Source organism: Castor canadensis, chromosome 11 (genome assembly GCF_047511655.1).
Source record: "Castor canadensis chromosome 11, mCasCan1.hap1v2, whole genome shotgun sequence".
In the NCBI taxonomy this organism is placed as follows: Eukaryota; Metazoa; Chordata; class Mammalia; order Rodentia; family Castoridae; genus Castor; species Castor canadensis.
This window is the reverse complement of record NC_133396.1, coordinates 109,527,031-109,665,528: the sequence shown is the minus strand read 5'-3', so window position 1 is coordinate 109,665,528 and position 138,498 is coordinate 109,527,031. Positions and strand designations below refer to the sequence as shown.

The window sequence follows — 138,498 nt, the reverse complement described above, 5'->3', positions numbered from 1 at the left end:
AAAGGGACCGCAGTCGAAAGTCCGTGCGCTCGGCTCCCTTTGGAGCTTTCTCGTCTTTTGGTCTGTCTCTTGTGTTTCAATTTTGCCTTCAGTCATGAGAGCTGCTGGAAGAAAAGAATCAGCAGATAACAAAATAACTAGAAAATTATGGGTAGTAGTGATGGAAGTTCACTATAAATTCATATAAATAACTCCCTTTTGATGTAAAACAATTTGAACCATTCCGCCCTCCCCCACACTCTTCCCTAGCCACAAGCAGACAATCTGCAAATACATTCAACTCCCAAGGAGCCAGCAAACAGCAGGCTGTCCTTCTCTGAGATGGAGGCCTAAAAACCTCAGCAGCTGTACCACATTACGCTAAATGCTTTTTCTTTCTTAGTGATCCTTCCAAGGAGTTGCTAATGCATTTGCACCCTCCGAGTTCTGCACTGTGGACACTGGAATTTTGACTGACTCCCACAGGGGGTGCTGGATGCGTACATGAACTTTTTACCCTTACAGAACATTGTCATGGGTTCTTAGCCGTCTTCGTTAAGACTTTTTAGATAAAAAATTAGATGAAAACAATGATTCCTCTGCCAATGAAAAAATTCCTTTGCAATGAGAAAATGAATGTATATGTTCAGGTAACAGCCATGATGGCTGAGGCAGGATAGATGAGACTGGGAGATTATATTATTTTAACAAATATTTAAAGGGCCAGAACCAGCAGTCATTGGAAAGAGAAAGTAAAAACTTAAAAAGCCAGAGCGAGCCCCCTCCCACCTCCTTGTAGATGTTAAATTACAAGATTAGGGAGATATTCTTTGAGATGTTAACAAGCTGCTGCAAGGTTCCTTGGATGGTTGGAGAGGCAAAAAGAATGAAAGACATGTCTACCAAAGGGAAGTCTGAAAGCACACCTAATTGTCCCTGCATTTTGGGTAGGCCTGGATGACTTCCTGTTTTAGCACCCATTCTAACCACAGAGATTCATTATCTTAATGATTACTGGTTGCTAGACATGACTACTGTAACCACTAGTTGTATAAGACTAGAGATAAGAACCACTTTTTTATGTGTGTTTGTGTGTGTGTGTGGTACTGGGATTTGAACTCAGGGCCTATATCTTGAGCCACTCGACCAGCCCTTTTTTGTAATGAGTTTTTCAAGATAGGTTCTTTCGAACTATTTGTCCATGTTGCAGGAATCTCAAGCAGAGATACAGGGGGACACTGAGGCACTTTAGAAGGAAGCAACACTTTATTGTGTCGGCACAGACCCAGGCTGAGCCGGGAGAACAAAGGGGTCTCACCTTATATACCCTTGCAAGCAGGTTACAGAAGCAAAAAGGAAGGTCTAATCCATATATGGTTATATACAGTTCTATAGGCTGCTTTACCCCAGTGCTACGTGACGTTCCCCCTCCCCAACGTTCAGATTCCTGGGGTTTTATCTCTCTACTATGCCATTCCTACCTCCCTGCTACTTTATCAGAACTCAGGCCTAGTCTGTTTTCTTCTGATCCTCCTCCCTGCTACATTATTCCCCCCTTTGATGCTCGGACCTGCCTAAGGTGAAAGAGCATCATCTTAATCTAGGGGTTTGTATTTTCATAGCATCATTACATGTGAGGCCGTTTGTTTGTTTGTTTGTTTTCTATAATGGTCTCCATAATAGTCCTGATAGACTGCAAAGCCAGGGGAACCAGGCAGGGCAGAATTAAGCATGTTCCTAGGACTAGGCCCATTGTCCCTGTCAGGGTTTTGAATCGCCTAAAGCAGAGAACCATCCTCCAAACAGGTCATTGGGATCCCATCCTCTCCAAGTCTGGACGGGGACATGTACGAGCTTCCTCATTTTGTGTGTCATTTTTTTTTTATAACTTTTTTTTTATCATCAACCTGTAAGCAACAGTTGCTTAGTTAAATTTTCCACAAACTCCTCCCTCAGAAGCCAGCAAATAGTCTAAAGCCAAGTGGTTCTGATGGATGGCATGTGCATCTTAGTGCTTTGTTTTGCCAGCAAATTGAGAGCTCTTGCAGTTTCATTAGTTATAATTTCAACAACAGCCTGCAGACTGATGATGCAGTTGAGCATATATATAGGGGTGCGATAGCCCCAGGACCTATCTTCTGCCCAGGTGGCAGGATCACAGTACTGGATGATTCGCTCAGGAGGCCATTCGTTATCTTTTTTAATTGCCAATTTGTGAGGCATCCCATTTTTATCTCCTTAACCTTTTTTTAATATATGGGGACTCCCAGTTTTTCACCTTGTCTGAGGGGAAGCAATAAGAAGGATGGTCTGATTGAGCCTAGCACACAAGAACCAGACCAGCTACTAGGTAGCACTGTATAAGCTTGCTTCCCACACATCCAATATGCCCACCAATCTATGTTTGCAGTAAGATTGTTCCAAGATTTCCAGAGATTAGAAGAGTTGGCCAGTGGGTGGGGCTGGGGTTCTGTGTGGTTTGGAGCTCCCCACCACTGGGTTTCTTGAGCAGTGTCATTGTAAAATTTCTGTCCTAAACAAGTTAAATCCCCCACCAAGTTGGAGAATTGGCCTTCTAGGCAGGAGATACAATAATTTCTGATGATGGAAGTTTTTAGGAGCTAGACACCTTCCCTGGGTTTTGGGGAGGCAGTCTCATTAAAAGGCTCCTGTGGGTCCAGCTCCCTTGCTTCCCAAGGCCAATGGTCTCCCATGTTGGTCCCCACACAAACATAGCACAAAGTGACATTCGGTGTCTGAGCTATAGATTCAGCCAGTGAGTGGAACAAGTTTTTGGCCTTGGTAGAGACAGAAAATTCACTCCTTATCTCATTATAAAAAGAGTGAAAAACGTGGTATGAGGAACTCTCATGGGCATCAGTTACTAATTTGAGGTGCATCGGGGTCCCAGGGTCAAGGCCCTTTCCATATCCTTATACTAATTACATGCCCCCGTGTCCAATCAGATGGCTTAAGTATAGTGAAATTTACAGGGTTACAGATGCCAGGGGAGTAGTCGGGGCAGCTGTCCCCTTGTGAAGGAGGGCTGTGTGTTTTGCCCTTTGCCATGTGGCATGAAACACAACCCCAATAAGGACAATATTAAGAACCCACATCATCACATGGCCAAGAGTTGTCTCCCCAGCACATATACGTATCATTTGCTGTATAGGCTCTTTCCCAAGTTAGGCCCCCAGAGCCATGGCCTATAGCTCCACATCCACCTTGGTTATGGCCGCACATGCATCAAAGAACATTGACACTGGTTTATCAGTGCTAAACACCTGGGTGCAGCTGATGAGGTTCCCAGGGTGGCAGACGCTCCTGATCCCTGACAATTGCTCCCAAGGGTGGTAAGTGGGGTTGAAGCAGATATGTTGATTACCATGGGAGCCAAGGTATGGTTGTGAGAGCATGACCCGATGACAGAGCCTGCACAGGAATAGTAAGTATGGAAAAGCAAAGTCTTAGTGACAGCACTTCCTGTCTGAGTAGTACGGATACATAGGTCACAGGAGGAGGGCTTTGGGACTGTGAAGGGAAAGCAGGTCAGTAACAATAAACAGTAATTATGCATCCTGCCCAAAAAAGGTAGAAAAGAGCTAATAAAAACCTTTTGCCATAAGTCCAGTTGGCAGGGGTGGTTTCTGCCAAACCTATGGCAAAGATTAGGGTGAAAACTGCAGCAACAGATACAGACAAGGGGTGACAATGCATCACAGTGAGATAACTGGTAGGGAAAACAATCTGTTTGTCCCATTGGAGAGTTGACTCCTCAAGCAAGCTTCTGCCCTGTGTAGACTAGTCAGCTTCTGGAGGTGATTAGAGCAGTGCTGTTGTCCTGTCATATGTGATCCCCTGTTGTCCCCTGGGGAGTGGAGTCCTGCTGAGGAGGGGTGCTGACACTTTCTGAAGGGTGATCTTACATGGCACATGGGGAAGCCGGGTCAGGGATATATTCCGATTCAAGAGAAGCTGGCTTGACTGGACTGTGGTGGATCCAAGGAGCTATCTCTGCTACTTTAACTGTGATGGGAGTAGATAAAATAACAACAAAAGGGCCCCTCCAATGTTTGGGTTTTTTTAAAATAAATTTATTTATTTATTTTATTGGTGGTACTGGGGTTTGAACTCAGGGTCTCATGCTTGCTAGGCAGACACTCTACCACTTGAGCCACTCCACCAGCCTCCAATGGGGTTTTAATGGTTGGACATTTTATTCTTTTGCCCAGACAATGTCTTTTGGGTTTTTTTTTTTACTGAGTAGAATTACCATGGCAACAATATATTATCAGTATATATGTCCAAGAAAATGCATTGTTTAAAAAAGTTAAAAACACCATCTTTAAGTATCAAAGGACATGTTTAGAACCAATAAAAATAATCAGAAGACCCTGTCTAAAAAATATGAGTTTGTGTCTGGCTTTAATGCCAGATAGGTACACATGTATAAGAACAACTTCCTTAATCCTCTTGGCCTTGGTTATTTTTGAGAGGTCTGGCATGAGTGACTCCATTTAAACTTTGATGGCATTCCCCCCCTTGTCTCCAAACTGCTTGTCTCTGAACAGTATCCTCTGAAGATCTGTCTCCCATCCAAGTACTAACCAGGCCAGACCCTGCTTAGCTTCTGAGACCGGACAAGATTGGGCACATTCAGAGTGGTATAGCCACAACTGAAGATCTTTCTTGATTGGTCATTGCAAGTTACAGAAGCAAAAAGCAAGGTCTAATCCATATATGGTTATATACAATTCTACAGGCTACTTTACCCTAGTGCTACGTGACGTTCCCCCTCCCCAGTGCTACGTGACCCTCTCCACATTCAGATTCCTTGGGTTTTATCTTTCTGATATGCCATCCCTACCTCTCTGCTACTTTATCAGAACTCAGGCCTAATCTGTTTTCTTCTGATCCTCCTCCCTGCTACACCCAGGCTGGCTTTGAACCATGATGCTCCTGATCACTGCTTCCTGAGTAGCTAAAATTACAGCTGTGAACAGGCACCCAAAGAGGAAAGGTTTCTCCCTTTTTTTCCCAACCTTTGTCCTGTTATACTAAATTCCTTTCCTAATAAACTTTACTATCATTTTAACTATATTTACATGTCTTGCCTGAAATCTCTCTCTAGACTCAAAAACACCAGCGCTAAACTTTCCAGGAACAATACTGACCATTTAATTTCTGAGAGGTCATGGACTCCAGATTGACAACCTCCAAAATGGTTGTATTTTTGAGATGTTATACCTCAGCCATATTTGCAGACCTGATCTCTCCAGGCTCATCATCAATGTGCTTTGGTGAAGAAGGCAGCAGTGCCAGGCTCTGTGGCTCACACTGTAAGGGAGGCTTAAACTGCTCTTGCTGAAAAGCATTGACTCCTTACTTGGCCATGACTTAGCTGAAAACAGGAGAAAACCCTGGTATCTCCGCCTTCATTCTGAACCTGTTGTCCTTTGCTCTGAGCCATTTTCTCTTGTGGCCACCTTGGAATCAAGGAAAGGCAGGAATGACAGATAACGTATTTATGACAAGTGACTGAAACTACCCCCTAAGGAATAGCAGAGCCTTGCAAGACAGACCACCCCTTCAAATGAGGACATTACCTATAATGATGAGGCTGCACTCTGGAGCAGGAGCAGTCATGTCTTGGGAACCAGATCCATCTTCTCGGGTGATGACACCAATAGCAACTTCTCTGGAACCTTTGAAAAATAAGGACTGGGATAATGGTAAACCAGGCCCCACTGGACCAATCCGACCACTGGAACACACTTGTGACCATATCTTTTGTCCCCTGCCCTAATTATTTGTCTATTTAAAGCTAAAGCCCATGTCTGTACCCCAAAGATGGCCAAAGATGGGCTTCTTCCCATGGCATGTCCTAAGCTGCTAAATAAATCTCCTTTCTCTGCCCTTTTACCATGTCTCTTTATTTTGCATATAGAAAGGAGTGGTCAAACCTGACAAATGGAAGCTCAGGAGTTTGGTCCTGGAATCCGAAACTCTGGTGTCAACATTTATAATCCCAGCTACTTGGGAAGCAGAGATAAAAGGATCCTGGTTAGAGGCCAGCCCCAGCAAAAAGTTAACAAGACCCTATTTGAAAGAATAAGACCACTGTGGTGGTACATCCCTATAATGGCAGCTATGTGTAAAGCAGAGGTAGGTTGGGTCACAGTCTGAGGCCTACAACACAGTAGAAGTGTGAGAACCCTATCCAAAAAATTAACTGAACAGAAGGGCCAGGATGTCACTCAAGGGGTAGAGCCTTGCCTTAGCAAGTCATGAGTTCAAAAGAAGAAAATGTAGCTGTGCTGCTGATCTTATCACCACTGCCCTTTACAGCTCCTGGGTCCAGCTTCCAAGGGGTCCTGGGGCAACCCTGGGCATTTGGGGAAACAAGGAAATACTGAGGCCAGGCACCAGTGGTTCACTTCTATAATCCTAGCTACTTGGGAGGTTGAGCTTGGTAGAATCAAGGTTCCAGGCTCTCCCAGGAAAATGGTTGGCGAGACCCCATTTCCAAAATAACCAGGGCAGGACTGGAGGTGTGGCTCAAGCGGTAGAGAGCCTGCTTTGCAATCATGAAGTCCTGAGTTCAAACCCCAGTTCCACCAAAAAAAAACCCAAAATAACCAGGGCAAAATGGGTGGGAGGGGTGGCTCAAGTGGTAGAGGGCCTATTTTGTAAGAACAAAGAGTTCAAATCTCAGTGTCACTAAAAAAAAAAAAAAAAAAGGCAGCTGGTGTAAATGTTGAACCTCTTTGGCCTGGCCTGATTGTAGAGGCCCTGGCCAAGGACAGCACTGGGAGCCTAGCCTCATCTGTAATGTGGGGACTGGGGGATCTGCTCTAGCAGCTGGTGCTACACCAGTGGGAGGTCCCACTCTCTCTGCCCTTGCTGCATAGCTGAGGAGAAGAAAGTGGAAACAGAAAGGGACGAGTTGGAGGAGTTTGATGATGACAAGGCTTTGGTCTTTTTGGCTAAACCTCTTTGCAACATGTTTAATAGGAAGCTGGACTCTGAACCAAAAAAAGATTTTCAAGGAACAGAGAATGATGTGAAGTTTTAGTAAGAGGAAAGAAAGTATAGCATCTATGTAAGAAAGTTAATTTTGACAGCACTGTAGAAGGTGAGGTTGAGGGAGGGAAAAGGCTAGAGTTGGGAAAAACACAGAACTATCCATTCATACCAGGTATTGCCAAGAACAATACAAAGGTGGAGAAGACACAATGCTTGTCCTGTGAAGTAAAAGAAAATTTGTCTGAAAGCATCATCATAATAACAAATATTTATGTAGAGCTTAATACGTCCTGAAGAAGGTTCTAAGGGCCTCACATATGTTTCCTATTTAGCTCATAGAAACTCTGTCAGATAGGTGCTATGGTTGCCCCCATTTTACAGATGAAGTGACTGAGGCATTGAGAGGTTAATAATTTCCCCTAGGTTACACAATTAGTAGATGATGGAGCCAGAATCTGAATCTAGGCTGTCTGGATTCAAAATTTGCTCCTAGGCACTAATTATACAACATCCACTAATATTGGAAATGAATTTATCAAACACAAAAGTGCACACCATAAATGAAATATTGATAAATTTAGAGACATTATGTTCAAGTCATACCCCCAACCCAGAGACATTGATGTTAAAACTTAAATTTAAGGACTAGGGTTGTAGCTCAGAGGTACAGCACTTACCTAGCATTGCCTAGTATGCCTGAAGTCCAGAGTTTTGAGTCCCCCATTTTTTTTTTTTTTTTTTTGCAATACTGGGGCTTGAACTCAGGACCTTTATCTTGAGCCACTCCACCAGCTCTATTTTTGTGAAGCATTTTTTGAGATAAGGGCTCGTGGAAATATTTGCCCAAATTGGCTTCAAACTGCAATCCTCCTGATCTCTGTCTCCTGAGTATCTAGGATTACAGGCATGAGCCACCTGTGCCTGTCTCCCCCAAATTTTTTAATCCTTTTTTTCTTTTGCAGTACTGAGGATAGAACTCAGGGCCTCATGCTTACAAGACAGGCACTCTATCATTGGAGCCACTCCACAAAGCCCTTTTTGTGCTGGTTATTTTTGAAGTAGGGCCTCACTTTATGCTTGGGCTGGTCTGGACTGCAATCCTCCTATTTACGCTTACCACATAGCTGGGATGACAAGCATGTGCCAGCATATCCAGCCAGTGGTTAAGATGGGTCTCAGACGTTTGGCCCTGGCCAGGCTTGAACCATGAATTTCCCAATCTCTGCCTCCAGAGTAGCTAGGATTATAGGCTTCAGCATCTGTGCATGGCTAAGATTTACTTTTAAAAACCACTGTAAGAGTAAAAAGACAAGCTACAAATTGTTGTTATTGTTTTTCTGACAAGGTCTCACCAATGTAGCCCAAGCTGGCCTCCCAAGTTCTGGGATTATAGATGTATGCCTCCATGTCCAGCCAGGAAAAGATAATTTTAAGGCATATAACTGACAAGGGATTGTTAGCTGGAATTATAAAGACCTCCAACAAATAAAAATAATTAAATAAATAACCAAATAGCCAGGCACCAGTGGCTCACATCTGTAACTATGACTACTTGGGAAACTGAGATTGGGAGGATCATGGTTTGAGGCCAGACCCGGGGAAATGGTTCTAGAGACCCCATCTCCCAAACAACCAAAGTAAAATGGACAAGAGGTGTAGAGTGCCTGCTTTGCAAGTGTGAAGCCCTGAGTTCAAACCCGGTCTCATCAAAAAATATATAATGAATGAATGAATGAATAAACAAATAAACAAATAAAATTTCCAGAACTTCCCATAAAGCAAAACCAGCTGGGAGCCAAAAAAGCACAAAAGCTTATGGGAGGTACTTCGTATTCAAACCATAACGCAGCGCTCGCCACCATGAATGCAATGTGTGGGAATGATGCTTCATGAATTCAAGGTCTAGGTTAGAATGTCACACAGCTTCCTCTTTGCTCTCCAGTCAGTATACTCACCTTGGGAACCCAGCCAATGGGGGTGAAGGAGCCAAGCAGCTACAGGGAAAGGCCATGAGTAAGTGTTCTGATGACAGTTCCAGCTGAAGTTCCAAGTACAGCTAGTAAGGTGTGGGCAGATATGTGAGTGAGCGAGTGAGTGAGTGAGCGAGTGAGTGAGCGAGTGAGTGAGCGAACCATCAGATGATTCTCCCTTCAACCTTTAAACTATGCCCTGCAAGAGTGAGTAGAATAAAGGCAAGTTGGTCCCACTGAGCCCTGTCCAACCTGCAGATTTGTGAGCAAAGGTAATGTCATTGCTTTAAACTGCTGAATTTCTGAGGTATTTTGTTACACAGCACTAGATAACTGTAACACTATGCATTTGCATTTCCAGATTACTTTTAGAAATAGTTTGTCAAATTTCATTAAAAAATCCTCACTCCAAAGTATCCTCCCACACTCATTCCCATGTTCTTACAAACACATGTCTACCTACGCAAACGTTTTTGTTACAATTATGATTGAATGTATTCTTGTTGTTGTTGTTGCCCAAGCTGATCTCAAACCTCAGTCCTCCTGATATCTGCCTCCCGAGTAGCTAGGATTACAGGCATGAGCCACCTGTACTTAGCTTAAATTTATTCTTTAAATTGTGAATTAGGGGCTGGGAATGTAGCTCAGTGGTAGAACACTTCCCTAGCATGTGGCCCTGGCTTTGATCCCCTGTTCTATAAGAGAGGGGTGGGGGAAAGCCAGACAGTATTGGTTGGCACCTGTAATCCTGGATGATAGTCAGTCTGGGGAAATAGTTCTTCAGACCCTATCTCCAAAATACCCAACACACACGCACACGCGCACACAAACAAAAACACAAACAAGAACTTGAGGAATGGCTCAAGTGATAGTGTGCCTGCCTAGCAATTGTGAGGCCCTGAGTTCAAACCCCAGTACCACCAAAAAAGAAAAAAAAAGGGTTCGAGGAGAGTTATACACATAACTCTCACAATTATACACATAACTCTGCACATTATTTTTTCCCTTAACACATACATTGATCAGTATGCATTCCTGTAGGCCAGGTAGTATGGAGAGCAGAGCCTGTTGGGCATCAAAATCAGACTGGTCTGGAAGGGGACCCTAACTGCATGCCAGAGATGACCAGAAACAGATATTTAGGGCATGGTGACAGTGAACCAAATACTTGATGTGGGTAGGGAGGTTAGGATGCTCAGAGTAAGGAGGAGGATCTTACCAATCCCTGGGACTGAAGCTGCTGTATCTTTCTTTTCTTTTTTGCACGATCAGGGTTTTGCCTTCATTTCTTTTTCTTTTTCTTTTGGCAGCACTGGAATTAGAACTCAGGGCCTCATGCTTGCTAGGCAGGTGCTCTTACCACTTGAGCCACTCTACCAGTCCACCATCAGGGTTTTGAATTCAGGGACTTGGACTTGTCCAGTGCTCTTCCACTTGATCCATGGCCTCCTGCTCTTTTGCTTCAGTTATTTTTCAGGTAGGGTCTCAAGCTTTTTGCCCAGGGCCAGCTTCTGATGGTGATCCTCCTACCTATGCCTCCTGGGTAGCTGGGATTACAGGTGTGAGCTAGAGGCAATGGCCTCTAGCCTGAAGCTGACTTTAACTCTAACTACAAGGCAGTGTGTGAGAGGGCTAATCATGCTCAAAGAACCACTGATAGGCTGAAGATCCCAGTACTCTCTTATGTCCTTTGTTCCTGAGGCTACAGCTTTTCTTAGTGTGCTCTTGAGCTCAGCAAACTCTGTAGAGCCTTCCACAGGCCAACCTGTGGAGCTGGCCATGGTGCTAGCAGGAGACTAGATGACTGCTGGACCTTTCTGCTCCTCTTTTTCTTCTGGCCTGTGCTGGTGTGTGTAGGGGGTGGGGCAGGGGAGTAATCTCTGAGAATGAGTGCAGCAGAGAGAGGTGTGTGGTGGGTACAGTAGAGATTGCACAGGCTGCTGGTGCCTGGCTTGTGGGTAATGGGCGGCTCTTGCTAGTTTTGGGAATGTCTGTTTCAGTGATGGAGGGTCAGACAGAGATGAGTCAGGATTAGAATGAAAGTGAACAGGGTTTTGGTTCAAAGCTTTTATTATGGAAAAATTTTTTTTCAAACGTAAGTTTTATTCCATATGTTTAAGATATACATGATATGAGATAGGTAGATAGATAGATAGATAGTAAAAAGGTTTTTAAACTAGGCATGGTGGTACATACCTGTGATCCTAGTTATGCTGGAGGTGGAGGTAGGAGGATTGAAGTGTGAGACTGAAAAAATAAAGTTAAAAGGGCTGGGTGTGTGGCTCAAGTACAAAACCCCAGTACCACAAAAACAAAAACCTCTCTTTTAATATAACCTACCATTATCACCCCTAAAAATTAATTTTTTTCTTGTGAGACTGGGGTTTGAACTCAGGACTTCACTCTTGCAAAGCAGGTAATCTACTGCTTGAGCCATACCTACAGTACAAAAATAATTTCTTAATATTTTCAAACATCCAGTATTCAAATTTTTCCACTTTTTTAAAGAACCACAGCCAATTTTATTCATTTTTTCCAAAAATTATACCAAGTATGTTAATTACTTCTAAAATATATGTCAACATTGTATAACAGTTTGATTATTTTGTCTTTCTTTTCTTTACAATTTTTCAGTACAAAACAGAATCTTGGGTTGCCCAGTTTGGAGCTTCTGACCTACTATTCTGATTAAGTTTCTTTTCAATATTCATGGCCAACATCTGGTTCTAAACCAAAGAGTTTTTGTCTTTCTAATCACTTGCTGATAGGGTGAGGCTGCATTGTTACCCATAATCACATGACCTAATTTGGAATCAGTCTTGGCATTTAGTCTTGCATTTCTAATCAAATTCACAATCCACCTTTCAGCTTCTTCTGGAGTCATGTTCAGTTTATCTGCCAACATAGTAATGCTGATACACTGGTGGGTACGACAAAATGTCTTAAATATGAAGAGTCGGGCATTTTCAATGAAATCCCCAAGACAAGCCACCAAGAAGTGATTCCCAAGCACTGATTCACATTGGCTCAGCTTTTTCTGAGCCCCATCAAAGTCAAAGTTAACATATAAGCATTCGACAAATTCTGTAATTGGGTCTTCATATGTGTGAAACTCCTGTTGAATAACTTTAACTAGATCTTTTAGCTCCTGCCGGCGTTTTTGGATGCGTTTGTTTGTTATGACTGCAGTGATCAACATTGGAGAATATGTGGACATGTTGTCTGAATTGCATTAAAGTACAGTGGCTGGTAAAGGAAGAAATCAATAATATCATCACGCCCTTTGAGGTGGTTGAAGAAAACAGAGACCAGTGAAGGAGCCATGTTTGCCGCTAAAGAAGCTGGAGTGAAGAACTCATAGAATTATTACCCATAGTATCTTTTAAACGTGTAAGATCTTCCATGACTGCATCCCAATTCTGCATTAAGATTTCAGAGGGTGGGGCACCAGTGGCCCACACCTATAATCCTAGCTACTCAGGAGGCAGGGATCGAGAGGATCATGGTTTGAAGCCAGACTGGGAAATAGTCTGCAAGACCCTATCTCAAAAAAACCCATCACAAAAAGGGTTGGTAGAGTGGCTCAAGGTGTAGGCTCTGAGTTCAAGCCCCAATGCCACACACACACACACACAAAAATTTCAGAGGCCAGTTTTCCCCATAGTGAACTTAAAGCATTTCTGTCTGTTGCTGGAACCAGCACTCTAAAAAAGTAAAGATATTCTGCTGCTCCTGAGTAATTTCCACATTCACATTGGAATTTTGCATACCTGTATAGTGTTATCTAAATATTCCCACCTAAACCCATGTTTGTTTGCCAGGTAGTCAAATAGCATCCAACCATTGTTGGTTGACTGCATTTGCCTTATAGTTTTTGGATCTTTAAACATCTTCACGGTTGGTTCTGTTTCTGAAATACCTTTGAAGCTATTTCAGTTGTGCAACAACTGTGGGGGTTTTTCTATCAAAAGCATGAGGAATATCATCAGAATAAAGGTTTTTGTGTACATCCACAGCAAAGTCTACCATGTTGGTATCACTAAGAAGATCCAATTTCCCTTGTAGTAATTCTGTTTTATTATGTATCTCCTTTACGGGGAGAAATTCAAGGAGAGCAAAGGTCAGATGCTGATCCAAAAGTATGAATCCAGTAGTGAAGTTGTACTCCACCATTTTACCAAGAAAAAACTTCTCCTTTTCATTAAAACTTGTCCACTTTTCTTTCTTTCTTTTTTTTTTTTTTCTGTACTGGGTTTTGAACTCAGGGCCTACACCTTAAGCCACTCCACCAGCCCTTTTTTTGTGAAGAGTTTTTCGAGATAGGGTCTCATGAACTATTTGCCCAGGCTGGCTTCAAACCACGATCCTCCTAATCTCTGCCTCCTGAGTAGCTAGGATTACAGGCGTGAGCCACCAGCGCCCAGCTTGATTCTTTCTGTTTATATTTTTATTTTCAGTGCAATGAGATGGCATGCTAACATCTTCCAGAGATGACCAACAAGGGTATTGTGTGTGTGTGTGTGTTATGAAAAAGTTTTGGATTTTAACTTATTTATGTATTTTAATCCCTCGGTTATTACTGTTTTTTCTTTTTTTTGTGTGGTATTGGGGTTTGAACTCAGGGCTTTGCACTTGCTAGGCAGGACCTCCAGTCCATTTTGCTCAGGTTATTTTGGAGATGGGGGGTCTCCTGAACTATTTGCCTCTAATCTTGATCCTCAGATCTCAGTCTCACAAGTGGCTAGGATTTTGACCAGCACTCTTCCTATTGCTCTTTTTGATGCATTGTTTCATCTTTGGCTAGTGGGTGCCTTTTCAAGTTGTCACCTGTGTTACTTTGTATTTTGAGATAATTGTACATTCATATACGGTTACAAGAACTAATACAGAGAGATTTCCTGTGCCCTTCACCCCATCTCCCCCAGTGGTACATCTTGCGTAATCATAGTACAATATAACAATCAGGAAATTGGCACTGATACACTCCACCAAACTTATTCAGATTTCACCAGGTTTATAAGCACTCGTTTGTGTGTATTTATATTGAGTCCTATTGTAATTTTGTCTCACTGGGGAGTTGTGTAATGGGATCCTACCTTATCTAAACTGTTGAAACTGGATTCTTTTTCTTTTTCTTTTTCAGTATTGAAGTTTGAAATCAGGGCCTCGCACTTGCTAGGCAACACTACCACTTGAGCCACTCCCCTACACTTTTAGGAAGTTACGTTATGTAGAACTATATGCTCCCTTCTTCAGAAGAAGAAGTTTGATTATCGAGGAGGACAGGAAAGAGATCTAGGACTTTTGGGAACACCCAGGAAATCCCAAGACTCCCTGTTCCTTCTTACTCATCTTGAATACTTCCTTTATATTCATTTATTCAATAAAGCATGCTGTGCACTAATATACAAGCTACATGCTGGGAATTTCAATCCAAAGTGACATGTGTTCTTGATAAGATTAAGTCCTGGAAAACATTAAGAAAGGCCACTGACAGGGGGGAGAAATGACCCAAGCCTTGTATGCACATATGAATAATAAAAGAAAAAAAAAAAAAAAAAAAGAAAGGCCACTGAGCTGGGGGTGTGGCTCAAGCAGTATAGTGACAGCTTTGTGAGCAGAGCACCTGCTCTGAGTTCAAACCTCAATCACACACACAAACATACAAAACATATGTGTATATATATATATATATATATATATATATACACACACGTATATGTATACGTATATACGTATACATATTTGTGTGTGTGATCTGAAAGGGTTACTGAAGGAGGCTTTTAGAGGATATGATAAGAAAACCTAGCCCAGGTGGCAGGTAAGGCAGAGGAAGAGAATCAAGACTCTAGCTGAGATGGATGTTTCAGGGAGTATTTTATTTTTGTTTGTTTGTTTTTTTGGTGGTACTAGGGTTTTGAACTCAAAGCCTCGTGCTTGCTAGGCAGGTGCTCTACCATTTGAGCCACATTGCAGCCCTTTTTTCCTTTAGTTATTTTCCGATAGCTATTCTCCTACCTATGCCTTCCTCAAAGCAGTGCATGCCACCACTCCTGGCTTGTTGGTTGAGATGGGGGGGTCTCATGAACTTTTTGCCCCACATGACCTCAAATTACAATCCTCCCAATCTCTTCCTCCTTTGTAGCTGGAATTATAGGCATGCATCATGTCTGATCCTCAAGGAGCATGTTTAAAGATCTCAAAGGGAAAAAAAGTCTTGTATATCTTTGGTGTCCTAGACTGTTCCAATGTTTACAACAAAGATACCTTTGCACGAGATTGAAAAAACAGTAGGTTAGTACCTGAATGTGACTTAATATTGTCTAATTTACCTAATAAAAGGACCCTAAAACTTCCATCAGATACCTTTTATAAAGAGTTAATGACCTGGCCAGGCACAGTGCTGCACACCAGTAATCCCAGCACTCAGGAGGCAGAGGTAGGAGGATCATGAGTTCAAGGCCAGTCTTGGCTACATAGTGAGATCCTGCCTCAGTAACACACACCCCCACACACACACTCTCAAAGAACAAAAGAGAAGCCCGGTACTGGTGGCTCATACCTGTAATCCTAGCTACTCAGGAGGCAGAAATCAGAAGGATCACAGTTCAAAGCCAGCCTGGGAAAATAGTTCATGAGGACCTGTCTCAAAAAAACCCTTCACTACAAAAAGGGCTGCTGGAGTGGCTCAAGGTGTAGATCCTGAGTTCAAACCTCAGTACTGCAAAAAAAAAAAAAAAAAAAGAGCCGGCAGAGAGAAAGTCTTGTCTGATTTGGGCAAGGTTCTAAACCACCATACAAGTGAGGAGGAGATAAAACCACCATGACCCATGACCATCTGTCTTAGGCTGGTTTGCCATGGTGTCCCTGTCTTCCAGGTGGAGGTGGTCACACTTCACCACCTCTCAATAATAGAAAGATCCCCCAGCAGCCTTAAGAGAGGTCCAGGGCATGTGTGTATGTGAGGTCTTAGTGGTGGGGAATGAGGGTTCAGTTCCATTAAGAGAAAGCATGAATTTTTAAAAAGTCTAAAACACTGATTGATGTTCTCTGCCCTCAGGTGTCCTTGTGGCAATCACCTCCCCAAATCTTTAGGCTCTGGATGACCAAAAAAGTGAGATTTAGGCATTACTAGCATACAGATCCTCGGAGTGAACTAGTCACTGTCATACCCCCTCCCCCTCCCAGTTCTCTTCAGGCTTTCTTCACACACAAGAGGAAGGGTCAGCAGAAGAGGAGTCACATGACCCCCCCAAAATAAGGTGGTCTGAGAACGGTTCACCAGTTTATTTCTTGGTGCTTCTGAGAGCTCATGTAAAAACAGCACAGTGGGCAAAAGCAAGAGTGGTGCGAAGGAGATGCTGCCTGATATGTTTGAACAGTTTCTGGCTTTGGTGGGGCACACCGCCTTGGGTCGGGGGCCAAGAGAGCACAGAGTGAAGCCAGGCCCCTGGAAGTGAGGGCTCAGAATGTGGAGGAGGGGCTCCGAGAGGTGGATTTCAGATCCAGATGTCAGAGGTGCAGTCACCCCCTGGGTAGCGGAGCTCATGGGCCAATGCTGGGCCAAGAGGCTCCTTCCCAAAGTCCACCAGGAAGTTGGGGTTCAACTTCAGCCCTCCCTTTACTGTATCTACATCGACTTGCAGCATCACAGAGCCTTCCCTGGGGGGAAGAAGAAGCAGGTAAGGGAGAGGTCAGAGGTGGTCAGGGCCTCCCCCCAAGATTTTGTTGAGTGTGGGGAGTGGGTGGAGGAGGAGGGGACAGGGTCTTCCCTGTATGGTAAGGTACAGGTGGGGTCCCCAAGGAGTCTTCAGAAAGCCATATGACCCCTCTGGGAGAGGACGACTGACTAGGGAGGTGAGCCCAGGTGGTCTGCTTCTCACCTGATGAGATCAGGATAGAACTGCTTGTCCCAGGCACTGTACAGCGAGGTGGTGACATAGAGACGCTTCCCATCTAGGCTAAGTTGGATCATCTGAGGGCCTCCTGCCACACGTTTTCCCTTGGGGAAACCAGGGGTCAGACCCCAAGGTAGCACACAGACTGCAGGACCAACCCCCGAATCCCAAAAGCACGATCATATGCTGCCCCCCTTCCTCCTTGAGTACACCGGCAAGGGGCGGGGAGGGTCCTCACCTTGACCACCAGAGGCTCTGGCTGGCACTTGAGCTCCTGGTCCTCCAGCACTTGCACAGGGCCTCCCTGAACAATACTGCCCCCAAGGAAGATCTGAGCGGCGAGGTGCAGAGGATAAAGGACAACAGTGGTGAGAGATACGAAATAGGGGAAGAGCAGCTTGCCTCTGTTAAGACTCCTCACTCCTTTCAGACCCATGCCTATGCACAGCCCTGGCTCCCACAGTTCTGAGCCTGCCCTTCCCTCAGCCCACATTTTTTGCTTTCCCAATTCCTCCCTTTATCATCCTCCAGCTCCATCCCAGCCTCTACCCCATCCCCAGACTCTCTTCTCTTTCTTTCCTCCCTTTCTCTTCATCTTGCTTAGAGCTCCCACCTGTCCTGTGAGGCAGGGCTTCTGTGGGTTGGAGATGTCATATTGCCGAAGGTCGCCATGCAGCCAGTTGCTGAAGTAGAGGAAGCGGTCATCCAGGGATAGCAGGATGTCAGTGATCAAGCCTGGGGGAGTGGTTTAGAGGCTGGAAGGACTCTTACTCCCCAGGGTGGGAATGAACCTACAGATTTCCACCCCTCCTAGGCACTTACCTGGCATTTCGGGCAGCATCCAGCCCTTCACTTTCTTGGGGGGCACCTGGACCACCTTCTCCACTGACCAAGTACCTCTCTACATCAGGAAATGGAGGGTGAGATTAGGAAGCAGATTGCTGTGCAGATCAGAGTTCAGGGTCGAGAAGGAGACAGCAGATATAGGGCCTTCTTGCCACTAGAGTTTACCATCATGCAAGGGATATTGCTAGTTTACCACTGCACTGCCACACTTCATCAGAAGTGCCTAACACAAAAACTAACTAAATAGGTTTTGAGTGGATCAATCAATATGGCCACTTAGGACTCAAGTGTGCTGTTTTGAATGTGCCCACCAAAACTCATGGTGAAATTTAATCTCCAAGTGAGGGATTAAGAGGTGGGTCCAGGTGGGATCTTTGAGAGGTGATTAGGTCAGATCCCTCATGATTGGGTCAACCCATGAATGGGCTAGTGGGTTATTTCCAAAGTGGGTCTGTTACAAAAGCTAGTTTGTCGTTTGCACGTGTCCCTCTCACCAGGTGGTGCTTTGTGCCACCCAGGACTCTGCAAAGAGTTCCCACCAGCAAGAAAACTCTCTCCTGTTGCCTGTATTGACCTTGGACCTCCCAGTCTGCAGACTCCTGAGCTGAATAAACCTCTTATAAATTACCGTGTCTGGGATGTTTGGTTATAGTAACAGAAACATACTCAGACGAGGTCAACATTAGCCTGGCACTGACAGGAGACAGGCAAGGTAGGTGGCCTTGTTTTTATTCCTGGGAAAGCCTGGGTTGGTAAAACCATGGAACATCAGTGCTGAAGCCTGGGCATGGTGCCCACGAGACTGGTGTTGGGGGTGGTGCATGTTACCTCATTCTTGTAGAAGCGCTGGATGGTGGAGCTGAGGGCACAGCCCACAAAGCCCTGGGCAGCATCTGGGTTGTGGAGGAAGCGGATCTCCAGGGGAATGAGCCCATCCTTCAGAGGCAGCGTCTGGATAATCTCATGGCGCTGCCAGTCCCACACATGTAGGTGGCTCCCATAAAGCCCTGGAGTGGGGATGGGGCCAGAGGCTGGGCTCAGGATTTGTGGGGGAAGGGCATGAGCCCAGGCAGGGCATGGACTAGGGCAGAGGGTTAGAAAATGGGTCCAGAGAACTCTTGGACAAGTCTTATACCATCACCCCAAGAGTTGGAAGGAGGAAAAAGGGCTGCAGGTTTGGAGTGGGGTTTGGGAGTGGGGTTTGGGAATGGGGAACTGAGGATGCAGGTCCGAGGCTCCTGCCTGCCTGTGGGTAATTCTCACCAGCTTCCACATCAGCAGGGTTGAAGCCGTCTATTAAGACATTGGGGGCTGCCCATTCGGTGCTGATCATGACATTGTGTCGAGGCTGGTACCAGAAGTCATAACCCATTGGTGCAGCACCCCCAGGCCGCTCCCATGTCCCCTTCACCTCGAAGGTCTCCCCATCCAGCAGCACAAAACCCCCTGAGTGGGGAAGGAAGGAGGGGGTGAGGTAGAGGCACTGGACTTCCCCACTCACCTCAGACACAGCTAAAGGCTCCCCTGTTTGCCTGCCCTCTACACTATCTCCTTAAATTCAGGTGTCCAAAAGGTTCCTTCCAGAGATGGCCAAGTGGGAGGTGGGGCCTCCTAGTCTGGTGCCTCCACCTCCCATCACTTTTAGCTTTCTCATACACCTCAGGGGAAGTTTTTCTCCCTCTGAGCCAAGAGATCTTCTGGGACTCAGCCTTTGTGCTTTTCCTGCCTGCCCTCCCACAGTCACAATGGGATTCCTCCACTCCGCTCACTGCACGGTTTATATAGAGCAAACTGTATTTGTCATTTAACATGCATGCCCAATGTGTTACACCCTCACTGACTATATTATGATGCCTTGATGTGATATGATATGATATGACACAACCAGATGTCTACTCCTAAGTGCTATTAAGTCTAGGAATGTCACATTCTTCCCATCTCCTGTACAAAGCAGTCAGATGGAATCTAGCTGGATGACCTTAACTGATGCTCCACTTTGGGCCCTTGGATGAGATTTTTGATGAAATTGATAAGACTCTGAGAGAGGCAACAAAGAGTGGTGATTAGGACATAGGTTCTGGAGGTAGAAACCATGTGTGGTGATGCACACCTATAATTCCAGCACTCAGGAGGCTGAGGTAGGAGGATCTTGATTTTGAGGCCAACGTGGGCTATCAAAAATAAATAAAATAAGCCAGATACCAGTGGCTTATGCCAACAATTCTAGCTATTCTTGAGGCAGAGGATAGGATCACGGTTTGAAGCCAGTCCTGGCAAATAGTTCTCAAAATCCTATCTTGAAAAAACCCATCACCAAAAAGGGCTAATGGAGTGGATCAAGGTGTAGGCCCTGAGTTCAAACCCCAGTAACACACACTCACAAAATAAATAAATAAATAAATAAATAAATAAATAAATAAATAAATAAGATTCTGGAGCCAGATTGCTGGATTTGAGTTCCATCAGAATGACCTGGGGTAAGTCACTTGCCCAATCTGTGCCTGTTTTCTCACTTGCAAAACTGGGATTATACAGTTGTGTGTGGCACACAGTAGACATAAGTGTCAGCTCTGATATATCATAAATGAGATGGAAAATGTGAAAATTAAGTCACTCAAGGACTAAGAGGTTTGTGCGTGCATCCACGAAGGCTGATATGAAACGTGTATTATTTTCTGGGGTCATGTCTGCTTTTGCATTTCTCATAGTAGACCCCTTTGACTGTACCTATTAATGAAACTCATCAGTCACGTTTTATCTTTGTAGGAATAATTGAAACAACTGAAGTTACTTGCTAACATTTTAAATACTGGATGGGACCCAGCCCATCTACTCTCCCTAGTTCTCTACTTCTTTGCTCCCCAGGCTTGGAATCTGCTCCCCCACAGATAAGTGCTTCCACCCTTCACAGCTGCAGAAGTTTTCACGACCTGGTGTCTGAGGTACCTTTGCTGTTGCCCTTGGGGTCTCCCAAGGTGCTGATCATCACCTCCCCACTGGCCAGGCAATGGCTGGTGTGAAGGTAGCTCAGATTGCACTTGGCCTGGACCTCCTTGGGCTCAATGACCTGGAAAAGGGTGGGGAATAGAGTCAGAACTTTTCAGGGCCAGAGTTCTTACTCCCTATCCCCACAACTCCCCTACTTTGTCTGCTGACCCCATCCTCCTTTCCTTCAAAACATGGTCACAACTCCCCCTGTGGGAATGTGGCACAGATTCATTCTGGTAACTTCTACAGCAAGGGAAAGTAAGAGAGACTGCTAATAAATCCCTAGGCAGGAAGCACTGACCCCTCCTGATCTTGCCTGAAGACACTCAGCCCTGTGCCATTAAAGCTCTTCTCAGTGGAATGCATGCCAGTGTCATCTTTGTATCACTAGCAGCTAGCACAGTGTGTCTGGCACTAAGATGGCACAGAACAAAGTGTTGAAAGGATGACCTGGAAGCTCCTCAGGGAAGCCCTGAGCTCATAACTGTGTGGGGAAAACTTGTCTCTCCTCTCAGTAAAAGAAGCCTCCTTCCTCCATCTTTTCTGGCACCCTGGCCCACACTGCTGGATGGTGCTAACCCAGCATGCTTAAGTATGTCTTCTGAAATCTGCTCTCCCTCCCTGCTGCTGAACCAGACCTTCTGCAAGCACAGAAGGCAGCTGGGTTGGGGTAACTTCCTGCCCATGGGCTGTGGGGATGGCAGTTGCATTAGGGTGTCCCAGCCACAAGAAGAGAGGACGTGCCTTGTGCAGTTTCGGAGCACGGGGCTCGGAGCCCACGTCCACCACATAGATGCGGGAGGAGATGAGACTTGGCAGCACCAGCTTGTTGCGTGACTTGGTGCTATCCCCAAAGCAGCTGCTGCAGGTGTTCCATCCTGAGTGATGCAGTTCATCCTTCAGGTAGGGCATGGGTAGCCGGTGGATGACCTAGGATGGAGGGGGAGCAGGAGGCTGTATTTGCCCAGGCTATGCCTCTGCACACTATCAGAAAAGGTGCCCCCTGCCCCAGGGACTCATTTTGGCTTGGCATCATAGCACAGGCTGGATTTCAGCACTCTCCTAATCCCACTAGAGGGCTTGTTCCCTTGGGCAGTAAACTACCATACTCAGGGAGGACAAAGGATGGAGTTAGGGAAGAGAAGCACTGGAGGCAGGGCTAGGGGAGGAGACTCAAAGGTACCGGTACCCAAGCCCCACCTTACCTGGCTATACTGGGGGGACTTGGGGTCAACATCCACAGTGGCCAGATAATCTGGGGCCTTAGTGCAGGTGTTTCGGTAAATACAGGGCACATAGATGATCTCCTCTCGGGGTCCTAGAGGGTAGAAAGCAGGCAGTGGGGATGGTGGGATGGGAAAAGATGGTAGAGGCGGCCATGAGTGTGCCAGGGGACTGAGGCTAGGTCTGAGGTCTCCCAACCCTACCAGCCATGGAGTCAGTAGGAGGATACTGGCTCTCAGACACTGGGCAATTACCTTTCATGGCCTCTTGAGGGGTGGGGTAGCCAGGGCCACACTTGGAGCATTTTGTAGCTGTGGAAACAATGGGGCATGATGACTGGAGTCTGCACTGGAGGGTGAAGGTTCATTCTTACTGTCTGTGACACACACCTGACAACTAGGGAAGACTCACTGCTGTCTCCACTCCATCCCTATCACTCTGGCCTACAGCTACCCCCACCACCCAGCCCTAAGGGTGTGACAGAAGAGCTGGAGGGACTGGACCTGAAGGGGAACAGACATTCCAGCAGGGTCCAGGTGAGGTGGGGCAGAGCACGCAAAGCAGAGGCTGTGTGGTGTGATAGTTATGACATTGATTTGAGTCCCAATCTCAGCCTACCGTTGACTAGCCATCAGAACTTGGGCACATTACCTAACCTTGCAGTCTCACTTTGTACTTCATCTGTGAAAAGGGGACAACAAAATTACCACAATGTGCCTATAACCCCAGCACTCTGGAGGCTGAGGCAGGAGGATCACTGAGTTCCATAGTGAGACCCCTCCCACAAACCAAGGGCTGGAGGTATAGCTCAGTGATAGAGAACTTGCCTAGCATGTGTAAAGCCCTAGGTTGATCTCCAGCACAGCAAAACAAACAAAAAACCCACAATGAGCTCTTACATAGGACTGTAAACAGTGGTGGGGGACAACCTGGGAGTGTGGGCGGGAGTATGTGGAGTGGTCTGCTTGGTACTCTCCACCAAAATGCATCCACTACATGGACTGGGACATTTCCTGCATACTGTCCTGGGTCTGGAGCCAGGCTGTCATGCCACATCCTGGGTTACATAATCAATCCCAAAGAGGAGGAGGAGGCTGGAGGTCAAGGCTGACACCAGCTGGATGTCCTTAGGCCACTTTCTACTCCCCCACCCACCACAGCTGTAGGGAGTGACCCCCCTGACCCCGGAGTTTGGCAAGACAGGCCATGCTGACTCCTGGGACCAAAGACAGATTCAGTGAGGGCCAGCTGCCAGGACCCTAGCTTCAGAGTTTGGGGCCTGCTAGGAGGAGGAGTTGAAGAACAACATAGAGCAGCAGGCTGAAGGAAATCCTGGAGTGGAATTTATAGGACTGGGCACTGCCTCCTACCCTGTCCCAGTGCACCAAGTGACAAACCAGGAATAGCTAGAGTAGACTCTGTGTGCCTGGGAGCCTCACTGATAGCAGCCAAGTGACTTAAGAGGAAGGGAGCAACAACAGCATTAAGTCCAGAAACTTGGCTTCATGTTGGCTGAGTGGCTCAAGTGGTAGAGGGCCTGCCTAGCAAGCATGAGGCCCTGAAGTCAAACCCTAGTACCACCAAAAAACCCCCCAAAAAACCCCAAACCAAACAAACATAACCTTGAAGTCCACATTTGACACCCATTCTATTCACTTTCTCTCCTTCATTTGCTAAAAGGAGGTGATAATACCCTACCTGCTTCTCTAGGTAGATTTGAAGGTCAAATAAGACAACATGGTCACAAGTACTTCCAAGTAAAAGAAAATACAAAATACAAAAGAGAAGTGTGTAGAAATATAAGTAAATAAGATAATGTGAAAAAGTCTTTTGTAAGGCTAAGAAAGGGTTGAATAAATATGGGTAGGGCTGTTGGAGGAGGGAAGAGAATGCTGGAGAGAGGGCTGAGTGGGGAGGAGAGATGGAGGAAGGAAGGGAGAGAGAGAGAGAAAGAGCAAGAAAGAGGGCCTGTGCCAGTCCAAAGGAATTAAGGAGGTTTGTTCTGCTGCCCAGCCAAGCTGTGGCAAGACTTGGCACAGGATGCCAGGGGGAGGGGAAAGAAGGTTTTTGGATAGAAAGGGAGGGAGGGAGATTCACAAACTACAAACAGATAGGAAAACTATAAAGCCAGAGAGAGAAAGAAGTAATGGTGCAGTGCAGGTGTGGCTCACTCCACAGCATCTGCCCAGCCCAGCTCTGCCCCTCCCAACCTTTCTAAGGTTCAAACCCTGTAGGCCACTCAGGTTGCAGGGAGCAGGGGGGCTCCTTGTTCTGGGGTTGTACTCCTGTCTCAAGCATTTCAAGCAGGGTCTCTGAGCATCTTGGGTTTAAGATGAACCCAGGGAAAGAAAGCTTAAGTGGATTTTCTTTTTTTTGGCAGTCCTGGGGTTTGAACTCAGGGCCTCACACTTGCTAGGCAGGTGCTCTTACTGCTTGAGCCATTCCACCAGCCCATATTTTGTGTTGGGTATTTTCAAGATAGGGTCCCGGGAACTATTTGCCTGGGTCTGGCTTTGAATCCGTGATCCTCCTGATCTCTGCCTCCTGAGTAGCTAGGATTACAGGCGTGAGCCACTGGTGCCTTGCTTCAAGTGAGTTTTCTATGCCAGGCTGGCCCCTGGACATTCTGCCAGCCCAGGGAAGGGCCGGCTCAACACTCCCACCCAACCCAGACTCGCCCTTAGCCTGACACCCAGGAGCCTGCAGACAGAGGGAGGACTGTGGGGCTGAGGAGGAGCACTGAAACAAGTACTAGCGAACAAATGTGGGGACCTCTCCTTTTCCTCCCAAAGTGGCTAGTGATGTGGAGCAGCTAAAGAGAGACCTGGGCTGTCTGCTGCTGTTCTCTCCTCCTCCTCCCTCCCCAGCAAGAGGCTGGCCCAGTAATGAAAACAGGATTGTCTGTCTCCTACAGTAACAGCTAGGGGCATAGGGGCTCCCTCTAAAAATCTCCCTTCATCTGCTTTTCTCAGCTGCAGGAAGGTACTCCAGCTCCATTCCTGCTGAGCGGAGCTAGGTGAGAGCCCAGGATCACCCTTCTCAGCATTCCCTCTGCCCTCCTTCCTCAGAACTTTGGCTAAGCTGGGAAATGCGAAGTCTGTGCGCATGCGTGCACACGTGCCTGCAGGGTAGGAACAACAGAGAAGGGTCCAGCTTTCTCCCCTAACTCCCCCTCTCCCCCAGTTTTGAGTCAGCTCCTAGAAGCAGGACCCTCCAAAACTAGGGCCAGGTGTGGGGTGGGCAATGCAAAATTGTTGGAAGCTCCCCTTCTTACCCATGCTGCTGGCTGATGCACTTTGGTCCTGACAGGTTTGCCAGGAGTGAGTGGAGGCCAGATGGAATGTTGTCCTGGTGTCAGAGCCGGGCTGTGCGGGGTAAGGGGCGAAGGGAGAGAATTTATGCAACCAGTCGGGGGCGGGGTGAGGGAGGGGCGGGGCCGGCTGCAGCCCAGGGTAAACTGCACTGGGCAGCTGGCCAGGACTCATCCAAGTGGCCAGGCGGTTGGTGTTTGAGTTATCGGGTGTGCGTTTGTGTGTGTGTGTGTGTGTGTGAATCTGGTCATATGCAGATACGTCTGTGCCTTTAGTGGGTGCCTGGTTTTGTGTACACGCAGGCTCCTGTGTACCTGTGTGCTGTCTGTGCATATGAGCATGTTTTTGTTTTGCAGTTCTGGGGGTAGAACTCAGGGCCAGCTATGCACTTGTTAGGCAGGAGCTCTATCGCTTCAGCCACTTAGCCAGTTGACCTGTATGAATACACACCGGGACCTGTGTGTGAATTCGTGCTTGCGAGTTTATGTGTTGTCTGTGTTTGGATTTGTATATACTTACGTGTGTACACCTGTGTGAGTGGGTGCCTGCCAGAGTATTCACGCCTGTGTAGGCATGTGCATATGTATCTGTGTCTGTGGTCATGTTCCACATGTTCCTGTGCTCATCTATGTTTCAGTCCTGTCTCTTGGTATTTTGGGGTAGCCAGGACTGTGGGCCCATTTGTTCCCACTTTCAGACCTTATTCCAGACATTCACACTTCAAAAGGCACAGTCCTACTCACCCAAGGATTTCTCACCCATGTCTTCCTGCCCACCTTCCCCAAATCCCCCCAACAGAGCCAGGATTAAAGGATGGGTCCAGGTTCCATTTTTCCCAGAACCATTTACTGGCCTTTGAAGTAGAAGAAAGTTGGCAGTGCCCATTATTACCTTCGATTGCCCTCATAAACCTAAGGAGGTGAAAGTGGAGTGCCTCCCCCTCATCTCCCAGCCTGGTTCCTCAACAGCCCCCAGGGGAAGAGCCAGCTCCCCCTGTTAGGCTTGCAGGTAGCTCCACAGATGCCACTGTCTCTGACCTGTGACACTTGGAAAACCCTCAGGGTCTCTGTCTATCCTGGAGGGGGCCCTCAAGCTGGGAGAGTCAGTGTCTGCCCAGTTGTGAGCCTGTTGATATAACATCCTAGGCACAGGCACACTACATGCTGAAGAGCTTGAAGCAGGGTTACTCAAAGCAGGACTGAGGCCCGATCCCGTTAACTGCCTCTGGGGCTACCCCCATCCTGGGAAGCCAGTGTTTGAAGTGTTAGACCAGAGATAAAGTAAGGGAACCTTTCCAAATTGGACTCCACCTTAGAGCCAGAGGCCTCCTCTTTCCTCAGAGTTGGCTGCTTGCCCAGGGAAACCCCTGTCCCCACTCTTCAGGGGAACCTGCTGACTCTGTGTCTTCAGAAACCACTTTCATCTCCTTGGATGAAAGCTCTGGGGTGAGGTTTTTATTGGATAGGGAAAAGGGTAAAGTTTGGGCTTGAGATTCTGATTGTTGTAGAAAGAGTTACAGGGACAGTCACAATAAAGGAGAGCCCTTGATGGAACAGTTGGAGCTCATGGGATGCTTTTGCTTTGTGAACCATCTTTTGCTTCTGGCAGAAAAAGTGGGAGTCCTATTGACAAGCCTGAGAGGAATCTCTTTCTACTAAATAGCTGTGTACAGGTATCTAATATAAATTTATTGTCTCTAAAAAGGGAGGTAGGGAGAGAGAGAGAGAGAGAGAGAGAGAGAGAGAGAGAGAGAGAAAGGAAGGAAGGAAGGAAGGAAGGAAGGAAGGAAGGAAGGAAGGAAGGAAGGAAGGAAGGAAGGAAAGCATTTCCAGAGTGGAAAGAATGGGAACAAAACTGGCCCTTGGTGCACTGATTGTCCATCCTCCTGGTTCCCATCAGTGAGGGATCATGTGCCCATCAAGAAAGACTCTCTGTGGTTGCCCAGAGAAGGAGTCTTCCCTTGTCCCCGTTGTCACTCAACCCCTCTTGGATCTGTCCTCTGTTTTTCTCACCATTGCCCCATCGGCCAGCCAGGCATCAGAATCAGTCTGGTGTGTACAGCTGCTCCACAGGGGATGCCCCTGAGACTGCACCCTTGCTTTTACCATGCCCCTGGTGCCCAGAGTACCTCCACTTAACTTCATCCTGACCCTCTGACCCTCCTCCTCCTGAGGGCTCCATCTCCTGCCTCCTCTGAATTCCCCTGCTTTTGGCTTGAGGTAGCCCACCATCCAAGATCTTCAAGAGAAAGGAAGCCCATCCCTGCCCTTTTACCAAAAGTCCTTGAGTCACTAACTCCAAAAAAAGCTGCTGGAGTATTTTGTCTGCCTTGAGTCTATCGTTGCTCTGACCTGGTCTCTGTGGCTTCTCCACAGCACCCCTCACCTCTGCCTCCTGCTTTCTCACCAATCTCAAGCAGGCCGAGAGGGAGGCAGTTCAGGGAGAGGGGGCTGCTGCTAACAGAAATGCCCCAGGGCCTCTTTGCTTCTGGCACAGGCAGAGGTTGTGCATCCAGGAGGGTGGGAGACCTCCCCCCATCACCATCAGCATCTGCTAAGTCCTAATTTTGCTTCTCAGAAGCTGAAGGACTCCCTCCCCCCTTTGATTTGCCTTCTCTAGGTGGAGGAGGCCACATAGACTGACTCAGGACTCACAGCCCAAGCTGATCCTAGGGTGCTACCACAATGCTGGCACCTTCCACCCTAGCAGTGTGTGTGGAAGGCTGGGCTGGAGGGGGCTGGGAAGGGTCCACATTTGTTTCTCTTTCTCCAACCCCAGGAAATCACAGCATGGAGGAGGGAGAGTATCCCACTGACAGCTGATGTGGTTGTGTGACTGCTGCTTGTGAACTTTGACCCTGGCCTCTGTGAACAGAAAGTGGAATCCCTGGGCTGTGGGGGAGCATGTGGGGGTATCATAAGGGACACTCTACAGGAGGTCAGGGTGCTTCCATGCCCCCTTTTCACTCACTCTCACTCAGATTCTTTGGGTGAGATGGAAAAGTGAAGGAGGAAAACAAACTAAATCCAGTGAAGAGAAGGGAGGAAGATGATAAAGTTAGTTTCCAAGAATAATTTAAGGTGAAAAGAAAAAGGAATGTGGTATTTTTTTTGGACATTTTTCAAAAATAGTAAGAATGTGGTATTTTTGTAATTCAAAGCCAAATAAAAGTATTAAAGAGAAAAATATAAAGAGAAAGAAAGAGAGGGGAGAAGATCAAAGGGAATACATGTAAGGGTCACAGTGAAGCCACATTGGAGAGGACCAGTCTGGTCTCTTTTTTGCTGCAACTCTCCTACCCATCTACTGCTCTTCCCTCTAGCAGACACCCATGTTCATTGTCATTCACTCATTCATCATTCTTGCATTCCATAAACCTTCTGGAGCACTGTTTTAGAGCCAGATACTGCAGACAAAGTGTTCAATGAGGCAATGTTGCTGCCATCATAGAGATGACATCTAGGGGAGAAAGTCAATAATCAAGTCAGTGTTTAAATAACATTTCAGATAAATGCTATGAAGGCAGTAGGAGAATGTAACAGTGACTGAGTACAATATTCCATAGGATTGTTAGTATGTACAGGTTAGGATTTGTATGCAAAACAACAACAAAAAACAAGCTAAAACAATAACAAAACCCCCTCAACACCACAAATGTATGCAAAATGCATATAGCATGTACAGGAAGCAGCTTGCAGGGGCCAGTGCAGGACTGGCTGGACAGGTTGAGGTTTGCACAGCTAAGCAGAGTTTCTGAGTTCTGTCTTGCTCATTTCTCCTCATATTAAGAGAGCACGTACACACCCTCAAGGAAGGGAGCAGCATGGACCCAGAACTTGTTACCAGATGTGACTGGTACCAGGCCCAGCCCGGCTCTCCAGCAGTTAGCTTAGGCACAGCCCTTAGCAAACTAGAGTGGCACATGGCTTTTTTCTTCCTTTTACAGTGAAACATCTTATGTTGAAGCAGTTTCCCCAATCTACCCGGTTGCTCACACTAGCCTCATTGTCTCTGAAAAAAAATGAGTGGAAGCCTGCCGCTCACCTTATGATAAGGCTCAAAGAAGAGGAATAAGTAAAAAAGAATGCCCTCTGTCAGGGCTGCCTGACAGCAGGATTGGAGAGACACCTGGACAGCTTCCTCCCAACCTCCAACCACTAGGAAACACACCCCTCCTGGCCTGCAGTTGATACCTAAAACTTCACCATTTCCATCTTATTTCTTTATGTTAGCATGGCCTCTTCTCACTTCTGGGCTGCAGGGTCATTTCTGGGTAACTCTTAAACTCCTAGTTCTGTGGAGTTTTGTCTGGCTTGGTTTTGTCAGAGCCTGCCTCCCAGTGGGCTGCAGCCCAATGATAAAGGAAGGTATTTAAAAAGCAACTGTTGGCTGGGGGTGTAGACCACTTCACGCTTGAGGACCAGACTTCAATTCTTTCAGCACTAAGGGGGAAAAAAACCCCAAAAAACCAAACAAATAAGCAAGCAAACAAAACCCACGCAATTACTTTCTTCTTGACTATTTTACCTCTTTTTTTTTTTTTTTTTTTTGGTATGTGGAAGGGTGGTACTGGGTTTTGAACTCAGGGCCTTATGCTTACTAGGTGGGCACTCTTACCACTTAAGTCAGCCTTATCTTTTCTTTTCTTTCTTTTTTTTTTTTTTTTTTGCAGTACAAGGGTTTGAACTCAGGGCCCTCATCTTGAGCCACTCTGCCAGCCCTATTTTTGTGAAGGATTTTTCAAGATAGGGTCTCACGAACTATTTGCCCCAGCTGGCTTTGAACCTCGATCCTCCTGATCTCTGCCTCCTGAGTAGCCAGGATTACATGTGTGAACCACCAGTGCCCTGCAGCCCTATCTTTTCTTTTGCAGTGCTAGGGATCAAACCCAGGGCCTTGGCCATGTTAAGCACACATGTTACTACTGAGCTACACCCTCAGTCCTACCTTTCTCTTCCTCCTAAACACAGAGATGAAAGCAATAAAGACAAAGAGAGGGAACCCTCTTCTTTGTCTCTGTTTCTCTCTCTCTCTCTGTTAGTGGAAAATTTCAAAATTTACAAAAGAAGAGAGAATGGTATAATGATCCCCAGTTATATCACCCCATGTTCAATGAAAAAACTTATCTCATAATTCATACCTCCTAGCCTTCTTCCACCCTGAATTTTTAAAAACAAACCCTAGACATTATTTCTTGCACTTAGGTTTTAGTATATATCTCTTCAAGATAAGAATTCTTATCTGGGTGCCAGTGTCTCCTGTCTATGATCCAAGCTACTTGGGAAACTGAGATTGGGAAAATCAAGGTTCGAGGCCAGCCGGGGCAAACAGATCAAGAGACACCCATCTCCAAAACTGCCAGAGCAAAATGGATGGGAAATGTAGCTCAAGGGGTAGAGTGTCTGCTTTGTAAGTGCCAAGCCCTGAGTTCAAACTCCAGTCCCACTTAAAAAACAAGCAAATGAAAAAAAAGATAACAATTCTTTTTAAGCCACAATACCATAATCAAAACTAAACTAATCAATTAGTTTTTTACTATTATTGTAATGGGTACCTAAACTGCTTTTGTTGAAAAGCACTGACTCCTTAGTAGGGCCCACAAATTAACTAAAAGCAGGGGAAAAGCTTGGCATCCCTGCCTCCATTTTGTATGTCTTTGCTCCAAGCCATTCATTTTGCAGTCACCTTGGAATCCAAGAAGGACAGGACTGATCACATCTTTATGATGAGGGACTGAAACTACCCACAAGCAACAGTGAGCCTCGAAGACATACTACCTCTGAAACAAGGGCAGTCACATGGAGCTGGGATGATCTCCAGCACCCTGGGGCAGGAGTGATCATCTCATGAGAACCAGATTGCTCCCCTCAAGTGATGACAATTGTACATCCAATGTACAAGTGCAGAAGGTGAAGTAGGTTTGAAAACCAATTCTGTAGTCTATGAGAGGTAACAGCAACATTGGTGACAGTGACATAGGTTTGCCATCAGTAATGCCCTCCCTCCAGCCTTCCTACTGTGCCAAGCCTGGCTCCAGAATAGCTGAGACAGGAGTCATAAAATGGATTTTATACAATAGTCTCCACTTCACAGAGGCCTACTTGGCTGGCACCCTCTCAGTTCAGAGCCTTGGGAAGAAAGAATTACATCAGTGTTGGTTAATGGCCCAAATTAAGCCATCAAACCTCCTAATAAAGTTTCCATTTTGAACATGTTACAAAAAAAAAAAAATCCAAAGGAAATAAAAGCTCTTCTGTTTGGGGCTGGGAAGGACCTTTGGCCCCTGGAGTCATATCCCAAGTCATAGTTTTTCTACTAAAGCCCAGGACAGGCAGAAACAAATCCCCTACTTCTTTGGGGAGCCCAGGGCCACCACTTTCTCACCTCTGCATGTAGATGCTGTCTGTGAAGAAGTTAGCTGCCCTTCTCCTAGTGTCTGAGAGACAGAACTCTAAAGGCTTCAGGGAGGAAGCCTGGTGCAGAGTCTCAGTGCCTGTTCTGAATTTGTTCGTCTTCACTACACTGTTAATAAATTGCTGGTTTCTGCTAGGACCTCCTCAGGGTCACATTCACATGTGGACGTGCTAAAAGTGCTCTAAGGGAAATGGATACGGTAGGTATGGGTGCCCCAGATTTCCTATCCCAACTTAGCCAAAGACTGCTCAGTTTAAAAAGGCTTAAACTAGCTGGGCACTGGTGGCTCATGCCTGTAATCCTAGCTACTTAGGAGGCAGAGATCTGGAGGATCAAGGTTTAAAGTCAACCCAAGCAAATAGTTCAGGAGACCCTATCTTAAAAAAAAAAGCCTAAACTGAAAAGAAACAACTGTTCTGAATAGACAATGATCTCCAAATCAGTTGGCAAAAAAGAATATTAACACCCGAGGAATAACTGACTACTGAGGTGGAGGTTGGAGTGATGCAGCTCCAAGCCAAGGAAGTCCAAAGATTGACAAGAGACACCAAATGCTAAGAAACAAGGAAGAATTCTTCCCTAGAGCCTTCAGAGAGAGCTTGGCTCTGCTCCTTGATTTGGGACTTCTAGCCTCCAGAACTGTAGGAGAATACTGAATTTCTATTGTTTAAAAAGAAAGAAAGAAAAACAACATAAAGAAAAATACATCAAGGATATGACAGTGAACTATAAATGGCTGCAACAATCACAAGAAAAGGTACTCAGTCTCTTAGCAATTAGACAAATGCTTGTTAAAGCAACAATAAGTATGAGCTTCAAAAACAAAAAACAGTCCAAACAGGTGTCAGTGTCTCTTGCCTGTAATCCTAGCTATTCAGGAGGCAGGAATCAGGAGGATCCCAATTCAAAGCCAGCCCCAGGGCAAATAGTTCTTGAGACTGTATCACAAAAATATCCAACACAAAGAAACAGGGCTGGAGAAGTGGCTCAATGGTACAGCACCTGCCTAGCCAGCATGAAGCCCTGAGTTCAAACCCTAGTACCACCAAAAATAAAAAATTAGCCCAGTGTGGTAGCACACACTTACAATCCCAGCATTCAAGAGGCTGAAGCAGAAGGATCCAGAGTTTGAGACCAGCCTGACCTACATAGTGAGACTGTCTCAAAAAAACAAATAAATAAATTTTTAAAAAATAGCTAACAGAGCTAGAAGGAGTTAGGGAAAGGGCATTCATATTCTGTTGGCAAGAGTATAAAATGGGGGGCATTTTTAGAACACAGTAATGAGACTAGAGTGTTGATCCTGATTCATGTCCTGGCATAGTTGCTAATTGATGACGCAGGACCAGGAGTTAAGAGTTAGAGCAAGCCTAAAGTGTACTGAAAGGGTAGCAAAGCACCCTTAGGTGGGACTTTGAAAGAGTTAAGCCAAAGAATAGCTGAAGTCTAAGAGATAATATAGGGCTCTGCCTTCCTCTGAAGTTACATCTATAATTGACTGTTTGGCTGTCTAATTAACTTCTTGCTGAACCCAACCATCTGGCTGCCCCCTTCCATCCTTATCAGACTAGACATTGCAAGTTGGTCCTATGACTACTGCTTGTTACCTTGGTGAGACCCACCACTTACATTTATAACCCCCTTTTGCTAACTTGGGAAAATTTGCTGTGGTACTTTTCTTGGGGAGTCTATTTTCTCATCTCTTTACAAAGTTACTTTTGCCATGTTTCCTTTATGTTTTCAGGATCCTTTCTGCCTTTATTCCCAGAACCATGTCTGTCATTTGCCCTCCCCTCATAGTAACACCGAGCAACATTTCAAATATAAATCCACTTCTAATGATCTGCTTACAACAATGGACCAGCCTAGAAGTATCTGAGGAAGGCAATCATCGCAACATTGTCCATAATATTAAAAAGCTGAAAACCACCAACGGGGAAATGGTGGTATTTTGCCATCATTATGGAGCATCGAAACACCAAGCAACCATAATGACAGCGTTGTGCACCCTAACTCGGAAGAATGGCTGGAAAATGTGCATAGGAGGAAAACTAGAAGGTACTGTGATGACATTTTAACTAAAACCAAATACAAAAATTGTATTTTCAATTAGTTAAAGCTGTATAGTTTAGTTAATATTTAATTTACTTAGCGAGTCTGGGATTTGAACTCAGGACTTCACACTTGCAAAGTAGGTGCTCTACCACTTGAGTCATAGCTCCACTCCATTTTACTCTGGTTATTTTGGAGATGGGGTCTTGCAAACTACTTGCCCAGGGTGGCCTTGAACTGCTATCCTCCTGATCTCAGCCTCCCAGGTAGCTAGTGTGAGTCACTGCAGTTGGCCATTTATATTTATATGTTCATGGCAAAAGATTTGTGGGGATAAACATTCCTTTATCATTAGTAACAGTTATGTAACTAAAAGTCATTTATATTGTATGTCAGTTATATACTTAATTTTTAAATATTAAGCTTGAAATACATCCATAATTTAAAAACTAAAATAGTGAAAAAATACAATAATGTTGTTTCTTGTTAGATAAGCAAACAATTTAACAGTTACAATCCAGCGTTGTGAAAATATGAACAGGCTTTCGGGACTGATGAGCGGATCAATTGGTACTCTATTAAAAAAGGCATTTTGCCAACATCCACTGAAACTTAAGCCAGGCATACTGATCTACCTAGGAACGCAATCCTAGGGAAATCCCTGCACAAGCAGGCAAGAAACAGGCAATGATTAATAGTGGCTATCATTTATTAAGTGCCTAATATGTCCTTGGTACTTCTTTTGGTGGGGCTAGTGTTTGGACTCAGGGCTTCACACTTGCTAGGCATGCACTCTATGGCTTGAGCCACACCCAGCCCCTTGGTACTGTTCTAAACACTTAGGTATAAAAAGAAATGAGCCACACCTACTTCATATAAAAGCTGACTAGCTACTTAGAGTACAGAGGTACTAAGTATTTAAGTACTAACTTCTCTAAGCTCTTTCCATGTTCGGCCTTAATCTTTACAGCAGCTCTCATTAAGTCCAATTTACAAATAAGGAAGTTATTCTTTAGAAAGGAGAAGTTACTCTAAATCACACAGCTAGTGAGTAGCAGAGCCCAGGATTTGAATCCAGATGGTAGGTTTCAGACTGTGAGTGGGAAACCCCTACTCTGTAGTACATAAGGTCAACCGACCTTGTCAGCAGCCCTTGAGCCACGTGTTCTCTGTTTTATTGTTCCTGTTTGTTGCTTGAAGGGCTGGTCAGTACACGCAGACCTTTTCGTAGTATTTGGTGGGAGGCAAAAGGTCAGATACTCTCTCCTTCTGCAGCAAGGAACAAGCATGTGACTGGCCCTTGGACACACCAGATGTGTCCGCTGAGGACTCTGACGCAGAGAAGCTGGGGTGGTGGGGAGTGGGCGTTGGCTAATGTGAGGCAGCAGGAGTGTGAGTGAGCAAGATTGCACTTGAACTTGGAAAGGCTCAGGCTGTCCCCGAGTGGGATCTGGGACCAGAAAAGTCTTTCTGGCTGCTTCCAGCTGCCATTCCTCCACATAAGTTGGCTGGGGCCGTGACTCAGTAGATCGCATGGTGCTTAGAAAATTGGGGTGATCCATGAGGCCATGGCAAGCAAGGCCCAGAATGAGAGTGGTTGGGGTATCCTGAAGGGATTGAGGCCCAGCCCACTGCAGCAAGGACTAGGTCTTCTCTTCATAGATAGCTGCTTGGGATCTTCTGGATCCCAACACCAGGTGATCTTACGACTCAGACCTCTTCTCAAACTAGAGATCATCTGATCCACCGAGTGAGCTCAGGGACACATAAGCCCAGTTCCTCATCCTCAGGTAAACTGACTGAACCTGGAAACACGCCAAGGCAGATGAAAACTGCAAATCTCCCTCTCCCTGCCCCCCCAGCTTGCTGACAGCCTCTCCTCCTCCATCTACCTTGAAGGATTTGAAGAGAAGTCATGCGTGAAAGATACCAGGAAGAAAAGACCTTTCAGCCTGGATTACAGGTGACTGGCTTCTCACCATACACCATCACCAGCCAGACGGCCTATTATTAAGAGATTAATAGCAAAGATTTTAGAACCAGACTGGCCAGTGTTTGAATTCTAGTTCCACCAGTTACTAGCTATTTGAATATGGGCAAATTACTTAACATCTCTGCACCTCTGTTTCCTTGTTTCTATAAGAACGATAATAAAAATAACTTCATAGCTTGTCTCCTCAGAGAAGAGACAAGAGTAGTTCTGCTGACCTGGAACCACAGAGACAGTTACCTGTGTATTTTGGGTTCTTTAAGCCACTGGGTAAACAGGCAGGAAAGGTAAATAGGTATTAGCTGGGGGATTGATCCTGACATCTTTTTTTTTTTTTTTTTTCTTGTGGTACTGTGGCTTAAACTCAGGGCCTATGCCTTGAGCAACTCCACCAACCCTTTTTTGTGTTGGGCTTTATCGAGATAGAATCTCATGAACTATTTGCCTGGTCTGGCTTCAAACTGTGATCCTCCTGATCTCTGGCTCCTGAGAAGCTAGGATTCTGCCAGTGCCTAGCTTGACCCTAAGATCTTGATGACCTAGAGGAAACCGTGTTGCTGTGACACAGGGGTCAGGGAGTAGGATGGGTGGAACCCAGGGTGACCCCCAGGGGTGCCTTGTGCCACAAGGTCTGGTGGTTCAAGTAGACAGAAGACCAAAGCATCAGAAATAAGAGAACTAGAGTGCGGATCCCTCCAGGACTGAAGGTTCAGGTTACTCCATAAGGAAAGAATAGAACCCTAGCCATCTGAAGTTTTGACCGTGCAATGCAGTGGCTAAGAGGTAACCCAGATTACCTGGACAAAATCCAAGTGCTAATAAATGCTAGCTGTGTACCTCTTTTATCATTAGTTCCCACATCTGTAAGATGGGGGGGATAATAATTCATACCTCAAATGGTAATTGTGAGAATTAAATGATACTTGTAAAGAACTTAAAACAGGGTCTGGCATATAATAAACACTCTATAAATGTTAGCTATTAGTAAAGCAAAGGAATAAGAAGCAAAAGAGGAAAGTCATAAATACCAGCTGCAGCCTCAGGAAAATGAGACCAGTGTACACAGAAACCTGTACAGAAATGTTTATACCAGTTTTATTTGTAACAGCCAAAAGCTGGATATAAACCAACTCAAATGCCTTTCCACATGTGAATGATTAAACAAATGGTAGCATATCCACACCAGAGTATTACTCGGCAGCAGAAAGGAACAAGCTGTCAATACATGGAACAATCTGGGTGAATCTCTTGAGAATCATGTTGAGTGACAAAAGCCAATTACTACATGAACCACTTATAGCACATTCTCAGAATGACAAACATTATAGCAGTAGAGAACAGATCCGTGGTTGCCAAGAGTTAGGGGAGTGTGTAGGGGAGGGAAGGAATTGAGCAGGGCTATAAAAGGCAACAGTGAGGGATCCTTGTGATGATAGAAAGGTTCTGTGTTTTGTGCTGGCTGTGCTCACCTATAATTCCACCATTTGGGAGACTGAGGCAAGACATATGAGTTTGAGGACAGCCTGGGCTACATACTGAGATCATGTCTCAAAAGAAGGACAGAGGGAACTGGGTGCCAGTGACTAGTGCCTGCAATCCCAGCTACTTGGGAGCTGAGATCAGGAGGATTGCAGTTCGAGGCCAGTCTGGGCAAATAGTTCGGGAGACCCCCATCTCCAAAATAACCAGAGCAAAATGGACTGAGGTGTGGCTCAAGTGGTAGAATTCTCACCGAGCAAGTGCTCAGCTCTCAGTTCAATCCCTAGTACTTGTTGAATTATGTGTATCACATAATACTAATTATGTGATAATACTAATTATGTGATACTAATTAGTATCACAAAATACTAATTGTCCTCAAATTAATGTACACATCTATTGTAATTTCAATTGGAATCCCAAAACGATTTATTATGTTTACTTAATCATAAGGAATAAAAATTACTTGGAAGATAAAGACTTAATATCCATAATGTACTAAAAATTCTTATAAATTGATAAGGAGAAGATATATAATCCAGTAAAAGAATGGGCGAATAATATGAAGAGACAACGCACAGAGGAGAAAGTTTTCTGCCAAAAAATATGAAAAGTTCTCAGATTCACAAGTGATCCAGGCAGGGGAGGGGGATAAAGGAGAATGATGGAGGGGGGAATCTGACTATGATATATTGTAAGCACTTTTGTAAATGTCACAATGTACCCTCAGTACAACAATAATATGATAGTAATAAGTAAAAAACCCAAGTGGTTCAGGAAATAAAATATCAAAGGAACAATGAGATATTACATTCAAATAGGCAAAATTTGTGAAAGCGCTATTATAGCTACTGGTGGCAGGGCTGTTGGGAAAAGGTATTCTCATTTTTTTGGGTTTTTGTTTTTTGCTTTGCTGGAGATCAAACACAGGGAGCTCACATCTCAAAACAAACAACAAAAATCCCTATTTCAAAGTAACTATCCAACAGATCAGTTAGCAGACCCTATGAACAGATTTTAAGTGTATTGTTTAATTCTACATAGTGCATATAACTGTGTGGGTATGGAAGAAAATTAAGATAGGTCCACAATCTCATGTCAATATACAAAAACAGAACCCACAGAGTAAAGATCCAAAAAACATTTTTTTTTTCTAGTACTGGGGTTTGAACCCACGGTCTCATACAAGCCAGGCAAGCTCGGGCACTGCCTCAGACCAAGATGCAAATTTTTAAGGTAAATAAAGTGTAACCAGGCACTGGTGGCTCACGCCTGTAATCTTAGCTACTCAGGAGGCAGAGATCGGGAGGATCACGGTTCAAAGTCATAAGGGCAAATAGTTTGAGACCCTATCTCAAAAAAAAAAAAAAATCACAAAAAAGGGCTGGTGGAGTGGCTCAAGATGTAGGCCTTGAGTTCAAACCCCAGAACCTCAAAAAAGAAAAAAAGTGTAAAAACTACAAGGAGGCAATTTATAGTAAAAAGAGGAAGTTTGAATGTATCTCAGTCTACAGCAGCAAAATGGAAATTAAAGTAACTGATATTTTTCACTCTTAGATTGGCAGAAGTTAAAAGACATAATATCCAAAGGATTTGAGGGTGTGGGAAAACCAGATGCTCTCACGCACAGTCATTAAGAACATAAACTTGATTCAATCTTTCTTAGTTGGTTTGGGATGCCACACCAAAACACCACAGACTGGGCGGCTTGAACAATGTAAGGTTTTTTTTTTCTCAATAAATTTATTTAGTTCTGGATGCTGGAAGTCCAAGGTTGGCTCCTGGTGAGGCCTTATCTTCCTGCTTGCAGCCTTTTCTCTGTGTCCTCACCTGACCTTTGTTCTTTACCCAAGTAGGGTACAGGAGCTGGATGTGGCATAATGGCACACACCACTGATCCCAGCCACTTGGGAAGCAGAAACAGGAGGAATGTGAATTTGAAGCTAGCCCAGGAAAAGTTAAGGAGACCCTATCTCAAAAATAAAATACAAACAAAAGGGCTGGGGGTATGGCGCAAGTGGTAGAGCACAGAGTACAAGGCTCTGAGTTCAACCACCAGTACAGGAGGAAGGAGGAGAAGAGAAGGGAGGATATTTGCTGTCTCTTCTTCTTTTTTTTTTTTTGGTGATACTGGGGTTTGAACTCAGGGCTTCACACTGGCTAGGCAGGCGCTCTACCACCTGAGCCGCTCCACCAGCCCTTTTTTGTGTTGGGTATTTTTTTGAGATAAGATTTCAAGAACTGTTTGCCCCTGCTGGCTTCAAAACATGATCCTCCTGGATCTCTCCCTTCTGAGTAGCTAGGATTATAGGTGTGAGCCACTGGTGCCCAGACTCTTCTTTTAATAAGGACACCAATACTATCATTTTAGGACCCCATTCTTAAGAATTCATTTAACTTTAATTACCTTCTTCTTTTTTTTTTTTTTTGCAGTACTGGGTCTTGAACTCAGGCCCTTCACCTTGTGCCACTCCACCAGCTCTTTGTGTGTGTGTGTGTGTGTGTGTGTGTGTGTGTGTGTGTGTGTGTGATGGGTATTTTTTAGATTGGGTCTCTCGAACTATTTGTCCGGCCTGACTTGGAACTATGATCCTTCTGATCTCTGCCTCCTGAGTAGCTAGGATTATAGGCCTAAGCCACTAGCTTCCAGCTTACTTACCTTCTTAAAGGCCCTATTTCCAAACACAGTTGAATTGGGGTTAGGCTTTAACATGAGTTTTGAGGGGTCACAATTCTGCCCATAACACAGTCTTTTTGAAAATCATCTACCAGCATCTATTAAGATTTGGAATGTGCTTATTCACAAAAGCCAACAGGTGTCCAGCCTGGCCTTGGTGGCTCATGGCTATAATCCTAGTTACTCAGGAGGCAGAGATCAGGAAGATCAAGATTCAAAGCCAACCCAGGTAAATAGTTCATGAGACCCTACCTTAAAAAAAAAACCCACAAAAAAGGGCTGGTGGGAGCAATACCATTCTTGGGGATATACCCAAAAGACTGTGACACAGGTTACTCCAGAGGCACCTGCACACCCATGTTTATTGCGGCACTATTCACAATAGTCAAGTTATGGAAACAGCCAAGATGCCCCACCACTGATGAATGGATTAAGAAAATGTGGTATCTATACACAATGGAATTTTATGCAGCCATGAAGAAGAACGAAATGTTATCATTCGCTGGTAAATGGATGGAATTGGAGAACATCATTCTGAGTGAGGTTAGCCTGGCCCAAAAGACCAAAAATCATATGTTCTCCCTCATATGTGAACATTAGATCAAGGGTAAACACAACAATGGGATTGGACTTTGAGCACATGATAAAAGCGAGAGCACACAAGGGAAGGGTGAGGATAGGTAAGACACCTAAAAAATTAGCTAGAATTTGTTGCCCTTAACGCAGAGAAACTAAAGCAGATACCTTAAAAGCAACTGAGGCCAATAGGAAAAGGGGACCAGGAACTAGAGAAAAGGTGAGATCAAAAAGAATTAACCTAGAAGGTAACACACACGCACAGGAAATCAATGTAAGTCAACTCCCTGTATAGCTATCCTTATCTCAACCAGCAAAAACCCTCGTTCCTTCCTATTATTGCTTATACTCTCTCTACAACAAAATTAGAAATAAGGGCAAAATAGTTTCTGCTGGGCACTGAGGGGGTGGGGGGGGAGGGGGAGGGGGCGGAGTGGGTGGTAAGGGAGGGGGTGGGGGCAGGGGGGAGAAATGACCCAAGCCTTGTATGCACATATGAATAATAAAATTAAAAAAAAAAAAGGGCTGGTGGAGTGGCTCAAGGTGTAGGCCCTGAGTTCAAACCCCAGTACTACCAAAAAAAAAAAAAAAAAAGTTCAAACTGCGTGGCTTTGGGAGCTGGGGTGCAGCTCAGTGGCAGAAGGCTTGGTTAGCATGTGCAAGGCCCTGGATTCAATTCCCAGAGATCAAAACCACAATGAAATACCCTGCATGGTTCCATTTAGAGAGAACAAATCTGCTAACAGGAGTTGGAATACTGGTCTACTCTGCTGTGCAGGATTTTCAGGGTGAGTAACGGAGTTTCCTGGGGTTGTGGGAGAGTTGTATGTCTGGGTCCGAATGGTTGTGCAACAGGCACATATGATGTAAGCACTGCATGTAGGCCTTGTGCACTTCATTGTATCTGTGATCCATCACATTCCCAACACCACAAAAGATCGGAGGGGTATGATAGTATGTATAAGGCCCTGGGTTCAATCCCCAGCACTATAGAAAGAAAAAAGGGGGCTGGAGGAGTGGCTCAAGTAGTAGAGCACCTGCCTTGCAAGCAGGAAGCCCTGTGTTCAAACTGTAGTACTGCCAAAAAAAAAAAAAAAGTACCTATTCTTTGACCCAGAAATTCTACATTTGGAAATTTAGTCTAAAGGGAAAAAAAGTATCACTACATAACAATAAAAGTTAAGACTTTTTTTGCAGCAATTTATACTGTAAGAAAATGAAATAACTTTTAAAAATTTAAATTGGCACATACTAATTGTACGTATTTATGAAGTATTGGGATATATACATAATATACATATATATATATAATTTGTATATATATATTTTTTGGTGGTGCTGAGGGTAGCACCAGGGCCTTGCACAGACTGAGCAAATGGCATAGCACTGAGATACATGCGATATTTTGACACACGTATACAACATGTAATGATGAAATAGAGAAAATTGGCATACCCATCACCTCAGTCACTTATCATTTCTTTGTGATGAGAACATCCCAAGTCCTTTCTTCAGCTATTTTGAAATATACACCAAATTATTGATACCTACAGTCACCCTACTGTGCTATATAGCACTAGATCTTGTTTCTCCTACCGAACTATAATTTTGTACCCATTAAGCAACATCTTTCTACCCACTGGCTTTCCAGCCTCTGCTAACCACTATTCTGTTCACTACTCTTAGGAGATCAATGTATTTAGCTTTCATAAATAAGTGAGAACACATGGTGCCTGGCTTATTTCATTTGACATAGTGTTGTGACAAATGATAGGATTTTTTTTTTTTTTTGGTGGTACTGGCGTTTTGAACTCACTTGCTAGCCTAAACCAGGTACTCCAAATTTAATCTTGTTTTTTTGGTGGGGGAGGAGGTGGTGGTACTGGGGTTTTAACTCAGGGCCTCACACTTGCTAGGCAGGTGCTTTTACCACTTGAGCCGTTCTGCCAGCCCTATTTGCCTGGGGCTGGCTTCCAAACTCAATCCTCCTGATCGCTGAAATTTTATTCTTTCATATTTGGAGAATAATATCCCATTGTGTGTGTGTGTGTGTGTATATATATATATATATATATATATGCCACATTTTCTTAATTCACTCAGTCATCAATGCACACTAGGTTGATTCAGTATCTTAGCTATTATGGATCAGATTTTTTTTTTTTTTTTGGTGGTACTGGGGTTTGAACTCAGGGCCTCTGGCTTGCTAGGCACGTACTCTTACCACTTGAACCACTCCACCAGCCCTTAGCTATTATGAATAGTGCAAAAAAAATAGTGAAGATAGCTTTTCAACATCCTCATTTCATTTCCTTTAGGCATATGCCCTATATACTTGGATTGCTGGATCACATGATAGTTCTATTTCTAGGGTTTTAGTTAGTTTGTTTGTTTCGGTAGTTGTTTGGTTTTTGTTTCTTGAGACAAGTCTCACTAAGATAGTCCAACTGGCCTTGAACTTGAGCTCCCCCTGCCTCAGCATCCAGAGTGCTATTTCTAGATTTTTGAGGAAATTCCATACCATTTACCATGGTGCTTATACTAATTTACACTCCCAGCAAGAGTTTGTAAGAGCTCTTCTTTTTCCGCATCCTTGTCAGCAAATTAGTTATTTTTTCCTCTTTTTTTTTTGTAGCCATTCTAACAGGGGTGAGATGACATCTCGTTGTGGTTTTGATTTGCATTTCCCTGGGGATTAGTGATGTTGAGCATTTTTCACAGTCTGTTAGCCATTTGCTCATCTTACTTATTTAGCAGTACTGGGCTTTGAACTTGGGGCCTCAAACTTGCTAGGCAGGTGCTCTACTGCTTGAGCCATGCTCCCAGCCCTTTTTGCTTTAGTTATTTTTCAAGTAAGGTCTTGTATTTTTTGCTTTGGACTTCCTCCCTCTTATACCTCTTGTGTAGCTGGAATGACAGGTGCATACCACTATGCCCAGCTTTTTTGTTAAGATGGGGTCTCACTAACTCTTTTGCTCTGGCTGGCCTTGAATAGCCATCTTACCAATCTCTGCCTCCTAAAGAGCTGGGATCACAGGAGTGAGGCACTGCACTAGTGCCCATTTGTATATTAACAGGTCTTCTTTTGAGACATGTCTATTTGAGTCATTTACACACTTTTTCTTTTTTGTTTTTGGCAGCACTAGGGTTTGTACTCAGGGCCTCACGCTTGCTAGGCAGGTACTCTACCACATGAGCCACTCTGCCAGGCCTTTTCTTTGTTGGGTATTTTCAAGATAGGGTGTTGTGAACTATTTGTCAGGGCTGGCTTCGAACCTCAATCTTCAGATCTCTCCTCCTGAGTAGCTAGGATTTCAGGTAAGAATCACCAGTACCTACTTGGTTTCTGATCATAACATTTAAGTCTTTAATACGTTTCAGTTGACTTTTATAGATGGTGAGATGGTCTAGTTTCATTTTTCTGCATGTGAATGTCCACTTCTCAGCAGCATTTATTAAAAAGATTGTCCTTTCTCCAGTGTATGTTCTTGGTGCCTCAGTATAAAAAAATCGGTTGATGGTAAATATGTGGATGTATTTCTGGGTTCTCTACTCTGTTCCATTGGTCTGTGTTTACTTTTATACCAGTACCATGCTGTTTTGGTTACAAAAGGTTGAAGTATGTTTTGAAGTCAGTCAGAGTGTCTCAAGCTTTGTTCTTTTCGCTTAGTATTACTTTGGCTGTTCAGAGTCTATTGTGGTTTCTGTGAGGAATGTCATTGGTACTTTGATTGGAATTGCATTGATTCACCAGATGGCTTTGTCCGTAGTAATATGGACATTTTGACAATATTAATTCTTCCAATCCCTGAACATTGGATATATTTCCATTTCCTCCTCAGTTTAATTTACCAATGTTTTATAGCTTTCATTGCAGAGATCAACTCACTTCTTGATTAAATTTATTCCTATGTATTTTACTTTACTTTTTAACTATTATAAAGAGATTGCCTTCTTTCTTTTTTTTTTTTCCTTGTTCTTTGTGACACTGGGCTTTGAACTCAGGGCCTCATGCTTGCTAGGCAGGTGTTCTTACTGCTTGAGCTACTCCATCAGCCCAAGATTGCTTTCTTGATTTCTTTTTCAGACAGTTTGCTGTTGGCATATAGAAACATCCTTCCAGCCGGGTGCTAATGGCTCATGCCTGTAATCCTAGCTACTCAGGAGGCAGAGATCAGGAAGATCTTGGTTCAAAGCTAGTCTAGGAAAAATAGTTTCTGAGACCCTATCTCAAAAAAACCTATCACAAAAAAGGGCTGGTGGAGTGGTTCAAGCCCCAGTACTGAAAAAAACAAAACAAAAAACCTTCCATTTTACTGAATTTATCAGTTCCAAGAGTTTTTTGGTGGAATCTTCTAGTACTTTTTTTTGATGGTCCTGGGGTTTAAACTCAATGGATTGCGCTTACAAAGCAGGCACTCTACTGCTTGAGCCACCCCTCCAGTCCTTGGTGGTCTGTCTATTTGATTATCTCATCTGGAAACAGAGACAGTTTGCCTTCTGGAAACCTTTCCTATTTGGATGCCCTTTAATTCTTTCTCTTTCTTAGTTGCTCTGGCTAGATGACATAATTTTTAAAAGGAAAATTATTGAATGAGTTATATTTATTCTATGGAATATGATGTAACTATTAAAAAGAATCTGTCTGGAGGGATTACATCGAAAAGGCCACTGCTGAGAAATGTATATAAAATGACATTTTATTTTTTACTTTTTTGTGGTACTGGGGTTTAAACTCAGAGCTTCACACTTGCAAAGCAGGCACTCTACCACTTCAGCCACATGTCTAGTCCATTTTTGCTCTGGTTATTTTGGAGATGGGATCGCTTGAACTATTTGCCTGGGCTGGCCTCAAACCATGATCCTCCTGATTTCAGCCTCCCAAGTAGCTAGGATTACAGGTGTGAGCTACCAGCACTGGGCTATACAATGCTATTTTATAAAAAAGAAAACCTTTTCAAATTTATAACCTTGAGTAGGAGGGGTAGGAGGATGCAATCCTGTTAATATTATTTACCTGGTGGGATTACAGAGGTTAAGACAATTATCACCTTTTGAAAACATATGTATATTGCTTGACTTGTATTTTATCTCTGAAGTAAAAATATTTCTCAAAAATAAATAACAATAAGCCAGGTTCTGGTGGCTCACATCTACAATCCTAGCTACTCAGGAGGCAGAGATCAGGAGGATCGCAGTTCGAAGCCAGCCCAGGCAAATAGTTTGTGAGACTCTATCTCAAAAATAACCCTTCACAAAAAAAGGGCTGGTGAAATGGCTCAAGGTGAAGGCCCTGTGTTAAAGCTCCAATATTGCAAAAAAATAAATAAATAAGATAAAAAAAAATAACAGTACTAGTAAATGGAAACAGCAATTATTGTAGCTATCTTAGAAGGAACTATGTCAAAATGTTAAGAATGATTGTTTATGGATAGTGGGGCTAAGGGTTAGGTTTTGTTTTTAAAATTTAAAATCAGTTTTGCTGGTTTATAATTTTCATACTATTATGTTCACAAATGTATGCATTTGTTTTCTACTGCCTTTCTATATCTGCACACTGTAAAGGAATTATAGGATTCTGGGGATAATGGCAGCAGAACAGATCGTTTTAATCTCACCAAATTCTATCACAAAACCAGAACAATTAGATAGCCAAATCAAAATCCCATGAACAACATTTTTAACAGTTCCAAAATTGTGACAAGCTATCCCCATGACACCCAAAATACAAGCAGGTGGGGACAAACACTAACAGCTAAAAGATCTGTGTAGGCCATAGTTTGTGTGAGAGGGGAAAAAAGTAAAATAGCAGGGCAACTAACAGACTTGAAAACCTACGACCAACAGGCATTTCCTAGAGAGCCCAATAGGCTACTGCGAGAACTGCAGTTAAATCACAAAGGGGTTTTGCCCAATCCAATAGCTGATGAATGCAGGCCCCCTGTAACAAGGTCTGAAGAGGCTGGGGGCAGTCTAGGTCCAGTGAACTCCTGAACTGACTTTCATGGCTTCCCTTTGAGCAGAGTCCCACAGTGAGGAGAAACTTCTGGATGCAGAATGAAAAATCAGATCAAGGACAACAGAGATAAATGAAGAAAAGGTGTAGATGAAAGTGGAGAAAGGAAACAGAACTGGGAAATCTTAGAGAGCAACTGGTTGTTTCTTGGAATGTTACACAAAACAGCAGCAGAGGGAGCCCCATGCCATTAGAAAAGCTATCTTGAACTGCACCTCCTTCTAAACTGGGCATGGTGGTGTATGTCTGTAATCTCAGCACTGGGAGGCAGAGGCAAGAAGACTGCAAGGTCCAAGCCAGCCTGAGCTACATGGTGAGACCTTGCCTGAAAACACAAAAGGAAACATACCATATCACCTTTCAAAAGCCGGGCACTGGTGGCTCATGCCTGTAATCCTAGCTACTCAGGAGGCAGAGATCAGGAGGATCATAGTTCAAAGCTAGCCCCAGGCAAATAGTTCGTGAGACCCTATCTTGGGAAAAAAACCCATCACAAAAAAGGGCTGGTGGAATGGGTCAAGGTACACCCTGTGTTCAAATCCCAGTACTGGAAAAAAAAAAAAAAAAAGAAAGAAAAGAAAAAGAAAACTGGGGAAATACTGTTTTTCCAAAACTAGTAACAGAAGAGGACTGAGGGCAAGTTATAAGAAAAAAGAGACTAAGAAGCGGAATAACATCCCTACTGAGCTACCCTCAGGATGCAATCAGCAAAATTTAGACTATAGGAAATGAGAAAGGCACTCAGGCCAAATATCCTGGATGCTTCAGTAGATAAATTGTTATGAAAACAAAGGGATGGGGCAGGAAATACGCAGATTAAGAAACTCTCTACATTTCAAATTAGAGAAATGGGAAAGCCAGATGTGGTGGTGCATGTCTGTAATCCCAGCACTTTGGAGGCTAAGGCAGGAGGATAGAGTGTTCAATGCATCCTGGGCTACATATTGAGTTCAAAGTCAGCCTGTGCTACATAGATAGTTCAAGGCCTGTCTGAGCTAGGTAACATTGTATTTAGAGACATTGGCTCTAAGTAAATAAACAGTGAAGTTGATGACAGGTCAATAGAAAATGTTCAAAATGAAGCACAGATAACCACAAAGATGGAGGAAAAAAAAAAAAGAGCAGATGCATGAGGAACTGCTCAAATATCCAAAGATCTAGCATACATATAACTGGAATCTTAGAAGAGAAGAGAGACTATTGGGCAAAAGCAATATTTAGAGATATACTGAGAATTTTCCCAAACTGATAAAAGGTATCAACCCACGGATTCAAGCAGTTCACCAAGAAATATAGATGCAATAATATCATGCCTAGTAACACTACCAAAATGTGCTGAAATAATTCAAAGGAAAAAAAAAACACATCAACTTCAAACAAACAACTGTATATATAACAAACAAATGGAAAGCAGCCTGGGTGCCAGTGGCTCAAGCCTGTACTCCTAGCTACTCAGGAGGCAGCAATCAGGAGGGTTGTGGTTAGAAACCAGCCCAGGCAAATAGTTTGGGAAACCGAAGTGAGAAGACAATGAAGTTGCCTCTTCAAAATTCCAAAAGAAATTATTTGTCAATTTATGCTAAATGAAAAGTGCTACAATAATAAAAGTTCGAAAATGACACTTTTAGGACCCCCCCAGTTTCAGAAAGTGGGGGCCACTCAGGTGTCTGGCCAGTGTTCTTCATAGCTATGAGCCTGGCAGGGGGGATGGAAGGGACCTTGCCCTGCAGGTGGGAAAGAAAAGCACAAGATGAACCATGAGAGGAGAGGAACTGTCCCAATAATCTTCAATTACAAGAGGTCTGGGAATGCCAGACAGGGGTGCACCAGCGCAGACAGGGACACCTGATGCAGGTTTTTAGATCTAGGATTTTTTTTTTTTCAGTACTAGGGTTTGAACTCAGGACCTACACCTTGAGCCACTCTGCCAGCCCTTTTTTGTGATGGTTTTTTTTTTAAGATAGGGTCTCGATAGGCCACTGGCGCCTGTTTAGATCTAGGATTTGAAATTAATGCTGTTCAAACCCCAGTACTGAAGAAAAAAAAAATAAATATGAAGTGACTGTTTTAAGGATCTTAAAATGGAAGAATTACTGCTCAAAATTCATGAGCAACCTCAAGCCATGTGGACACTGATTTTTTTTTTCCCCAGCACAAGCTGTAAGGCGCCTGCTTTGTGAGCTCAAACCCATGAGTTCAAAACCCAGTCCCACCAAAAAAAAAAAGAAAAAAGAAAAAAACTCTACTGCAAACCTACAGTAATTGAAACAGCGACACTGTCATAAAGACAGGTAGATCAGTGGGTTGCAAGCCCAGAAGTAAGCTCTCAGATGATCTCCTATAAGGAGGCCAAGACCATTCAAATGATGGTGGGAAAACTGGATGTTCAAATGAAAAAGAACAAAATTGGAGACTTTATCATACACAAAAATAAAACATAACAGCCCAAACTATGAAACTATTAGAAGAAAACGGGAGAAAAGTTTCATGAAATTGCATTTGGGGATGATTTTTTGGATGTGGCACAGACAGTATGGGCAACAAAAGATAAATAGAGCCAGGTGCCAGTAGCTCACTCCTGTAATCCTAGCTAGGAGGCAGGGATCAGAAGGATCTGATTCAAAGCCAGCCCAGGGGAATAGTCTGTGAAACCTTATCTCCAAAAAGCCCATCACAAAAAAGAGCTGGTGAAGTGGCTCAGGTTGTAGGCCCTGAGTTCAAGCCCCAGTACTGAAGGGTTGGGGGTAGGGGGAGATAAATAGGATTACAAAATTAAGACACTGTTGCAAGACAGATTCAGTTCCTGCCTTTGTGGGACTTCTCATTTATAAGGAAGACAGTTTTCAAATAAGTGTGGTGAGTGCTGAGAGGGGTTACAGAATTGAATTATGGTTATAAAAATGCAAAATTCCTTGTAGAGACTCACATAGATAGTACTCCAGCCATAGACAAGGTGGACATGGTCTTTTCATTATAACCGATGTGTTGGGTGGGTCACTTGTCACTTGGAATATGACTAGAAAAATGGAGAGGGAGAGAAAGGGAGAAAGAGAGAGAGAGAGAGAGAGAGAGAGAAAGCTTTTTATGATTGATCCGCATAGTACAGGTATACAACTGAAGCATTCCTTTTTTATTCTGGGTTTGACGCAATTCTACCATTTACTGGCTGTGTGGAGGGTAAATCAGTCTACCTCAAACCTGGGCTACTTATCTACGAAATGCCTGCCTGCCGCGAGGGGCTACTTTGAGGAGTATAGATGTATGACATCTTGGGTTCGCTGACACATATTTTCATGTGGATTTTTTTTTTTCTATTGGCACTGGGTATTGAACCCTCTCTATCGCTTGCTATGCGACATCTCTCCTAGATGAACCACGCCCCCAGCTCATCACGTGGATATTTTGATTGCGGAGTGGCTCAAGTGGTAGAGCACTTGCCTAGGAAGCATGAGGCCCTGAGTTCAAAGTCCGGTATACTACCACCAAAAATAAATAAAATAAAAGAAAAGAAAAGAATTGCTGATTCCTCGGTCAGGATCAGTGTCTTGAAGTGACTTCCTCATTCCCTTCCCTTATACCCTTATTTGAATCTAGTGTGTCAGAATACGCAAATGTAGTCTAAACGCTACTGCGACGCGATGTGACAAGCTACATTAGTCAATTTCAAAAGTCCGTCCCATTCGCTACCCAGGACAAGGGTACCTTCGTACTTGACCTCACCAACATGGCTGCTGGAACTGGCTTGCAGGAAGTAGCTCTGTAGGATCACTTCCGCTTCCGTTGAGGCAAGCGCTTTCATTTTTGTCAGGCTCCGTGACTAAGATGGAAGCGTTTTGGGAGTCGCGGTCTGGGCATTGGGCCGGGGGTCCGACCCCGGGACAGTTTTACCGCGTCCCGTCCACTTCCAGTTCTTTCATGGATCCGGTATCCGCTCACTACGAGGGCCCAGTCACGCGGACCCAGTAAGTTCTCGCGCCTTAGCCTGCGTAGTGGGGGAGGGACCCGATGCGACCCGGGATTCCGAGAGACGTCGGGAGGCCCAGGCGGCCACCCCGGGGGAGCGCGACCAGCAGGGGAGCCCCGGGCAGACGCCCAGAGTAAATCTGAAGCGGAGCCCACCGCGCGGAAAGGACACAGGCTCCTTCCCCGCGACGCCCGTCCCCAGACTTTTCTCACTCCCCAGGAACCCCATGGTGACCGGGACCTCGGTACTGGGCGTCAAGTTTGAAGGCGGAGTGGTGATTGCAGCAGACATGCTGGGCTCCTATGGCTCCCTTGCCCGCTTCCGCAACATCTCTCGCATTATGCGAGTCAACAACAGCACCATGCTGGGTGCCTCTGGAGACTACGCCGACTTCCAGTATTTGAAGCAGGTTCTCGGCCAGATGGTGTAAGTTGGCTTGGGGCGAACACAGAGCAGCTCCCAAGAGTGGAGGGGAACCCCCTGTTATTCTCTTAGGTGGGGTCGGGGGATCTGAGGCTGCCGTGATTTGGGGAATTGTTGGGGTTCAAAAATACGTAGAGTAGGGGAGAGGAAGGGGGTTAAGCAATAACAGGGGGTGAATCTGAACAAAGAACAATATGTGTGTGTATGGAAACACCACAGTGAAACCCTATTGTACGATTTAGGGCAATAAGAAATTTAAAAATGTGAAGTTTGTTGTAAACAGTTTTTGGCATTAGGGGGTGTGAAATTGGGTAGATGTAGTAACTTCTTTTGGGGGTGGGTGGAAATCTTGACTTCTGTTCTCACCCTTTTCTCACAATCAATTCCTTTTAAGGATTGACGAAGAGCTGTTGGGAGATGGACACAGCTATAGTCCTAGAGCTATTCATTCGTGGCTGACTAGGGCCATGTACAGCCGCCGCTCCAAGATGAACCCTCTCTGGAACACCATGGTCATTGGAGGATATGCTGATGGAGAAAGGTTGATTTGAATAACTTTGACCACCCAATCTAGCACTTGTGTAATGTCTCCTGTCTTCTCCTCCAGCAAACCCTTTTGTTCTCATGGTCTCTTTCTTCAGCTAAGAACCTTAAAATGAAATGAATTGTTGGATTTATTGTGTCCTGTTAGCTTCCTGGGGTATGTGGACATGCTTGGTGTAGCCTATGAAGCCCCTTCGCTCGCCACTGGTTATGGTGCATACTTGGCTCAGGTAAGTAGTAGGTCTAGAGGTAAAGGAAAAGGAAATGGGCTAGTGCTTGTCTATTTTCTTTCCTGGAATTCTGAAGAGGGACAGGCTGGGATCCTAATGCTGGGCAGCTGGTGCTTTGTATCTGGAGACTAAGTATTGACACTTTAACATTTCAGTGACAAAGTAGGACAAATGGGAGTCAGTAAACCCCTGTACAGAGTAGATGCCCTAGAACTTTCCCTTCAGTGGGGTCTTAGTAAGTACTTCATTCTGGTGAGACAGTCAGTAGAGAAGTTGTTTTTTTCAGTCATTTATGCTTGTTTACACTGTGGGGTAGACCCAAATAGCCTACTTTGTTTTCTCCCCAAATCTCCGTAGCCTCTGCTTCGAGAAGTTTTGGAGAAGCAACCAGTGCTGAGTCAGACTGAGGCCCGAGAGTTAGTAGAACGCTGCATGCGAGTTCTTTACTATCGAGATGCTCGTTCATATAACCGGGTAAGGAGTGGCGTGGAAAAAAAAAAAAAAATTCTGGGAACCTAATTGTTAGTCCCTGGGTCTTACTTCTGTGACTATTTTCAGTCTGGAGAAGACTCTTCCTTTGGCCTTTGATCAGGTTCTAGGGAGTTGATGGTGAGCATTTTAATTGCATATTTTCTTTCAGTTTCAAATTGCCACCGTAACTGAAAAAGGTGTTGAAATAGAGGGACCGCTATCTGCTGAGACCAACTGGGATATTGCCCACATGATCAGGTGATTGAAATGAAAATTATAGTAGCATGAAAGAAGTGGTGGAGTTGAGAAACCCTTGGTTTACACTACGCTAGGCTTTTTTGGAGGGCTCAAAGAGAAAAAAATCAGAAGGTAGAGTGTTTTGATTAAAGGGTAAAGCTGCTTTTAGGAATTGGTTCCTTTATATGCTTCACATTTTTTATTAATGCTTTTTCTTTTTAGTGGCTTTGAATGAAATGCAGACATGTTGTCCAGAGTTGAAGTTGTACCCTTCTTTTAAATTTGAACTTGGTTGGTTCAAAGTAGACTTTTCTTTTGTAAAATAAATCAGTCCTTTCAAGTGTTTGCAGAGTGGTTTTATTCTGAGTTACACCAAGAGCTAACTGCCATGTGCCATCTCTCTCCTACCTTCCCCCCAGATAACCCTTATGCTCTTAATAAATACAGAATTCTCTGCATGACAAAACAGAAGCCCAGGAGTGTCTTCATTTGGGGCTGTCCTAGAGATAGCTTCTTACAGGAGCGAGTGTTTGATGACATCCTGGCTTTTGTGTTTAAAAAATTTTCAGTATTTTCTTCGGTGCTAGACCTACAAGAATGTAGATTTTTCTGGCTAATGGTAGCCACAAATGTGATTTTCATTAAGTTTCAAAGACATGTATCTAGCAGAGCTGTTCTTTATGAGCCTGAAGTGGCAGCCTCCAACCCACAATCTTAACTTTCATACAGAGAATAGAAAGTAGTATAAACATTCAACCTAAATGTTTATTGCCTAAGTCTACTAAAATTCTAGTACTGTCAGAAAACACAGAATCATTTTGTGTTCATTAGAAAGTCCTAAAGTGCAGCTGTGAGTCAAGTCAGTTGGGTATTAGCCATGCTACATCCCTGGAATGGTTTTAAACCTTGAATTAAAAAGGTGACCATCTTAGATGATTCTTATGCATATCCTCTCCAAACTTTGGGACTGTGGCATATGCAGCAACAAGTAAGTGAACTAGTAAATATATGCAAAAAAAAATCCCTTGAGCTTTCAACCGGGAACTTCCACACATTCAGTCTCAACACAGAAAGTAGTCAATAAATACATGTTTATTGATTAAACTGAATTATAAAAAACAAAACAAAAAACTTCCTTCAACTACTAAGCCATGCAGGCGGAGTCCACAAAGACAACTTCCTGGCCCAAACCCAGCTGATTCATTGTTAATGGTCTTAAAAAATTACCCATCCAGAAAGTCAGTGTGCAGAGACCAGGAACCCAGCTCTGTAAGGCTGTGGCTGCTGCAGAGACTACCCAAGGAGGATTAGGTTGTAGACAAGTGACCAGTCATAGTTCTCCAACTTTCTCAAAGACAGGGTTGACTTGAAAGTTCAGTCAGTCCTTCAATAATGTGGTATTGGGCAAAAAGCTGGGGAAGAGAAGCCCAGGTGGATCCTTGGTTCAGTTTTTCAGATGCCATGGGTTCAAAGCTGGTCAAAGCTGTTCAGGGAGGGGTTGCTCCAGTTCACTATATTATATAGTGTGCTGGGCTCTTTTTTTCTTTTTCTTTTTTTAAAAAAATCCAAAAACCAAAAAATGGGCAGGGAGTGCAGGTGGTAACAAATGTCACACCTGTACCACTAGGCCCATCACATCTCCCAGTCTGAAAGCCTACTAAACAGGGTCACCTTGGGGATTGGGGGAGTTTATAAATGTTTCCCCTCATTTTATCAAATGTTCCACTTATGTACATTTTAAAGATGAACCATTTACAAGCTTGTGCAGGTTGCCTCCTTGGCTCACAGGTGGGAAACTTGAAAGCCTCAGGATAGACAGAAGAGTGGTATATCTGTGGGAAAGGTAGACTTGGTTTTTTGCTCCTTTTCTCTTGTATGGTACAGTACATTTTGGTTTATAACCATGAGTACATAGTTTAAAAAAAAATCCCTCATGCAAATTGTAGAAAAAATTTTTCCTTGAAGCTGGCAGTGAAAAATAAAGATTCATGTTTTTTTCTTTGTGCACACTCCCATGTTTTTTCTTCACATCAGATTCTTCTCTAAGCATTAAGAGAAATAGGGGAAAGTCACAGGGTAAACAGGATTTCAACAAGTGATCTTTTAAAAATTCAATACACTTAACATTTGCACATTTAGTTCCTGGCTGTAGTACCTGTGATGTCTTGAACAGGCATGCTGTCCACCTAACAAGATGAAGTTCAAAAAGGAGGAACTGCCCAGGGGGCTTGCAGGATAAAGACACATAAAACTGGGAATGGCTTCCACCCTAACACTGTTTTATCACCTCAGTAACTCTTGCTTGCTAATAAGGACATGTGTGTTCCTTTGTCCAGATTGATGGGCAATGTGAGATTAGGCAAAGGGTTCAAGGATTGCCAAGTACAAAAAATACTGTTTTTGTCTATTTTTGCTGGAGTGAGGATGGTAAACAAAAGACAAATCTGTTCATTCTTTCTGGATGATTAAAGGTGGTTTCATGCATTTTTAAAGCCACAATTTTATACCTAGAGTTGTAGAAACCAACATCTCTGGAGAGGGAAGGAAAGAAAAGGAGAAGGAAAAAGTTCAGTGGGATTTTTTTTTCCATTTTCATTTTTATATAAAAGTTTTAAGACCACAATGAAAAAATTTTTTATCCATATATATAATAAACCAGTTTGTGAGCTACATGTTTTTGTCTTTCCCATCTTCAGAAATGTTCTCACATTAACAATGGTTATTAGATAATATCATGCCCAAAGACATTGGCCACACAGTAAAACAAACAAAAAACCTGGAAGTACTATGATACAATTGAGGTAAAAGGGGAAACAAAACAGTTTAACATTCGCCCACAAAGAATTTTTTTTCCTTTTTCTTGATTTTGTCAGAAAAATAACAAACACAGTGATTTAATTTTTAAAAAAAAGTCACAAAAATCTGTTTTTAGCAGAAGTGAATGACCAATGGGGTCAGCTTCTCGGCTCAGAAGTGATCACTATTGGTTTTCCTAATAATCCACAAATTCACAGGGAAGTAAGTCAATGTCAGGGGGAGTGGTGGCATTAAATTAAAAATATAAACCAAATACCCCACCTGGTATGCCCCCTTTTCCCTAAATCCCTCTACCCTCCCTCACCTTCCCACCCCAACTCCACACACTCATAACCCCAACACTCAAATCTCCATTAGATCTAGATCAGCTTCCTCAAAGCCATAGAAAGACTCTGTCTCACTTTCCCCCTCAAAGAGCTGGTGAAGGCTTTCAGGTTCAACTGTCTCTTCAGGAGATGATCGGAGTCGGGGAGTGGAAGCTGAGGGTTCCTCAGACTGTTCCCCACTCAGCTTCAGCTGCTCTTCTAGGGAAGCAATGAGCTCCTCCTGCATGTCAGCATTTCGTGTAGGTGAGTTAATGTTGCCATCAGGGCCTGGCAGAACACTAGCCACAAGGAAGGACCGCTGAACTAGCTCTGGGCAGTCTCCAATGACACCCAGCACCTCACTGAGCCAGACCAGCACTAACTGAAGCAGAATATCAGAATCACATGCAGTATCAGCCATTTCCCGAGCCTGCTCCTTCCACTTTTTATGCAGGAAGTTTTTAACAGTTCGCTTGATGCATACGTCTAATGGCTGGATTTTGGAGCTACAGCCTGCTGGAACAACTGCAGGCAAAGTGCTAGAGGCACTAAGCATAGCCAGTACCTCTTCAGACAAGTGAGTGCGATGACAGTCCATCACAAGCATGCCTTTGCTGCGCTGACAAGCTGTGTGCTTCCTCCACACTCGTGATGACCACAGCTCCATGATCTCATCATCGCTGTAGCCACTTTCCTTCGCCTCTAGCAATATGGAGTCTGGCACATTAGCAGGCTGATCCATTTGTCCTCGGTAGAAAACCAGGGTGGGGAGGACAGTGCCATCTGCCAGAATGGCTAGTACTACATCACACCAAGGTTCCCCTGTACCCACTGTCTGCAGAGCATTCTCCTTTCGGTCATCACTGCTCAGCACTTCTGTATCCAGGAACAAGGAGATCTCGTCAATAGCCACAATCATAGACAAGGGTAAGTCCTGGTTGTGAATCTGCCGCTGTACAAATTCAATGAAGAGTCCTGCATTTTCTGCTACATCCTTCGGAAGGGTGTGAGCCACAGCTCGCCTGGCATGGGGAGTTAGGTGGTGCCGCAACATGAAACGCACAGCCCACTCATAGGAGATCTTAAACCCCCCCTCCAAAGAACGTCCTATTTTGGTGGCCTTCTGGAACAAGGTCTCCTCATTTACGGGTAACTGTTGCTCTCGTTGGGTCAGCACCCACTCAGCCAGTTTCTCCTCTGCCTCAAAGCTGAGATATTTTCCCTCTAGATTCTCCCCCTGGGAGGCTTGGAATCGACGAAGCCAACGCCGAATACGTCGCTGGGGGTTTCGGAAGTGTTCAGCTGCCTGTTCTGTATTGCAGCACAGGGCAAACAGTACTACTCGAAGCTTCTTCACAGACAGCTGCTCCTTCTTGCCAGCCCCATTGCTTCCTCCACCACCTGATGCTGGCTCAGGTTCCTGGGTGACTGGGCTGCCTTCATCCTGGTCATCAACATTCAGACACTCAGCCCCTTCTGTGGCCAAGGGTGGAAGGGCTAAAGGCTGTGGGTGAGTGGGGGTTGGTGGTGGGGTTGCAGTTGAGGTTGGTGATGGGAGTGCCTGAGCCATGGTAATTGGGAGCTCTTCAGGCTCAGCTGGGGTGGCCCCTGCAGATTTCACAGTAGCAGCTTTGTTGGGCGGGAAGAGAGGAGGAGGATATATATTCTTCAAGTTCCGGTCATGCACTCGGTCACGAGTCTGGCCATGCCTAAATGGGGTGGGGATGGGGAACGAAGAAAGGAAGAGAAAGATCAGTTAAACCATGAAATTTAAGTAACAGTAGTAGTAGTACTGGCAATATGAGCAAACATACTGGAAAACAGAAGTTAAATCATGAAGTGAGAGTTTTTGTTACCTTGAGTGAGATATCCAATTGAGTCCTAGAGAAAAATGAGACAATAAAAAACATTAGCTTAGTGAAGAAATAAGCCCTCCGAAGATAAATGTCCTGGAGCCAGGTGTGGTGGCTCAAGCCTGTAATCCTAGCTACTCTGGAGGCCTAGAGTGAGAGCACTGCAGTTCAAGGCTATCCTGGGCAAAAAGTTCTTGAGATCCTATCTCAGCCAATGGCTAGATATGTTGGTGCACACCTGTCATCCCAAGCTATGAGGGAAAGTACAAAGAGGAGGATCATGGTCCACACCAGCCTGGGTATAAAGTAAAGCCCTACCTTAAAAATAACCAATGCAAAAACGGGTGGCAGAGTGGCTTAAGAGGTAGAGTGCTTGCCTAGCAAATGTGAGGCCCTGAGTTCAACCCCCCTGTACTGCCAAAAAAGACAGTGTCCTGGGATTTCAATCTACTACATGCAAATATACTTTTTTTTCCCCCCCTAGACTGGGGTTTGTTCAGGGTTTTGTGCTTGCAAAGCAGGCTCTCTACTCTTGAGTCACACATCCAGTCCATTTTGCTCTTGTTATTTTGGAGACTGGGGGAGGGGGAGTCCTCATGAACTATTTGTCCTGGCTAACCTTGAACTGCAATCCTCCCCATCTCAGCCTCCCAAGAAATACAATCTTTGCAGTGCCAACCTTCCCAGTCTCTACAAACTTCAGGCTAGAATGTTTCCAATTTGGTGCACTATATCTGAACAGTGAATGGGTTACACCAGAGAAGGATGCTTCTGACTTATATAGGATGACATATACCTCTCTTACTTACCCCGTGGCAGGATGCTGCTTGATCTGTGGGAGGGGTTGAATACCAAATGCTTGGCCATGGCATCTCCCACAGAGGTAGCAAAGGTACATGAAGTGCAGGCCAGCTTGATTCCACTAAGAGTCAAAAGTATAAAAGATAATTATCTTTGAGGTTTAACATAAGAAGTGTCCCTTCCTTTTCTTTCTCTCAAATTAATCCACATAACCAACCCACCCCACAAAATAAATTAAAAAAATAAGGTAAAAACTTAAAAAAATAGAGTACCAATAAGCTTTTCATTACCTCACAGAATTTTTAAACAAAGCCAAATACTTGGGGCTCTTCCGTGGAACATGATTGCTGAGAAAGACAAAAAAGAAGTGGAATGAGTTATGGGGTTCTGCTGGCTAAGCTAGAGATCACCACCAATGACAACGTCCAACAAGAGATGCCTCTTCAATCCATCCAAATCTTAATACAAGCCAGTTTTCCTATCATCATGCTTCTTAAACACTGATATAAATATGAAACTGCCTGAGAACTGGTTACAATCTACATTTTGATTCCACTCTAGGGCAGGGTGGGAATCAGCATTTCTAACAAGCTGCTAGTCCTTGAACCACACTTTATAAGTAGTAAGATCATAGGGAACTGGGCCACAGACCATCAAAGTCAATGAACATGACTTTGGCCTCTTACCCTGCTAGGAGAGATGCACAAAAAGCTCTACAGTTGAGGGAGAAAACTAGGAGCAGAGGAGGGTATGAAATGATTCTGGAGAATCTGAACTCCCAAGCAGAAACACTGGTCTAATTAAGACTCACTTGATCATGTGGTTGGCATAAGCTCGAGAGCAGCAGGTACTATAGCGACACAGAGAGCAGTGTACGTAAGTAGGGAAATGATTAGGGAAATCTGGGATTTCAAAGCTGCATTCCAGACATGTCTGCCGGCCCATGACACTCCTGTTTAAAAACAAACAAACAAACAAACAAAAAACCAGTCTCATTATTGCTTCAAGCATCCCCAAATGGCAGGACTTTAGACAACTGACTCTGTGAAAGGGCTATCCAATAACACAGTCTATCAGGAATAACCCTGCCCACTAAGTCCCCACCCGCCCAGCATTTAGAAGAAGACGCTGACATTTTCCTAACAGCTCTCTTCTGGATGTTGCGTTGGACAGGGGGATAAAGGAAAACAGGCAAGGGGTCCGCTGAAGACGTCAGTGGTGCTGCTTCTGGCAAGGCGCTGGATGGTGTATCGTTGGAGGATACAGGAACAGTTCGTGGCTGTCCTCGGGAAGCCCGGATTGTCACCTTGGAGTCAAGAGAAGGATCAATTAGATACCACCCACAGCAACCTCAGAATACTCAAAATCTCTACTCCACCCTTCCTGGGTCTGTAAAAGAAACTTTGGCAAACTCTTCACCTTGGTGCCTGGTTTCAAGCCCTCCAGCTGCTTGGGTTTACGGAAGGTTTTATGATGCTGAAGCTTGTGTTCAATTTTGTCCTTGGCAAAGAGAAACTGCAGCCGGCACTTGTTGCAGTGATAAACATTTCTCTTCTGAAAGGGTGTGTGGGGGGAAACAGATAAGAATCGTTTAAAGGTTCCCAATGAATTTTTTTCTCTGAGAAGATACATCAATGTCAACCACATCATTCTTCCCACCTTTCTGATGATAATTTAAGAAAGTAAGAAACAAACAGACAAGAAAACCTTCCACTGAGAATCATCATCTCTCATTCTCCCAAAGAAAGGGAGTCAAGACCAGGATGAGTAGGTCCTAAAACCATCTCTTACCAACTCTTAACCATTAGGACCACTAACATAAGCTTACTGGTCCCTACTTTATTGCTGCAGACAGTGCTACCTACTCCTGGACATTCTTCTTATTTTTTTTTTTTGGCTGTACTTGGGTTTGAACTCAGGGCCGGCCTTGTGCTTGCTAGACTCCCACACCTTTTTGCTTTCATTATTTTTGAGACAATATCTCACGTTTACACCTAGGCCAGCCTGGACCACAATCCTCCTGTTTATGCTTCCTACATAGCTGGGACTTTACTGAGATGGGGGTCTCGCTAACTTTTTGATGGGGCTGGCTTTGAAACTTGATCCCCCCAATCTCTGCCTCCTGAGTAGTTAAAATTATAGGCATCGAATCACCACGCCTGGCTTGAGTTTTAAAAAGACAGTAAAAGGAACATGGTAGAAAAACACCAAGTAAACAAATAAAAGAACTCATACTTTGTATTCTGTATTCTTTCATGTTTTAAGTTTGTCTTTACCTCTGGCCCCCAGTCCCTTTCCACACTAACAGCTTATTATTACCAGTTTTCCAAATATCTTTTCATGGATAGTCTATGCATATAACACATAACAAATACATTTGTATCACATGACCACATCCCTGTTTTTCTTTTCTAAACACAAATGATAATACTTGTCTGTATCTTGCTGCTTTTCTTCTAAGAGATCAATATATAGCTATATCTCCTTGTGAGACTATTTTGAGGATTCAATTTGCTTAGTACTTCAAACTTCAGCTTTGTTTCAAAAACAAAATTCATATCTATGATTTTCTTTGCTTGGATAGCAAGTAAATATAGTATCAGTCTGAATTACACGTGACAATTTCCATGCCTGTTAGGAAACATTTGTGGTGGACTATCAGCAGTCACTACTGTGAAAGAGTGTGAGTGAAGTGGGGTGCTTACAAGTGACAGCGTGCACATTTGTGTGCACATGTGTAAACAACTAGCACACGTGCACCCACCTTGTTCTCCATTTTGCATTCTCTTATATACCTTCACTCTCTTCCTCTAGTGGGTCCCTTCTTGTAGCATTTTAAATCAAGGTCATGTCTATTCCATCTTATAAACAAAATACAACAAAACACAAAATTCTCCCCTGCTACTTACTTCTTGGCCCCTGGGTCTACCACCCTTTGTCCTCTTCATACACAGACTTCTTTAAACAAGTTGTCTTTACTTCCTTTCCTCTCCGTACTACTGCTAAAATTTAACTTTCACCCTACCAACAAAAGGGCTCTTTGTCAATGCTGCTAAACTTAAGGGTCTATCTCTATGTTATTTTGCTACTTTCCTGTAACAGGTGACATTTTGATCACATCCCTTTCTTCCTCTCAGCTTCCTTGGCACAAAGACTCTTGCTTCCTCCTCAGACTATGGTGCTGGCTTTGTGGAAAGAGACTTCAAGGATCCTAAGCCTTCACCTTATTCTCACACTTAAAAATCCAGACTTTTCTTCCAGCTTTCAAAACTATTACCAAGCAGTTACACTAAATGTCCACAGATACTGCTAACTCAGAATGTCAGAATGTCCCTAAATTATAATCTTCCTCTACAAATTTACTTTGTTCAATGTTTCTATTTTAGTAAACAGTCCTATCATTCATACAGTTGCCAAAGGCAGAAACTTAGGGTGCCTTTTTTTTTTTTTTGAGACAGGGTCTCATAACCCAGGCTGGCCTCAAACTCAATCTTCCTGCCTGGCCTTCTGAGCACTATTCTTAACTACTCCTTTGCTACTTTTACCTAATCCATCTATAAATCATAAGTTCCACCTATCTTCACAATATCTACTAAATTCTATCCTCTTTTCTTCATTTCAAAAGCCAAAAACCACTGTCATCTCTCATCTACACTACTATATGCTGCTATCTTTTGGCTAGTCTTCTTAAAGGAGACTAAGTCTGGCCTTAATCTCCTTTAACCCATTCTCCTCAGGATAGCCAGTATAAAATCTTAACTAAAAACAAATCTGAACACATCATGCCTGGGCTTAAACTTATGTAATGGCTTCTCAGTGACTGTTTTTCATGACTTATTATAAGATCCCCTATCATCTATCCCTGCTAACTTTCAACCCCCACCTTGTATTTTAGTCTACACTGAACATCTACATCTCTTAATTTCCTGAACTTCCAGTCTTGCCCTGTGCCTCGGCTACATTATTCTCCTGTCCTATTTTATCTGGCTCTCATTCTTATTCATCCTTCAGGCCTTCTATTCCTGGAAGCCCCCCCACCCTGTCCCACAGATTCCAGATGAGGAATATTTTTTTTTATATCTTATATTTGTAACACAACACTTGTCACATTTTACTGTACTACTGTTTAGTAGTACACTAAATCTCTAGTACCTAGCATAGAGTATGGCACATAACTGAAACTGAGTAATTTTTCCAAACACATGTATTTTATCTTCTCTACCAAAATTATTTGCCTAGTGCAGCCCTGGCCCCAGCATCCATAAATTAGACAAATGAGAATATAGGAATTGCTTGGTGTCTGGTACCTGGTGTCTCATGTAATGCTGTTGGAATGCATTGCCATTTTTGAAGACCTTCAGGCAATAAGGGCAGAGCAAATGCCGGGTATCCTCATGGATCATCCGAAAATGGACATCTACCTCAGAGTAGAGTGAGGAACGATATTGACACACCTGAATCACATAAGAGGAAAATAAGGCTAGGAGTGAACAACTGAGGCCTTAAAAAAGAGAGAGCAACAAAAAACTTTAAATATGAAAAAAAGATTTCCTACATGCACAGAAATTTTTCTCTGACTTTGTAATGCAGGTCTGGTATATGTGTGTGATAAGTTTAGAAGTGACATTAAAAACAGGAAAAGATGGGAAAACCCAAGAACAATCTAAATTCAGTAGTTGAGAATAAAACCATTCTCTGTCCATCTTCAATGGGCAAGTTCAGGAGACAAACACTGTCTTAGTATATGTACACGTTTCCTGGATAGGTAGGTATACCTGTGGTTATATTCTTTTCTATTTATTTTCTATTTTTTCTCCTTTATGGAAAAAAATCCTAATAACAGAAACTGTGTTTATTATTTCTTTTATATCTCTTCAGAGGTCCTACACTGAATGTGCAGTAGGTATTTAGCAATATTCATTAGTGGATTCTTTGCATTCAGCCCAACAGCAAAATGATTACAACTCCCTGGAGAAAAAGGCAATACCTGACAAACATAAGGCATCTCTCCAGGCTTATGAGTATCCTTCATATGCTGGAGAAATAGTGGCTCACTTTCAAATGCCCACTCACAGATCTTGCACTTTGCTGTAAGAAGAGAAATAATCAATAAATTCACCTGAAAGTAAGACCAAAATCCTTGTAATCTTACTTCTGACTCTATCTTCATTTTCAATAGTCAATAAATCGTAGTCTCTCTCTACTCTTTCTTTGAAATGGTTCCTTTGGCCTTAACATTTGCAGTGCTGGTAACAACCTATGTCTCTAGCCCAGATTTCTTACCAAAATTCCATTCTAGATTTTGAACATTTAAATTGGACATTCTATCTTCAACTCTAACTTAATTCACATTCTCTTGCTTACCATTTTCCCCCTTCTCACTTTCTCATCTTTTCTAACTCAAAAGTTAGGTACTGTCTTGGACTGCATAGCCATTTGCTATAACCATTATTTCAAAGTGATCTAGGAATTATCACTTTCTACCAAGAACTTAGTAGAAATCCATGAATCCCTGCAGCTTATCAACTGGCTTCCAATACCTACTATCTCTCCAATAAACCTATACTGTATCCATTCCTTACATATCACTGTTGAATGAATTTTTTTTTTTTTTCGGTTGTACTGTGGTTTTCAACTTGGCCTCATGCTTGTAAGGCAGGTACTATAATATCACTTGAGCCATACCCCAACCCTGATTATCTCCTATGAATGAGTAATTCAGCAAACATTCATTGAACACCTACTGAGTACAAATAAGAATTTGTTCTCAAAAGACCTGACAATCATGAACAGATGTTCTTGTCTTATTATGTGTCATTTCTTTTTCTGAATTGATACATTCAAGATAATTATACTTTGAAACTGGCCATTTTGTGAAGCTTATTTAAAAGATGCAATTCTCAACTTCAGGTAAAAATTTTAATTGCTTCATAATTTGAATTATAAAGTATGCCTCTCAAAGGGTATATTTATTTGTATTTTTCTACTTTCAGTGGAATTATTTTCAAGTTTTTACAAATACGAAATTGTAGACATAAAATTTTAAGCATTTGCTGGACAAAAACCAACTAAGTGATAGGATGTTGAAATAACTGTTTTTCTTTTCTTCAACTATTTTTTTTTTTGGTGATATTCGGATTTAAATTCAGGGTCTTGTGCTTATCATTTGAGCCATGTCCCCTGAAATAATTCTTTAAAACAAACAGATGTCAAGGGTTCTTAATCTGGGGTCTGTGGAACATGACTCAGAAAAGCCAGATATCCTCTGAAATTATTTGTAGAAGAGCAAAATATCTATTTTTTCAGGAGAGTTCACAGGTTTTGTGTTTATTGTCAAAGGAGCCTGCAACCAATTTAGAACTACTATGTAGAGGTTTTTTAGGTACTACAAGGACAGACCTAAGTAAGAAATTCTGCCTTATAGAATGAGGAAAAGCTATTGAACCTTCAAAGAATGGGGACTGCAAGACAGAGAAGCCAAGAGAAGCAGGAGAAAAAGACATGAAGGTAGGGAAGGTTTGGGAAAGTTAACCAGAAGCATCACAGTATTTTTTCCTCTTCATCCTACCTCTCAATTTGCTTATCTCCTTTGATCTTTTTGTCTCTTCTTTTCTAGTACACCTTTTATTAGTGTTAGTGCTGCTTTCCACCTTCTGTCCAAACCTTTCTTACTGTCTTCTCTGGGCAATCTCAAGGCTTTTCCTACACAGCTCTAATGTCTCAGTTGTCACACATCAATAATAAAAGCAACATTAATGCAATTTCTAATGCACAAGTACATTAAAATTTACATGTATTGTATCATATGAAGATAATTAGTAAGACAGGAACCCAAGATATCACAATTTAAGAGAACTCTAGTAACCTGTGATACATCAATTTTATATATGAAGGAGCTGATATGGAAAGATATTCACAAGAGGGAGAATGGCTCCCAGTGCTACCCTAACACTATGCCTCCCAGCATCTTCACCATGACTTCCTTAACACCTATCATTTGCCTTACTTTGAGAAAACAGGCATAAACTACAACAGTTTCTGCTTCCTGTTCTCCTGATTATGGAAGAATAGATCCCTTATGCCTTTTTAAGACTCATCCCAATGACACCTGACCATGGTTAAACCTCCTAAAGCAACCCTCCCTCAATCTTATCTCATCCTCAGTCTACTGTTCTTTCCTCTTTTCACCAAAAGTAGACTCTTTTCTTTGAATGATTAGAAGACTAACCTATGTTACTTTTAAAGCATGCTAAGGACATAGGGGCAGTGATACCAGAAGAAATAATGTTAGAATATTTGGAAAAAATGTACTTAAGATAGCCTCTAAGGAAAACAGGAATATGATTTGCACCTCCAAGACTAAGTACATACATGCAAACTGCACATACATGCAAAAGTGTGTATATGGTGTCAAAGGGTTGACAGGATACCTTACAACCAAGCAGGTTAAGATTTCTTATAACATAGTATGTACAAGGCCCTGATTTCTAGTATTGTTAAAAAAACAAAAACAAAAACAAAACAAAGAAATAGTAAAAAAATAAGAACCGCACAAATTCTTTAAAGTCACACATTGCCCTGGAACAGTGTGAAGTAAAACAATGCTATTAAGATTATACTGCCAGCCACAATTAATATTATGAATCAGTGAAATTTTCAGGACAGTTCAAAAAATTTGAAAATGAACTAGATATCAGATCAGGTGTGTTAAAGACTTATAATTAATTAATTATGCCAGATCCTTTGGCTATAGATACAGAAAAATATCCTTATTTTTTTAGAGATACATTTGGAGAAGAAATGTCAGGATGTCTGAAATTTAATAAAAAACACTTCCCAAAACAAAATGGAAAAAAATTTTTTTTCTCCAAAATGAAAAAGCAAAGAGTTTCAGCTGAGTGCAGTGGCTCACACCTGTAATTCCAGTTACTTGAGAGGCAGAGACAGGAGAATTACAGTTCCAGGCCAGCCTGGGGGTGTGGGGGGAAGGGAGTCAGACCTTGTCTTAAAGAACAAGCTGGGCATGGTGGTGCACTGCTGTAATCCCACCTATGGGGGAAAGCAAAGCAAGACTGCAGTCTGAGGCCAATCCTTGGCAAAAGCATGAGACTCTATCTGAAAAACAACTGAAGAAAAAAGGGTTGGGGTTGTGGCTCAAGTGATAGAGGACTTGTCTAGAAAGCTTGAGTCCCCCCCCACTTCAAAAAAAAGGAAGAAAGCAATGAATTCAAAAATTTTAGCATTAAAAACTAATCTATTTTGTGCTGGATCTGTCATGGGTACAAAAAAGGAAGTTGCAAATGAATCTAAGTATGAAATTGATATATAGTAAGGAAAGGTATTATCTGATTGGATCAACAATTTCTTAATTTTTTTTTTTTTTGCAGTACTAGAACTCAGGGTTTCGCACTAGGTAGGCGCTCTACCACTTGAGCCACACCTACAGCACTAATTTCTTAAGTTTTTGTATAAATTTTAAGACACTCAAAAATTAAAGGTCAGGGATAACAGTTGGAAGCAAAGAGAAAAAGATCAAGTAGAGTCTGCACTATTTCTTTTCCATGAGGAAAAACTTATCTTTCCTATGTGGAACCCAATATGTAAGTGAAATGAGGAAAACCTACCCAACCAGATTATATATAAAAATGAGCTAGGAGGCTGTGGATGTAGCTTAGTGGCAGAACACTTGCCTAGAATGTACAAGGCCCTGGGTTTGATCTCTAGCACTGAAGGGGAAAAAAAGAGTGACAGAGAAAAGAGCAAGGTGTTTTTGAACTGGGAGGTTTGAGTGAGCTATTCTACCTTCACATCCACATCATCTGACAGTGAAGAACATGGGGTCCTAAACTAGACCAAATTGGCTACTATGGCATCACACTATAATGTCACAATGATTGGTTCCAGTATCTATTCTACTCCCAAATGATTAGTCCAAAGTTCCACAGTCCAATATGTAAGCCATCAGCAATATGAGGCAACTGAAAACTTGAAATGTGGTAAGACCAAACTGAAATTTCTATTTCAAAAAATCTGTTGCTTAATGGAAAAAAGGTAAAGAACGTAATGTTAAATATCTCAATTTAAAATTTTGAGTACGTGTTGAAATGATATTTTAGAAATATTGAATTTAAACTATACTTTAAAAATGTTATATCTGTTTATTTGTTTTTTTCTCCCTACTTTAAGAATGGGCCTGATCTGATTATATCCAAGGAGATATAAAGGGAATGCAATTCTTACTCATAACAGACTCAAGAGAGAGATGAAGATGTGATCTTTTTGTGTCTAGACAATTCTGTGTCCAGACGTAGTATTTGAGACTAATACAGCCACCCTGCTATGAGCCACAGATAAGAGCACCACTGAGAAACAGCGAGGCAGTCAATTTCTGGGTTTAAAGTCTGATTTCTACCTCTAGATCTCGCATTTAAATACTGTAATAGATGTCCTTATTATAAATTCATTTTTAGTCAAAAATTTTAATTTATAGCAAACGAACCCAGATAACATGCATATTTGTATTTATGCTTTTGATAATGCTGTTTCCATTCACCTTAAAAGCTTTTCTTACTAATTCCCATTTCTCTATATCATTTCTAGATTTGAACCACTACTTTCTATGAAAGGTAGCGAGAAGATCTTTTCCCATCTCTGAATTATTTTATTCTATTACTGGTATCATACTGGGCATTTGTTTATAATATACTGTCCTGTTAGCCCAAGTTATATATAAGTTAATTATATAAGCTCCTATACTTACATAATTTTATTACATAATTTTAACAAAACTGAAAATCCCTTAAAGAACATTAGAAATATTCTAAATACTGGGTTCAAATTCTCACCATGTCAACTCAATAGAAGTGTATGTTCTTAAGTAAATGAGCTTGTGTTCAGTATTGTTTCCTCTTCTGTAAGATACACAATGTAGGCAGCACTCCACCCCATCATACATTTCACTGAAAATACTATCTTAATGGGAAAGTACTTTAAGTCATGCTTGTAAAAAAACAGGGTAAGTGAAGTAAAGAGAGGGCTACAAATATGCAAAGTACTCCTCTACACTGTTACTCACATAAATATAATGGGCTCCCCTGTGGTACCATTCAGTGAGTGAACAGTAAGGTATATCCCCCTAGAGTTTTGAGAGTTTCCAAACTTACTAGTAGATTCATAGGGACTATGAACATTTTCCAGGTGGCACTGGAGCTGGAAGGGAGTAGAAAACTGGCGGTAACAGTGTTGGCAGATAGTATGACCATCCACCTCACCATTCTGCTGATCAAGTTCTACATGGTGTTTCATATGGTTCATGAATCTGTAGCATAATACAAAGTACAGAAAGCAAAATCAGTAGCCTTTGAGAAATATAATGGTAGAATCATGAACAAACATTACTTACTCTCCTTCCTCAACTTCCTGTTTGGAATAGTCCTTTCCTGAGCCCAGAAAAGTAACAGGTTCTTGAAACTGAAAAGAATTCTATGGAAGGAGATCCACGGTTTTCCCTTACTTTACCCAGAGTTGTATTTTATTACCACAATAACTCTGGTCTACAGTACCATTTACTGACTACCGCCCCCCCTCCCCCCGAAGACTGCACTATAGGACCCCCCCCAACCCCTACCCTTTTTTTTTTTCAGTACTGGGGTTTTTCTTTTTTCTTCTGGTGGAAGGGGGGTTTGAACTCAGGGCCTCATGCTTGCTAGGCAGGTGCTCTTACCACTTGAGCCACTCTGCCAGCCCTTTTTTGTGATGGACTTTTTCCAGGATAGTCTATTTTCCTGGGGCTGGCTTTGAACTGTGGTCCTCCAGATCTCTGCCTCCTGAGTAGCTAGGATTACAGGCAGGAATCACCAGCACCCAGCTTAATGGGGTTTGAAACTCAGGGACTTATGCTTGCAAGCAGGTGGTCTATCATTTGAGCCATGCCTATGGCCCTTAAAACCCTTTTGCAAAGAGAAAGACTTAAGTATTTTTAAAAATTTAAGTCTTCTTTTGTGCAAGGTAACCTCCAAGGCTCTTCAAACACTTACCGAATGTTGTTTTTTAGCCTTTTGGTACAATGGGGGCATCGGAAAGATGTGGCGACCTTAGGAAAGCTTGTGAGTTGGGCTACTTTTCCACCATCCCGTCCATAGTAGAAGTCATCTACTAGCATAATGAGCTTGGTTTGGACAGCATCACCAACACTCTCATTTGCTTCTGGTACTTTGGTAGGTGGTGAAAGAGCAGGAATAGGTGTAGAAGAAGGTGTGGAAGTAACAGGAGCTGTCTTCTCAGGGGATGGTGGCTTTGCTGCTGATGGGATACTGGGTTCTGAATCCAAGGACTTTCCTTTCTTCTGGTATTCAACCATTTCTGGGCAACAGTACTATAAAGAAAGATAACTTCTGGTCATTCTGGTTACCCTAGGAGGATAGCTAATTCCTTAACTTCACTAACAGTCCCTGTAATGGTTTTGTTACTATAAATGATAAGGTACTATTTTTTTTTTTTAAAAGACAGATCCCAGGGTGGGGGCAGGGGGGAGAAATAAACCAAGCCTTGTATGCACATATGAATAATAAAAGAAAAATGAAAAAAAAAAAAAATAAAAGACAGATCCCACTCGTTACCCAGGCTGTTCTCTTTGGCTCAAGCAATTCTCCTCCCTCAGCCTTCCAAGAAGCTGGGTGTACACATAACACCGTATCTGACTTGGTATTAAGGTCTTCTTATCTAGCTTTAGCCCTTCAGTTTTCTCCATACTGTTTCCAGGTTTTGCTTTTTTTTTTTTCTAGTGTTGATCCAGTCATATATTCCTGAGTACTATACCTTACATTTCTCCCTCCCTTCTGTCTTAGATCCCTTAACCCCTCATTAGTATTATTTAGCTCTGAGCTCCCTGGCAGAAAGAAGTTTTAACCCTTCCATTTGGAGCAATACCAAAAAATGAGAACGACTAGGAAATGGGAACCAGGTAAATTTCTGATTTACCCAATGACACAATTAATAGTTACTGAAGTCAACATGGTTTGAGTTCTTATCTAGTGACCCTGTCTTCATGTGCAGTTTCAAATCTGCCACACTAAGAAGGCTACATATTTTCTGATCTATTGAAGGTCTTTAAATATATCCTATGAGATTCCAAAGTACATAGCTCTTCTAAAACAGACTAAAAGGGAGACACATTTTTAAAAAGTTTCCAAGTCAGTTTAGAGTCCCTGCTTGTCAGGCTCCCAATATTAAGGGAGGACTACAGCAGTAGTCACTTAAGCTGGATCCTTATTACAGGCTGTATCACTTACACACATGTGCCCTCTCAAAGCTTCAGTAACACGGAATTGAGCATTACACCGTGGACATATTTTCCGTCCACCATCCTGGAGGTCAAACACTGGAATGGAAGAGGCCACTGGAAGAAAAAGAATTGATAAAATTAATATGATACTGAACAGCACTAAACATTCCGAGATGAATATCCAAAAGTAAACAAGCATGTGAGATCATTGTGTTTAAGGCTAATTCCTTTTACTGTTCTTCTAACTCTAGGCCAGGGGTTGGCAAACCAGAGCCCAGCTGCCAGTTTCTGTTTGGTCCATGAGATAAGAGTGGCTTTTATAGTATCTTTATCATCATTAAGGCTTTTCTTTTTCTTTTAAAAAGAAAAATGTGTACATACACACACACACACACACACACACACACACACACACACACACACACACACACACACACACACACACACACACTTTGGCCTTGAATTCACAATCCTCCTGCCCCAGCCTCCAGAGTTCTGAGGTAATAGGTGTGTCCCACTATGCCTGGCAGACTTTTTTGTTTTTAATCATAAAAAAAAAATTTAGCCAGGTGCCGGTGGCTCATGCCTATAACCGTAGCTACTCCGGAGCCAGAGATCAGGAGGATTGTGGTTCGAAGCCAGCCTGGGCAAATAGTTCTGCAAGACCCTATCGCAAAAAACAAAAAAAAGCTTCACAAAAAAGGGCTAGTGAAGTGGCTCAAGGTGTAGGCCCCGAGTTCAAGCCCCAGTACCACCAAAAAAAAAAAAAAAAATTTTAGCATCTCAGCCATTTTTAATGTATGCTTTAGTTATATTAAGTACATTAACGTTGTTGTATTTCCAGAACTCTTTTCAACTCACAAAACTTTTTTTTTTTTTTGTGGAACTGGGGTTTGAACTCAGGACTTTGCACTTGCAAAGCAGGCACTCTACCACTTGAGTCATGCCTCCAGTCCACTTTGCTGTGGTTATTTTGGAGATGGGGGGTCTCACAATCTATTTGCCCAGGCTGGCCTTGAACCTCAGTTCTCCCAATTTCAGCCTCCCAAGTAGCCAGGATTATAGGCATGAGCCATGGGCAGCTGGCAAAACTGAAATTCTTGTGCCCATTAAAAAAACAACTGCTCATTTTTCCTGGCCAACAACCATTGTTCTCCATGAATATGACTATTCTGGGTACCTCAGGAAAGTGGAATCACATGATATTTGTACTTTTGTGACTGGCTTATTTCACTTAGCATAATGTCCTCACAATTTTCCATGTTGTCACATGTCAGAACTAACTTCTGTTTTAAACCTGGTAATATTTTATCCATTCATTAGCTGATGGATATTAGGGTTACAGTTATTGTGAATAACACAGCCATGAACATGGGTGCACAAATATCTGTTCTAGTCACTGCTGTCAATTCTTTTGGATATATACCTATAAGGAGAAATTTTACAGCACATGGTTATTTTAAAAACTTTTTTGAGGAACCATCATACTGTTTTCCCATAATGACTATACCACATTATATTCCTGCCAATAGCACAAAAAAAATTCCAATTTTCCCACATCTTCACTAACATTTGTTATTTTCTGTTTCTTTTTGATTTGGTAGTTATCATCCTACAGGGTATGAGATGGCATCTTACATGGTTTTGATCTGCACTTCCGTCATGACTGTGATGCTGATTATCTTTCTGTTTACTGGACATTTTATACATTTTTGGGGGGAAATGTCTCTTCCAATCCTTGCCCATTGTTCCCTGCTGGGGATGGAATACAAAGCCTCATACATTAGACAAGCCCATGTAGGCAAGCACCCTGCCAATGAACTACATCTCCAAGCACCCTGTGCCTCTTTTTTAATTGGGTTGTTTTCTGTTATTGAGCTGTAGGAAGTCTTTATGTATTCTTGATAGTAACCCTTAACAATTTTCTTGATAGTAACCCTTAACATTTAAAGTTTAAATATTTTCTCTCATTCTGTAAGCTGTTTTTTCACTGTGTTGATAGTATTCTGTGTACGCATGGTATATGCATATGTGTGTGTGTTGGGTATTTTCAAGATAGGGTCTTGTGAACTAGGTGCCTTTGAAGAGCAATCCCACTGATTTTTACATCTTTGCCTTCTGAGTAGCTAGGATTACAACAGGCATGAGCCACCAGTGCCTGGCTAATATTTTTTAAATAGCTGAAATAAAAGTAAAAGAATGTAATTTTTTGCGACATGAAAATTATATGAAATCCAAATTTCCAAGTCCAAACACAGTTTTAGCAGAGCACAGCCCAGTTCATTCATTTATGTATTCTCTGAACCTCTTCTACAATGGTACAGCTGAGCAGTTGTGACAAAAGCCATATTGCGTACAAATCCTAAAATACTTACACAAGACCTTTTACAGAAAGTTTGCCAACCCATGTTCTAGACCACTGAAAACACCCTCACACACTTATCCTTTCCCATCTGAAAACATCTCTACCAAATTCCAACTTTAAAGACCATGGAGGAAATACATGTTCTCTAGGAAACCACCTGTGATTTTCCTATCCATCGCTGATCAATCCACTACTCTACAATCCGGAAGCAGAGTTATACAGAATTCCTTGTAGCTGATTCAGCGACACTTTTTACAAGTGGCTACCTCCTTTACTAAGTTTCAGTAAGAACAAATTAAAGCAACTATATTCAGTTTCTCTACTTTAGAACATAAGAGTTCTGATGCAACAAATACTTTATGAATGTACGCTCAAGGTCTCTCTGGTTATCGTACCTTTCATTGTAGATTCAGGACCGCTGGTTCTTTGAGCACCATGGGCAGAACTGTTGTTGGATACCACCAATGGCCCAGGACTTTGACCCAGGGAAGGGATGGTATTAAGGGTATTCACCAATTTGGCCACTTCATTGCTATTTTCACCGGTAACCCCAGGTCGCTTCACAGTGACAAAGCTGGCAATGCTCACTGCAGGTGGAGAGGGGAAGGAGGGAGCTACATTGACCAAGTGACAACCATCTGTTACCCACCCACTACCCCATCCTGGTCTGCCATCTCCTCTCCCCAAGCCTCACCTAGCTTGGGATTTGAGGTCTGGTTGGACTGGCCTGGAGGCTGAACAGCTAGTTGCCCCAATGAGGTTGGCTGCGTGGCAGTGGGAGTTGTGGATGTGCTGGGAGTGGACTTGGTCTGCTGTGACTGGGACTGTGGGACAGTGCTCCGAATGGTGAGAGTAGCTGGGATGACAGTGGTGAAGGTGTTGGTGGTTGGCCTCACAGGCATCGTGGAGCCTGGCCTCACTGGGGTCATTTGAGAGAACACTTGCGGGACTCCAACTGTTGGCTTAACAAACTGCGTACCTGGGGCTTTTGAAAGAGAGACAGAGAAAAGTACCAAATCTTGGTCAATGAGTTCACCTACAATATATTCTCTTGCCTTTACTAGAAAATACTAGAATAGGAAAAAATTATTTCCCCAAACTGATTGGTGACCTGTATAGACCTGAAAATCTAAGAAAGTAATAGGTGTCCCAGCAGCCAAAAGAATTTATGCTAAGTAACCTAAAAGTATTAAGCTGAAGATGCTTCCCCTTGACTCCTGCCAAAACAACTTACCACACCACCATTTTTATTCTAAGAATACTATCAGTAGCTTGACCTTGGTACTAGAAAAGTGGGATACTGGTGTCTATAGGCCAAAGGGCAGACTTGGTCCTGAAAAAAAGGATTCTTCTTTCTCAGAACACTAAAGGAATGTTCCATTGTCTTTTATAAACTCAAATAGAGAACAGACTATATATCATTCTACGAGGATGTCTCAAAGGAGAATGTCTCTTGGCACAATTGTAGACAATTCCAATGAGAAATATTTAAGAAATACCAGAATATGGCAGGGTAAACCAATCAGATTATGTCCAAAAAACCCCAAAAAACCCCAAAAACCCATGGGCTCCGAGAGCACACACAAAAATAAAAACAAAAAAGTCTACTGGTATGCTTACAAACAACTAAATTAAATTCTTTTTTTTTTTTTTTTGGCCTGAGTTATAGAAAACTTAACACATAAAAACTGAAGGGATTTAGAGGAAAATTATAAATGTTTTTTTCTTTTTGAGGTGCTAGGAATTGAACCCAGGGCCTCATGCATATTAAGAATGAGCTCAACAACTGAGCTACATCCACAACTCCAAGATTCTTTAATATTTTATTATCTAATCATTGGTAGTGTTATCCTCAAAGGATATATCATTTGTTTAATTTATATCTAAAAATCTATGCTATAAAATTGAAGTAAAATAAAATTTATAATCCTACCATTTAAGTTGAGTACATACTCACAGCATGTTTGAGATTTGGGGAGTCTGCATTAATTATATTCTTTTAAGATAACAAACTTAATAGCTGGCTAAAATTTTACAGGTATAGAAAATGACTAGAAAAAAAAAAAAGACTAGATATACTCTGTCTTACTACCTCATGAAGGGTAGTGAAAAGCTAAATAGAAAAATAAATAAAACCACCACACTGGCCAAAGGTTAAAAAGTTTTGTTTGTTTTTTAAACTGGGCTTTAAATCATAAAGATTTTAAAAAGTATTTTATTTAATACACTTTTTTAAATGACCTAGAGTATTTCTGAAACAATAAAAACAAATCTTCTGGTGCCAGTTTATTCCAAATGGATAGACATTTTCCTTACCTGGGACTAGTGTAATTGGTCTAACTGTTTGGCCTTGCTGTACGTTCAGCACAATCCCAACCTGATTCATTGCATTTTGTACAGGCCGAACATTCCTTACAGGAAATCCCTGTATTAAAAAGCAAAACGATCTTTAACATGGAGAGCAACTAACACTAACATTGACTGCAGTATGACCTACATCCAAAAAAATTCCCACACTGTTATCTAATGGTCTTTTGTCTAGATTTAGAACTTTCAAATGACTGAGATGGAAAAATTTAAGAAATTCTGGCAAACTCTTATTTGGTTGGGGTTCTTTTTTCTTTGTAGTTGTTGTTATTTGTTTTTGAGACAGACTCTTGCTGTATAGCCCAAGTTAGCTTAGAACGTCTTATGTAGCCCAGGCTGGCCTCAAACTTGTGACCCTCCTATTTAGCAAACTTCTGAGTAATGAAACTCAAAACTGGATGAGTCAAAAGAAAGCTTACTTCCTGACTTAAGAGAGCCTTGGCTTAAAAATCTGAATCCATACTGGCCTCTAAACCGCTAAAAGCACAGAAGGGAAAAAAAAACACTAGCAGTAGTCACTGGAGTGATTGCAGAAACTGTTCCCAAAGTCCATTTTAAAAGTCATAAAGTTCTGGCAAATTAATAAGCGCAGATTTTGTAAGTCAGAAAGCCAAAGGGGAAAAGCATTTGCCTATAGATTCTACATTCTAGGCTTTCAACTTTAAATCAGTACATTATACATCAAATAAGTTGTTTTCCTTCTCTTTCAAGGATCACTAATTTCATATATAGAGCTATGAAGGTCAATTAACTTATGCCATGTGAAGAAAAGCAAATCAAGTAAAGTGTAAGAAGGTTTGAGAGACAAGTGTGAAGGCTTCCTGATGCTAGCTTTTCCACTAATTTCTGCCCAGACCTTAATTAAGTCAATTAATAAACCTCTAAGGGATATGAACAGAAAAATATCACCCAGTCATAATGCTATGTTGGGCTTACCACAAAAGTCAGAACCAAATTATTAAACAGTAAATGAGAAGCCCAGTCAAAAGACAAGACATATGATCATTTCTTTCTTTTCTTTTGGGGGTACTGGAGTTTGAACTTAGGGCTTCAAGCTTTACTAGACAGACACTCTACTACTTGAGCTATTCCGCCAGCCCCTCATGATCATTTCTAATGGCACTGAAGACTGTCTAAATCAGAACCTCCAAAGATTCACAAAGTCTTTCTTTGTCCCAGAATTCAGAGTCCCACTCACCTGTGTAGTGATGAATATTGGTTGTGAGGCCACAGGGGAACTAGTGACATGATTGGCATTCTGCATGACCTGGACAGGCCTCAATACTGGTTGAGTAACCATGGTTCCCAGACCTGGTGTGGGATTCTGGGTCAGAATGAGTGGCTGCCCACCTTGCTGGACCAAAGGATTGCCAGCTAAAAGGTAAAAGGAAGAAAAAAGGAAAATAAAACAAAAAAGTTAGAAACACTGCTAAACAATGTTTTAACTAGGGAAGAAAGATCCATTGCTAATGAGTCAAATATAAGAAATTCAACACTTTCTAAACAATCATTGTCTTTTATAGGTATGGGAAATATATAAACTGTGTTACCTACTTTCCGTAATCAAAAACTAACCCACTCCAAATGGAAATGATATGACTTCAGAAGACTCATTCATGAATAAGTATTAATGTAAATAAATATTAATAAACTGGGCTAATTATGGAAATATTTTAAGTTCTTTTCATTTTGTGAGAGAAGGAATTTTATAAATGTTCTTAAGTACTCTATTTCATTAATTTGGCTAAAAAATTATTAATACTGAGCTTTCTTATTTACAAAGAATATTTAAAACCAGATAAAAATTTCAGAGATATATCTAAGCCAAAAGCTCATGTAAAAATATTTTATTGAGTTGTATTAAAAATACAATTTTTTATCCCAAGTAACCAGAATGAGATGGGTGCCTCTGAAAGTTATTTTCTACTTGACAGATGGAGTTATGAAGGTAGATGACCAAAGAGTAGGTATAGATGACAACTAATGGTCCAACAGTAGCTTCTCCCCACACTCTCAGAAGGAGAAAGCTCATCAGTAGACTAGACCCTTAGTTACTGGGCTAGCAGACTAGTAATTGTAGAGGTTAACAGATAAAACAAAAAAAAAACCCAAAAAATCCAAACTTTATCTATGCTAACTAGACTGACAATTTCTTGATATACACTTATATATGTAATTTTAAATGTTTTATTATAAACTAGTTCAAACACATACAAAAAAACCCACCTAGGGCACCAGTGGCTAACATCTGTAAATCTTAGCTATTCAGGAGGCAGAGATCAGGAGGATCGTGGTTCAAAGCCAGCCTGGGCAAATAGTTCCATGAGACCCTATCTTTAAAAAAACCATCACAAAAAAGGCTAGTGGAGTGGCTCAAGGTGTAAGCCCTGAGTTCAAATCCCAGTACCCAAAACAAAAATAAAACAGTATGATAAATGCCCACATTCCCATCACCTACCTTCAATAATTATCAATTCATGGCCAATCCTGCTGTACCTCCCACTCATTTACAAATTCTCATACTATTTTGAAACAAGTTTTAGAACATATCATCTGTAAATATTTCAGTATTTCTTTTTTTGTTTTCCTTTGGGCAGTACTAGGGTTTAAACTCAGGGCCTCACTCTTGCTAGGAAGGAACTCTACCACTTGAGCCACAATATATATCAATTATTTATTTATGTAAGATAAAGAAAAAGTGAAATCACTCCTAAAAATATAAATAATTCTTTAATGTAAAATACTCAGAATTCAAATTTGAAGTTGTGTGTATTTTTCAGAGCTTGACTAACTCAGGTTACAAAGTACAATTAATGAGCATATCTATCTCTTAGTGTTCAATATTACAGGTTCTGTCCAGCTCTTTTTATACCTTTGAAATTAATGGCTGAAGTCTGGGGGATGTAGTTAAAGTGGCAGAGCACTTGCCTAGCAAACAAGAGGCCCTGGGTCTAATACCCTCCCAAAAAAGAAAATAGTCAAAAAATATGTACTATAAAAGATATATTTTCTAGTCGTTAACTTAAGTGCCAGGACTTATTTCTTATTTACTTTTAACCTAAAAGTTCTTAAGATAATCATTGCCTCAACAACCTAATTAAACATAGGAAGAGCTGGACGCCAGTGGCTCATGCCTGTAATCCTAGCACCCAGGAGGCAGAGAACAGGAGGATTACAGTTCAAAGCCATCCCAGGCAAATAGTTCTCAAGACCTCATCTTGAAAATAACCAACATAGAAAACAGTTGGCAGTGTGTCTCAAGTGCTAGACCACCTGCCTGTCTAGCAAGTGTGAGGCCCTGAGTTCAAACTCCAGTACAGCAAAAGAAGAAAAAAAAAAAGGAATGGCAACAGAAGGGCTGGGGGTATATGTAACTCAGTGGAACAGCACATGCCTAGCATGTAGAAGGCCCTGGGTTTGATCCCTAGCACTCAGGGAAGGGGAAAAAAGAATGCTAACAGGGGCTAAACAATAATAAAGCACTTGCCTAGCAAACCTGAGGCCCTGAGTTCAAACCCCCATACCATACACACATACACACATGCACAGTAAGAATGCTAATCCAATGTTTTCAGTAAATATTCTCTCTCACATAAGGGTTGTTTTTAAATTTTGGTAGATTAAGACTTTACCAAAAAAAAAAAAAAAATGAGTTTCTAAGTCCAGATTAGATCCATGATTCAATAGAAAGGCAGAATATGGCAGCTCTTACTGGGTACATTAAAATATACTTATTTAGAATAAACATTTAGAAGTACTTTTATTTTAGAAGTTATTTTATTTATTTATTTATGGAAGGACTGGGTTCTGAACTCAGGGCCTCTCACTTGCTAGGCAGGCAAGTGAGAAGCATTACTTTAGAAGCATTTTAAACAATTTCTACAATCTTAGCCTTTCATCAAAGAAATTCTGGTGATTCAGATGTCTTACAAAGTTCTACTTCTAGAGGATGAGAGAGGCAATCAGAATTCTGGGGCTTAAAAAAAAGAGCCTTTAAGCTGGGCACCAGTGGCTCACACCTATAATCCTAGCTACTTAGGAGGAGACAGAGATCAAGAGGACTGCAGTTCAAAGGCAGTCCGGGGTGTAGGCCTTGAGTTCAAGCCCCAGTACCTCAAAAAAACAAACAAAATGCAAAACAAAACAAAAACAAAGAGTCTATAAGAGAATTATACAATCACATATGTGGCTCTAAGTCTATTTTCATATAAACTAAGTACCACTGCCATAAACTAAATAAGGAAAAGAGACTGCAGCTTCTCTCACAATATATTACTTGTTTTGTAAACATGAAGGCCTTGATTTTTTTCTTTTAAGTTTACCTTTACATATCCTTAAAGACTGGTGAAAGAGAGCAAAATGCAATAGAAGTTGAAAACCACAGTTATACAGTAAGAAATTTGTATTATTACTTACAGCTCAAAATTAAGCAATAGTCTATTTCATATCATATTGTTTCTTTCCTTTGCAAACATACACTCAGTCCTAACTATGGGAATAATTTTTAAATACTGAGTAACAGACTCAAAAGAAAATAAAAAGAATAGTAATAATGTTCCAAAACTGTATACCTTAAGCTTTCTTAAACAAAACATACATACAAAACTGTCCCAAATCCCCAGATTTATTGAAATATAATCCACCTATTACCCATTTAAAATGTACAACGTAGTGGCTTTTAGTATATTCACGAGATTGTGCAACCATCGCCACTATTTAATTTCAGACCATTTTGCTTGTTGCAAAAAGAAAAATTCCAAATCCATTAGCAGCTATTCATTGTTCTTTTCTCACCTGACCCTTGGCAATCACTAATCTATTTGCTATGAATCTAAACATTTAATAAGTGGCATCATATAGCATGTGACCTTTTCTGTCTGGCTCCTTTCACTTCTGTTATAACATATGAGTACTGGTATTTCATTTCTTTTTATGTTCTGATAATATTTCACTGAATGAATATACCACATTTTGCTGATCTGTTTACCCATCAGGTTACTTCAACTTTGGACTATAACGTTATAAACGTTACTAAGAACACTGGTGCACAAGTTTTTGTGTGAACACATTTTCAATTTTCATGGGTATATAGCTAGAAATGATGGGTCATAAAGTAACTCTATGTTCAACTTTTTGAGATCAACTGTTTTCTAAAGCAGCCATACCATTTTACATTCTCACCAATTTAAGACAGTTTCAATTTCTCCACATTCTTTAAAACATGTTATTTTCCATAATAATAGGATAGCTTTTTCTTTTTTATTAGCATTTATTAATTGTATAAAGGGGTGTCACTGTGATATTTCCACACATGTATATAAAGTACTTTGATCAAATTCACTCCATTGCTTTTTTATCCCCTCTTCCCTTTTAAACAATTTTTAACGAGTTTAATTATTCTCATATTATACATGTATATGAAGTACTTCAATCATATTTACCCTCCCTTCACCCTCTCCTTTCACTCTTCCCCCGCCCACTGGTTCCCACTCCCCAAACACGTCTAGATTTTCCATATGAGACAGAACATATGATATTTGTCTTTCTCAGTCTGGCTTATTTCACTTCACATGATGATTTCCAGTTCCATCCATTTTCTTGAAAATGGATGCCTTTATGGCTGATAAAGACATCTTAGCAAGTGTGAAGTGGTATCTCATTGTGTTTTATTTGTATTTCCCTAATAACTAATGATATTTTGATGTGTTTACTAGCCATTTGTATGTATTTTTTGTAAATGCCTATTCAGGTCTTTTGTTCATTTTTGAATTAGGTTACTTGTTTTTTATTTATTAGGTTGTAGTAGTTCTTACATATGTTAAATGTGTTCCTTATTGGATATTATGATTCGTAAATTTTACCTCTCACTCAGAGGGTTACCTTTTCATTTTCTTAACTGTATCTTTTGAAGCATTTTCATAAAGCCCACTTCTTTGTTTGGTTACTCATACCTTTGGCAACATATTTAAAAACCCATCACCTAGACCATGGTCATAAAGATTCAGGCCTATGTTTTCTTCTAAGACCTTTACAGTTTTAGTTCTTAAACACCTTTGATCTGTTTGCTATGGTTTGGATAAGTGTCTACCAAAGGCCCATGTGTTAAGACTTGGTTTCCAGGTTGGCAATATTGGGAGGTGGTGGAAAATTTAAGAGGTGGGGTCTTGTGGGAGGTCTGAATGTCACTGCGGGGGATGGGGGCATGCCCTTGAAGAGGACTGTGAAACCTCAAAATAGTTTTGCTCTGCCAAATGCTTCCACCATGACATGTCACCACAGGACCCAAAGCAATGGGGTCAACCAACCATATATTGAAACCTTAAAAACTGTGAGCCACAACAGACCTTTCTCTGTATAAGTTGATGTCAAGTATTTGTTATAGTCATGATTTTTAATACTTTTAATTTTGTATATGAAGTAAAGCATAGGTAATAATTTCATTCTTTTTTGTATAGAAAAAATACCTCAATTCATTTGTTGAAAAAAATATTCTTTCCCCATTGAACTATCTTGACACCTTTGTTGAAAAAGTATTGGAAAACTATTGAAAAACAAGCCCTCATAAAAGTGAGGGCTTATTTCTGGACTCTCAGTTGTATTCTATTGTTCTGTCTATCCTTAAACCAGTACCTCATACTATCTTGGTAAGATTTTTTTTTTTTTTTTTTTTTGGCTATTCCTGAGACTTTCATAAGCATTCCTTTTCATACATTTCTTGTTCTCAGGGTAAATGTTTGAAAACTAATCTGTCCAACTAGAATAAAACCATTGACACACAAGAAAATTGGGCATTATGGTGCCCTGAAATTTATGTCCTGTGTGACTAATTAATGAATAGTAAAAAAAAAAAGAAATCATCTTCCATGAAACAAGAGATTCTGAACTAGGTGTCAGTGGCTCATTCCTGTGATCCTAGTTACTTGGGAGGCAGAGATTGGGAGGATTACGGCTTGAGGCCAGTCTGGGCAAATAGTTCATGAGGTTCCATCTCCAAAAGAACCATAAGAAAATGGGCTGGAGATGTGGCTCAAGTGATAGAGCACCTGCTTTACAAACACAAAGTCCTGAGTTCAAAACTCAACCCCACCAAAAAAGTGGGGGGAGGAAAGAAGAGAGGGAAAGGAAGAAGGGAGAGAGAGAGAGAGAGAGAGAGAGACAGAGAGAGAGACAGATTGATTCTGGAGCATAAGGAAAAACTGGGTCGTCCTCCCCAAAAATAAGCCATCTCCACTGATTTTTTTTATAATTACCACATAAAATGTTACATAAATTTAAGTTGCAAAGTATAATGATAAACAAGCACTCTTAAATCTACCACTCAGCTTAGGACTGGACCAATTTGAGTACTATCAAAGGACTCTAATTCTTACCACTTTCATAAATTTATGATTATCATTTTGGGTTTTTTTTTTTTTTGTGGGTCAGGGATTTGAATACAAGGCTTTGCAACTGCAAAGCAGGCACTCTACCACTTGAGCCATACCTCCAGTTCATTTTGCTCTGGTTATTTTGGAGATGGGGTCTTGTGAACTATTTGTCCAGGCTGGCCTTCAACCTTAAGACTCCTGATCTCAGCCTCCCAAGAAGCTAGGTGTGAGCCAACAGTGCCCAGCTCTTTTGCTTTTTTAATAACTAGTTTTACTACACATGCTCCATAACTTACTTTAGTTGTTTCTCTTTTTGAGCCTTTGGGCAGTATTGGGTTGGAATGCAGGGCTTTGTGCTCACTAGGCAGGGGCTCTACCACTTGAGATACACATCTAGCTATTTTTGAGCTTTTAAAAATGGTATAATACATTATCCAGGCATGGTGGTACATGCCTATAATCCCAGCACTTGGGAGGCTGAGGCAGAAAGATCCAGCGTGGATCTCTACATAAGGGGTGCTTCATCTTTATACATCTGGGTTCTTACTAGTAAAGTTTTTAAAAGTAAGGATTTCCCATGAGCTATCAGTCATATCTTCAATACCCCAAAATTGAAAAATATAAAGATTTAAAAGTCTGGTAACAACTAATGTTGATAACAATATGAGGAAAGACCTATCGGTGGTTACTTATTTAGAAGCACCTATTGAAGCAACTTGATATCATGTCTACCAAGTTGTAAGTGCTTAACCTAGTAATCTCATCTCTTAAGACTTTATGCTTACAGAGATACTTACATAGTAGGCAAAGGCTAGAATGTTCACCACAGTGCTGCTATATTCATGAAAAACTGGAACACTAATAAATGTCCAACAATAAGGGAGTACATACATAAATGGTCCTATCCAAATATAAGCAAGCCATGAATTCCTATAAAGGAAATATAAACTTTTCTAGATAGTCGTATCTAGAAACAATACTGAGCAAATCATTGAAAACTGTGATGACCTTCTATCCAACAATATGACTTTTAGCATTACATTCTCAGAATAATTAAGGGTGTAAGAAAAGACACAGAGACAGATATATTCGCTGTAGTTCTTTAAAATAAAACAAGGGCTGGCAGAGTGGCTCAAGTGGTAAAGAGCTTGCCTAAAATAACAACAAACCCTTTTGCAACCTATTGTTAATAAATTAATAAAATGGAAAATATAGTCAGTCATCAAAAATGTTGTAACTACTTACTGAAATGAGAAGATGTAAGTGTGAAGGGAAAAATGTATACAAAGAGTAATATAGTTTGTATGATCCCTCCCCCATTTTGGGGGCAGTACTAGGGATTGAGTGTAGAGCCTCATGCTAGCATTCAACCACTTGAGCCATGCTCCAGTGCTGTATGATCCCATTTTTGTAAAAAGCGTTATCACCATACACAACAAACAGAGGTATATAAAAGTATATGTACAGTAAAAATATTACAAATAGGTGGGATAACAGTTAAATTTTTTTTCTTCCTTTTCACTTTGTTTTCTAGTCATTCTACAACACACATATTATTCTTATAGTCCTAACGTTTATTCTGAAAGGAAATAAAATAATTAAAAGTCCCTCAAAAAAACGCATTAAGTCTATGAAAGTGCCTATTTTCATTAATTCTCGAAACTTAACTTGCCAATAACTCATCTTTAGAGTGCAGAAACAGTTACCAATAATGAAACAAAAACCAATACTATTTAGCCTTTCTAATCAATAAGTGCACTAAAAATACTACTCCTTCACCATTTCCTTCTGGTGGACAATTACCCTATCTTTCATATGTAGGAATCAATAACCAAATGAATTTACCAGAGAAAATACAGAACAAAGCTACCCTGAGAAAATTTTTACCAAATGAATAGGCCGCCTGTAATTAAAAACATATATAAGCAAAACCAACCAACCAACCGACAACCCCAGATCTCTGTAAAAGTCAGGAATGCTGGGTTTAATCTTCTCTCCTAGAAATTATCAGCAGCAAGAATCCGCTGGCCTCTGACTTTAAACACTAGTATCAATTCAACACTAGCTTAAAAGGAGTAAGACCACCTACAGAATTACCTTCATCAGAGGATATGTTACTAAAGTCATTGTCCAACTAGTAGAACCACATCAGCATCTAGCCAAACAGATACAACTATCCCTAAGACCTTTTTTATTCTCTTACCCTGTCTAGCCCAGATTTTCCCAGTAATCCCACTTACCATTGTTGTTGGCAATTAGTGTGACAAGAGTCTTCTTTGTACTGTCGCTGTTCTGTGCCCCGCTGCTACTAACGGTGGTGGAAGTAGAGAGATGCCCAGCAACAGAAGCATGGGCAGCGATGGGCACTGGAGCCGAGACTGGCTGCTGGCTCACAGAAACTGTGGGGAAGGGGAGGCACAGTCACTTGGAGATAGGGACAGATGACACTAAAGGATACTGTTCTAATGTTCCCTTTTCATCTTGTTGTGGGCCTCTACAGCCAGAAAATTTCCTGTTTCATTCATAAATTCAACTATCCCCCTGATTTCTTCTCCTGATTGTCTCTCAGTCCACTCAGTCCACCATTTAGACACCATTCCTTCTTCTTTAACTCACATTTTATGGTTAATTATGGCCTTGCTTATATAGTTCTAACAAATCTCTAAGACTCAAAAGTTCATTATCATCTCTACTGGGTCCTTTTTCAGCCTGTATCAATGCCATCTTCAGATTTCAAGGCAAGGAAGATAAAAAAAAATAGAGAGCAACTGGTACAATCTAGGAGAAAAGAGGAACTGCCACTCATTTTCTGAATTCAGGGCAATCTAGGATTTAACCCTGCAATATCACCTTTACAAAAGAGATGCTAACAAGCCTCAGTTTGTAAACTGTCCATGAAGGCAGACACAAAGCAATTTCTGCTCAGCTCACAAAGGAAACCAAGTTCAAGTAAAACAAACAAATAATCAAGACTATGGGAACTTATATTTGACTGAATACATAAATCAACTCTGACACACACTGCCAGTTAACATTCTTGTTCATGCATCATTTAGTAAGAGGATTGCTAGGTGTTTGATGAACATTAGTTAACCCAACCTCTCAACGCTTTTAATTAATCAAGTAGAGTTTTTTCCTAGCTTTATGGATAAGGAAACTGAGGTATTCACAGGCTAGAGCAAGGAAAAGAAGGTGATTACCAAAGCCACAATAAGGCATCCCTGGATTCCTAAAGTATTTTTCCACCTCATGCTTTCTGAACCAAAACACCATTCAATTTCATTAAACAATAATCTGAGATCAAAAGCGTTTGTTACCTGCAGTAGTTTTATCCACTGAATTATAATCTTCAACTACAGAGTCCTCGATAACATCACTGATTTTCTGCCATGGTTCCAACTCCTCCTCCTCACATTCCATAAACAAGTCGGTGTCCGCCATGCTACAAGAAAAAAAAGTTTAATAAGATATTGACCTAAGAACTGGAGAAATAATTTTATACAAAATATGGAATTGGATTCTTGACTCCATTAGTACCCTGTGCCTAGGGGTAAGAATTACAACTTTTAGCCAGATGCCAGTAGCTCATGCCTGCAAACCTAGCTACTTGGGAGGGCTGAGATCAGGATCAAGGTTTGAAGCCAGCCTGGGGAAATAGTTCATGAGATTCCCCCATCTTCAAAATAACCAGAGCAAAATGGACTGGAGGTATGGATCAAGTGTAGAGTATCTGCCATGGATTCAAACCCCAGTTCCACAAAAAAAATTTTTAAAAATCTTAAAAAAAAATTCTTGGATATTAGAATATTCTTGAATACTAGAATCCCTTCCATGGCAAGTTCTTTAATAATCAAGATTATAAAAGTTTAAGATGCAATACCCAGGGCCATGGTTAGGGTAAGGTGAGTGAGCCATGCAAGTATAGGTGGTATCCAGTCTTTAAAATTAGTATTTTGTTCATTATGAATTGTTTTTGCATTAATACCTATCTTTTTTAAATGATGTGTTTAGGGCTAGATCCAGATATAGTTCGGAGATAGAGCTCTTGGTTAGCATGTGCAAGGGCTTGAGTTTGATCCAGAGCACCACAAAAAAATAATAAATCAAGTAAAATGTGTTAAAACACTACTTAGTGATTATTGAGACTTTTTTTCCTTTAAATTCTGCCTAAATTTTGTACCTAAAATGAGAAACTCACTTATCATACTCTTGTTCTAGTCCTACTACTATCTTGTACTTCTAGTCTACAAAATTCTGGAAGCTACTTACTCTATCATGATTTTAGAATCTACCTTTAATTTGAAAACACAGTCTATGTTACACAACTCTTTTAAAAATAAAGCCTACAACTCTGCTACTATTCTGTTCTATAATATTAGCTGACTAAGGGTAGTTTCTTTGTCTTGGAATGAGAGTAGTAGTATGCTCAATGCTCAAAGCTGTCAATGCAAAGGCTCTGGGTACCCTTAGTGTCGTAGTTACAAACTGAAAGCAAAACAACCAACCTAACTATTCTGTTTATTAAGCAGTTAGGTCCATAAAACTGACAGCAGTAGTTTGGGCAATGGCCAACAGATGGCGATGTTTCCTTTGAAAATTTAAACTATCCTATAATACCCCAGTGAGCTATAACCAGGCACCTAGTTTGGAAACTATAATTTTAATGGATAAAGTGCTTAATTAGATTCTAACTGGCCTCTAATCTTCTATTTCAATTATACCTGTCTTTCCAAACTAAAACCACAAAGAGGGAGGAAATAAAATCTAAATATTACTGCAAATTCTCTTATTTTCATATTTAACATATAGGTATATACAAGACAAGGCTAGCCAGAAACTGAATTTAAATAAAAAATATATCAGACATTCTTTGAGTGAACCACAAAACACATGTCCCTTTATTTTCTGGTCTAGTTCTAGTAAAAAAAATGTGATATTATAAACTTTTTTCCTAATTTTATGCCACTGTTTAGTCAACAGATAATAAATGCATAAATATTAAATACCCAGAAGAATAATAATATAAAGTGTAGGTGATAACCTCTACAGATGTTTTCCAAGGACCATCTTTCAGTTCTGACCAGCTATAAGCAAATTCTCCACACATATGTTAAGCAATCGTAGACAACTTTCCTTTGAAATAAGTAGAGCTACTTGAATACAAGCTGTAGTCTCCAATGTCATGTCTGAATATTTTAATAGCATATCCAAAAGGCTGATCTTCTATCTCAAGTATTTATAATATCTTGAGAGACTGAGTTCTAGCCAGGCATGGTGATGCAAACTTGTGCCTGGAATCCCAGCACTTAAAGACTGAGGGAGGATGACTGTGGGTTTGAGGCCAGTCAGGGCTACATAGAGGAAGACTGTCTCAAAGTGAAAGAAAGAGACAGAGAGATACTGAGTTCTTTATTTGCTCAAACAATGAATTTTAAATAAGAATACTGAAAATTGCCGTCCGCTGATCAAAGGCAAATTATGTTATTCCTCCCATGAAACAGTAACTCTTAAAAAAAATTGAAATGGCAAAGTAAGATATTTTTTAACTACCCTTTTTTTTTTTGGTGGTACTAGGGCTTGAATTCAGGGACTTCACCAGCCCTATTTTTGTGCAGGATTTTTCGAGACAGGGTCTTGCAAACTCTTTGTCCGGCTGGCTTCAAACCATGATCCCCCTGATCTCTGCCTCCTGAGTAGCTAGGATTACAGGTGTGAGCCACCAGCACCCGCCTCTAACTACTTTTTAATGTAGTGAGAAAACTCCTTTACTCAGGTGCAAGTACTGCCAAGAAGCCAACATAATTAAAATACTCAAAGTGGAAAGAAAATTCAGCTTATCAAGAAGTATTTTTCATGTTTTTTACAGCACAGAAGATGGAATTAACCAATAAGCTTGGTCAAACCAGCAAAAAGACTGCTGACAGAGCATATTTTACACTTATACATAAAACATCTCTGAAAGACATTGAGACCAAGTTTCTTTTAAGCACATAATCTTTGATTCTGACCTAGACTGTTATCTCAGAATGTAACCAATTCTTTTCACTTCAGCATCTACAAAGCTTAGGTTCAAAAGATAGGCCATGAGAGGTATCAGCCTAAAGTAAATACTTGGCAAACTTAAAAATGGAAAATAAAAATTTAGCATCCTCCTCGTAGCTTTCCGGTTATCAAAATATTGTCAGTGATGGACCAGGAATGTAGTGGCTCACACCTGTAATTACAGCTACTCAGGAGGCAGAGATTGGAGGATCATGGTTCAAAGTCATAGTGGGTAAAAAGTTAGTGAGACATCATCCCAACCAATAGCTGAGCACCTGTAATCCGCGCTATGCAAGAAGCATAAATAGGACTTTTTTTTTTTGGTGGGATTGGGGTTTGAACTCAGAGCATTGCACTTGCAAAGCAGGCACTCTACCACTTGAGCTATGCCTCCAGCCTGAACAAACAGGAGAATTACAGCCCAGGCCAGCCAGAGCAAAAACAAAAGATCCTAGCCCAAAACTAATGAAAGCAGAAAGGAACAGGAGCTAGGCTCAGGGGCTAGAAAACCTGCCTAGCAAGCAGGAGGTCCTGGTTTGAATCTCAGGACTGCACCCCCCCCCATAAAAAAAAAACCTTCAGGAATATGATGAAATGCTGTATTTAATAATTCTACTCAGATGCTCAAGAATTACTTCCTGTGGCCTTTCAAGTGGTACGTACAGTCTTCTTTCAACTATTTTTGACCAAAGACAACAGAATTACTGAATATGCAGTATTAAAATGTACCAATCTAGCTAGGAAGAGTGGCTCACAGCTGTAATTCTAGCTATTTAGAAGGCTGAGTGAGATCCAGAGGATAGCAACTCAAGGGTAAACAGTTTGGCAGATCCCATCTTGGCTAATTGCTGGATGCAGGGCACACACCTGTCACCCCAAGCTATGTGGGAGGCTGAGATAGGGAGGATCACAGTTCCCTGCCAACCTGGACAAAAAAGTTTGTGAGACCCAATCTCAAAGGAAAAAACTGGGTATGGTGACTCATCCTTGTCATCCCAGCAATGGCAGGAAGCACAAAATAGGAAGATCAAAGTCTAAGTCAGTCCAGGGAAAGAGTGAGACCTTATCCACAAAAAACCAGAGCAGAAAGGGCTAGAAGCTCAAGCACTTAAGCATCTGCCTAGCAAGCGTGACACCTCAGTATCACCAAAAAAAAAAAAAAGCACAAATCTTTCACAACTATCATTTCACTTACATTTAATCTTTTTGTACACCAAAAACCTGTAATTTCTCACAAGGAATAAATGTATTATTTTGCTATAAAGAAGAGGCTGGGGCCAAGAGATGTGGCTGAAGTGGCAGAGTGCCTAACAAGCACAAGGCCCTGAGTTCAAACCCCAGGTTCCACAAAAATGAAAGAGGCTTGGATACTTATTCTGCTTTTAAAAAACACTGAAGTTTGATCTTTCATTTAGGGACATTCTTATTTCTTCTAAAAACTGGCATTCTGAAATGTGAATTTCAGAAATTAAAGGCTAGTACCTAGACAACACATTAAAAGTTTGGGATTGACGGAGTGGCTCAAGTGGTAGAGTGTCTGCCTGGCAAGCGTGAGGCCCTGAGTTCAAACCACCCAGAAAACTACTGCCCACCCCCAAGAAGGAGGAAAGCTTGAACTGGCACTGGTGGTGCATACCTGCTGGTGAAGCAGGAAGATAGTGAATTTTTTTTTTTCTTTTCCTTTTGTGACAATACTGGAGTTTCAACTCAGGGTCTCATGCTTGCTAGGCAGGCATTCTCCCACTTGGGCCACTCCACCAGTGTGGAGTGTTTGTGTGTTGGGTATTTTTGAGACAAGGGTCTTGTTTTTTGTCTGGGCTGGCCTCAAACCTCAATCTTGATCTTTGCCTCCTAAGTAGCTGGGATTATAGAAATTAAGCCAATGATGCATGATGAATGGTGCGTTGAATGGTGCGTTTTGAAGCTAGCCTGGACTACACGGTGAGACTGTTTCAAAAAACAAAAAGACAAACAGCCAGGTGCCTGTAATTCTAGTACTCAGGAGGCAGAGATCAGGAGGATCGAGGTTCAAAGCCAGCCCAGACATACAGTTCGCAAGATCCTATCTTGAAAAAACCAATCACAAAAAAAGGCTGGTGGAATGCTCACACACAGTATAGGCCCTGAGTTCAAACCCAGGACCACAAAAAATGAATCTTACAAGCTCATTTCATACATTTTCTACCCCAGACCCATAAGCAGCCATTTCACGACAGAATACTGGTGAAGAGTGATATTCAAGGCCACCATCTAGATGCTAGAGGCCTTTCGGCTCATTTTAAATATAAACTACCTCCAAAGCAATCCCCAAGAATTAGTAGCTATCATCAGTTTTGCTCCATTACATATCCACAAATAATATGTCTTAGAAAAAGATAAAAAAATTTCTTCTGAAATTTTTCTTGAAATGTTTTACTTTTACAATTTACAGTGATTATACAATGACTACTGCTATCACATTTATACTACCAAGCTGTATGTATGCCTTTCCTTTCCCCAGTAAGATAAGTAGATCATTTCTTTATTGACATAACTTACATAAGGTTAAGAAATTTATTTTCCTTTGTTTCCCATACTGGGGTTTGAACTCAGGGCCTTGTGCTTGCTATACAGGTGCTCTGCCATTTGAGCCACACCCCCATCCCTTCTTGCTTTAGTTTAGGTTTTTTTTTTTCTTTTCAGATAGGGGCTTACAAAAGTTTTTGCCTAGGATGGCCTCAGACCACAATCTTGCAACCTATGCCTCCCTTGTGGCTGGGATAACAGGCGTGCACCACCATGCCCAGCTTATTTTTTGAGCCCAAGCTGGCCTCAAACTATACCCAATCTCTGCTTTCCGATGTGAACCACCACACCTGGCTACAAAATTTTAGGGACAATATAATGAAACAATCAAAGCCTAAACAAGGGGACACATTTAATCAAGCCTTTTACCAAGTGGTTTTTTCCCAAATAATTTTTTAAGATCATCTGTTCTTTTCTCTGCAGTGTTGGAGATTGAATCCAATATCTTGTGCATGCTAGACAAGTGTTCTATCACTTGACCTATGCCCCAAAAACATCTTTTCTTGACCACTAGGATACAGATTATTATAAAGATATCAAACACCAGGTGCCAGTGGCTCACACCTGTAATCCTAGCTACAGATGGCAGTTTGAAGCAAACCCCAAGCAATTATTTCAAGAAACCCTATCTTGAAAAACCCATCACAAAAAAAGGGCTGACAGAGTGGCTCAAGTGGTAAGAGTGCCTTCCTAGCAAGCACAAGGCCCTGAGTTCAAAACCCCCACAAACGCTATCTATAGTACAGAGCTAATAAGACTCTTTTCCAAAAAAAACCCCTATGATGGACATGGGAGGAAGGGAAATATTTACATACAGTAAAAAACATATGCCTTGACTTGCAAATAAAGAGCTCATTTCTATTTTCAATAAAATTTTCAACAAAGCTAAACAAATTAATCATATTTCAATATTCTCCAACAAATATTAGGTACTTCCCATGTGGTAAAATATATCTGCAGAGGAGATTCAACAACTGTACCTAGCTTATGTAGAAGAAAACCTAGTTCATAAAAGATGCCATTAAAGAATCTTTATTGATGACACTGGATTTTATCTAAGGGGTACTCAAACAGGGTCAATTTTGCATTGGAGAAGACATTTAGCAACATCTGGAGATATTTTTGATAGTCACAACTGAGATGGGAGTAAGGAGGGGTGATAATGACATCTTATCTAGTGTATAGTGGCCAGGGTTACTACTAAATATTCTGCAACGTATAGGTAAGGCTGGGGATTATCCTGCTCAACATGTCAATACTACAAGGCCCTGAGTTCAAACTCCAGAAATGCCAAAAAAAAAAAAAAAAAAAAAAAAAGAAGTCAAATTGCCTGGATTAAGAAACCCTCTACAAACTATGTTTTGAATAAGGGAGAAATTTTTAACTCCTCCCATATTTTATGCACAAGTAATCATGATTTATTTTTAAAATAATTATCCTTTCTGCAATAGCAGAACAAAGATACTTTGAACTGTTCAAATGGTTACATCTTGAAAAGCAAAAAAGCATTTCTATAAAACTCATATACACCTAGCTTGTTTCACCCTAAAATCATCTACCTGCAAAACTTGATTTTATCTTCAAAATTACCTGACTTTTGTGCCACACATATTTTTGCCCAAGAACAAATAAAACTGGAGCATCTTAAGCCCCTAATATTATGGTTCTTGCTGTTACTATCAGTATTGACCAATGAATAATTTTTCAAGTCCTGTCATTTAATACTCATTTCTAAAATCTTCCTAGTTGTGGCCCTTTTTCAATTCTTCTAGGGATTGCTTTTGCTTTGTGTTTCTTTGATGTCTAAATCATATTCTCAGAGGGCAGTGAGCCAAAAATGATACAGGAGAGCCTATTTCTGTTTTCTTTCTAAAAAGTCTTATGGTTTTATGTCAACTTAAAAAGTTACATTGCCTGCATGGGTGGCTCACGCCTGTAATCCTAACTACTCAGGAGGCAGAGATCAGGAGGATCACAATTTGAAGCCAGCCCAGACAAACAGTTCCTGAGACCCTATCTCAAAAAACCTTATCACAAAAAATTGGGCTGGTGGTGTGGCTCAAGGTGAAGGCTCTGAGTTCAAACCTCAGTACTGAGGGAGGAAAAAAAAAAAGTTGTATTAGTAGCTCGATACCTCAAAAGCCAGAGTTTATGATAGTAATTTTTTTTCTTTTCTGTTTTTCTTGAGATGTGGGAATCAAGCCCAGGACTTTGCATATGCTAGGCAAGCACTCTACCACTGAGTTACATTCCCAGTCCTTAGGATAGCAAGTTGAAATAATTCACTCAAACTGACTTAACAATCCAAGTATTGGTCATTAGCTATTTTCTGTCTTCTTTTGTAAAAACAAGGGCCAAAATCTTTATATTACTGACAATAATGTTTAATCTGAATTAAATCAAACATTTAAAATTTAACTTGAAGTTTATAGGAAATATAGCAATAGAGAAAAAACTGAGTGCTACAAGGAAATAATGAGATAAATCCAAAGGTGAGACATTCTATAAGGTAATAAGCAGACAAATTCAGGCCATAGAACATTCCATAAGATAACTAAGCTGATTCCTTTAAAAATGTCAATGCCAGGGACTAGTGGAGTGACTCAAGTAGCAGGGTGCCTGACTAGCAAGTATGAGGCCCTGAGTTCAAACTTCAGCACACCCAAAAAAAAAGTCAATGCCAAACACACAGATAAATTAGTTACTTTTAATACTAGATTAAAAGAAACTAAAGCCAAGCACCAGTAGCTCACATCTATAATCCTAGCTACTAAGGAGGCAGAGAGCAGAACAGTCATGGTTCAAAACCAGCCCAGGCAGGTAGTTTGAGTGATCCTACCTGGAAAATACCTAACACCAAAAAGGGTTGGTAGAATGGCTCACACTCTGAAGTGAACTCTGGTTCACAAAAAAAGCTATTAACTGGGGACGAATGAAATATTTGAATATGGACAAGATACTAGAGGATATTCAAGATCTACTTTCAATTTTCTTAAAAAGATAATGGTGTAATAAGTATATAGGAGAAAACATTTACTCTTAGGAAATGCATGAAATGTTTAGTAGAAATGTTAAAAGTGTAACTTCCAAGTAGTTTAGCAAACAGGTGTTTTTGCCCTTTTTTAAAATACCAATTCGCCACATTTTCTTTATCCCATTCACTAAATGATGCGCACCTAGGCTGATTCCATTAACTTGGTTACTGTGAATAGTGCTGCAATAAACACAAATGTCTATTGTACACTAACTTAGATCCTTGCACATACCAGCTATATCCAGGGATGGTAAAGCTGGGTCATACAGCAGTTCTATTTTTAGCTTTTTGAGAAACTTCCATATGGTTTTCCATAGTAGATGCAGTAATTTACATCCCATCAACGGTGGATAATGGTTTCCTCTGGGCATCTCACCAGCATTTGTTCCCACCCTCTCCAGCAGAACTAGGATTTTGAACTCAGGGCCTTGCTCTTGCTAGGTAGGCACTCTATCACTTCAGCCCTATCTCCAGTCCTTATTTATTTATTTATTTATTGCAGCAATGGGATTTGAACTCAGGGCTTCACACTTTGTAGGCAGGCGCTCTACCACTTGAGCCACTGTTAGCCCAGTCCTTTTCTGCTTTAGTTATTTTTCAGACACGATCTCCCATTCCCCCAATCTCCCCTCCAAGCTGGAGATCCCCCTACCTATGCCTCCTGCCCAGCTGTTTTGTTTTGATGATAGTCCTTCTGACTATGGTGAAATGGAATTTCAATGTAGCTTTGATTTGTGTTTCCCCTATGACTAAAAAGTTGTTGAACATTTTTCATTTATTTATTGGCCATTTGTACTTCCTTTGATAATGTCTCATTCATTTGTCCTAGGTTATTTGTTCTTTTGGTGTTCAAGTTTTTTAGTTTTTGTTTGTGTCTGTTTTTGTGCCAATACCTTGTTGGTTTGTTACTGTGGCTCTCTAGTATAATTTGAAATCTGGAACTGTAATACCTCCAGTATTGCTTTTTGCTGAGGACTGCTTTAGCTATCTCCGGCCTTTTGTGCTTCCAAATGAATTCTACAATTGTTTTTTCTATTTCTGTGAAGACTGTCATTGGAATTTCAATGGGGACTGCATTGAAACCATACATTGCTCTTAGTAATACAGTCATTTTCTTCATTGTGATACCTTATAAGCTATATTGTGCCCTTTTTTTTTTTTTGTGGAACTAGGGTTTGAACTCACTAATTTGTGTTTATTAGCCAGGCACTTTACCATTTGAGCCACTTCACCAGCCCCTGTCAACTTTTTGACATTTACTAAAATAGCTGGTAGGCTTGTTGACTGAATTTTCTGTTGTTGTTTTTTAATTTCCAGGAGCAATTTTATGTAGCTTATACATCCATATTCCTTATACCCCAGGCTAGCCTGGAACTCACTATGCATCATGCAAACCTCTAGCCTCAGTCTCCCCAACATATCCTTCCTTATTTCCTTCTTTTATTTTTGTTTGGTGGTACTGGGTGTTGAAGCCAGGGCCTTGCACATTCTAGGCAAATAGGTGACTGCTTGAACCTCTAGCTCTTTTGTTTGTATTGTCTCTGAGCTAAGGTCTGGCCATCTTTGCCCTTAACTCAAGCTGGCCTTGAACTAGCAATCCTCCTGTCTCCACTCCCTAGTAGCTGGGAATACAAGTTTCATCACCACATTCAGCTTCCCCGTATTTCTTAAAAGGTAAAAAATAAATAATGAGGGCTGGTGGAATAGCTCAAGTGACAGAGTGCCTGCCTTGCAAGTTTAAGTCCCTGAGTTCAAACCCCAGTACTGCCAAAAAAAATAATAAAACCCTGTCTTTAAAAACATAAATAATTATGGCTGCTGGAGTGGCTCAAGTTGTAGAGTGCCTGCCTAGGAAGTACAAGGCCCTGAGTTCAAATCCCAGTACCACCAAAAAAGAGACATGAAATTGCCATGTCATGAAGAAAGCCATGTCAGGGAAAGGGTTTCTAGGAGCCTGAAGGTTTGTAGACATTAGCCCTACAGCTACAAGGAACTGAATTAAATAAATAAATAAATAAATAAATAATGAATCTAAAAGGTGGATTATATAGGCTACCAAGGAGGTACTGTGAAATGAACACTGACTTCTTTCACTAATCCATTACTGACATCTTGGTAGCCTAGTTGGTTTCTGTGTTTTAGAGTAGTAATTATACTGGTAACATGATTTTTGTGCACTCAGTAGGCTTTACTTAACACTGCAGTTCACACAGAATACTCACTTTTTTGTTTTTGACACTTATCCTTTCATCTACAATCTGGGAGTATAAAATGAAGTATCTTTTTAGAAGCAAGGGGTTATAATCTTAGTTTATATGCCAGCAAATATGGTACTCTACTTTATACCCAGGTCCTGTCTAACCAACCAATCAGTCAAAAAGTTTACACAATTGAAAAGGCAGGATACAAACAGATTCTTTAGACACTATTATTTAAAAGCAGCAAAAAAAAAAGAGTCCTACATAGCGGTTACTGGTGGCTCACGCTTGCAATCCTACCTACTCTGGAGGCAGAGATCAGGAGGATCTTGGAAGCCAGCCCAGGCAAATAGTTCACAAGACCCTATCTCAAAAAAACCCATCACAAAAAACGGCTGATGGAGTGACTCAAAGTACAGGTACTGAGTTCAAATCCCAGTACTGCAAGGAAAAAAAAAAAAGAATCCCACAAATACACTTCTATTATTCAGGTTTTCAATGGACAAATATTTACCCATCTTTAAAAAAATTAGGAAATGAGCCTAGTTAGCATGAAGCCTTGAGTTCAAACCAGTACCACTTTAAAAAAAAAATTAGGAAATGATCTGTACACTACTACAACTCTCCTGACATACTTGGTTCTTGAGGCTTTGAATTACTTTAATTTGCTGGTTCTTTCATCACTGTAATGGAAATTCCAGGAGTGGAGGATTCAGTCTATAATTTTTAACTCACTGCTAGTAAAAATGTGGCCTTAAATCAAGATAAAAGGGACATTTAGAACAGGAAAATGTTTTCTTTTAATCTTTTTTTTTTTTAAGTTGAGTTGGGGTCTTGATATGTTGCCCAGGCTAGCCTTTCCAAGGCTCAAGCAACTGAAGTAGCAGAGAGTATAGGTTCATGCAAAATCCTAGCACCGTTCTCATTCCTAGGTTGAAAAATAAACAATGATAATCTTTAAAACAACTGGCATTTACATTTTCAAGTTGCCCAAATTTGTGGCTTTAAAAAGGACTATTTTCACCCAGGCACTGGTGGTTCATGCCTGTAATCCTAGCTACTCAAGAGACAGAGATCAGGAGGATTGCAGTTCAAAGCCAGCCTAGGAAAATAGTTTGAAAGATCCTATCTCGAAAAAAACCCAACACAAAAAAAAGGACTGGCAGAGTGGTTCAAAGTGTTGGCCTGAGTTCAAACTCTACCACCACCAAAAAAAAAAAAAAAAAAAAAAAAGGGTTATTTTTAGGGCCAAGGATGTGGCTCAAGTGGTAAAGCAACTACCCAGCAAGAACGAGGCCCTGGGTTCAAACCCCAGTACTGTAAATGTAAGTAAGGAGTATTTTCAGAAAACTTAGAGCTAAATAATCTGTCTATAAAACCAGTTACAGCTGAGTATGTAACAGGCAGTTTTTACCCCATCTTTTATACGGCCCATTTTGTCCTTCACAGCATCTAACTACTACAGTACCTTATATGTAATAATCAGATAATGGCTTTTTAAATAGTTTTAACAATTCATAGTCTCAAACTCAAAATGTGTTCCACTTGACTGGCAATAAATCCCAAATCAAGAAGCACTGAAGTATTAGTTATATGATCTTTACTTAAAAAAACTAAAGTAAGCAGTAAGCTCTCTATTTTTTTTTTTTTTTTTTTGGCAGCACCAGGGTTTGAACACAGGGCCTTACTCTTGCTAGGCAGGCAATCTTATTGCTTGAGCCACTTTGCCGGCAAAGCTCTCTATTTTAAAAGGGTTCAATATTTAGGAACCTCTTTCCCATCTTCCATAGAAAGCTCTTCATCACTCATGGCTGTATGTTATCTAAATTCCATTTCTATTCCCTTGATTTCATTTAACTCTGCTAAATACTACCAATAGGTTTGTGTGTGTTGTGTGTGTGTGTCTTTCTCTTCTGCTCTCCCCCATCAGTTACATGTAAAAATAATAGTTTTATAGATAGGGCTCAATACCACAAACCAGAATACCAACGAATCAAAGTCTTAGCCTATTAATAACTATGACAAAAGTACCAACCAGCTCGAGAGTTTGTCATTTAAATCAGAAATTCCACCTTCAACAAAAATTAATTAAGAGGACATAAACTGGAGAATCCTGAAATATTACCTGGAAATGTTTTATTTTACTGTGATATGCTAGGCAGTTATGCATGTTACATTCATTGTCAATGAATTTTCACAATTATCTATTTGTAATATTATTTTTACAGATGAAGTCAAAACAGGTTTAGGGAGACCACATAACTTCCCTGAGGCTGCAGTTAGTAAATATCCCAGTCAGGATTAAAAACAAGAGTTTTCCTAGAACTTGTCCCAAACCCTCCAAGTCATTGCTCTTCCATTATCAACTCTAACTAACGTTTATAAATTCTCCAGAAGACCCTAACTGGAAGATTTGGATGATGTGAAGAGCTTATTAGGGCAGATCCAATGGTTCTCCAATTTTTTGGTCTCTTAAACTCTCAAATTTTTTTTGTCTCTTAAAATTACTGATCGGGCTGGTGGAGTGGCTCATGGTAGAGCACCTGTCTAGCAAACTTGAGGCCTGAGTTCAAGCCCCAGCACAGCCAAAAACAAAACATAAAAAGTTACTGATGATCCCAAAGATTTTTTTATTTATATGGGCTGTAGCTTTTTCATATTAACATAAATAACACATGAAAAAAAATCACCACACCAAAAAAAAATTTTTTTTAAAAAGCTGGGTGCCAGTGACTCAAGCTTATAATCCTAGCTACTTGGGAGGCAGAGATCAGGAGGACTGTGATTTGAGGCCAGTTTGGGCAAACAGTTCCCAAGACACAACAAAAGGCTTGGAGAGTGGTTCAAGTGGCAAAGCCCATGCCTAGCAAGCGTGAGACCCAGAGTCAAACCCCATTACCACCAAAAAAAAAAAAAAATCCAAACCCTACCACTCAACAAACGTAGATTTTTTTTTTTTAAAGAACAGTTTTGCATCTTGGAATCTGAAACCATACCAATTAATTTTTTATATTAAGTGAAAATCCATTGTTGTAACTTGTATTTTGAAAGGATCTTTTACCCTTGCATTATTTTGCAACAACATGATCGGTCATTTGGAAAATATGATTTGCTGAGTTATGCCCATCTTCCAAATGACATTTTAAATTATTTTTTAAAAACTTAGTTATTAACTACTGGTAGTATGCAAAAAGTCTTAAGTATTGAGAAGCTATTAAATTCAAACTGTCAACTTTTTAAAAATCTTAATTTTCACTTAAATTTTATCACTTGCCTAGAAGTGACAAACTCACTTCATTTTCAAGAAAATACCAGCAAATACTCAAGTGTGAAAAACCAGTCGTCCTTTCAAATAAAAAGTCATCCTATGAAGCAAGCAGCTTACAACTCAATTTCACAAATGCTTTCTCTCATGACAACAATCACACCTCCATCGAAAGCATACTTTATGCATACTTCTCATTTCATTGCAGATTTCTAAAAATTAAACATATACTCAAAAGTTGAGATTAATAATATTAAGTTTTTACTGCTTCATCAAGGACATTTTCAAGTAAGCACAGTAGAGTCTGCTGCCACTGCCTTGCTTTGTACTAAGGCACCACTAGTAGTCTTACCCAGCATTAGTTTTGGAACAGTGAAGATGTCAGTGAAAAAAATGGTACCTTAGTTGTTATTTTGAAAATGGTTATGACCTCAAGCCTCCCCTGAAAGGGTCTCAGGGGGGATCGCCAAGGGGCCAACTGACCATACTTTTGCTTTCCTACATTATAGCACTAGTTTAAGATAGGAGTGGAAACTCTTACCAAAATCCTGTTCATCCTAAAATCCCAGTTAGTTCTTTCAGTTTGAGATACATCACCAACATAAGAAAGGGGACGGAATCAAGGGCACAGACTGTTTTAACATATTTTCGGTGCCTTTATCTGAGACCAATAATTCTCAATTTGGTGTTAACTAAATCAGTCAGCTGGAGGGGACTGCCCATTAAAAATATAGAGATGACATTCCCCCCTTCCCTCTCCACCACACCCTGAAAAATTTCGGGGACGAAGCCCCCAAACTGCAGGTTTAACCACCACCAAAGGTGGAACTCTGAAGTTATGATAAATAAGTACTTCTAATTCAGAGTCCCACAACAACTAGGTCTCTACAGTCATTGTTGTCCCACCAAGCAAAACCCTTCTCCGGTTCCCCTTCAGCTCCTTGAGAAAATGCCTTTAAAAGCAAAACCCCATTTTTGTGCTACAGTGGGAGTGTCTAAGAGTGATGAGACGGGCTACCCTCAGCACTGTTCTCATAGTACAAACATCTCACAATTTCTTCCTGGAGAACGACTGGGCCATACGACTTACAAGGCTTTGAGCTCTACCTTTCTCTGAGCGAAGGTGGTCTAAAATAAGTGAGCCGAGAAGTGCGCAGTGTTATTTAACAGTTTGAGGGAACTCCACAACCGGCGAGGACAACGCGCAGAAAGGAGTGGAAAGCAGGTGGTTCGATGACATTACTCCTTTTCGGTAGGTATTAGAAATCGAGAGAAAATAGTCCTTGGGATAAACATGGCGCCCACAGCGGCAGGACATAATCACCAGAAAAAAGATTCTCTGCTCCGTCCCGTTTTATAAATCACAGCGCCATCCCTGAATAAATTTGGGGGCCAAGGGAGGAGACTTTGCAAACTAGCTGCAGGGCACTGAGGCTCGGGATGTACGAAGAGAGCGAGCGAGCAGGGATTACATAACACAAGGGACTGGCTAGGCAATCACGCCTTTTCGTCCTCCCGCTCAAAACAAGCGCCCGCACCTAACGGAGCGGGGGCGGGGCGGCGGGAACTCCCACCCGGGGACGCCGCCGCGCCTCTCCGCCGCCCGCCCTCCTCCCCGCGCGGCCTCGCCCCTCGTCGGCCCCTCCCGCCGCGCCGCGGCGTCTCGCCGCCGCCCGCGCCCCCGCCCCTTCCCCAGCGGGCCGCCGCCCGCGCCCGCGCCGCCCACTCCTCCGAGACGCCTCGCACCGGGCGTGCGTGTGGACGTCGGGTGTGTGCGGGGCCGTGGGACGCGAGTGCGCGCGCGCGCGCCGCGGCGGGCGCCGGGGGGCGGGGGTGGTTGGCCAGCCGGCTGGCAGGGCCCTCCGCCGCCGGCCCGCCGCGCGACTCCCGTGGCCCGGGTTGGCACGCAAAACACACACACACGCGAGCACGAGCGCGCCGCACCCCACGGCTGCCGCTGCCGTGGGCCGCACCGCCAGTAGCGGTGGGCGGGGGTGCGCGTCCCAGCCCCCCGCCCCCACCCGCGCCGGCCCCATCCCCCTCTCATTGTCTCGCTTTGGAACGCCTCGCCGAGCGAAAAGATAACGGAACCCCCGGGAGAAGGGGGTGGGGAGAGCGAAGGCTCGCTCACTCACTCACCTCCCGTGGTCGTCGCCGCCGGTAGTCTGACCCGAGGAAGGCGCCGTCGCCTTAAAGGGACCTTGCACTCGGCGCTGGGAGAAGGGGGTGGGAGCAGGGAGGGGACGGGGGCTTGGGGGGGAGATGAAGAAGAGGGAACCGTTGAAAGCTCGTCTCCCCGAGGGTGAAAGGAAGCCTCCCTTGGGTTCGAGTGATTTGGGGTGGATTTTTTTCCCGAGGGGGGCGGGGGGGCCCCGAGGGAGGGGGTGGGGGGGCCAAGGAATGCGGCTCCGTGTACGGGAGCTGGCGCGGGGGAGAGAGACGCCGACTCCCCCCACCGGCCCTCTCGCCCCGCGGAGGGATACTTCTCGTCACTTCCGCCCTCCCCCTTTCATAGCCTTTCAATTGGTTGAAGTGTGGTACACGTCATGGGCTCATACTAACTCCTGCCCGGGCTTCTTTTCTAGTCAAGTTTGTCTGGGCCTGCAAATAAATAAATAAATAAAAACATTTTTTAATGGAAAAAGAATAATTAGCTTTAGATGCCAGATCTGTGGAAAATGGGACTTCCAAAGAAAATATTTCCCAATTTACTTTGATTAGACTTTCCAAGGGAATTTTGGGAGTCTTCCCCACTTTCCACTCAAGGCTCAAACCCAATCTAGAGGGAAAGTTCATGCCATAGCTAAGATGGTGAAGCCCAGTGCTCCAACACTTGTCAATGCAAGAAAGAGAACAAAAATAAAACTCAGTTTTCCTCAATAGACACTTCTCCAAGTAGCCTTATGGCAGTGGCCTTAAGTGAAGAACTTTTTAAGCCATTTTTACCCTCAAACCCTTCTGGACTCTGGAAAGAATATCACACACCATTGCTTTTCAAGGTGACTCTTGTGATGGGAAATGATTTGAAACCATTGTGAATAGGGCAGCCAACATCCCCAATCCAAGAAACCATTGACTCCACATCCCTGTGCTCTTTGGGTCAGTGAAGGCCAAGATGGATTGACCCAAATAAATTCTTTAGTCCATTCAAGACCACCCACAAATTATTTACCCCCAATCAAAAATTAACCTCTTCTTCAGGTAGCAAGAAGTTATGTCCTTTTTTGCCTCTTTAGATGATAAAAATTTTAATATTTTCCTTGGACAGATATTTGCTCCAAACTAAATTCTAAATTGAGATATTTGGTTCAAGAGTGGGGAGATCCAGAGCCATATTTATTCCCTTGTATACATTCTCCATTCAAATTACCAGTCTATGAAAATATGCATTTCAAACTGTTCACACATGTGTGTGTTCACATGCATACTCACGCATACACACACTGTCACCACCCATTTTCATTCCATAAATATGTCAGTGATTCCAATTAGTCATTCTTAGAAATATCTTCATAGTTTGAATTGGAAGAATCATTTATCTTTCCAAAAATACTTATGAAGCCTTTCTAAGTCAGATCTGGAAAAGACCATTGTGGAATTATGGAATTAATACCCAAAAACAAATTTTACATGCAACTCTAATTCTATTTTGTGCAATTTATTGTAATAAATTACAATTTGCTATATATACATTCTTCATGTTATATATGCTATTTGCCTCTGAATATTCCAGCATATTTTCCCATGCTCTATGTGCCAATTTATGTTCTTAGCCAATGAGGTCTAATTGAGCAGACTATGTCATGTTCTGTTGACCAAAAACCATTAGCACACCATACTGGAAATGCATCATGCATCCATTAAATCATTCAACAATGTTCAAATGTTCAATGATTATTTGTCATGTGCCCAGCACTGTTCTGGATGGTGGAAATATAGTAACAAAGAAAACAAAATCTCTGAACCCCTGAAACTTATACTGTAGTGGGAAGAGACATAAAATACACACATAAATAAGTTACTCCGTTATTTATTGTTAAGTAACAATAGTCCCCAAACCTAACAGCATAAAACTTTTTTTTTTTTTTTTTTTGCAGTACTGAGGAGTGAATTCAGGGCCTCCTACTTGCTAGGCAAATATACTACTACTCTGAGTCCTCTTCCTTTTAGTTCATTTTTGAGATAGAGTCTCCCAGTAACCTTGCCTTGGCTGGTCTCAATCTGTGATCCTCCTATCTCTGCCTCCCAAGTATCTGGGATTACAGCAGTGTACCACTGAGCCCACACAAACCCTTTTTTTGGGGAGACTGAAGTTTGAACTCAGAGCTTTGTGCTTGCAAAACAGGCACTCTACTACTTGAGCCACGCATCCCAGTCCAATATGCTCTGGCTATTTTGGAAATGGGGGTAGGGGGTCTCACAAACTGTTTGCTCAGGCTGACCTCAACCCTTGATCCACCATAGCTCAGCCTCCCGAGTAGCTAGGATTACAGGTATGAACCACTGGTGTCCAGCATGTTTTTCTTTTTTTTGAGATAGGGTCTAGTTATGTAGCCCAGGCTGGCCATGAACTCTCAATCCTCCTGCCTCAGCCTCACAAGTGCTGGTACTATAGCAGTGTACAACTATGCCCAGCCAGATAATTTTACTATCTTTCATGATTCTGGGAGGTAACTAAGCTAAGCTAAGCTAAATGGTTCTCACTTGTCTCTTATGTAATGGCTGGTTCTGAAGTCATCTCAAAGCTTCCTTTCATGTCTGGAAGTTGATATTCACTGTTGGGTTGGACCACATATGAACACTTACCAGTAGCCTCTCCATGTAGCCAGTACTTCCTCATATCATAGTGGTTGACTTCCAAGATTGAGCACCCCAAGGCAGGAATTTATGGCTTTGTGACCTAGCCTCACAGATTACATAGCATCATTTCTACCACAGTTATAGGTCACTTTGATTCAAGGGGATAGGGAATGTAGACCACCCCCCCCAGCAAAAATGCTTTTCAAAGGAAGTAGTAGACATGTCACCTTATAAGAAAAGCATGTGGAACTGGAAATCCATCTACATCCTAGAAAATGCAACCTGCCACATATTATATAAGTAAATATATAATATGTGATGTGGTGATAAGTCCTATGGAGGAGAGAAGATAGGATGGGATGGTTAGGAGTCTGGTGCAGGGAGGAGTGGAGAAGTTGCTTCTTATGTGGGGTACTTGGAAAAGGTTCCATCATTAAGGTAAAATTTGGGCAAAAACCTGAATAATCTGAAGCAAAAGTTTTTAGTGCTTGTGAAAGCAAACCTACTGGAGAATTTTGAGACAAGAAGTGATCTGGTTAACATGTTAAAAATCACTCTGTCTGCCCCAGGAGGGTAACAGGTAGGCCAAGGACAGATGCAGGAAGATCAGTTAGTAGCCTATTGCAGTTATCGAAGTGACAGATGACAGTAGCTCAGACAAGGTGACAGTGGTGAAGCAGCCACTTCAGCTGAGTGAGTTCTGTGGTTGTTATTTACTCCTCTATAACCTGTTTTCCTGTCATTTAGTTTGTGCCCTGAGAGACACTTTTGACCCATAATGGCTAATAAAATTGTCTGAGTGATGGTGCTGTGCCTGCCACAGAGAAATAAAGGAAAAATACGGTACTGAATGTAAAGAGGGGAGTTTTATAGGGTCTGGAGGCTCCTTTGAGGAAACAGGTGATGAAACAGGTGGAACATCAACAAGTAATGAGGGAATGGAGTAGGATTCCATGGTCCAGTATCCTCACTGTTCCACAGTGGAGAGAATTAATGAATAGTTTAAATAAATGGTGGGTAAAGGCATTTTATAACTTCAGAGAAGTCACAAAATTTGAAGAAAACTCTGCCACTGGAGCAGCATTTGAAAGAGGACTGTATAGTTCATGCTCCTACTTCCAGAAATGTATTCCCCATATGTCCATATCAATTTGGACTGTGTTGAGACATTTTGTTGCCATCAACTAATGCGCAGGTTCCTAGAGTGATAGAACTGATAGCTGCGGTCCTTCCTTGGAGTCATCTTGATAATGATGGGAAACCAAAGAGGTAGAACAAATAACCTGAATCAAATCCCTAGAAATCAATTGACCTGTGCCTTGGAAACATAGTAGGAAGGGGTCTGGAAGCCAATGCAACTTGATATATTGAAGAAATTGGATCCTAATAGTGCCACCCCTAAAAATAATCCAAAATGCTATCCCAGTCTTCAGTAGCCAACTTAGAAACACTGAATCCTTTCCATCTGAGTTTCTAAGAATGTAAGAAATTCACAGGTTTATGGCAGTCCCAAGTTGGGCTTTTCACAATTAGGTAGCAGGAGGGTGTTTCTTTTCTACAGTTTATGGAGATACTTATTTACTTCCTTGGCTTATAGTTTCTGCCACGAGTTGAAAATTGGAACCACTTGCAGCTTAGAGAGTGTCAAGGCAGGAAGACAAATGATTTCAACATGTTTTCAAAAGCATACAGTCCTTGGGTGTCATTTTGCTAATATACAGACCCAGTCATTTATTTCTCAGATTCACTGTGAGGGTGGCCAGTATGAGTTGGTGTGGGAGGTGTGGTCGGAAGTGGGGAAGATCAGGTCATGAGGTCAATCCAGGCAGAAAGCAACTTGGAGGGGGCAATGCCAGGTTTGTTAAGAAATAGACATTTCACCTGCTATAACACCTTCAGGGGAGTCAAGGCTGGGAATCAAAGAGAGGTTATTTTGGAAAATGGAGGAGAAAAAACAGTGTGGAAATTTTCACCATCTGAGCAGCTAGATTAAAAAGATTGACAGCTGACTGCACTTGAGTCTAGGAGTGAAGTCAACATGTGTATGTGTAGAGAGGACACCAACATGCCTAACTTGACAGGGAAATTGTCATGAAATACAGGGAAAACAGAGATCTATGTTTGACCAATGTTGAATAAAGAATAGAGAGCTTAGAAACTGTAGCTGAATTTTATTTTAGGAACATTATTTGCTGTCTCTTTATACATAGAGCTCTTTATGCAAGAGCTGGGATCCAGGAAGTGGGAAAAAGCCTGAGCAAGTTTCCAAAGGAAGAAAAATTTTTCATTAGCTTCAGTAAAAAACAATTCAAGATTTCTGTCTTCAAAATATAATTTTCAAGAAATTCATTTGCAGCAAGTGCATCAGTCATTGAGATTTTACTGTGAGTTACTGCCTGATTTCATAGGAGATAATGATTAGTTTATCTTTGAATCAAATTAATATTATTTAAGAGACACCCAGAAGCAAAGTCATGCTTGTTTCATCTAGGTTGTTGCTATGGAGTTGACCAGGTATGATTATCTAATAATTTTATTGATTCCATAAAGCTTCATGGAAAAGTACATTGGATTATTTTATAGACATTTAATATCTGACTTTTCATTATAATGGATTGCAGAGTAAATTTAATACAAATTTTTCTTCTTTCTCTAGGATGCATTCTTTTTTAATTTAGCAATGTTTGCATTCTACTATAATCATGAATAATTTTCAGAATACAATTGTGGACAGTAACTAATTGACCAACTCATTCTTTTGAAGGATCTGAGGACTAACATCATTGCCATATACGTGAGAATGAGATATTCTTCAGAATTAGGTTTCAAAGAATATAGGTAAGTGGTCACATCCTTTTGGGTCTTGTCTTACTGTTCTCAGCTTGCTAAGTAGGTATTCTACCACTTGAGCCGTGACCCCAGCCCCTCTTACTGTTGAGTATGTACAGTATGGTAGACTTGGCAGAAAGCCATCTCCTATGACACCCAAGGATCCATTTTTAATGCATTTTCTGTAGCCTGAAATACAAAGACAATAAAATCTGAAAATGTAAAACAGCCAACATTCATCAATATAAAATCATTTTATGGGAGAAAAATGGTTTAACCTTCTTTCATCCAAGAAATAATTCTCATTGCAAGGTTTGTGTGTAAATGCAAATTGTGTACAGAAGTACAATTAATCAGATGTGATTATAAGTTTTCAGTTTGCTATGCACCGAACATCCTGGCAGGCTCTGATCTCTGCTTCTCCTGTGCTGAGATCTTGTTTCTAGGCTAGGAAAGTGAATCTTAACCTTTTCTGCATCACAAGTCCCTCAAAAGTCTCAATGAAAACTATGAATTATCTTTCCCAGAAAAATGCACATTTGTATAGACATAAATTTTACAAAAACTTTTTAGACTGAAAGCCCATTTGTGCATCTGTTCATGAACCCCAGGGAAAGGACCTCAGACCCTGGGCTCATTTCATTGAACTTCATTTCTTGTCTTTCCAGAGTAAGTGGAAAATCATATTATTTCTTAATAATCATATGAATATGAGTCACTTCTAACATGTGGCTTGCTTTTATTATTACTACTATTCATCTACTTCCTCCTTTATTCCTCCTTTCTTTTCACCTAAGGGTTTTTGTTGTTGTTTGTTTTTTGGGTGGCACTGGAGTTTCAGCTCAGGGCCTCATGCTTGCTAGGCCACTTGAGCCACTCCATCAGCCCTTTTTTGTGTTGAGTATTTTTAAGGTAGGGTCTCCCTAAGGATTTGCCTGGGCTGGCTTTGAATCACAATCCTCATTATCTTTGCCTTCTGAGTGTCTAGGATTTTAGGTGTAAGCCACTGATGCCTGGCTGTTTGTTTTTTAAGACAGGGTCTCACTCTGTAGTCCAAACTGGCTTCTAACTTGTGGTCCTCCTGGCTCATTCAGCTTCCCAAGTACTGTGATTATAGATGTTCCTTAACATCCTGACAGTCCAGGAACCTCTCAGACTCAAAAGATGGCCAGATAATCTAGCTACTTCAACCAACTGAATTATCATTGGCATTGAGGAAGTTATCTCTGATTCTTCAATGCTGCAAATATAGTAGCTTTCCTGGGATGCCTGGCCTTGCTTCATTGACTGTTTCATTGACTGTAATTCACTAAATAGTTATGCAGAGAACTCTGCATATCTGAGCATCTATTGTAGCTGTTTTAGGACTTCACAATTGAGTCAGGAATATAAGTATAAGTGATGGATCACTTCTTGTTCAGAGGAGTTAAAGGTCAATCTGTAATCTGGGCATTGTGGTTCACGCCTGTAATCCTACTCAGGAAGCTGAGGCAGAAGGATATTGAGTTTAAGGCTAGCCTAGGTGTACACACACACACACACACACACACACACTGTGTGTACACAGTCCATCTAAACTCCAATATAGAAGGAGCCTATCAGCCTAGATCCCTGAGTCACTTTATGAAGGAGAGCAGAACTAATGAGTTCTCCAACATACATTGAACTTTACCAGAATAATGACAATAACAAAACCTTTATTGTGCTAGACCATGGCAATTCCAAGACTAATTTGTCAATAAAAATGCCCTAATTATCTAATTACACTAACATAAATTAGTATAAAGGAAAAATTTAAGAAAGAGAAAGATTGAGAGAGAAGGAAAATGTCAGACCGGATGGAGTGGCGCATTCCTGTAAATTCCAGCTACTTGGGAGGTACAGTTAGGAGGATTGCTGTCTGAGCCTTCCACCAACGCCCCCTCTAAAAAATAACACAGAAAAGGATTTGGCTGGGCTGCTGGAATGGCTTAAGTGGGAGAGCACCTGCATAGCAAGTGTGAGACCCTGAGTGCAAACCTCAGTACAGCCAAAAAAAGAAAAGGGCTGAGATTAGGACATGGCTTGAGTAGTACAGTGCCTACCTACCAAGTGTGAGGCCTTGAGTTCAAACTTCAGTACTGTCAAAAAAAAAAAAAAGAAGAAGGAGAAGGAGGAGGAGGAGGAGGAAAAGGAGAGAGAGAGAGAGAGGAAGAAAGAAAAAAAGAAAGAAAGGAAGGAAGGAAGGAAAGAAAGAAGAAATTCTCAGAACACTTTTTTTTTTTTTTTGGTGTTGGGAATAAACCCAGGGCCCCAAGCATTCTAGGCTAGCATTAACCACTGAGCTACATCCCCAGCCTTCTCAGGACACTTTTACTGTCAACAATGGGAAACAATGCTCACACTTGTAATCCTAGCTACTCAGGAAGCAGAGATCAGGAGAATCTCATTCAAAACCAGCCCCAGGCAAATAGTTTGCTAGACCCTATTTCAAAAAAACTCATCACAAAAAAAGGGCTGGTGGAGTGGCTCAAGCAGTAAGAGCACCTGCCAAGCAAGTATGAGGCCATGAGTTCAACCCCCAGTTGCTGCAAAAAAAAAAAAAATAATAATAACTACAAAGAAATAAGCAGTTTATTATCTTTAATCAAATATGTAATAAAAGTCTATTAGTTCTTCCATATATTAAAAAGTATAACAGTTAACACAGTTTTGCTAAGTGCTAATTTCCAGAAAATTAAAGGACTATGACATAGAGCCAGGTGCCAATGGCTCATGCCTATAATCCTAGCTACTCAGGAGATAGATCCCGGTTCAAAACCAACCTTGGCAAATAGTTTATGAGACCCCATCTGAGGGGCTGGTGGAGTGTGGCTCAAGGTGAAGGCCCTGAGTTCAAACCCCAGCACCACAAAAAAAAAAAGGACTATGACATATAAAATCATGCCAAATGTGTGTGACACAGTGCTTTCTAGAAGGAGAAAGGAAAGTTCTATGGAGGTTCTAAAAAATTGGTAGAATGTGAATAAATGAGGAGGGAAACAAAGAAAGGCATTCCAAGTGGGCAACAGAATGAAAAAAAACCCTTAAGATCTAAATAAAATGTTAGGTTGAATCATTTTAAATTGATGAGGTTTTTTTTTTTTTTTTTTTTGCAGTTCCAAGACAATCTAGTATTGACAATTTCAGCCCAATGGAAGTGACATTTATGGAGTGATACACTGGAAGTTTCAACTATATTGTTAAAATTTTTATACATACTGAATAGTAGGTATAATGATACCTTATTGTACTTCTTAATTTTCTTGTGGTTCTTAAGTATTTCATAGTCATCTGTTAAAGTTTATTTAAAGAAAAGCAACAACAGTACTAAGATTCATCCAGTAATTTAAACAATTGAGGTAATGCTTACCCTTTTTAGAAAAATAACACTTTACTTTCTCAGTGTTCTTAGACTTTATCCCCAGTTTTTTTCTAAGGTGGTGTCCAAGTGTATCAGGGCACAAGGATAGCTATGACAAAGGATAAGAATCCAGAAACCCCAAGTACAGTGTATTTTGACTCTTCTATCCTCTGGGTCAACATTCCTTCTGTACCTGGCCAAAACCATGTAGATATAACTTGTGAACTGGCCTCCCTTAGGTTGCCCAGGCCTTGTGGCTCACCATCTAACTCCCCTCAGCTTTCTGGCTCTACAGGCCCATCTAAGTTTGTCTGAAAGGTTGGTGGAGGAGTTGGTATATTTCAGATGCCAGTTAACAAGGAGACACTTCAAGACAAATAAACTATCTCACTGATGTCATAACTACTCAGGAGCAAATGCTCAGACTCAGTATTCAGCCAGTGGTGAAAAGAAGTGAAAGGAGAGCCCAGGCATCCAATGAAGGTTCCTGCCCATCTGTGTAATGAGTAAGAGTCAGGGATTTAGATCACCTGGAGTTGAACCCTTGCTGAACCACTAACTAGCATTTCAATGTGTCTAACCCTCAATTTTGTCTATGAGATAAGGTCATTAAGATATATTCATTGACAATTAAGGCATATACTACAGAAAAGTGTTGAATAAATGTTAACTATCCATATAAATGTGAATATTATATTGTTATTGTCATTACTATTTAACATTATTAACGGTGACCTACTATTGACAATGGGGAGTGTTTCTCTACCATCAGCACCCCCATCCTCACATGCACACAGGCCTTCTGATGTAAATGGTAAAAGAATAAAAGTAGCAGGAGGGAAGGGAGTGTGAGCAAGTAGGGAATGGGATGGATGGTAAGAGAATGTTTGATCACAAACTGCAGCTTTGGTTAGCACATCCGAGAGCTTTCCCACTGAAGAGGGTCAAAGTTAAATTCAAGCACTTCAAACTTTCATATTTCCCACGTGGAGGATAAAATTTTAGAAGCAAAAAAGGGAATGAGAGCCCGGCACTGGTGGTTTACTCCTACCTACTCAGGAGGCAGAAAAATCAGGAGGATCATGGTTTGAAGCCAACCAGGACAAATAGTATGGGAGACCCTATCTGGAAAACATCCATCACAAAACAGGGCTGGCAGAGTGCCTCAAGCAGATTGGCTCAAGTGGTAGAGTGCCTGCCTAGCAAGCATGAGGCCCTCAGTTCAAACCCCAGTGGTAAAACCAGTGCTGAAAAAAGGGGGGGGGGGAGGGGAATGAGACAAAGTTATATTAAAAATTTAAAAATAATTTAAAATAAAATAGATCCACAGGGATATTTGATCAGATCACACGATATTCCAGCAGCCGAAGCTACTGTACAGCGTGTCCACTTCCTAGGCAATGGGACAGAAGAGATGCTATAGAAAAAAAAGAGGAACTTGGCAGAATTGCCTTCCTATCTGAATTCATAGCATTCCTAACTAAAATAACAGCTTTAAAGAGGCAAATTATTCACAAGTCATTAACAGCAAATGTTGAGATGGGAAGATGATAAGCAAGAAAGATAATTAAAGTCTGTACTATTCTTCAAATGAAACACTGTCTTAGCAGAGAGGAATAAATTAGATGACTTTTCAAACCTTTCAAATCTAAGCATCCTTTAAAAAAAAAAAATCCCGCTGCTAGCACAGTGGTTTTCACGAATTTTTTTTGACAGAAACCCACAGGAAGAAGCATGTTCTGTGTTTCAATCCCATCCGTTCAACACACACTCCATATTCTTTCATGATTCAGGTTTCTTAAAAGAATAGTGATCTTACTAGATAATGTCCTTCTATTTTTTATTCCAGCTTCTTCCCTTCCTTTCTGTCCTCTTCCCTTCCTAATATTCCTTGTCAAACTCATTTTGCCATCAGGTCTAGTCGGTTTTTCTAATTATTAAATATTGCTGCAGGCTTACATACCCACAATATGGAAAGAATTTAGCCCATCTGCCCTAAAAGAGAAGTTTCTAGGTTTGACTTTTGTCTCTAGGATTCAATAAGTCATTGTCTGGGGACCTGAGTGTTCCTGCAGGTGACTTCTAAGGATTAGGTATTGATGACATAAGAACCAAGAGAAAGAACTACAAGGTCTTTCTTTTACAAGAACTATTTGTCTAGTGGAATCTATTTCATATCCGTTTTCTTTAAAATCTCCATCTTAAATATTTAGCATCAGCGTGAACCCTGAACAATTAATCCAACCACTACAACTCTGGCTTGGCAGCCCCATTATTCATTTTCATGCAAGAGAGACCTCGGGTTTTTAAACACGGGTCTCGCGGGCTCCCCCCGGCCCGCAGCCCCGCTCCTGCCTTGGGTAACTTTTCCCTCCAGTTTGGTGGAAGGTTACACTGGCGGAAAGTAGTCCCTACCGGCTAGAAAGTTTGCAGTGGAAAAGAGGGCGTTGGACGTGCGGGAGGGCTGGAGGCCCCGGTGGGGGCCGGGGCTGCGGAGGGACGGCGAGGGGAACAGGACGCCCGGGTCCCGCCCTGCGCCCCTCGAGGCAGCGCTGGCCGCGGGCAGTGCAGGGCGGGCCCGGGCTCTGTTTGGCTTTGCAGGACCTAGTCTTTTCCTATTGATGATTTCTGTTTGTCATTAACGATTTGTTGGCCTCAGACTGTGTGCAGAAAACGAGGTGACCTGGAGAGAACATTAAAACGCGATTTTAAAAAATACAGATTTCCCTTTTTCTCTCTCGAATTAATTTGCATGTAAATTACATTGTGATTTAAGGCCCCTCCTAGACAAGTCTCTGTCCTCTGCCCCTGCTTGACACCCGAATAAGATTTTTGTGGTTTTTTTGTTTTGTTTTGTTTTGTTTTTTTCGCAGTACTGGTGGTTTGAACTCAGGGCCTCATGCTTGCTAGGCAGGCACTCTACCACTTGAGCCACTCTACCGACCCCGAATAAGATTTTTGATATGATACTAATTTTGCCAAATGGAGGCCTAGTCCCCAAAACATCATCCTGGTAAATAATGAATGTTCCACGGGTGATGAATTTGAGTTTTTGTCTCACTTCCTTCTAATAATGTTTCCGGTTTAATTCAGATCATTTAAAAAAATTTCTCACTTGGATTTAGGACATTTTTGCTTTCTTGCTACATGTATTTTAAGGGTTTTTTTCCTTAGTGCAGATAGAAAACAGCCCTTTCTCTCATGGTTTAGCATTGTCAACAAACATCTGGGGAGTATTTAGTTCAGGATGTTGTTGAGTGCTATACGTTAAACAACCTAACATACTTGTTAACTTCATTACAAACAGCACTTACGATTTCATATACTTATAGTCTGTGCTGTGCTATCTACCAGAAATCTTTGTAAAGTATAAACTCTTTAAATGTAGGGACCCTGTTTTACTCTTCTGGAAACAGAGTTCACCTCCTTGCAGTGTTGTGCATTTAAAAGGGTCTAGGAGGCAGGCACTGGTGGCTAATGCCTGTGATCTAGCTACCTGGGAAGTTGAGGTTTGGAGGATCACTGTCTGAGGCCAGCCTGGGCAAGTAGTTCAAGAGACCTCTGTCTCCAAAATAACCAGAGCAAAATGGAATGGAGGTGTGGCTTAAGTGATAGAACTGCTGCCTAGCAAGCATGAGACCCTGAGTTCAAACCCCAGTACTGTCAAAAAAAAAAAAAGACCCTGTCATAAAATAATAATAAAATAGGCTGGGGACATAGCTCAGAGCTAGACTTCTTGCCTAGCATGTGCAAGGTCCTGAGTTCCATCCTTAGTACCATGAAAGAAAAAAAGAAGGGAGGAAGGAAAGAAGGAGGGAGGAAAGAGGTCTAGGATATATATTCATTTAATGATAGCTGCTAGTCTTGTTTATCTTGGTATCTTCCAAAGTGCTGTGCACAGAACACTCAATTAATACTAATTAGATGAATAAAGGCGCCAAGTTCCATACTCTACCCATAACAAAAACACCAGGATGGTGATCTTCTAGCATGATGACTTCACTTCATCAATGGTACTTAGTGTGGGGGTGATTGTCCCGAAGCTCTTTTAACCTTGGGATGGGAATCATTTAAAATGTTCAGGGGAAAAAGTGTGCCTAGTCAGTTAATAGGGCCAAACCTCTTGTCGGCATGGAACTTGAGAAGTTTGTCTAAGTATGGAAAAGCTAAGCTCTCTTGACACAGATCAGGGGAAAAAAGATTTCTACAAGTTATTCATGTCAGAAGTGATTAGGGGCCTCAGCTTTCATTACATCATTTCTCAGTAAAGTGTGTGCTGGGAGCTCCACAAGTCACATGATTCAATGGAGGAATTAAATCTGGATTTTCTTTGTGTTTCTGCCCTTAGCTATATTCAGTTTTTAGTGTGTTTGGAAAAGACAGAAGCAGAACATGGAGATCTAGTTTATTTTAGTGCTGTTAAACAGCTAAACGGGGCAAACTTGTTGAAGAGATTTACTGAGCAGTTTCCTTAGATTAAAGACTTTACTGAATTAATTAAAAAGGTTCTGAGAGATAGAACATGCCAAACCCCTACTGGCTCTTAAGATTGTACTTTTTTATTGATGTGATGTGACAGTAGAGCTCTGTACATGGAAAACTGCAGAGGAGTAATTCAAGAGCAGTGCTGATGTACTCAAGGACATGCAGGTGTTCAGATTCAAACTGACCCTGACAACCAAGTCCACCAGCCATTGGACTCATTTCCTTTTGCTCAAGTGCCCTGAGCTCAGTAAATGCACAGCCTGTGACAAGGTGCTGAACTCTGGGAAAATGAAGTCACAGCTTCACAGAAGAGCTTCGCAGATTTTGATGTGTTAGTACTGTTCTATGTTTAAGTAGTTGGGTTTAGAATGTACACCTTAAGATGATTCTTAATTATTGAGCCACTCAATTTCCAGAGCAATTAACTGAGCTGAAAGTGAACTATACCCATCAGAAGACAAATGATCCTGTAATTTTAGAGACAAATGAAATTGCAGAACTAATTTAAGGTTTTTGGTCAAATTCTGAGCTGGTTCAGAAATCACACTCTTTTTCATGAAAATGCCAACATTGACTGAAAGTCATCAAGAATTGAGTGTATCCTAGCTGATTATAATTTATTTATTCATTCAATACATATGTATTGAGTGCAAGGTCTTGGAGCTACCTCAGGTTTTTTTTTTTTTTTTCAGTACTGGGGCTTGAACTCAGGGCCTTCACCTTGAGCTACTCTGCCAGCCCTTTTTGTGATGGGTATTTTTGAGATACGGTCTCTTGAACTATTTGCCCAGAATGGCTTCAAACTGCGATCCTACTGATCCCTGCCTCCTGAGTAGTTAGGATTATAGGCGTGAGGCCACCAGCGCCCATCTATTTTACATTCTTTATTGTGCATTAAGTTTTTCTAATTCTCTCACAGCACATCTCACATTTCAGGTACTCAAAGGCCACATGTGGCTAGTGGTTACCACATGGAACAGTCCATGGCTACAGGGAAATACAGATGAGTAAACAGGTAATCTCAATTCCATGTAATAAAGGCTATGATGAGAGAGATATAAGGTACAAAGAGAGCAACACAGAAGGGGCCTAATGCCTTCAGTTCTTTCTCCTAAAAATTACCATTATTCTCTCTGTTTCCCTGTGTCCTTCCTGTCACTGTTCTCATCCAAGCCAGTTCATCTATCTTGTAGACTTCCATAGCATCCTCTGAAGTTGTCTACCTGTATCTATCCATGCCCATACTTACAGGTAGCATGATCTTTTACACATATGCACATCAGGTGCTGGGGCATGGTAGAGTACACCTGTCAGAATCTCAGCCTTCTAGAGTCTAAGTCAGGAGGATCAAGTTTGAGGAGGATAGTCTAAGCCACATAGCAAGATCCTGTCTCAAAAAAAAAGTACACATTAGATCATGTCTTCTCTGCTTAAAATCTTCAATATATGATAAATACACATTGAACAAAGGTGATATGACATAAAGCCTAGCTCGAAAGTTCTGTTGACTAAGTTCAGCTCTCCCCACTTCTCTCTTCCAGCCTCTTCTTTCTGCTTCGTTTTCTCTGACTCTTTTTTCAGTCTGCCTCTCACCATCTCCTTCCTCTTATCACTTATTAGCATCTCACCATATGAATTTCTATTTTCTTTCTTGCTTTCTACTTTCTTTCCTGTTTTTTTACTTTCCTTCCTACTTTAATCCAGTATAATATTGAATGTAAATAGATTTAAATTTTTATGCTATATTTATTTATGTCTCCCAAGTTCTTTTTAAAAACAAAACAAAACAAAACAAAAGATCTTGACCTTTCATCAGGATTAAATTAAGATTCTTTAACTCCAGCCAGGTGCTATTGGCTCACACCTGTAATCCTAGCTACTCAGGAGGAAGAGATCAGGAGGATTGCAGTTTGAAGGGAGTTGGGGCAAATAGTTCCCTCAAAAATACCCAGCATAGAGATACTGTGACCAAAAGTCTTACCCATTGCACTCTGGATGTGCTGACCCTTGCAATTTCCCCAAATGTGGGAAATTCAACTGCATAATTTGTGGTAGTGGGGGCTGCATTTGCACTCTCCCCTGGGAAAAAAAAACACAACTGTCTTGAACAGGACTTCATCCTCTTTCCCACAGGAAGAAGTTAGCTAGGTCCTGAACCTGGGGGAGTATCCCTACCATGGGATTGGGGTATTGCCTAAGGCAGACTTAAGGTAGAGGCAACGAAACCACCGCAATGTCCCTAAAAGACCACTCAGACACTTGGGTCAATGCAACAACATTTATTCATACTTCAAATGCACACTTACAAGGTCCAAGAGGGAGTCATGGCACACAGTCGGTGACCTCTCTGGGCACCGCATCAGGTAAGGCTTGTGCTCGGCGCAAGGGAGCCCCACCAACCAGTCAGTTCGTTTGGGCTGAGAGTGCTGGGAACTTGATCTGCTCGGGAGGAACAAGACCTCTCACTCAAGAGAGAGAGATCCTCTGGCAAGGAGAGGCACACAGAGGAGAGAGTCCCTTGATGCTAGTGTACATTGCTCGTGAGCATCATTGGAAAGCGCACTCTGCTGGGTCCTCAGCAGGTGCCCTTTTTCCTCCAGGGTGTTCCCCTCTTATGTCACTTAGTCCTCTGCTAATTGGTGACACCTTTGGGTGTAACTTAGGAGTCTGTGACAGGCTGCTCTAGACAGCATCACATTTTAGTATGAGTGTCACCATATTGGACGTTTCTTGGCTGCATGCCTTATCAGTCCTGTCCATATAGATGGCATCCTGGTGTTGGTGACAGCTATTTATCTGTAGTCCAGAGGTCTGGTAGCTCACTGATTCTAAACTTCAATGCACCCAAAGTTCAGACAAACTTTGTAGTTTGTTAAGTGAGGCTTTATGTTCTCTACAAATATCCAGCACAAAAAAGGGCTGCTGGAGTGACTCAAGTGGTTCAGTGCCTGCCTAGTAATGTGAGGCCCTGAGTTCAAATCAATTTAAAAAAAAATCCAACATGGCAGTTAACTTTTCTTGTAAATTAGTATGCTTCCATGGAAAAATACATATTATATTTTCCTTCGAGAAGGAAAATAATCCCCTTCACACTTAGTAGAGAAGAAAAGGAGTAGTTTCTTACACAAGATTATCTAGTGACTTGAAACCTTTCAGAAGAACCCAGCTCTTGCCAACAGGTAAACCACTCTTAGGTTGATCTAGGTGGATTGTTGCTGCCTTCTGGAAGTGACAGCAGTGAGGTGAGTGAGTTATTCATTGTCTGTGAAGGTCAATAAGTAAATGAAATACCTAACTAAATAAGCTTTTGGGGTGCTGACAGCTGTCAGTCTTCTTAACTTTGCACATATCCTTTGGAAGAACTAACCACCCAGGCATATGGACTCTTCCTTTTCCATTCTGAGAAAGTGGATTTATGACCCTCTGCATGGAGTGTTGGTGGCTCACACCTATAATCCTAACTACTCAGGAGGCAGTGATCAGGAGGATGGCAGTTCAAAGCCAGCCTGAACAAATAGTTTGAGAGACCCTATCTTGAAAATACTTAACACAGAAAGGGCTTGTGGAGGGTTTCAAGGTGTAGGTTCTGAGTTCAAGCCCCGGTACTGCAAAAAAAAAAAAAATGCTTCCAGTTGCCCCCACTCTGCCTCCACTTACAGCACGGGGAGATCCTGAGACTTTAGAAGGAAGAACAGAAGTTTTAATTAAGAAGGACTTCTTGATATCAAAACACAGTAGACATCAGTACAAAACAAATGTGGGAGAATCTTAGCCTTTTCTGTGTAAAGAAGAGCCCTCATCATCCCATGTCTGGCCTAAGGGATAACCAGGACAACATTCAGTTCCAGAATCAACCAGCGTTTGTCGAGAAGATACTAACTGCAGGGGAGTTCAATATATACCTTCTACTATACTACTTTAGTGTTTGAACCTTAGAGAAATCTTCCAACATTTTCCCAAATGGAATCTTACAGTGAAGTGAGATTCTGCTGAATGAAGATCAACTACAGAAATATTTGAGTATCAAAGATATCAACAGACATAGAAACATTTTGCCAACCTTCCACCATTGCTCCACACCCAAAACCTGTTTGCTATGTTCCATCCCAATAGCTTGTTCTTAACCTTAATACTTCAAAGATTTACTGAGAATTTCTCTCTGAACAGATCTGCTCTTGTGGAAAAAAATAGCAGCAGCATGTTATATTACTCAGGATAGACTAATAGTTCTAACAAATAGACCCTAATAAGAATGATGGTTCAAATACAATAGACTTTTATTTCTTGCTTCTTGGGTAGTGAGGAAGTCCTCCTCTATGCAGTCATTCAGGAACCCAAGTTAATAAGATGACCTGTCAAGCAAATGACATGGAAAAACACACATGGAAGGTTTTTATGGGCCTAGAAGTGTGCATCCCCTGACTAGTGTTGTTTTGGAGTGTGTTACTAGAGCTTGACAAGGTAAGAACAGAAATGGAAAGTAAGCCTTTAGAAAATTTTATAGCAATTTTGGTAGAGTAATCATATGTCTGTTGAATCCAAAATTTTTAAGTTGGGCTTAATTTTATTGTTTATAATTAATAGTTTGTCTTTAAAACTCAAACTTACCTCTTGATAAAGGGTCATCAAGTGTTAATGACACTTAGGAGTGGCGGAGTAGTTCAGTGGTACAGTGCTTGCCTAGCATGCTCCAGACCTGGGTTCAATCCCTAGCACCATAAAACAAACAGAAAATGACCTTCAGCTCTCAGGAAACAGTATTAGAAAACCCTGATTCAGAGCCCCCAGAAACAAGGCAGAGATGATAGATGAGATGTTTCAACCTGCGTTAACAAACAGTGCCATCTGAGGAAAAGACGGGCAGCCCCAAAACAGCCAGTTTTAACAGAAGAGACCATCCTAACCAAAATTTACAACTCAGTACTTGACTTTCGAAGAGGCTTGGATAGTTAATATGACTTGAAAAACAGGGACTAAGATAGCACTATAGCAAATAACTCTTCCCTAAAAATGGCAGACCATAGCACCGAGTCGGTAAACATAAGATCATAACCCCTCCTGAATATAAAAGTCAGTAAATCTCAAAATTCTCTTTTCAGTGTTGTAAGTTACAGGATTAATTTTTTCAATATAATATGGCATCCTTTAAATTTTTATTTAAAAGCCATTCATTCAGGTCTGTGTTAGGCTGAAATAAAATCCTTAACTTAGTGAAGATATTTCCTCAGCATTGTACCAAATATTTCCCAGTTACTGTTTCTCACAAAGCATGTTGGAGAAGATTTTGCACAGGTTGTATCAATGCTCTTTCAAATCACTGAAACTGAGGTGGGCTTGCTCATATTTGGAGGAATACACTTGAAGGCAAAGGTTGAAGGTTTAACCCTCAACCCTGCTCCATTGTGGATGAGACATGACTGTCAAGAGTTTAGATCTTGTGGGTTACCAAAGCCATATGACCAGTGAGACAGGGCTCTGTTACCTTGACTTCTCTTCCACCAAAATCCAACCTCAGAAACACTTTACAAAAATGTTGATAAAGAAATTTGGGCTTAATTGTATATGTCTTTTTATTTGATTTCACTACTTATTTGTAGTATGTTTTACAAAAGTTTTGGTCACTAAGCCAGGTGCTGGTGGCTCACACCCATAATCCTAGCTACTTGGGAGGCTGAGATAGGGAGGATTGAAGTTTGAGATCAGCTCAGGCAAATAGTTCGAGAGACCCCATCTCCAAAATAACCAGAGCAATTGGTAGAATGGCTCAAGTAGTAGAGCATCTACCAAGCAAGCTCGAGGCCCTAAGTTCAAACCTTAGTGCTGCCAAAAAAAAAAAGCAAAATGGACTGAAGTATGGCTCAAGTAGCAGAGTGTCTACTTTGCAAACATGAAGCCCTGAGTTCAAATCCCAGTCCCCCCCCAATTTTTTTTTTTTAAATTAGTCAATGATGGATTAGAAAGAAAAAAAAAAAAACTTGTGGGGCTGGAGATGTGCAAGGCTCTAGGTTCTATCCAAGCACCACAAGAAAAACAAGCAAACAAACTTGTCCTTGATTAGAAGCATTCAATTTTTTGACTTAATGAATGAGAAGAGCCGGTAACACAGAAGAGATTATATTCTGAAAAGAAAAAGAGAAAAGCCTTAGGAATCATGAAAGAGGTGGCAGCACAGCAGAAAAGCTGTCCTCTGGGAAACTGAAGCAACAGAGAAAAGCAGTAAAGTTACAAACCCCATCCCCAGCTCCCCAGGAGGGAGAAGGGGATGAATATGCCATCACGAGGTAAGCCAGATGGCCCTGGTGACACACTGGCAATTCTAGCCCAACATCTCTGACAGCCTTAAACCCAGAGCAAGATAGAAGGCTAGCCTCAGCAAAGAAAAACATTCTGTCACTCCCCTTATTAAGGAGGGCTATAGCAAGGCACCATCTTGAGAGAGGGCCTATTGTTTGAGACAGATACTCTGGTGGCCGTAAAACATGGAACATTCAGCAACAAGTGCTGGCAAGGATATGGAAAAAAAGGAACTTTTTTTTTTTTTTTTTGGCAGTGCAGGGTTTCAAACTCAGGGCCTCACACTTGCTAGACAGGTACTCTACCACTTGAGCCACTCCACCTGTTCTGTTTTGTATTGTTTTTTTTTTTTTTTTTCGAGATAGGGTCACATGAATTATTTGCTTCTGGCTGGTTTTGAAGTGCTTCCTCCTGATCTCTGCCTCCTGTATAGCTAGTATTACAGGCATGAGCCACTGGTACCTGGCTGAAAAAAGAAACTCTTATTCACTACTAGGTGGAATGAACATTTGTCTAGCCACTGTGGAAATCAGTAGAATGGTTCCTCAAAATACTAAAAATATTACTTCCATATGATCCAGCGGTACCACTGCTAGGCACATACCCAAAAGAATCAAAGTCATCTTACTGTAGTGATACCTGCATTCCCATATTTTTCACTACACTATTCACAGTAGCCAAATTATGGAATAGGCCTAGGTGCCCACCAAAATGGATAAAGGGATAAAGAAAATGTGTTATACAATGGAATAGACCTAGAAGTTAACAGCAAAAGAAGTTATAGAAAATATTCAAACACATACAGACTGAACAATACATTGTTGAACAATTCAGTGATGGGCCACTGAATATATAAAGGGGGGGAAATTAAAATTTTGCTAGAATCCAGAATCTGGGCTGGTAGAGTGGCTCAAGCCTGCCTAGCAAGCATGAGGCCCTGAGTTCAAACCCCCATACTGCAAAAAAAAAACAAAACCTAAAATCTAATGAAAATAAAAATACAACTTACCAGAACCTGTGGGATACAGTAAAGGCAGTGCTAAGAGGAAAGTGCATAGCTATGAATGCTTATACATTCATAAGAACAGCCGGGGGCTGGTGACTTATAACTGTAATCCTACCTACTCAGAAGGCAGAGATCAGGAGGATTGCAGTTTGAAGCCAGCCTGGGCAAATAATTCACAAGACCCTATCTTGAAAAATCCCTTCACAAAAAATAGACCAGTGCCGGTAGCCATGCCTGTAATCCTAACTACTTGAGAAGTTAAGATCAGGAGGCTTGAGGTTTGAGGCTAGCCTCAGCAAATAGTTTGTGAGACCCCATCTCCAAAATGGGATGGAGGCCTGGCTCAAGTGGTAGAGGACCTGTTTTTCTTTCTTTTTTTTTGTTGGTGTACTGGGACTTGAACTCAGGGCCTCAGGCTTACTAGGCTTGCTAGGCAGGCATGCTACCACTTGAGCCACTCTGACAGCAAGTGCCTGGCTTTTCAAAACAAAACAAAACAGAGTGAATGGGCTGGCGGAGTGTCTCAAGTGGTAGGGCGCCTGCCTAGAAAAAATGAAGCCCTGAATTCAAACTCTGGTACCACCGAAAAAAATCCAGAGAGATCTCTGCTGGGCATTGGTAACTTATACCTGTAATCAATATTTGGGTGGCTTGAGGATCGAGGTTCAAGGCCAGCCTGGGCAAATAATTTGCAAGACTCCCATCTCCAAAATAGCTAGAGCAAAATGGACTAGAGGTGTGGTTCAACTTGCCTAGCAAACACAAGGCCCTGAGTTTCAAACCTCAGTATCACCAAAACAAAAAAACCCAGTGAGATCCCAAATAAATAACGTAATGATGCACCTCAAGTTCCTAGAATACCAAGAACAAGCCAAACCCCAAATTAACAGGTGAAAAGAAATAATAAAGATGAGGACAGACAGTAATGAAATGGAGCCCAGCGCCTATAATGCTAGCTACTCAGGAGGCAGAGATCATGAGGATCGTGGTTTGAAGCCAGCCTGCGTAAATAGTTCTCAAGACCCTACCTTGAAAAAATTCTTCACAAAAAAGGGCTGGCTCAAGGTGTAGGTCCTGAGTTAAAACCTCCAAGAGCTATTTAAAAAAAAAAAAAAGGTAATGAAATGGAGACTAAAAAGCAATGCAAAGCATGGATAAAACATAAAGTTGCTTTGTTGAAAAGATAAATAAGATCAAATCAAACCAAGCTGACCAAATTGATAAAGTTATAGATGAAAAAGGGGATATTACAACAAATACTAATGAAATGCAGGTTATCATTAGGGAACACTTAGAAAACTTATATTCTAATAAATTGAAGAATCTAGAAGCAGTGAATAGATGCGTTTGACCACCAAAATTGAACCTAGAATTGACCACCAAAATAAACCACTTAAATAGATCTATAACAAGCAATGAGATTAAAACAGTAATTAAGAGTCACCCAACAAAGAAGAGCCCAGGACTAGAAGGAGTCACTGCTGAATTCTATCATACCTTTAAAGAAGGACTAACACTAGTATGTCTCAAACTATTTCAAAGAAGAAAAGAGCAGGAAAGCCACTAAACTCATTCTATTAAGTCAGTTTTACCCTAACACTAATACCTGAGACGGACACAATAAAAAAAAAAAAAGAAAATTATAGATCAATTTCCTTGAACATAGATGCAAAAATTCTCCATAAAATACTTAGAAACCTTCAAATCTCAGTACTGCCAAAAAACCAAAAACTTGTAATCCAAATTCAACAACACATTTAAAAGATCATACACCATGATTGAGCTGGTTTCATTCTAGGGATGCAAGGATGGTTCAACACACATAAATCAATAAATGTAATAAAACACATAAACAGAATCAAAGACAAAAGTTACATGATCCTCTTAATAAAAGCAGAAAAAGCCTATGACAAAACTCAAAATGCTTTCATGGTAAAATCTCAAAGAAAAGTGGGAATAGAAGGAATGTACCTCAACATAATAAAAGCTGTATGTGACAAACCTCTAGCCAACATCATACTAAATAGAGAAAAACTGAAATCATTTTCTGTAAAGTCAGAAATGAGACAAAAGTGTCCACTCTCACCACTCTTATTCTATATAGTACTAAAATTCCTAGCTAAAGCAATTAGGCAAGAGAAAGAAATAAAAGGGATTTAATTAGGGAAGGAAGAAGTCAAATAATCCCTATTTGCAGATGATGTGATCCTATACTTAAAAAACCCTAAAAATACCATGAAAAAACTCCTAGATCTGGGTGGTGGAGTGACTCAAGTGGTAGAGTGCCTGCCTATCCAGCGTGTAACCTTGAGTTCAAACTCCAGTACCACCAAGAATAAAAAAAAAAAAAACCTACTAGGTCTTACAAACACTTTCAGCAGTGTAGCAGTATATAAAATTAACATAAACCTCCTATACAACTATAATATGCTAATTAAATTTTTAATTTAAAAATTAACATAAAAATCAGTAGCTTTTCTATATACTAACAATGGACACACTGAGGAAGAACTCAGGAAAACAACTTCATTCACAATAACCTCAAAAAATACCTAGAAATAGACTTAACTAAGGAGGTGAAAGACCTCTACAACAAAAACTGTAAAATCTTTTTTAAAGTTTTTTTTTTAATTGGTTTTACATTTACTTACATGTGTATACATTATTTGGGCCATAGCTTGGCTATTGTTTCTGTAGCCTGCCTATTGTGAATAGTGCTGCAATAAACATGGGCGTGTAGGTGCCTTTGTAATAACCTGAGCTGCAATCCTTCGGATATATCCCTAGGAGTGGGATTGCTGGATCATATGGCAGAGTTATGTTTAGTTTTTTTTTTTTTTCCTTTTTCTTTTATTATTCATATGTGCATACAAAGCTTGGGTCATTTCTCCCCCCTGCCCCCACCCCCTCCCTTACCACCCAGTCCGCCCCCTCCCTCTTCCCCCCACAATACCCAGCAGAAACTATTTTGCCCTTATTTCTAATTATGTTGTAGAGAGAGTATAAGCAATAATAGGAAGGGACAAGGGGTTTTGCTGGTTGAGATAAGGATAGCTATACAGGGCATTGACTCACATTGATTTCCTGTGCGTGGGTGTTACCTTCTAGGTTAATTCTTCTTGAACTAACCTTTTCTCTAGTACCTGTTCCCCTTTTCCTATTGGCCTCAGTTGCTTTTAAGGTATCTGCTTTAGTTTCTTAAGAAGCCTCCATATTGTTTTCCAAAGTGGTTGCACTAGCTTGCATTCCCACCAGCAGTGTATGAGGGTTCCTTTTTCCCCTGAATCCTTACCAACATTTGTTGTTGGTGATGTTTTTGATGATAGCTATTCTAACGAGTGAGGTGAAATCTTTAGTGGGTTTTGATTTGCATTTCCTTTATGGCCAGAGATAATGAGCATTTTTTTTTCATGTGTTTTTGGCCATTTAGACTACTTCCTTTGAGAAAGTTCTGTTTAGTTCAGCTGCCTATTTCTTTATTGGTTCATTGATTTTGGGGGAGTTTAGTTTTTTGAGCTTCCTGTAACTTTGGCTATCAGTTCCTTGTCTGATGTATAGCTAACAAAGATTTTTCTCCCATTCTGTGGGTATTCTCTTCAATTTAGAGACCATTTCTTCTGTTGTGCAGAAGTTTTTTAATTTCATGTAGTCCCATTTGCCCATTCTTTCTCTTAGTTGCTGAGCCACTTGAGTTCTACTGAGGAAGTGCTTGCCTATACCTATTGCTTCCAGTGTATTCCCTGCTCTTTCCTGTACTAACTTCAGAGTTTCTAGTCTGATATTAGGGTCCTTAATCCACTTTGAATTGATACTAGTACAGGGTGATAGGCATGGATCTAGTTTCAGTTTTCTGCAGGCAGATAACCACTTTTCCCAGCAACATTTGTTGAAGAGGCTGTCTTTTCCTCATCGTATGATTTTGGCACCTTTGTCAAAAATAATGTGGGCACAGCTTTGTGGATTCATATCTGAATCCTCTATTCATTCCACTGGTCTTCATGTCTGTTTTTGTGCCAGTACCATGCTGTTTTTATTGCTATTGCTTTGTAATGTAGTTTGAGGTCAGGTATTGTGATACCTCCAGCACTGCTCTTTTTGCTGAGTATTGCCTTGGTTATTCACAGTCTCTTATGCTTCCAAATGAACCTTAGGGTAGATTTTTCAATCTCTGATGAATGTCATTGGGATTTTTATGGGAATTGCGTTGAACATGTAAATTGCTTTTGGTAGTACAGCCATTTTTACTTTGTTGATTCTACCAGTTCATGAGCATGGGAGATCTTTCCACTTTCTGTAGTCAGTCTTCTTTGATCTCTTTCTTTCTTTCTTTTTTTTTTTTTTTGCTAGTACTGGGGTTTGAACACAGGGCTGCATACTTTTCAGGCTTGTGCCACTCTGCCAGCCTGAAAACTATAAAATCTTAAAGAAAGAAATTGAAGACAGCACAAGGTGGAAAGACCTCCCATGTTCATGGATTGGCAGAATTAATATTGTGAAAATGACTATACTACAAAAAGTACTCTACAGTCTCGCCAGGCACAGGTGGCTCATACCTATAATCCTATCTACTCAGGAGGCAGAGATCAAGAGGATTGTGGTTCAAAGCCAACCTGGGCAAACAGTTTGTGTGACCGTGTATTGAAAATACTCAACACAGGGCTGGTGGAGTGGCTTAAGCAGTAAGAATGCCTGCCTAGCAATTGTGAGGCCCTGAGTTCAAACACCACAAAAAAAAAAAAAAAGAAAGAAAGAAAGAAAGAAAGGAAAGGAAAAAAAAGTAACCTATAGACCCAGTGCAATTCCCACAAAAATCCCAATGACATTCCTCACAGAAATAGAAAAATAAACCTTAAAATTCATAAGGAAACATAAAGGACCATGAACAGCAAAAGTAATCCTACACAAAAAGGGCAATGCTGGAGGTATCACAATACCTGACTTCAAGTTATAATACAAAGCCATAGTAACAAAACAGCATGGTACTGGCACAAAAGCAAACACAAAGACCAATCAATGGATGCTGGGAGCCCGTGGCTCCTGCCTGTAATCCTTGCTACTCAGGAGGCAGAGATCAGGAGGATCGTGGTTTGAAGCCAGTCCAGGCATAATAGTTCTGCGAGACCCTATCTTGAAAAAACCCTTCACCAAAAAGGGCTGGTGGAGTGGCTCAAGATGTAGGTCTTAAGTTCAAGCCCCAGTACTACAAAACAAAACAAGACCAATGAAATGGAAGACCCAGAAATAAATTCATATGGCTACAGCTATCTGATTTTTTTTTTGTAAAGTGGGAGAGTTTATTGAAATCAAAAAGTAGCAAAGAGTAGACCCTCACAGAGTTGGGAGGGGTCCCAGCCATCTGAGTTTTGACAAAAGAGCCAAAAGCATACATTAGAGATAAGTCAGTGCCGGGAAAACTGTTTATCTACATGCAGAAGACTGAAACTAAACCTCTATCTCTCACCTTGTACAAAAATCAATTCAAAATGGATCAAAGATCTTAATATAAGACCTCAAACTTTGAGTCTACAGCCATACCACCCTGAGGCACCCAATCTCGTCTGAGATTACTACAAGAAAACACTGGAAGATACATGCATAGGCAATTTTTTTCAAAACTCCAAAAGCTTAGGAAATAAGAGTAAGAATTGACAGATGGGATTGCATTAATTGAAAAGCTTCTGCACATCAAAGGGCACCATTACCAGAATAAAGAGATAACCCACTGAATGAGAGAAAAATGTTGCCAGCTATTCATTGGATAAAAGATTAATATCTAGAATATTAAAAAATACAAAAAGAACAAATCCAATTAATAAATTAATTAATAGGCAAATGAATTGAACAGATTGATCTCAGAAGTACATATACATAAATAAATACATAAATGCTGGGCATTGGTGGTGTACTCCTGTGATCCTAGCTACTTGAGAGGCTGAGATCCAGAGGATAGAGGTTTGAGGCCGGCCCACAAATAGTTCACGAGGTCCATCTCCAAAATAACCAGAGCAAAATGGTTATTTTGAATCATGGTTCATGTGGTAGAGCACCTGCTTTGCAAGTACCAAGCCCTGAGTTCAAACCACAGTCTCACCAAAAAAAAAAAAAAAAAGATAATAGCTCAATAAAACCCACCAAATACTGTCTGAAACAGGAGGTGGGGGTGGGGGGAGAAAAGTGCAGGGAGGGGGAATGGAAGAGGGTTAAAGGTATGTTACAGAGAGGGTGAACTTGTTGAATGTACACTGTACATATCTATGGAATTATCACAATGAAACCCCTTTGTACTATTGGTTTTTTGGCGATACTGGGATTTGAACTCAGGGCCTCATACTTGCAAAGCAGGCTCTCTACCACTTGAGCCACCCCTCCAGTACATTTTTCTGTGATTATTTTGGAGATGGGGTCTCACAAACTCTTCATCTGGGCTGGTCTGAAACTACTATCCTCCTAATCTCAGTCTCCTAACTAGCTAGGATTACAGGGATGAGCCATTGGTGCCCGGTTGTTTCACATTCTGACTATTCCTATCCTCCCCATCAGGGCTTACTGCACTTCTTACTTAAACTATCAAAATAGACTTCTAACAGAAGTCCTTATCTTGAACCTCATATCCTCCACCCCTATCTGGCATGCAAATCTCACCACATTACTCTTCTATAGTTCCTTATCACTTGCAGGCTTGAGCCAAACTTTTGTCATAAAAAGCCCAGAAGGAACTGGGCACTGGTGGCTCACGCCTGTAATCCTAGCTATTCAGGAGGCAGAGATCAGGAAGATAGCGGTTCGAAGCCAGCCAGGGCAAATAGTTCTGTAAGACCCTATCTTGAAAAACCCTTCACAAAAATAGGGCTGGTGGAGCAGCTCAAGGTGAAGGCCCTGAGTTCAAGCTCCAGCACCTAAAAAAAAAAAAAAAAAAAGCCTAGAAGTCCTTCCTTCCTTCTGGGCCACTAGGAATGCTCTGTGCTACAGACCTGCTCACCATTCTAGAGCACTCCATGTGCTCTCACATGTCCTTGCTTTGTACTTGTGTATCCTCGCTGGGCTTTCTCCTACCAGTCTATCATTTCTCCATTTAAAGTCACTTCATATGTGAAACATTTCTTGATTCTCCTGCTTGGTGAAACCCTGCTTCCTTCATGAGGACCATAATTGTTTGATATATTCCTAGATATCTACCCAAATTCTTTATTTCTTCCCTTTAGACCATGAGCCAAATGAGCCCTGAGCTCATGTTTTATTTTGTTGTTGTTTTAATGGCTCTGGGATTTGAACTCAGCGCCTCACAATTGCTAGGCAGGTACTCTATCACTTGAGCCACTCCTCCAGTCCCCCCTCCTTTTTTTTTCTTAACTTAATTTTCAAATAAGTTTTCTCACTTTTGCTCAGGCCAGCCTGGACCTTGATCCTCCTGGCTATCTTTCTTGTGTAGCTGGGATCACCAATGCTACCATGCCTAGCTTGTTTGTTGAGGTGGAATCTAACTTTTTTTGCCCAGGCTGGCTGTCAATTTTTCCTCCTAGGCATCTGGGATTATGGGTATGAGACACTGCTCCTAGCCCTTATATTATCTCTTGTTATCTTCATGACAATGCACAAAAGTTGGCCAGATTTCTCCTTGCAAAGCTATGTCACTGGGTAAGTTATTACATCTCTATGTGCCTCAATTTCCTCATCTGTAAAATGAAGACAATCGTAGCACCTGCTCATAGAGCTGTGAAGATTGCACATGTCATATACATAAAGTACTAGAACTGTGTTTAGCATATAGTAAGTACACAGAGTTAGCCATTATTGTATTAGCAATAACACAATCATATTCAGGTGCCTGGTTATAGCTCAGAAAGCTTCAGTAACTTGACATGGTAAGTAGCAGGGCCGAGATTCAAACCCAGGCCAGTGTGACTTTTAAAATTGCGTATTTCTGCCAGGCACCAGTGGCTCATACTTGTAATCTTAGCTACTCAGGAGGCAGAGATCAGAAGGATATCAGTTTGAAGCCAATCCAGGAAATCAGTTCCCAATACTTGAAAATATCTAACATACAAAAAAAGGGTTGGCCCCTGTTAGAATAGCCATCATTAGCAACACCACTAACAACAGGTGTTGGCGAGGATGCAGGGAAAAAGGAACCCTCTTACACTGCTGGTGGGAATGTAAACTAGTACAACCACTCTGGAAAAAAATCTGGAGGCTACTTAAAAATCTAAACATTGATCTACCATATGATCCAGCAATACCACTCTTGGGGATATACCCAAAAGATTGTGACACAGGTTACTCCAGAGGCACCTGCACACCCATGTTTATTGCAGCACTATTCACAATAGCCAAGTTATGGAAACAGCCAAGATGCCCCACCACTGACGAATGGATTAAGAAAATGTGGTATCTATACACAATGGAATTTTATGCAGCCATGAAGAAGAACGAAATGTTATCATTCGCTGGTAAATGGATGGAATTGGAGAACATCATTCTGAGTGAGGTTAGCCTGGCCCAAAAGACCAAAAATCATATGTTCTCCCTCATATGCGGACATTAGATCAAGGGCAAACACAACAAGGGGACTGGACTTTGAGCACATGATAAAAGCGAGAGCACACAAGGGAGGGGTGAGGATAGGTAAGACACCTAAAAAATTAGCTAGCATTTGTTGCCCTCAACGCAGAGAAACTAAAGCAGATACCTTAAAAGCAACTGAGGCCAATAGGAAAAGGGGAACAGGAACCAGAGAAAAGGTTAGATCAAAAAGAATTAACCTAGAAGGTAACACACACGCACAGGAAATTAATGTGAGTCAACTCCCTGTATAGGAGTTGACTAGCAAAAAACCTTGGTCCTTCCTATTATTGCTTATACTCTGTCTTCAAAAAAATTAGAAATAAGGGCAAAATAGTTTCTGCCGGGTAGCGAGGGGGTAGGGAGGGAGAGGGAGGGGACGGGGGGCGGGGTAAGGGAAGGGGTGGGGGAAGAGGGGAGAAATGACCCAAACATTGTATGCACATTTGAATAAAATAAAAATAAAAAAAAAAAAGGGTTGGCAGAGTAGCTCAAGTAGTAAAGTTCAAGCCCCAGTGGCACCAAAACTGTGCATTTCACCACTGTATTCAGGAAGAATCCAGTGTCAAATAGGTTGCAGGGTGGGATGGATGAATGAGATACTGCCTTTTTTTCTTGTGTAACTAACTTGGAGAGTCTCCCTTGGTGGAGGAGCCGAGTCCCCGTTGCCCTCTAGTGGCCACTGTAGTCACTGTGCACTCTAGGCAATTAGAGTTAGACAAGGGCTTTGGCTCTGCCTGCATGGGAGAAAGATGGGATGTTGGAAAAGAAGGGTGACAGTTAGCAATGCTTAACACCCAAATTCATTCTCTTTCTTTCTCTCATATTTTTTAGGTGCTGGTGATTGAAACCAAGGTCTTACGCATGCTAACCACACACATAGCCACTAAGCTATACTCCCAGGCTTCATTGCCCAACTCTGAGTCCCAAGTTCATTTCCAAGGATAGGAGCGTCGGTTTCCCATAAAAATGAGGCCCAGAAAACCCAGGGCAGTTGATAAGACTTTCTTAAGTATGATATAGGTGAAATGGGGGATAAAATCACTTCCCCCAAAGAACTCATCATATAATTAATTTATTTGAGTAATCAACAGTCAGAATTACACACAGTTAAGAGCATTCTTCTAGAATCAGACTGGGTGTGAAGCCTGCCCCTTCCTGTGACCTTGGGCACAACACTTCTCTACTCTTCAGTTTCCTCATGTAGGTGCTTAGAATGTAGCACAATGGTAGAGTGCTTGCCTAAAATGCCCAATGTCCTGGGTTCAATCCCTAGCACTGACAATAAATAAATAAATAAACTGATTGCCGGTGGCTCACACCTGTAATCCTAGCTACTTGAGAGGCTGAGATCAGGAGGATCAAGTATCAAGGCCAGCCTGGGCAAATAGTTTGAGTGACCCCACTCCAAAATAACCAGAGCAAAATAGACTGGAGGTGTGGCTCAAGCAGTAGAGTGCCTGCTTTGCAAGTGTGCAGCCCTGAGTTCAAACCCTGGTACTGGCAAAAAGAAAGAAAAACAGAAAGAAAAGTGTCCTCATTTGCTCAGGGGGTTAATACTACTACCTGTCTTGAAGACAAATGAGGTAACATTTGTAAAGTAATTAGAATAGTAATTAAAATGTCAAGTGCTTAAGTGTTTTTAAATAAATATACACAGAACAATTAGAGATTTAAAAATAACATAAGTATACATCATGTGGTTTAACTCAGTTAAAAATTCAGAAATGGGGGCTGGCAGAGTGGCTCAAGTGGTAGAGTGCCTGTGTAGCGAGTGTGAAGACTTGAGTTCAAACCCCAGTGCCAAAAAAAATAAATAATTCAGAAAGAGGAAAAATGGAGGCTGGGGGTACAACTCTGTGGTCGAGTGTGTGCTCAACATGTGTGAGGCCCAGGATTCAATTCCCAGGAGAGAAAGAGATGAGAGACAGAGACAGAGAGAGATTGAGATTGGAAAAATGATAGAAAAATGAAATATCACTGAAGTAGTGAAACTAAATAGTGGATTTAGGTAAAAGTAACGATGAGACCCAGTTCTAGAGCTCAACAGACAATATACATACATACATATATACACATATACATACATACATATATACATATGTATATTATATAAATTATATACATGCATATTACCTATCTATGGAGACAGAAATTGGTATGAGTCAGAAGTAGAGGAGGTGAGGAGGGAGAAGAATTGAAGTTGAGGAGTAGGAAGCTATAAGGTTATAAGGTTCGGACCTGATTATGGGGAAGTGTTGAGACTTTTTAGAGGGAAATGACCTGAAGAAAGTGGTGTTTTAGAAAGATCCATCTGGCAGTGGTTTTCTGCAGAGATGAGAGAAAAGATTAGAAACAGAGAGGACAGGAGATGGTTGCAGTAATTCTGGCCTAAGGTGGTTAGCATGTAATTCAGTGTTGCAATAGACATGGAGGAGATGAAAAGAATTTGAGAGGTGAGTGGTTTACGTTTTCTTTCAGAAAATAAAGTAATAGTATTGTTGGAGTAAAAAAAACATTGAACAGTGTATAAAGGTATCATATGAAAGACAACAGTCTCTTCCCTATTCCCAATCTGGTTCTGCAGAGGTACACACACACACACACACACACACACACACACACACACACACACACACACAAAGAATTAGCTATCTTTATTTACAATAATTATGTTCTATAAACTTGTCATAAACACCAAGTTAGTGAATTTTTCTTCTGGGGGAAATTCAGGGTTAGGTTCCAGTACTGAAAAAAAAACCACTTTATTTATAATATTAATTTGCTGACATTGAACTCACTGCCAATAGCACCGTAACTCATGTCTGAAGAAAGCTTGTCTAACACATGTATTTTATCCATAAGGCACATCACAGCCTTCTTGGGTCTAAGAACTCTGGATAGCACTTCAGCACAACTCTTGGGGGCTACTTTATTTTATTTATTCATTTGGATTTTTGAGACAGGGTCTTCCTACATAGCTCAGACTGGCTTTGAACTCAAGATCCTCCTGCCTCAGCCTGCCAAGTGCAGGTATTATAGATCTGTGCTACCACACTGGCTTTTGAGGACCATTTTATTTATTCATTTACTTTTTGCTTTTGGTGGGACTAGGGTTTGAATTCAGGGCTTTGTGCTTACAAAGCAGGTGCTCTGCCAGTTAAGCCACACCTTCACTCCATTTTGCTCTGGTTATTTTGGAGATTGGAGATTGGGTCTGGAGAACTACTTCCCTGGTCTGGCCTGGAACTACAATCCTCCCTATCTCAGCCTTCCAAGTAGCTAGAATTATAGGCATGAGTCACTGGTGCCCAGCATTGGAGGCTATTTTAAATAGCAAAATCACTCCCCCCTCCAAAAAAGAAGCATGAAAAATGTAGTACTAAATAGACAACAAAAAGATAGTTATTTACAGTATAATGGCTGAAATAAGAAGGCAGAGTGCTGACTTGGCTGACCCTAGCTAAATGAAGGCTATTTATTGGTGGCTGGGTATGGTGACTCATGCCTGTAATCCCCATACTTGGGAGGCTGAGGAAGGGGAATAGAGAGTTCTAGGCCAACCTGGCCTACATAGTGAGGTCCTGTCTCAAAAAAAAAAAAAAAAAGAAAGAAAAGAAAAGGAAAACAAAAAAGAAAGAAAAGAAAAAATAAAATAAAATTCAATCAATTGGGCTGGAGATGTAGTTCAGTGGTAGAGCATTTGCCTAGCACATGTGAGGCCTTGGATTCAGCCCCTAGCACGACAGATAAACAAATAACTAAATAAAGTTCAGTCAACAGTACTTAATAATAGCTTAGATGTAGAGGACTTGGGAGAGGGAGACATCAAAGGTAATGGCAGGGGGCTGGAGTGTAGCTCAGTGGCAGAGCACTTGTCTAACATGCACAAGGTCCTGCATTCAATCCCTAGCACCACAAAAAAGAAAAAGAAAAAGGTAACTACAGTATTTCTAGGTTTGAGGAATAACAGTACTATCTTGATCAGGTTCCTTCATTAGGAATTCTCTCAGTGACAGGTCCTTTTTGAGCTGAGGGTGCCAAAGTCTTAGAATCAAGAATTCATTAGTGTTTGCTGCCTTTATTTTTTCTTAACAGTTTAAGAAAAGTTTCAAAACCTTGAAGCCTGGGGCATGGCTCAAATGGTAGAACACCTGTCTGGCAAATGTGAGGCCCTGAGTTCAAACCTCAGTACCACCAACAAAACAAAATCTTCTTCTCTGAGAAAGGGTATCACTATGTAGTCTAGGCTGGACTGGAACTTGGAATTCTCCTGCTTCAACCTTCCGAGTGTTGAGATGAGAAGCAGGAAACACCATGTCCAACAAGGATTTCCATGGCTCAAGTGGCAAAACGACTGCTTAGCAGGCATGAGGCCCTGAGTTCAAACTCCAGTACTACCAAAAAATATATATAAATAAACACACAAAACCTATCCAAGCTAGACATATTTAGGATCTGCAAATAGTTGAGTATAAATCTGTGTCCCCATTCTCCCTCCTGCCTCAGTCCCCCTTCTTTGAGGCTCTCAGTCACCTTCCTCTTCCTGCTTATTCATTGCATTTCTTCTTTGCCCTCTGACCTTAGCCTAGCAGTGACAAGTCTTTTCTCTGAAGTTAAATGCTCCTTTCAGCCTTCTTTGCCAAAGGTTGCGGTTACCCCATGTCCCATAAACTTGCATTGAATTTAAGTATTTGTCTGTTCTAATTTTTCCCATATTCAGGGTAGCTGGCAGGTTTTCTTAATTGCTAGTTTCTAGTACTTTTTGTTGTTGTTGTCCCTTTTTTTATTGTGGCATTTGCAAAAGTTCTTACAATACATCATACTTGAATTCACCCTCTCTGTCATTCTCCTTTATCCGCCTCCCTCTAGTACAATTCTAAGGACTTGCTCCTTGTAATATTGGGGGGGAGCGGATTGAGTGCTATTGATACTGGGTTGTTGATCCCGTTTGTGTGGCATAGTCCATGACTGTATTCAATAACTGAAGATGCTGCACCAGGGTCAAAGAGTAAAGCAAGCACAAAGTTCATTGAAAGGACAGTGAAAGCACCCTAACTGGTGGAACTTAGTGACAGAGCTAAGCCAAACAATGTCTGATGTCTAGGAGATGATATAGGGCACTAACTGGCTTAGGCCCAACTAGTCTACCTTGAAACTCCATTTGTGATTGGTTGGCACCTAGTCAACTTCTCATTAAATCCAACCACCTGTCCGTCCCTCTCCTTATGGAACTGCATATTCCAGGAGGGTCTGCTCAGCTCTTCCTGACCTTGGAAGTTTGCCCAGCTCGTCCTGGCCTTGGGACCCACTACCCACATTGTGCAGCTGTATCTTGTTATTTTGGTAAGGGGTTTGTTATTTCTCTGAGAAGCCTATGGTTTCCCATGCCTCTTTAGATGTCTGCTTTTAAAGTGCCTCTCTCATCCAAAAGGGAGTCGTCTCTGGCATTGTTCCCCTTACGCTATGTAAGTAGAGACATAAAGATTGGGAAGGACAGTGTGGCTGGAAAATTTAGGGCACCTGGTTTGTCTGTGTCCTAAGTGAAGGTGAAACGCACAGAGGCTGATGTCCTGGAGAAAATTGGAAATAAAGATTTGTTACATGGATGAGAGGTTCAGAGATTTGAGAGTTGCTTGCTTGGTAAAGTGGAAGTGGGAAAGCTCCACAGTGAATGAACTACTGAGGGAGGCGAGTGAGGGGCAGAGCAAAGGGAAGACTTTTTCCAGAGTTAGGGGGCAGGGAAGAAGTATTCAGGGCTGGAGCTGGAGAAGATCATAGACAGAAACCCAAGAAGGAAAGTGAAAAAGTGGGAACAGAGGCACAAGTGACCTATAGCAGAAGGAAGATTGAGAAAAAGCCTCCAGTCTTTTCTGGTTCCAAGGGGACATGGAACCATTGGATGTTATTGGTGGCTGATGGTCAACAGAAGGGAAAGAAATGGGAGAGCAGCCTCACAAGGAAAATGAATAGAAGATTTTCCTATGCATCTTTGAACGCAGAAGGAAAGTAACTCACAAGTTTCTTTTGGGAGGTGCAACTGAGGTTCTAGCTTTTAGTTTCCTCACAAAGGGAAACTCACAACATAAGCACACTACTCTACTTAAACTTCTGTTGTATTCCTATGGCCTAGGACAGTGGCTGGAACCTGATAGATGTTCAATAAGTATTGCTGAATAGTGGTGGAGAGCAGGAATTAGAGCCAGGCACAGGTGGCTTATGCATATAATCCTACCTACTCAGGAGGCAGAGATCAGGAAGATCACAACTGGGCTAATAGTTTGTGAGACCCTGTCTTGAAAAAACTCATCACCTAAAAAAGGGCTGGCGAAGTGGCTCAAGCTGTAAGAATGCCTGCCTAGCAAGCATGAGGCCCTGAGTTCAAACTCTAGAGCTGCCAAAATTAAAAAGTAGGAATTAAGTCTAGAATGCTGAGAGGAAGGCAGGCTTTAGAACAAAGGAGTACTGTCTCTTCCTCCCAGATTGCAGGGAAGATTGAGCTAGAGATAGGGAAGAATAAGCCCTGGGCTGACTATGATACAGGACCTGTTGAGAATGAATTTAGGAGTGAAGGCCTATTAGGGAACCAAAGGCAAAAATCCCTCCCACTTCCCTACAGAGCAGCCAAGAGTTGGCCTGGGAAGGCAGCTGGGTGCTTTTCTCAGTCCTTTGCATTCCAGCTAAGTCCTGTGTACACTGAAGGAAGAGAAGTGACAGTGTAGTGGCATGATGTAGTTAATGAGATGCTGACATCTCCTGCTCAGTGGGTGGGAGGTTGTGTTTTTTCCTGCTCGCTTTTGTAGAAAAATTTTTCGTAAATGACTCATCTTGTTTTATTACTCAGAGCACAAATTTGTGAGTATGAGTTGATAAGAGGTCAAAATCCAGGGAGGGCTGGGCATGGTGACGCAGTCAAACCTGTAATCTCAGCTCTGTGGAGCCTGGAGGATCATAAATTTGAAGCCAGCCTGGGCCTGTCTCAGAAAAAACAAAAACAAGAACGCAAATCAAGGAGAACATATCCACCCCACCACCCAATATCTGGTGCTCATTATCTGATTATAGGAAGAATTTCATGGATGGCAGGACTATCCAATTCTATACATATTTGTGCAGTTTTTGTGTGTGTGTGTGTGAATAAGAACCTCAATAGGACTGTTTCCAAAAGGAAAAAAATCTTAGATGTAGTCAGATGCTGGTGGCTCACACCTGTAATCCTTGCTGCTCAGAAGGCAGAGAGCAGGAGGATTGCAGTTTGAAGCCAGCTGGGGCAAATAGTTTACAAGACCCTATCTCAAAAAACCCACCACAAAAAAGGATTGGTGGAGTGGCTCAAGGTGCAGGTCAAGTTCAAATCCCAGTACCACAAAAAAAAAAGTTATATGTAAAAATTTAATAATTACAGTTTGGATATTTAATTTGCATATATTATTTACATATATAAATTTATCTAATTCATCTTTGTAGTCAAAGAGAAAATCTTTTTTTTTTGTGCTGCTGGGGAATGAACACAGGGGTTTTCAGCTTTTTGCTCACTAGGCAAATGCTTTGCCACTAAATTATACCT

The 138,498-nt window shown here is 41.5% G+C and overlaps 3 protein-coding genes, 1 long non-coding RNA gene and 1 pseudogene across 9 annotated transcripts; 2 read left to right on the top strand and 3 right to left on the bottom strand.

Moving 5' to 3' along the window:
• Positions 1–10,956: 10,956 nt before the first annotated feature.
• LOC109681183 (eukaryotic translation initiation factor 3 subunit E-like) lies at positions 10,957–14,613 on the bottom strand (annotated as a pseudogene).
• A 1,634-nt stretch (positions 14,614–16,247) lies between these two features.
• On the bottom strand, positions 16,248–25,360 carry Selenbp1 (selenium binding protein 1). The gene is made up of 12 exons (XM_020155753.2): positions 25,206–25,360; positions 22,186–22,242; positions 21,913–22,025; positions 21,452–21,637; positions 20,666–20,786; positions 18,983–19,165; positions 18,548–18,726; positions 17,696–17,774; positions 17,487–17,608; positions 17,112–17,204; positions 16,859–16,977; positions 16,248–16,637 (listed from the first exon to the last, which is right to left on the bottom strand). Exons 1-12 carry the CDS (start codon positions 25,207–25,209, stop codon positions 16,475–16,477), a joined length of 1,419 nt encoding a protein of 472 aa, XP_020011342.1. The 5' UTR covers positions 25,210–25,360; the 3' UTR covers positions 16,248–16,474.
• A 24,867-nt stretch (positions 25,361–50,227) lies between these two features.
• Psmb4 (proteasome 20S subunit beta 4) lies at positions 50,228–52,659 on the top strand. The gene is made up of 7 exons (XM_020155754.2): positions 50,228–50,408; positions 50,630–50,836; positions 51,228–51,374; positions 51,525–51,606; positions 51,964–52,080; positions 52,247–52,335; positions 52,537–52,659. Exons 1-7 carry the CDS (start codon positions 50,269–50,271, stop codon positions 52,547–52,549), a joined length of 795 nt encoding a protein of 264 aa, XP_020011343.1. The 5' UTR covers positions 50,228–50,268; the 3' UTR covers positions 52,550–52,659.
• Positions 52,660–53,391: 732 nt separating this feature from the next.
• Positions 53,392–101,945, bottom strand: Pogz (pogo transposable element derived with ZNF domain). 6 transcript variants are annotated; one of them, XM_074048119.1, is made up of 19 exons: positions 101,716–101,944; positions 85,790–85,914; positions 84,713–84,871; positions 76,304–76,479; positions 75,055–75,163; positions 73,433–73,723; positions 73,134–73,325; positions 70,381–70,487; positions 69,127–69,464; positions 68,254–68,408; positions 63,078–63,178; positions 62,398–62,544; positions 59,510–59,644; positions 59,224–59,396; positions 58,902–59,042; positions 58,381–58,437; positions 58,099–58,211; positions 57,293–57,317; positions 53,392–57,145 (listed from the first exon to the last, which is right to left on the bottom strand). In XM_074048119.1, the coding sequence occupies exons 2-19, from the start codon at positions 85,911–85,913 to the stop codon at positions 55,474–55,476; spliced, it is 4,215 nt and encodes a 1,404-aa protein (XP_073904220.1). In that variant the 5' UTR covers position 85,914; positions 101,716–101,944; the 3' UTR covers positions 53,392–55,473. The 6 variants fall into 6 exon arrangements, with proteins under 6 accessions (XP_073904220.1, XP_073904217.1, XP_073904219.1 ...); XM_074048116.1 differs by having other exon boundaries at positions 73,134–73,352; positions 101,716–101,943; XM_074048118.1 differs by lacking the exon at positions 101,716–101,944 and adding an exon at positions 100,684–100,823 and having other exon boundaries at positions 73,134–73,352.
• Positions 100,690–111,251, top strand: LOC141413924 (uncharacterized). Its single transcript, XR_012438942.1, has 3 exons — positions 100,690–100,828; positions 107,141–107,214; positions 110,343–111,251. It is a non-coding gene; the product is annotated as an uncharacterized lncRNA (long non-coding RNA).
• Positions 111,252–138,498: the final 27,247 nt, after the last annotated feature.

Bases quoted from the DNA above. Each gene is read 5' to 3' on its own strand.
- Selenbp1 (XM_020155753.2), bottom strand. The intron at 17,205-17,486 runs GTGGGAGCTCTA...CTCGCCGCTCAG, and splicing joins AGCCCTGCCTCACAGGACAG to ATCTTCCTTGGGGGCAGTAT. The intron at 16,638-16,858 runs GTGAGAAGCAGA...TCTTCCCCCCAG, and splicing joins TTCTATCCTGATCTCATCAG to GGAAGGCTCTGTGATGCTGC.
- Psmb4 (XM_020155754.2), top strand. From the start codon at position 50,269: ATGGAAGCGTTTTGGGAGTCGCGGTCTGGGCATTGGGCCGGGGGTCCG. The intron at 50,409-50,629 runs GTAAGTTCTCGC...CTCACTCCCCAG, and splicing joins GGCCCAGTCACGCGGACCCA to GAACCCCATGGTGACCGGGA. The intron at 52,081-52,246 runs GTAAGGAGTGGC...ATTTTCTTTCAG, and splicing joins ATGCTCGTTCATATAACCGG to TTTCAAATTGCCACCGTAAC.
- Pogz (XM_074048116.1), bottom strand. From the start codon at position 85,913: ATGGCGGACACCGACTTGTTTATGGAATGTGAGGAGGAGGAGTTGGAA. The intron at 59,397-59,509 runs GTGAAGAGTTTG...CTTGACTCCAAG, and splicing joins GCTTGAAACCAGGCACCAAG to GTGACAATCCGGGCTTCCCG. The intron at 58,438-58,901 runs GTGAGTCTTAAT...TGTCTTTCTCAG, and splicing joins TATGCCAACCACATGATCAA to CAATCATGTTCCACGGAAGA.